Raw genomic sequence first — 119,489 nt, 5'->3', positions numbered from 1 at the left:
ACTCCTCTAGGATCAAAGAGCAGAAAGGGTGGTTCAGGGTGCATGCCCACCACCTGCTGGGAGTCCAGGCCTTGCCTCAAAGGAAACTTAGCTCACCTTTATCCAATCTGCATATCCGGTGCATCTGAGAGGTGGGGGTTCACATCTGGGAGAAGTGAGGTGGGTGGGGCACGCCTATGGTCCAGCTTGGTCTTGAGATAACAAGTCAATGTGTGAACCAAGCCATCAGCTCAGGAAACAGGGAAAGGAAATAGATCAGGATGGGAGCCAGCCCACTGCTGGACTTAGATAAACATCTGATACCATGGAGACTCTTGTCAAAAGCTTGCCTCGCATACGCCCAACTTGGAGAAGCAAATTTAGGAAGAGGGAAACCTGCATATTCAGTGGAAGTTAAGATGGGGACCTCTAGCCAGTTGTAGCGGTGGTGGCCCACATCTGGAATCCCAGCACTTGGAAGCCAGAGGCAGGTGGATGGCTGTGAGTTTGAGGCAGCCTGGTCTACAAAGCTAGTCCGGGACAGCCAGGGTTGTTACACAGAGAAACCCTGTCTGGGAAAACCAAAACAAAAGAAAAGATGGGACCTCTTAGAGCAAATCCCAAATCTACATAGGAATTTTAAGGGCAGGCTGTAGCTTATCTTTCTTAGGAAATTTTAGGGAAGAGGACTTTTGAGGCCATGTGGTTTGCAGTCTAAAAGACTCAACACTCCAGGCCTGGTGGCAGGGCATGACAGGGCTAACAGGTGTCACTGGTCAAGGTCAGACCTGGGAGGCCCGTGACCGACTGTTCCCTTCTCTGTCCTAAAGGGCCTTCTCCTCACAAGCAATCTAGAAGCCGAAGATGAGAGGCCGTAGTTCAAGAAGAACAGTCAGACTTGTGAGGAGGCAGAGCCAGGCGTGCTCTGTACAAACAGTCCAGTCTAGTCTGCTCAGCAGACCCTCTGGCTTCCCCACTCCTGAGCCATGACCAACCAAGAAGTTCAAACTTCTCAGGACCTGTAGCTCCAGCCAGGAACGCCAAAGCTATCCTGTACTGGGGAGGTGTCTAACCAGGGGACTCCAAGGCACGTCACTGGAGCCCCCACCCCCACCCCACTCATTCCTGTATGTTAGTCATTCACAAGCCATGGAACTAAAAGGTCACACCAACATTAACATGCCATTCCACAGGCTGCCTAAGTTGGTAACTTTAGGAAGGTTGAGAAACTTGCCTCCCGTTCTTTCCGTGGTCCTTTCAGAGGGCTGAAAGCATACCACCAGCCCACTGAGACATTGCTAAGATTCCAAGGTGCAGCTCCTAATAGGACACGTGGCAACTCTTAGAGACACTTTGTAAATGAGGAGACCGACTTCCGGTTGCTTAACTCGCAGGTCCAGAAAGTGCACCCTCGTGGCCTCTAACCTCAAGGCAAGCAGTCTGCCAACCTCTCACCTATGGCTGGCTAATCCTTTGGGAATCTCTTCCCATACACAGTAGCTATGGGGGAGCTTTGACTTTTTTGTTTGGTTTTGTTTTTCGAGACAGGATTTCTCTGTATAACAGCTCTGGCTGTCCTGGAACTCCCTCTATAGTCCAGGCTGGCCTCGAACTCATGGAGAGCCACCTGCCTCTGCATCCCAAGTGCTGGGATTAAAGGCATGCAGCACCACGGCCCAGCTCCGGAGCTTCGATTTGAGCCAGAGGTAGCAATAGTTCATAGAGGTGTAAAAATCACCAACCACAACTAAAACAAGGTGGTTATAGAGGAACCCAGCAGGTTCAGATGGCTCTTCTGGGTCTGGAGTTCTGTGAAAGAATTAACAAGGAAAACAGAGGGGAACCGTGTGTTCAAGCAAGTGCACTGGGACCTTTGGGAGGTTTGGTGTCTGGGGGTTGGGGGTCCTAGGAAGTGGCTGTGGTCCTTTTCAGGAAGGGTGACCAAGCCTAGCAAATGTCCCCAAGACCCATGGCTGTGACGACTTCACTGCTGCTTTTCACAGGGTTGGGTAAGGCCTTAGACTTCTTGTAAACCGGCTTTTATATGGATTAAACCAGTCCCTTGCCCTCCTTATCTAACAGAGAAGACTGTGAAATCTTTTCCAGGAGCGCCATCTACTGGTGGATTTAGGAACAGTTTCTTTCTTTCTTTTTTTTATAACATTTATTTATTTTATATACATTGAAATTTCACCTGCATTTGTAAGAGTTGGAGCCCCTAAAACTGGAGTTACAGGTAGTTGTTAGATGCCATGTGGGTGCTGGGAATTGAACTCGGGTCCTCAGGAAGAACAACCAATGCTCTTAACCTCTGAGCCATCTCTCCAGCCCCATGAATACCTCTTAACAGCCCTTCATAGAAGAAAGGGGTGGAGAGTCATCAGACCCTCCCTGCTAGGAGCCAGTGCTTCCCAGCTGCACTCTCCTGCCCTAGTGCATGAGGTGATGCGAGGTGCTGAGGATAGGGGAGGTGGAGGGTTGACTGTAGCAGTGTTGATGCTGCTGTCTTGTCACCTATGCTTCTGTAAGTAGCTGGGCCTCAACAGCTCATCATTCACCGCTGGACTTGCACGGGACTGGATCTGTCAATGTATCTGGTATAAGTAGAAGTTTGTTCACATCTACCCAGGAAAAGCCACACAACATCCCTGACAATTTACAGGTTAGATCTTGAACTACGATGTGGTGATGTCACAAAGGAGCGACTCTGGGAGAAGTTATTAAGTAGCTTCCATCTTGGTCAGTGATTGAGTCTGTCCTCACAGATGGGGTCAATGTCATTATAGAAGAAGCAGGTCTTCCCATAAGGACCTGAATTCATGCCCTGTGCTCTTCTATCCTCTATTTAAGGACACAGAGTTCCCCTCTGCAGAGTGTAGTAACAACACAGTGCACCAGACACTGAATCCATAAGAACCTTGGAATTGGACTTCCTGGCCTCCAGAACCATGAGAAATCAATTCCGTGAGAAATCAGTTCCAGGCTAGCCTGGTCTACACAGTGAGTCCAGGCTAGCCAAGGCTACACAGAGAAACCCTGTTTTGACAAAAAAAAAAAAAAAAAAAAAAACCTCCCCCAAAAAGTTTTTGATATGTCAGCGGCAATAGATTAAAGGCACTGAATATTTGGTCAAAATAAAAAAAATGAGAGAGAGAGAGAGAGAGAGAGAGGATAACCCGCTCATCTCTGCAGATCAGAATGTGTGTGGATCAGAGGCCACGTTACAAGAGTCAGTACTTCTACTATGTCTGTTCTGAAGGTTGCACTCAGGTCATTAGGCTATGCTGTAAGCGCCTTTACCTCCTAAGCCATTTTTTTGTGGTCCTCTTCCTTGGTTTTTGTTTTGTTTAAATTTTTTTTTCGAGACAGGGTTTCTCTGTGTAGCCTTGGCTGTCCTGGACTCACTTTGTAGACTAGGCTGGCCTTGAACTCACAGTGATACGCTTGCCTCTGCCTCCCTAGTGCTGGGATTAAAGGTGTGTGCCACCATGCCAGGCATTTTGTTTAATTTTTAAAGATATATTTTATGTGAATGGATTTTTTGACTGCATGTGTGTGCCTGGTGCCCTCAGAGGGCAGAAGAGGGCATTGGTTTCCCTCTAAATGGAGTTACAGAGGGTTGTGAGCCACCATATGGGTGCTGGGAACTGAACCTGGTCCTCTGCAAGAACAAACAAAAAAAAAGTGCTCTTGACCACTATGTCCACACAGTCTTTTATGTTTTGAACTTGCTGAGTAGGCTAGGCTGCCTAGCCATCGAGACCCCTGGGTTGCCACGCTCTGCGTGCGCAGCACTGAGAATATTGTAAGCCTGTGTCACCACCACCTGGCATTTCTTTTGTTCATTTTTTATTTGAGATTCAAATCAGTCAACTGAGCTATCACCCAGCAACCCTTCTTCCCTTTCTTTTTCTTTTCTTTTTTGGTCTCTAGATTCTTGACAGCTCTACACACACACACACACACACACACACACACACACACACACACACACACACACCCCAGGCTCCTGACTGCTGTGGAGAACAGGACCCTGTATTGTAAAGCTGGGGAAGAAACAAATTGGAAATTTGCTCCTCCTTATCCATGAGTGCTGGGTGGCCAAATGAGTATAAACCGAGCAGACACACCAGAAGCTGAGGCAGGAGGGTCACGTGTTCCAGGCCCAGGTACATGCCAATACTTGGCAAGCTCCTTAGGTGGCGTGGGGCCTGGGGTGCAAGTAAGCCGTTCCCCTCTGTCAGTGCTCACAGCTCAGGGGGAACTCAGGAGGCCAATGGACAGGGAAGAGGGCTGAGGAGATGGTTATGGTGAGAAGGAGCCTCACGCACAGTTGGTCTGTAAGAGAGCAAAGGGCCCACCCAGCTTCCTCTGAGAGAAACAGGTGCTTAAGCCTCATTACCTGAGGAAACTCCTGGAACAGGGAAGCCAGAGGATCAGGTTTGTTTCACAACCACAGTTGCAGACACTACCCCAATTAGAGAAGCAAGTTTGGGAGCACGGGGAGGCAGGCTGGTCAGGGCATGACACAGAACATGAAACGAATACTGATCAGCAAGCAAGATTTGATGGTCTCTCTGTCCTGTTGACAGGAACCACTGGTTTTTTAGATGAGGGCATTAGGGGCTGAAGGGGACAGGTGTCTTGAAATCTATGTGGCACTGGGTGGATGTAGGGGCCATTGGCTTGAAGGGGCCTTTGAGTGTCAAGTTGGGCTGTGGTGGGAGACATAACAGCCCACCAGTCAACAGAGGGACAAGTCTTGAGCTGTGCAGTCCCCATTGACCACAGAACATAGCTGGGCGTGGACACAGCCTAGGCCTTGGGGACTCCCAAAGGACACTACTTTGGGGAAAGAAAGGTTGGGTAACCAGCAAGGGTGGGAGTGACTCTTGGGACTCTTAGGATGGCTGTGCATGCTCTGGGGCTGAGAGAAGCTCATGACCCGGTTTACACAAATTTGGCAGTAGAGAGAGAGGAGTGGGGTAGGGTACAGGGACAGCCATTGCCGGTCACTGTGGTTATTGTCCCAACAAGGTAGTATGGTCAAACTTGACATCTTGTTGGGGACCTAACAGGAGTTGTTAGGCATTTGCATTCTGACAAATGGAGAAAATCCAAGAGCCAAGGAGAGAGCCTTGAACTTTCAAAGCTGGGCCAGATAATTCTAAAGACAATGGTGTGTGGTCTCTCTGGACTGCCTGGGAGGCTCCTTTGTTTCTTGCCCTGCTGCTTTGAGGGCTGATATCAAAGCCTTTCCCTCCTGTTCTGTTTGTAGTTTTGTAGCAATGTGTCCAGGCTCAGTCCTCTTCCTGGGAGTGTATCAGTGTCTACAGACTAACATGGCTTTTTAAAAATAGCTAACAAAAGGGATTTTTTTTTTTAAGGAGACAAAAGGCATCCTTGCCCTCAGAGGAAAGAATTGCTACCAGATACTGCCTGACTTCTTGTTGGATGTGACATGGAGGCACAGTGGAGCTAAGCCCCTCCCTCCCCGTAGGTGCCCCCATCTTGCCTTCTCTGCCCCTGAGACCCCATGAAAATGGATGCTCATGAGTAACTAACATGTGGCCCCTCAAGCCAGGTGAGGTGGTGCACACCTGTGATCCCAGTACTCAGGGAGACAGAGACAGGCGCATCTCTGTGAGTTGGAGGCCAGCTTGGTCTATAAAAGGAGTCCAGGACAACCAAGGGTACACAGAGAAACCCTGTCTTGCAAAAACAAAAAACAAAACAAAACAGGTGCCCCCTCTCTCTGACTGATCCCAGGTTCATGAGACCTGGGCCCTGATCACATTTCCTGGCACAACACGGAAGAGTCCTATTGCTCGAAGAACCCGAAGAACCAGAGGTCCAAGCTCCTTTCTGGTAGTTTACTGAAAGGTCTGGTCTGGTGGAAGCAGGTTTGTGACTGCATTTAGACTTCAGGACAGGCTGGAGAAATGGCTCAGAGGTTAAGATCACTGTCCTTCTAAAGGTCCTGAGTTCAATTGCCAGCAACCATCTACAATGAGATCTGGTGCCCTCTTCTGGCCTGCAGGCACACATGCACACAGAATACTGTATAAACAAACAAACAGATTAATAAACAGACTTCAGGACATTGTGTCTCATTGATGCTGCCTTTTCCCGTGTAGGATGAGTCGGAGAGCTGGGGCATATAAGCTGGGGGACCTGGGTCTCCATTCGTCACACAAAGGTAAGCACCGTGGTGCTCATCTGTAACCACAGCACCGAGGAGGCCAAAAGCAGACAGGTGATTGTGAGCATAGGACCCCCCTGTGTTGTCACCCCAAGTGCTACAGTCATCTGTGAGCACTACCATGCATGGCCAGAAGACACACCCATCTGTCCGGCCTCTGTGTGTGGTCCTCTCCTGTTGCGGCCACTGTTCATGTGGGTTGAAGGCCTTTCACTAGAGACTTGAGGGTGACTGTATTTCTTAAAGTCTCAAGAATGAATTTTGGAAAAGAATAAAGAAAAACAAAAATGATAAAAAGAAAAAAAAAGAATGAATGTTGGTGCCACCATGCCCGGTACACCTCTTGTGGCCTGGAATGATGCCCCACCCTGTAGAATTCCAGTTAAGGTTAAAGGAAGCGACTCAGCCCTTCCGATCACCTTGGCTATTTGTGCTGGAGTTGGTGAGCATCGCATTCCCGCCCAGTCCTCTGTTGTCGGTGGACTTTTTCCTCCTCTGAACTTCAAGTTGAAGGCAGCAGAGGGCGCCTGGCCACCTACATAAAAGAGAGTCTAAAAGTGACATTATATTTAAGACAATCTATTAAGTTTTCAGAAAATGTGAATTTTACTAAAATAGGACCCGTACTTAATCTTTCCACTATTTTGGGATTCTGATCTCACTCTAGCTGTGCTGTTCCGTTTCTTTCATGGTGATGAAAATTTCAACTTCCCATGAATCACAGTGACATGTGTCAGCCAAGAGCTTTCCAATTTAGCTTGGAGATTCTTTCAGATAATAAAAGCATTAATCTCTGCAGCTGCTTCCAGATCCTTCTAAATCTCCACAGAGAATGCACTCTCCCTTTCACAGGCCCGAAGAGGGAGCGCTGCATATATTGTGGACTGATGTGATGTGCTTTGAAGGCCTGTCCCACTTCAAGTGGAGTGCTTGGAGGTTACCTAATATCTTCTGAAAAGTGAGAGAGGATTAGGAATGGTTTTTTTGTTGTTGTTGTTGTTGTTTTTGTTTGTTTGTTTTTTAAGGCAACAACTTACTAAGGGACACAGCTGTTCCCCTGAGCAATGGGCAGGGTGTAGTCTGTTGCCATGTTGAAGGTCTCTTGAGGCTCAGGCCATAGTTGTATTGTGGTTACTTTCTATTCAGGTAACTGTTTTCTTTCTCTCTACCAGCACACATGATCTGCAAATGATGCTGGAGGTCACTAGTGTTAACGTACAGACATTTCAGCTGGCCTGCCTTCAGGTCCTAGCAGTTGCTTACATCATCACCTGCCACCACTAAGCCATGTGCACCAGGTGTGTGCAGCATATAAAGACCCTTGCCATCCAGCCCTTTCCCTTTGTTCCCGCTGTTTCTCTCTGTGTGTCCTAGGCACCTCCTTTCTCTTCCCCTTCCCACAATAAACTTCCTTATACCACTTACACCAGATCTGTTTTGTTGGGTGATTCCTCAGGGGCGTACACCTCGGCATGGCCCACCATGGTGCTCATGCCCCCCGGATCATTATAGATCATAACAATGAAAGCCTTTCTCTGCTTTTACTTTTTTTTTTTTCTTTTGTAGTGGAACTTGGTCCTCCAGGCATGATATCTTGAAATTGAATCTGTTTTGCTCTGGCAGTGGTGGCTCACGCCTTTAATCCCAGCACTTGGGTGGCAGGTAGATCTCTGAGTCTACAGAGTGAGTTCCAGAACAGCCAGAGCTACACAGAAAAACCTTGTCTTGAAAAACAAGCTGGAGAGATGGCTCAGAGGTTAAGAGCACTGACTTTTCTTCCAGAGGTCCTGAGTTCAATTCCCAGCAACCACATGGTGGCTCAGAGCCATCTATAATGTGATCTGATGTCCTCTTCTAGAGTGCAGGCAGAACACTGTATATGTCATAAATAAACAAATCTAAAAAGAAAAAGAATTACAGCAACAAAAAGAAAAAAACATTTTAAAAAGGAAAGAAAAAGAGAAAAAATAAAGCAAAGCTGTTTTATTCTGTTTCTTTCCTAGTAATTAAAATTTCAACCTCCCATGAATCACTGTGACATGTGTCAGCCAAGTGCTTTCAAGTAACTTCAAGATTCTTTCAGATAATAAAAGTATTAATCTCTGTTGCTGCTTCCAGATCCTTCTAAATCTCCAGAGAGAATACATTCTCCCTTTCACAGGCCTGAAGAGGGAGCGCTGTTATATATTGTGGATGATAGAAAACATTACTAGGATCGCCGCAAATTGGGCCTTTTAAAATATTCTTTTGTAGAAGGAATGGAGAGTGCCGAATACCACCAGCCCCTCACTAGAAGTTCCACGCACCACTTCCTCCTGGCCTCTCAGCTGCTAGGGTTTACAGGTGCCAGACTGGACTATGCAGGAGGTGGAAGGCAGACTAGGAACACCAGTGAGACAGTTTTTACCAGTCATCACCCATGCTTGCTAGGTGGGACTTTTGTGTGATATGGCTGCCTTTGAGTCAGTCATGCTTCTGTAAATGAATTAAAACAAAAACCGGCCAGGTGTGGTGGCACAGGCCTTTAATCCCAGCACTCGGGAGGCAGAGGCAGGCGGGAGGCAGAGGCTAGCCTGGTCTACAAAGTTAGTCCAGGACAGCCAAGGCTAACACAGAGAGCCCTTGTTTCAAAAAACAAAAAACAAACAAACAACAACAACAACAAAAAAAACAAAACAAAAATCAAAACCTCAATAGTCCACCAACCTGGACTTAGAATAACTTCCTTGGTCTTTTAAATTTATCCATTTATTTAGGTTGATCGAGACAGTGTTTCTCTGTGCAGCCTTGGCTGTCCTGGAACTCCATCTGTAGACCAGGCTGGCCTCGAACACAGGGATGTCGGCCTGCCTCTGCCTCCTGAGTGCTGGGATTAAAGGCGTGAGCCATTGTGCCCACCCCCCTTTTTTCCCTATACAATATATTTTGATCAGATCTTTTTCTCCTTACCAAACTCCTCCTAGATATCCTATCACCACTCACACACAAACAAGGGCTGTTGCATGGTAAAAAGAGCACCAGATTCGCTTTCCCTTGGGAGTGAGGTAGGGCTGTTGGGGGGAATCCACACCTTGGAGGCACTGCAGATAGGTTGCTTGCTTGCTTGCTTGCTTGTTCCCTCCTTCCCTCTCTTTCTTTTGGTTTTTAGAGACAGGGTTTATCTGTGTAGCCTGCCTCTGCTGGGATTAACGGTGTGCCTCCACAGCCCGGCCAGCAGAGCTTTCTGAGGATAACAATCTCAATTTCAGCTTTGAAAAAATATGGGCCAGGCGCATGTCTTTTATCCCAGCCCTGGAGGGCCGGTAGGCGGCGCAAGAGGTAGGCGGATCACTGTGAGTTCAAGGCCCGCCTGCTCTACAAAGTGAGTCTAGGACAGCCAGGGCTACACAGAGAAACTCTATCTCAAAAAACCAAACAATAAAAATAAATAAAAAAGAAAAAGAAAGAATATGGAACCCTTCATGAATTTGTGTGTTGTCTTTTCGTAGGCGTCATGCTAATCTCGGTATTGTTCCAATGTTAAGATATCTGCTGCCTACCAGAGCACATTTCTTTAATCTTCTGACATCCTGTTTGGGTGAAAAGTTGTTTCTGTGTATCGCTTCAGAAAAAAAAAAGTCACAATACTTTTTTTTTCTTCTTTTTTTCTTTTTTCTTTTCGAGACAGGGTTTCTCTGTGTAACAGTCCTGGCTGTCCTGGACTCACTTTTGTAGACCAGGCTGGCCTGGAACTCACAGCGATCCGCCTGTCTCTGCCTCCCGAGTGCTGTCATTATAGGCGTGTGCCACCACGCCTAGCACTATTGTCTTTCTTAAAAGTAAGTTTTCTTCCTAAGAATTAGGTTTGTGGAAATTTTTTGAGTGAGTTGGGAGCTCTCGGCTTCCTCAGAGCTTCAGTGATTAGTGGTTCAAGGCAGTTTCTTTAAAGGCTGTGCTTTGGCAGCGTTCCCACAGGGGGGCGGGGGAAGAGAATTTCCTCCTCTGTGTGTTTCCTTTGCCAACCTTTTGCTTGACCTTGTCCTTACTTTGCGCCATTCCTTGCTTACCGCTCAAAGACGACACCCTCTAGGCAATGAGCATTTTCACGCTGCTCTTTCAAACAGCAGTGGCCCTCTTTCACTCTGCAATTTGAGTCAAATCCTGGAGCACATTTTCCTATAACGTATTTGTAAGCCCGTAAATTGAGCACCGCTAGCAGGGTAGACTGACATCACCCAATGGAGAGACCTGTCGGTCCCCTGGAGCCACGCCGGCAGAAAGGCAAAGGTACACAGAATAGAAATTTCTAGGTACCTAGAAATTTCTCTGGGGGATGAGACCGCCAGCATCCCACGTGCTCGCTTCTAGTTGAGTTAGCTAGTGTTCCATGGAGCTGGCAAACGCTAAGGCGGCCAGAGCCCGAGACTAAGGCTGGCGGACCCAAAGTACTTGAGGATTCGGCTGCTCGACGGAACCCCCAGGGAACGGACAGGAAGTGACCTTTATTTAGCGCGCCGCTCGTTTCCGGCTGAGCAGAACGCCATTCAGCCTCCTTCCGTTGTGTCCAGGTGCCGCTTCAGAACCGGCGCGATGGGCAAGAAGGGAAAGAAAGAGAAGAAGGGCCGCGGTGCGGAGAAGACAGCCGCTAAGATGGAGAAGAAGGTGTCCAAGCGTTCGCGGAAGGAGGAGGTGAGCGGGGCCCGGAGGGAGGGGCCGTGGAGGGACCGCGTGGATCGGCTTGGGACTATGGGCTCCTCCGCAGCCTCGGGACTCTCTTTCTTGGAAGATCAGATCTGCCCTGTTGAGTTTTGCTAGTTCCTTTACTGTAGGTAGACTGAATCATCGCGGTGGGGTTTAGTGAGGATAGCTGAAGTTGAGGGCCTCCTGCTTTGTCAAGGTGTGCGTTCTGGGAGTAAAGCTGTGACAGCCCTGCGTCTCCTTTATTCAAAGGAGAGCAGTTAATCTTCCAGCCCCTTCGGAGTGAACCACATGGAGGAGTTTTTGTTTGTTCGTTTTTGAGACAGGGTCTGTGCATCCCTGGTTGTCCAGGAATTTGCCCTGTTCAAGGCTGGCCTCGAACTCTTAGAGATCGCCTGCCTCCGCCTCCTGAGTACTGGGGTTAAAGGCCTGCGCCACCACCACCGGACGGGATTTAATAACCAAAGAAGTAAATGGAACCGTGTTCCAGAAGAGTTGGTTGTGACCCCCACCATCATATTTTCATACATACCAACCTTGTTGCTGTTGTCTTAAGTTGTTTTCGCCCGGGGCAGCTGTGATGAACAGGGTTTGCTTAGTAGTCTGCCAGGCACAGGATTTCCTGGCCTTCCCTCTTGATTAAGAGGGCACCTCAATTAAGAGAAACACCTCTATAAGATTGGCCTGTGTGGAATTGGAGAGATGGCTCAGCTTAACATATTTTCCTAAGTGCGTATGTTGCTCTTCCAGAGGACTCAGGATTTATTCTGTGCACCCACATGGTGGCTCACAGCTCTTTGGCTGTTGTGGACACCAGGCAGACACACAATGCACACACATGCATTCCTGCAAAACACCTACACACAGACAACAATACACCTTAAAAAACCAGCTTGTCGGCGAGTCTGTGGGAGTACTGTCTTGATTAGTAATGGATGTAGGAGGAGCCAGCCCACTGAGGGCAGTCCCATACCTAGGCAGATGGTCCTGGGTTGTTAAGAAAGCAAGCCAAACTAGCCGCAGAAAACAAGCCAGGAAATAGCTTTCCTCCTTGTCTCTGTTTCATTGCTGCCCCAGGATTCTGCCTTGGGTTCCTGCTCTAACTTCCTTTCCTGGAGGAATGTAAACTGTAAGATGAAATAAACCCTTTCTTCCCCAATTGTTTTTGATCACAGCAACACAAAGCAAACCAGGACACCCTAGTAAACTCGGGGGAGAGGGCACTGGGTATCTGGGGGGCTCCGTCTTAGTGCCGTCCAACATGCTTGTGAACTGATAACCTTAGTGTGTCACAGCTGGGAAGTAGGGCATGGGAAATGGTGGACTGCAGGTCTCCATTGAGCCCCACCATTAAGGCACCTTTGTAAAGGCCTTACGGCTTGCTCTCCAGGAGCTCATGAGTCAGTCAGCACCGGGATGGGAGTGGGAACCAAAACGCCGTGAGCAAGGGGAACCCAGGCATGGCCATGTAGGCAGCAAAGTGGGCTGTTGGCAGTACAAGTTGTCTGAGGCCGTTAAAGGCAGTGTGGCCAGGGTGGGATCCCTTTTCTAGAAAACCTGTGGATGGCAGGAGAGGCTGTCTTCACCTACAGGAAAGCTGCTGTGGTGTCACAGTGAGTATTTCCTGAATGTGTCAAGTTTTTTGTGCTTTCAGAGCCATGTTAGGTCAGGTATAACTGGATCCCAATCCAGCCAGGCCAGTGGGACAGACGCTGGCTGCACCTTCAGCTCTGAGAAAGGTTAGGCAGCCTCACATGGAGCTATGTTTGTCTCTGTAGGAAGACCTGGAGGCTCTCATAGCCCATTTCCAGACCCTGGATGCCAAAAAGACCCAGGTTACAGAGACGCCGTGTTCGCCACCCTCTCCTCGGTACGTGAGCAAGCTTTGTTTCTTTCTTTTTGGGGGAATGAGGGCACAGTTCAGGACAGAGTTTCTCTACATAGCCCTGGCTGTTCTAAACTCAGTCTACCTGCCTCTGCCTCCCAGGGGCTGGGGTTAAAGGCGGGCATTATCACGCCCAGCTTCTTTTCCTTTTCTCTAAGTTAGAAGATTGCTTGATACTAGCACTGCCCTTTAAATGTCTGGGCACTTGGGGCATATTCTCAAGGGCTGTGACTCCTTTTCCTTTAAGGAGCTGGCTGCCACTCCCTCCTCTACAGAGGCATACAGCTGTGGTCTCAGCATTCTGCCCTGACATAGCTTGTGACAAAGACATGGCCCCTGTGAGCTCCCTTTGTCCTCAGGAACGTTAAGAATGTATCAGATGTGGCGTCTGAAGAGCACCGCAGCTTTTGTTATTTAATGCTTAATTTTAAGTCCATGTGTGCAAAGCTTATTAACCCTGAACTCCAGAGTTGCCGTGCTAAGTGAATTTGTAGTTTATGAGAATGACCCCAAGACTTTTGTAGAGTTCATACCCTTGTAAAATGGGAGGGATGAACGAGCCACATGGGTCCCGACCTAGCTGGTTCCTCCAGCTTCCAACATTGAATTCCTTTTTAATTTGATTAATGGCTCTCTAATATTTGTCTGTGCTGTTCAGCTGATGCTTAGAACCAGGGAAGGGCCAGTGCCCTCACGACTGTCATTTGGGGTAGGGAAAGCGTAATAAGCTGTATCGGTCAGGTAGGGAACACGTGGAGACTTTTGTGCCAATAGGCCCTTTGGGTTTAGCTAAGAAATGAGTGCTCCATTTTTCCCAGACTGGGTTTAAGCTTGTCTCGTGGTAACTAGCTGGAATGGAAGCCCAGCATCAGGAGCTTTGGGATGTGATGGTTAGGTGCAGTGATGGTTCCAAAGTCCCTCTCATGTCGCCCTTCAGGGTGTGGGAGGAGTCAGTGGTGAGCCTTGCAGTGAAGTGCATGGTGGTAAATCCTGCTGGAACTGGCTTTTACTTTTCAGTTGTCTGCCGTCTGCTCACTCTGAGGAATCTACTCTGGGTGTAGATGATTTGTCTTCACTCTGAATGTGGATTAGTCTTTTCTTTTCCTTTTTTTTTTTTTTTTTTTCCCTCTCTTTCTTTTTTTTGGTTTTTCGAGACAAGGTTTCTCTGTGTAGCCTTGGCTATCCTAGATTCACTTTGTAGACCAGGCTGGCCTTGAACTCACAGCGATCCACCTGCCTCTGCCTCCCAAGTGCTGGGATTAAAGGCGTGCACCACCATCTCCCGGCTGGATTATTATTTTCTTGATGATGACTTGGAACTTTTTCTAAAGCAGCATTGTCCCAAAGTTAGGTGTGACATTAGGGTATACTTTAAAATGCCTGCAGAGAATGCTTCCTGCTGGAAGGGAACAGGAGGTAGAACCAAGGTAGTGAGATTATGTCTTCCTGGATGACCTAAATATTTTCTGACCTCCCACTTTTCAGCTCCGTTTCAAAACTATGTTACTCATCCTTTCTGTTGCTATGACATAATATCTGAGAATCAGGAAAGGGTTACCAGAACTCATGTTTTCGGCCACCTCTGTAGGCTTTGAACTTTTCCAAACCTACTTTATTTGGGGTTCTTTAATGCTTATGCCTCCCTTTCAACCCACCTACCCTAGAGAGGAGAGAACAGAGGTTAACGGGAACAGGAGAAGTAGACCTTTTTAGACTCAGTAACTTGGAGCAATTCCACTGCCGTAGTCAGCAGGATTCCAGCAGACCTGATAAACAGCAAACTAGCAATTTAGGAAAGGTGACTTCCCTAATGGTGGTCGATCATGACCGGTGGGGCTGAGAGGGAGAGGGAGGCAGGCCAGGAATGTTGGAGACCTCCAGTGAGAAACAGACTTCTCAGGATGCAGGCTGCATTGAGCAGCTTGTTTAGTTGGGGGAACAAAGGTTATTTAAACCTTTGGGGAGTGGGTAGAGGCTTTCACAGTGAGTGTACGTCACTGGCCAGGGCCAAGGTGCAAGGAATGCCTTATTTGCATGAAAAATTCCAGCTCCTTACTGGACATGACCTTATAGGGAGAGAGGAAGTTGAGCTTGTAACCTGGCTGCCAGGCTACTTAACCTCCTCAAAGATGGCAGAGGTAGAAGAGGAGTGTCCTGCTCCTGCTGGTCTCAGAACGAGATATTTTGGGTTTGGACATGCCTCAGCCTGACTCTTGCTCCAGGCCAGCTCAGCTTCCCAAACCCCACATCTACCCTTGGACTTGGTAGAGTTTTGATTATGGTTTAATTATATGTGTGTGGGGGTGTGTTTATACATATATACATGTAAATGTGTATATGTATACACACACATATAGAAATTTATTATTTTGGGCGGGGGGATAGGTTCTATAGCCCAGGTTAGCCTAGAACTTATGGCAACTCTCCTGTTCCATTCTCCAAAGTGTTGGGTTTACAGGCATGAGCCACCAGTCCTGGCTTTGTTTGTGGTTTGAAAGCACGGACTAGGGTCTTCCAGGACAGGTCAGGAAAGTGCCACAAGTAGTTAGAGCTTGGATGGTTTCCTGCCTGTTCTCAGTTTGTTTTAAGGGAGGTTGCCGCGTTGCAGGGCTTTCCTATGAGCATGAACTTGGTGCTGGGCTGTAGGTGGCAGCCTGCTTCTTGGTCTTGTCCCCTGGTGAGGAGGGAGGGGAAGGGAAGGAAAGTCTGCTCAGCCTGGTGTCGTGTTCTCTGACATTGCCCCTCTGTGGCTTTTGTCTTGCAGGTTAAATGCCTCCCTGTCTGCGCACCCTGAGAAAGATGAATTAATCCTTTTCGGAGGTGAATATTTCAATGGCCAAAAAGTAAAGTATATGTTTTTCTTTTTCCTCTCAACTTTTTCAGGCATTTAAGTAAATTTAAATTGATGATATAAATGTGCTCCTCTCCTGTCACTTCCCTCTTATACTCCCCACATTCTAAGTGTCAAGCCTGATGTGGGGTGTGCTTGGCTAGTCACCAGGATCCCTTAGGGACTAGCCGGGGGTAGGGGGTGGGGGTGGGGCTTCACTGCTGCAGGGCTCCACTGGGCTGTGTGTGTGCACTGTCTTGGAGTTGCTTTTGTTCTGCCCTGTGATCTGGGAATTATTCTGAGCTTTGTGCGTGCTAGGCGTGCACTCTGGGACACTGCTCTCACACCAGCCTCCAGAGTTGTTTGAATAGAGAAAGCGTTAGTGAAATCATGGGGCAAGAAAGCACTGTGGTTGCGAGTGTGGAAGGAAGGCAGCTGAAAGCGTGGGCTGTTCTGTTGGCCACGACAAGTTCAGGCCTTACCCACTTGTCCAGCTTGTTCTCTGTATTCTCATGCACTTATAAACTGGCTTAGATTCAGGGAGTGATGGGGCTTGCTGTGCAGCAGAGGCTCTGAGGCCTGAAGAGCCAGCTTTCACAATGATATGTGGTTCCTAACTTGTAAGGATTTTGTTTGTGAGCTTTGAGTTTATAGAGTGGGGAAAGGGTACTGATGCAGCCATTGTGTTTGTCATGTCAGAACGTTGTTTTGAGACATGGCAGCAGTGCTTTTTAGGAAACGGGTGGTGAGGCCAGGTGTAGTGGCGCATGCCTTTAATCCCAGCACTTGGGAGGCAGAGGCAGGTGGATCTCTGTGAGTTTGAGGCCAGCCTGGCTTACAGAGAGAGTCCAGGACAGCCAGGACTACACAGAGAAACCCTGTCTTGGGGAGGGGGGGGAAAAAAAAATCCCAGCATTTTGAGAGGCAAAGGCAAGCGAATTGCTGTGAGTTCGAGGCCAGCCTGGTCTACAAAGCCAGTCCAGGACAGTCAAGGCTACACAGAGAAACCCTGTCTTTAAAAACAAAAAAAAAAAAAAAAAAGAAAAGAAAAAGAAAAAGAAAGAAAGAAAAAAGAAGCCACAGGCCGAGGCTAGTGTTCGGAATTCATGTTGTGGTGGGCTGGGCTGAGAGGGGGCCTTTGGTGGGTTACACATGCACAGTACATCTTCCATTTAGTATTTTTACCTGTGAGACGTAAGTCTGTGGCAAGTTGGGAGCATCTGTCATGTCCTCCCAGACAATTTTGGGGCTTATACACGGCCTGTCCACACTGGTGTGGATTAGTGTACCAGCTTCCTAGAGAGTGTACTTCCTGCTGTTGTCAGCTGGCTGCCTGCATGTCATTTGTGACATTGTGACCCACTTCCTTCCTGCAGACCTTCATGTATAATGAGCTCTACATCTACGGTATCAGAAAGGACACCTGGACGAAAGTTGACATCCCTGGCCCGCCTCCAAGGCGCTGTGCTCATCAGGTAAGGCCAGAACTGACCATCACAGAGTCGTCTACAGATGAAAGGCTGTCTCCTACATCCCTGCTACATCCTCTGGGGCTAGCTAGTCGTGAACTCATGACTTTAAGCCTTCTGCAGGCTGGAATGAGAGGCTGGAGCCGCCAGCCTGTGTTCTGGTGTTTTCTATGGACTCCCGCTCGGAATGGTGCGCTGCTGGGATGCTTCATGTTGGCGCAGCGCCTGTTGGGTTAGAGCGTCCTGAGCGCTGCGCCTGCGCAGGTGCTGACCGCAGCAACGGTGGAGTGTTGAGGAGGGGCTCAGATGGTGGAGGAAGGGAATGATTTTGGGTAAGTTATATGTTTTAAGCTCAAGTTAGCTCTTTTTGCAAATACAGGAGAGTGTGAGAGCCGCTCTGCTTCTCAGGAAAGCTGCTCCCAGTGTCAGGTGTTCCTGAGCTCTGTACCTCCCCCTATCCAACACTAACAGTTTGCTCTCCTTTCCCTGGAGGAGGGCGGGTGTGGACACTAGGGACAGCTCTTCTGTGTTGACTCTGGAGCCAACTGTGAGGCTGTGTGCCTCTTCATTTGATTGTTTCCCCAAAGTAATACTAGGGTGCACTTGAAGTATGTTTTCTCATTGTGCTGGTTGATTTTGTCAACTCTGCAGAAGCTGAAGTTATCTGGAAAGAGGAAGCCTCAGCTGGGGAACTGCCTCCATCAGACTGTCCTGTGGACACATCTGGGGGCATTGTCTTCATAATGATTGTCCGCTGGGGAACTGCCTCCATCAGACTGTCCTGTGGACATGTCTGGGGGCATTGTCTTCATAATGATTGTCAGCTGGGGAACTGCCTCCATCAGACTGTCCTGTGGACACATCTGGGGGCATTGTCTTCATAATGATTGTCCGCTGGGGAACTGCCTCCATCAGACTGTCCTGTGGACATGTCTGTGGGGCATTGTCTTGATTAATGATTGATGTGGGAGTGCTTAAATCACTCTGGCTGGTGTTGGTCCTGAGCAGGTGGTTCTGTGTCATACAAGAAAGCAAGCTGGAACGCCGGGCGTGGTGGTACACGCCTTTAATCCCAGCACTCGGGAGGCAGAGGCAGGCGGATCACTGTGAGTTCGAGGCCAGCCTGGTCTACAAAGTGAGTCCAGGATGGCCAAGGCTACACAGAGAAACCCTGTCTCCAAAAAACAAACAAACTCCATAAGCCAGCAGCTGCAGACACACACACTCCATAAGCCAGCAGCTGCAGACACACACACTCCATAAGCTCCGCTTTCTCATGTGTGTGGTCAAGTGCATGCCATGGCACATGGAGGAGATGAGAGGACAGCTCTTAGAATTTATTTCTTTTCTTCTGTGTGCTCTGGGATGTGCACAATAAGTCCTTTTACCTGCTGAGCCCTCTCCCTGACTCCTGAACTTCTGTTTTTCCTGGGCAACGAGGATCACTAAGTGACCAAGTTCTTTCTGTATTTATATCTTGGTCTCTGTAGTGAGATCCAAGCCACTGAGGGCTGTATAGTGTGACCACTGAAAAGAAAAGAAACTGGGTAGAGGCTGCTAAGGAATGGGTCCCTGAACCATCTCTCCGCAGTTTCAAAGGCTCCTTGAAAGATGGTAGAGAAGTCCCACAGGGTTAAACAACTCCGCATTACATCCCAAGTGGAAAACTGGCTCCTGGGTTCCTGTGTTATTTTTGTTTTGTTTTTCTTTCAAAATATGGAGTTAATAGATTCCCCCACCCCTATTTGTATATGTAGGACTGCTATCTATAGTGTCCCTGGCAGATAGAAGAACACCACCACCAAAGTGTCTTTCTGCCCATTGCTGGCATGTGTGTGTGTATATTTTTTTTAAAACTGTATTTCATGTGCACTGGTGTTTTGCCTGCATCCTTGTCTGTGTGAGGGAGTTGGATGTCCTGGAACTTAAGTTACAGAAAAGTTGTGAGCTGCCATGAGGGTACTGGGAATTGAACCCTGGTCCTCTGGAAGAGCAGCCAGTGCTCTTACTACTGAGCCATCTCTAGCTCTGAATATGCTTTGTTTTTGTTTGTTTGTTTGTTTTCTTGAGACAGGGTTACTCTGTGTAGCTCTGGCTGTCCTGGACTCAATCTGTAGACCAGGCTGACATCAAACTCATCAATGGTCCACCTGCCTCTGCCTCCTGAGTGCTGGGATTAAAGGTGTGCACCACCACTGTCCAGCATGTGTATGTTTTTAGCATGGCACTCATTTGGAGGTCTGAGGACAGCGCTTTGGGGGAGTCAGTTCTCTCCTCTCAGCATGTGACTTCCAGCGATTAAACTCAGGTCATCAGGTTTGGTGGCAAGCACATTTGCCTCCTGAGCCATCGCACTGAATGCTACTTTTCCTTTTCCATAATTTCAGGTCTTGATGGTTTTCTTTGTGCCACTCTTCTGGCTCCTTTGCTGAAGACAGGGTTTCCCTGTGTAGCCGTGGCTGTCTTGGACTCACTTTGTAGACCAGGCTGGGCTCGAACTCACAGCGACCCACCTGCCTCTGCCTCCCGAGTGCTGGGATTAACTCTTATTTCTTCTTACCAGAGGCTTTTAAAGCTGCACATTCCCTCCAGATGTGGCTACAGTTCTGTCCTGCGTACTTTGTGCTTTGTGTTTTCAGATCATTGGAGTGAACGTAGAACATTCTGATGGCTTTAGATACGTTATTTGTCTTTTGGGTTACAGAATTTAGCAGCTATTTAATCTACAAATACTTTGCAATTTTTTCCAAAGTCTCATTCCATTGCAAGGAAGCCTTCCTGACTCAGACTATGTGAGGGTTCCCCTGTGGCCTGTGTGATCTCTGTGTGACCTATGCCCTCCGGCTGCATTACCTGACCATCCTTCAGTTCTTCCATGAACTCACTGATGTATCCCTGATGACCTGGGTCTCGAGTTTCCTGCCTGTGCTTAGTGTAGCACTTCCCCTTGGTACTTGGGTTTATATGATGGACCCTAACATCCTCCCCAGCCTCTTTAGTGCATATTTAAAGACTTTCCCTTAAGAAGAATTGTGCTCTAGGGGCTGGAGAGATGGCTCAGTGGTTAAGAGCACCGGCTGTTCTTTCAGAGGACCTAAAATCAATTCCCAGCAACCACATGTGGCTCACATTGCTGAGAGTGTCTGACTTGAGGAGGACTTGCTGTGAGCATGGCCAGGTGCTGAGAGGAGAAACTGTGCTTCCCATGAAATGTGTCCATCCCCACTCCCTCGAGGCCCCAGTTCCTGACTATAAAGCCAATCAGGAGTGCCTCAGGAGTAGCTGTACAGGTGACAAGGCACCTCACAGGCTGCCACTCTGTGTTCTGTCTGTGGCTGAGAGGCAGACCTGAGCCTGGCAGTGCTTTGCTGCGTTGTGGACCTTGGTCTTGCTCTGGGTCTGGTAAGAGTCCCATGGCCTGTCTTGCCCAGCTTGCTTCTCAGATTGCAGGCCTGGGCATTGGTTGGGAGAGTAGACACTTCCTGCAGAGGGAACCTGAAGGCCCTACCTTCGCTGCTTTTGCCAACCGTTCCTAGTCTTAAAGTCTATTTGTGCTGCCATAGATAACACAATGCCATGTCAGAGTAAGCTGGGAGGCAAAGACCTAGTGTCCAGGTACCACCGTCTTAGTGTAGGGCGTTGTGGGCAGGTGTGCGCATTTTGCTGTTCTAGCATTCAGGAAGTAGAGGTAGGAGGAGCAGAAGCTCAGGGCAGTCCTTGACTACATAATGAGTTTGAGGCTAGCCTGGGCTATATGAGGCTTTGTTTTTATTTTTAAAAAATCAGTTTTGCAGAGGATGTTCAGACAAATAGCAGGCCTTACCTTTAGATCTTTAAAAATAAACATTAATGTTCTACAGACACTTCATGCCAATGTTCATGATCCTTTGAGAAGTATGGAGATGCCCAGGAATAGGTTAAGTGGACCAGAGCAGCCTGGGGCGTGGCTCTCTTGTTGCCTAAGTGTGAGGAGCTGAGTTAGGATTCAAGGAGCCATGTCAAAACATGGGCATGGTTGCACACACACCCGTAACTCCAGCCCTGGCAGGGGTAGAGACAGGAGGGTCTCTGGAGCTTGTACACCAGCCTAGTCCAGGCTCAAAAACCTCATCCTGAGGAGAATAAGGGAGAGAGTGATAGAACAGGGCACTCAGCAGCCTCTTCCTACCTCAGCACCAACACAGAGGCTGACATGTGTATCCCCTTGTCCATATACCTCACACGGCTGCATAAATTCCACATTCATGTCCACATACCTCACATTCACACATATGCGTGTGCTTTATGCATACACTGTGTACCTCTCACATCCATACACACGCACATGCATGCACCTTACACCGACACACGTGTGTACACAGTCTCAGCACACTCATGCACATGTGCGTACATCTCATACACTCACACATGCATGCACACGCCTCACACAGGTGAATGTGCCTTATGTGCATGCCCACATGCCTCAGTCCACACATGTGCGTATCTACACACACACGCGCGCGCACGCACACGCACGCACACACACGCATATACATCACACAGTTACATATTCCTTACATACAGCTCACACATGTGTTTACACCTCACACTCACACATGCATATACCTCACACACACCTATACATAACTAGCAGTAAAACAGTGCCAAAATGCGTTCTTGTAATTATTTTATAAACAACAGTGATATTTGCTCATTGATAGCATGTGAAGTTGTTGTAACTGCTCATTTAATGGGACAAGGTGTTGTTTGGATGTAAGTAGATGTTTGTCTTACAGTTTAGGGAAACAGGGTGTGCTAGGTCTTTGAGTATAATTAATATGCCTGGGAAAGTCTGTTCGAGAAGCTTCCCCTTGGAGGCAGGAGACAATGGCTGAGGGAGTCCCTGAGATTCCGGGTGGGTGGTGCTGATGCTGCTGGCCATGCTCAGGCCAGCTGTGCTGTCTTGTGACTCACCTAATCTGTGTGCCTTGTCTAACAGGCTGTGGTGGTACCACAGGGTGGCGGGCAGCTGTGGATCTTCGGTGGGGAGTTTGCATCTCCTGATGGCGAACAATTCTACCACTACAAGGACCTCTGGGTCCTGCACTTGGCCACCAAGACCTGGGAACAGATTCGGTAAGAGTCTGGGTAGGAGCTTGAGTCCTGACCTCAGCTTGTGTTCCTGATTGAGTTTGTGTCGTGGGTGGGACAAGGAGGCTGCAGAGTGTTGGCCTGTGTGGTGGGAAGAGGTGAGCAGTGCGCACTGTGTCGGCCTGAGTCACCCCCATGGTGCAGCTTCTCTGGGGTTTAGGCCTGCTGCAAGTAAAGCTGATCCTGATAGAGGTCTGTCATGCTAGGGCCAGGAAATGGCCCTGTGTCAGACAGGTGGAGATGTAACTGGGAGGGCTGGTCAGGGGAGGGGGGACCTCCACGGTTCTCAGGAGAGCCAGGCTTGCAGTGCTGGTCCCTGAGGCTCCCCTCTGCTGTGCGCTACCACCGCGTCTGCGCTGTCTTACTGTGTCTGAATGAATTGCTGTGGTGAGGGGCCTGGCACAGTGGCTGGTCGCCAGCAGACTTCCTGACTTCTTCCTCTCTGGGTGCTGCCAAACCCTGTTGGCAGAAATGTGTGTACCACAGTGTAAGGTACTGTCCTTTCTGAAGTAAACCAGAATTAGGCAGGGACCAGGACTCTCACTGGCAGGGGTTGGTTGTCACTGGAGGCAATGTTCAGGTGCCTGTAACTCCTGATCCTCCTGCCCCTGCCTGCTGCTCTACAGTGTCGTGCCACTCACTACCCAGAACTCAGCTGCCGTTCATAACCCTCAGTTTCAGCTACAGACTCGCAGCAGGTGCCTGGCTAGGTGCTTATTCATGTGCTTCATGCTTTTGTTTTTGTCCACGTCACTGTTAGAGGAGCCTCTGCCGATAGTTTCAGGCTCAGTGTGGCCTCAGGCTTTATCAGGGAGAGTGTGCTGTTAGAGACCCAGCAGGATGTGCTTTGAGTCACTTGCCTCCTCTCTAGATGTAATGGGTGTTTTCAAGTCATTCTTGGCCCCTTTAGGAAGCCCAGAGTCCTCAGTGAAATGTGCATTGTAGATACACGCAGAGCCAGGTCAAATACCCACCACAGCTTTCTTCCCCAGTATCTACAAGACTGCTTCTGTTGAGGTTAGCTAAACCAGTCTTCTTGATCCAGCTGTCAGCACAAAGCCTGCTTCCCTGCTTCCCTCTCACTCAGCTGCGTGCAGTAGCCCCGCCTCTACTTAACAAGCACTCTGAGCTGCCAGAGCCTGTGGTTTCTCCATCACAGATCCCAGTCCCAAACTTTTCTGTGTGTCTGTTCTTCTGCCTTCCCAGTCATATCTGTCCTTGGAGGAAGTCAGGGGTGAGCACTGTCCAGCCTTGCCCTGGTGTGTGCATGCCTAGTAGTTGCTTTCAGTCTCTAATCAGCGTCACTGTGTCAGGGGTCTATGATGTCACACCCCTTGTGTTGATTTGAGCCTGACTCAGAGTGTATAGCCCCTGATGAAGTGCAAAAGAACAGTGTGTTTGAGGACCTCAGTGGAAGTGCCCATGTCTCTACTTAGCTTTAGACCAGCCTGGCCTCAAACTCATGGAGATCTGCCTGCTTAAAGGCGAGCACCACCACTGCCCAGCTTCTGTCATTTTCAAATTGATGTAAAGAAAAGGAAAGGCCCTCCAGCCAGAGTGGGCACCGTTTGCCTCTTTGCCGTTTCTAGGGTCTGTTTGTCCTGGACAGTGCATTTGATTTTAGTACATATTTTGATTCCTTTGCGGGGAGTAAGTTTCACAGTCAAGGGAATTGAGGTTGAGAAAGATTGATACCAAGAAAGGAACCAATGGCCTGGGTGACATCTGAAAAAAGATGATGCCGTTTTAAAAATAAGGTAAAAGTTTCGTTTCTTTTATGTGTGGGTGTTTTGCCTGTGTTTGTGTCTGGGCACCACGTGGGTAGCTAGTGCCTGAGAGACCAGAAGAAGGCACCAGGTTCCCCTAGGACTTGGAGCTACAGTTGTGTGGTGCATGTAGGTGACGGGTTTCAGACTCACACGTGCTCTTAACCAGCAAGCCATTTCTCTACCCCGAAGTGCCTTTCTCAAAGGTTGCCTGTAGAGCCGCCTCCAATCCCAGCATGGGTTCTATGATGGAGAGTCCAGTCACAAAGCTCAGGAGATTTCCAGTCGCTCAGTCTATGTCTGGTCATGTGAGAAGCCTGTGTGCCCTGTACCTGCTCCCTCTGTCCACCAAACCTCTACTCGGCTTTGGACCCATCTAGTGGCTTGTTCCTGAGCACAGTCTTTCCCTGTGCACTGGTTCTGAGAGACTGGACTCTAGTGCCTGTGGCAGGAGTTTGCTTGCTACTGTAAAATATTTCACTATGTGAACGTGTTCTGTTCCTTCAGCCCAGCTGTGGCAGGCAGAGGCTTACACTACATTACGCGAGTGTGTGCCTCTTTGGCTCTAGCTTGGCTGGAAAGCATATTCCTACTCCAGTTCTAGTTGGCACTACCCAGCAGCCTTAGTGCATGTCTCAGTAGCTGTTGACAGTCACCGGACACTCATACAGGAAGTCACTTATGTCATAGCAGTTGAAGTCTAGAAGAGAAATAGCACTGCTGACTCCTAGGGACAATCTCCATTGTCACAGGAGCCTGGCAGAGCAACAGTGCTCTAGCACTGCTGACTCCTAGGGACAATCTCCATTGTCACAGGAGCCTGGCAGAGCATCAGTGCTGGTCACACACCTTTGATCCTAGCACTCGGAAGGCAGAGGCAGAGACAGGTGAGTGTCTCTGTGAGTTTGAGATCAGCCTGGTCTACAGAGTTCCAGGACAGCTATAGCTACAGAGAAACCCTGTCCCAAGAAACAACAACAAAATCCCTCACAGATGTACTCCACAGCTTGGGTTTTAGTTAACTCCAGGTGCAGTCAAGTTGATAGCCAAGAGCAGCCCCCACAGCACCCAAGCATGAGAACCTTGAGTGCAGACCCCACCACACACATAAAAGCCAGGCCGGTGCATGCATTGCAGACAGGAGAGTCTTGGGGCCTGCCGTCCAACCGGGGCACTGAAGCAGCAAGTCCTGTCCAGAGGAGACTGTCTCTGTAGAAGAATGGGTAGTGAGGAAGATGCCTTTGTTTTCCATGTGTGCACACAAAGGCTCAAGTACACACATGTGCAACACCCCCCCCCTACACACACACACACACACACACACACACACACACACACACACACACTCATGAAGTATATAATTGAGCGATTCTTAGCACGTTCACTTGTACAAAGCAATACTGCTCTCTCAGGCTAAAGAAACCTCTCCATTCCTCAGTCCCCCAGTCTCCACTTTGAGTTTGCCTCTTGTGGCTGTGGATGGAATTCTGAAATACTGTGGTGGTAGTGTACTGCAAAGAGACACCATGGTCACGGCAGCTCTGATAAAGGACACTGTTTAATTTAGGCTGGCTTACAGGTGCAGGGTTAGTCCATTACCATCATGGCAGGAAGCATGGCGGCGTGCAGGCAGACATGGTGCTGGAGGAGTTCTACATCTTGATCCAAAATTAGGGCAGGAGGAGGCTGGAATTCCACACTGGGTGGAGCTTAAGCCTAGGCACCCCACAGCAACAAGGCCACAACTACTCCAACAAAGCCACACCTCCTAAGTGCTACTCCCTATGGGCTAAGCATTCAAACACATGAGTCCATGTGGCCAAACCTACTCAAACCACCATACGTGGTCTTTAGTGTCGGGCCGTTTATTTATTCAGCGTGAGGTTTTCAAGTTCACCATGTTGTAGTTTGTGCCAGTGTTTCATTCCACAGACCAGTGATCCATTCATCTGTTGACAGACACTTGAGTTATTTCTACACTTTTATTGACATTAAATTTCATATGCCTTCAATATATAATGAAGAAAAGTGAGTGAAGAGTGTCTGGTCTGAGTGTGCTGTTTGAGCAGGGAGCCAGTGTTTAGTCTGTACTTGTTACTGGGAGCAGAGGCATGCTCAGGCCGCTATGGAGGAGGGCTGGCTGCAGCCTGCACTGTGGTGATGATGGCGGGTCTCAGAGTCCTGGTGTTACATGGCTTTTCCTGAGAAGTCTGTTTCTTTTCCCCTGTAGAGAGGGCAGCAACAGGCTGGATATTCTAAGTCTAGCTTGGCTGACTGGTGCACTTGCTGAAGCTACTTCAAGAGTGCTGACACCGGTTATGCCATGGAGGAGTTGTCCTTTGGAGCAGCTTGGGTCTAAAGACCCTGTGCCCAGGAATGGAGGGGCCTCGGACCCTTTTTACGATGGCAGGCAGGCTGGGTGCCTGAAGACCTCCTTACCTCTTGGCTCTGTGGCATTGTGAGGTTTTCTGAAGAGTGGTGGTGCCTGAGAACCTAACAATGGGCAGTCAGATGTGGACCCATGCTGCACACTGAGTGCCAGGAAGGAGCAAGTGCCATGCAGGCAAAGTGACTAACTTGCAGGAACGCTAAAGGGCGATCTGGGATGTGAGAGGGTGGCTTCTGACCTGACCATGACCTTCCCTTGGGCAAACAGCCGAGTATGATGGGGTGTCTGCCTGCCGAAAGTGCGCTGTGAGAGAGAGGGTATGCTGCCATGCTGTGACTACACCATGGGAGAGGGCAGTGTTTCTGTTCATTGATGGGCACTGTGACCTTGAACTCAGAGTTGCAGTAGACTTGAGCCCTTTGCTGAGCTTGGCATGGCCTTGAGCAGTGGGTACTGTTGAGTGTGAGCATGACCGTAACCCAGCACAAGTGTCGAGTGCTCTGGCGTCTGAGTCATGGACATTCTCCCTGAACACCCCACAGTGGCTGGGTGGTGGAGTTGGTGATGCTGGCTGGCAGCACGCCCTGTGGGAATACCATTCCGCACGTAGCCCAGAAGAGCTAAGAGCCTGGCACCCACACCATTGCGTTTGTGTCTTTGTGCTATACATAGGCTTCTGGATGAGTGGGGCAGGCTAATTTTTTTAACTCCATATTTAGGATTGACGGCAATCAAAGAGCCTATTGGAGTTTGGGATATAAATGGGCTCTTGAGAAGGTAGCTTTATTTTTCTAGAAGGGAGCATGGAACCTTTGAAGCTGTTAGGGGCCAGGCCTAAACCTCCATGGTTCTTAGGTCATAGATAGCTAGCTTGACAGTGTCCTTGACAATGTCACTGGTAGCACTGGGAATGCCCAGCCTCTTTCATGTGTGTCGTGTAGTAGAATTAGGTGTGTGAGTGCGCTGCTCCAGGTGTGCAGTGAGTACCTTCTCCAGACTCCTCACATGATGGGACACAACAGTCAGCTTCTTTCTTGTACTTGTGGCTGCAGAACATGACTGTGCTGTCCATTCAACCCTGGGATGTGGCCAATAAGGCCTTTTCCTCATGTGTATATTCAAGGTCCCCTCTGCAGCCTGGTCCAGAGGCTCCTCTTGGTCTCAGGAAGCCAAGCCTGCATGCTGTGTGATGCTGTGCCCCAGACTGGCTCTTCTTAGCCTGGAAACTGATGTTTGCTTTTTTTTGTTTGTTTCTTTTTTGAGACAGGGTTTCTCTGTGTAGCCCTGGCTATCCTGGAACTTCCTCTGTAGACCAGGCTGGCCTCGAACCCACAGGGATCAGCCTGCCTCTGCCTCCTGAGTGCTGAGATTAAAGGTGTGCACCATCACGCCCGGCCTGATGTTTGCTGCTTTTAATCTTGGCATTTGAACATGCTTACTAAGTTACAAGTTGTACAAAGCAAGGAGAAGGCAAATAAATCAGTTGATAAGGTGTGTATTCCCCAATATAGTGAGGTTTTTCTGCCCAGGTTATAATAAGAGTGAAGGAGACTTGAAGGGTAAAGGGTAAAGCGGCCCTCCCTGCTAGAGTAGAAGGGTGCATTGGTATGAGGTAAGACCACCCAAAGGGGCACCTGAAGGATGAGTCTGGAGACTGTGGTGTCTGGAGAAGGTATTGATGGCTCCTGGCTGACTTCGTATAGGCAAGTGTGCTGGCCATGTTGAGTGTGCTAACAGGGATACTGGCTCTGGGAAGAGAGTAGTGGCGCAGTGAGTTGAGCTAGGGAAGACCCCAGCAGCCCCTGTGTGGTGTGTCTTGAATGTGAAGGGTGGGTTTGGGGCAGGATCCTTTCAGCATTAAGATTCTGTGTGGATGCATTTGGTAGGAGTCTTGCTATTTGTGTGTGTGTGTGTGTGTGTGTGTGTGTGTGTGTGTGTGTGTGTGTTTAAGTTTTATTTTATTTGTTGTGTATAGGGCAGGAATGTGGATTCAGGTGCCTGTGGAAGCCAGAAAAGGGTTTTAGATCCTCAAAGTGCAGGAGTTCCAGACAGTTGTGAACCACCCGGGGGGGAGGGGGTGGTGGTGGTGCTAGAAACCGAGCTCTGCTCTTCTAGAAGAGCAACAAGTGCCTTTAAACCCCTGAGCCATCTCTCCAGCCCCTGGTTGGTGGGATTTTTACAGAAAACCCTTTTGGTGGAATTTTCCATTCTGCTTGGGAGCAGTGGGAGGGCCTGGTGAGAGTACTGTACCGAGGGACTGGGGCACTGGTTCCCAAGTAGGACAGGAGGCTCCTAACCCCTGAGGGTCTTAAAGACCAGGCTGCAGTAAACCTTGCTGGCCATGCTGTGGCCTTCCTCTGCTAGCCAGCGCGCCCCTCCCCATGTCCCTCTCTGCCCTCCCTCTTTCCACTTTCACAGTGATGTGTGTTCACTGGAGAAATCCTGAGGAGTGCAGAAGACAGTAATACAACTGCTCCAAACACCAGATTACGTATTATGTAATGTGTTTTGTAACCTGCCACTGTCTTCCATTCTTTCAGCATTTTGCTATGACATGAGATAGCTCAATCTGATTCTTTAAAAAAAATGACTGATAGAATAAAGTGGAATTCCCACTTGGCAACTGGGGAAGTTTATAATCTTGTGCTATTATTTGTCTGGTGTGTGTGGGGTGTGCATGATGTGGGTGTGGATGCTAGAGGTCAGTGTTTGGGGTCCTCCTCAATGCTCTCCACTGTAGTTTTTGAGACAGTCTCTCATGGGACATAGAGCTTGTCAGTTGGTTGGGCCTCTTCTGTTTCCCAGTACTGGGACTATAGACACCATCTGCAAACAACGATAATTAACAGCTATATTAATAATATATAATATACACTTATATATTATGATTAATATCTTACTATGTATCCTAGGCTGGCCTCAGCTCACAGAGATTTGCCTGACTCTGTCTCCTCAGTGCTGGGATTAAAGCTGTGGGCCACCATGCCCGGCTTCCTTTATGTTTTTTAATAGTGTGTTTTGAAGTTATTTATTTGACAGAATCTAACCTATTATATTTACCTAAAAGACATTTATTCCAAGTCAGAGATTGATTTCTGCTATTTTGGAAGGCCTTTCTATGTGGGAACTGGGCTCTTAGACATGCCTGGGAGGTGAACTTGCCCCTCAGAAGTGCTATAGCACGGGGCAGGATTGTCAGGCTGATTCTGGTCATTTGAAGAGATAATGAAAGGAACTTACTAAGTGCACTGAAAATGGAAATCACGGGCTGAAGATGCGCCTTTGTGGTCCAGAGCACAGGTTGCTCTTCCAGAGGACCAGGGTTCAATTCCCAGCATCAGCACCCACATGGCTGCTTACACTTTCTGTAACTCCAGTCTCAAGGGATCTGATGTCCTCTTCTGGCTTCTGGGCACCGACATAGTACACAAACCCACATGTGAGCTAAACACCCACACACATAAAATACAAATAAATATTAAAAAATAAATCAACAGATTAATATTTTTTAAAAACCCACAGAAATATTTAATGTTTTTTTTTTTTTTTTAATTCCTCTTCATTTTAGATCAACAGGAGGTCCTTCAGGTCGGAGTGGGCATCGGATGGTGGCCTGGAAGCGACAGTTAATTCTTTTTGGTGGCTTTCATGAAAGCACAAGGTTGGTACAACAGATTGGGTTTCTTCTGGAGCACATGGTAGAGGTTGCATGGGCCAGACATTCTGGTTATGCACAGAAACACTGTCCGATCACTAACTTCCTGGGCACACAGCTTAGCAGCCACATAAAGCAGTGAGGAAATCATGGGCTTGTCCTTACATGACATCAGATCCTACTGTGTGCACATTGCTGGTCACCGTTTCATAGTGGGCTTTGTTTGGCTGGTTGGTTTTTTGGCTGTCATTTTAAAATTAGAACTTTTTTCAAAACTTAGTTATTTTATTTAAGACTCTCTAAGGGGCCAGAGACTCACTAGGTAAGAGCACTTGCTGCTCCTCCAGGAGACCTGAGCTCAGCTCCCAGCACTCATGTCTGGTGGCTCACAGCTGCCTGGAACTTCACCTTGAGGGTGTCTTAATGCCCTCGAGAGCTCCTGTGTGCCCACACAGACATACACACATGAGTGAAAAAAAGTCTTTTTTAAATACAAACCTATTTAGGAAGCAGACAAAATGGCAGCCCTACAGTGAATGCAGTCACCATCTGTATTAAATTAGCTTGACTTTTAAATGCCAGCACTCTGTGTTTTCCTTGAGACAGTTGTTCTCCTTCTTCACTTCAGAGCAGACTTTTTTCTTTTCTTTTTCTTTTTTCTTTTTGGTTTTTTGAGACAAGATTTCTCTGTATGGCCCTGGCTCTCCTAGACTTACGTTGTAGACCAGGCTGGCCTCGAACTCACAGCAGTTTGTCTGCCTCTGCCTCCCAAGTGCTGGGATTAAAGGTGTGCACCACCATGCCTGGCACAGACTTTTTTCTTTTACTGAAAGTTGTAGTTTGAAACATGTGAAGACTGGATTCTTCTAGAATCCTGGAGTCTCCCATCCTCCATGTGCTCTTCCAGAGAGCTTGTGAGTTTGAGGGGCAGCCAGCAGTTTCCATGGCTTCTTAGCAGCCAGCCCTTTGCCAGCTCTTCCACTACAGCCTTTAGGGCTCACAGTGGCTTTAAAGCCCCTGACTTGGACTGTTCAGCTGCACGGTGTGGAGTAATGGCTGTCCCACCCTGCAGTCGCTCTGTTTTGTGAAGTTTAGCTCTTCTCACAGCTGGAGGGCAGTGTCTGTTCTATGGCAGCCACCCAGAATGGCGAGCCTCCCTATTTTGTTTTCAAGAGCCCTCTCTGCTGAGTGAGCATCATTAGGTGGAACTTCCCTGTCCGGCTCGGGTGGTGGGTTTGAAGGCTCTGTCTCTGTCCTGTGGCTCAAGGGGTGCTCTGTCCTGCCCATCCCTGCCTTAGTTCTTACCATGCTGTCAGTCTTCAGTCCTGTGGTCAGTTAGACTTGCTGTCAGTCCTTAGCTGGAACATACCTCTTGAGCAGGGCAGTTGTCACTGGGGTAGGAAATGGACAGCTTTCACGTACACTGCCCTGTGACTGGCCGAGTTGCTTTTGATTTTTTTGTAAATTCAGGATCTGCTGCCCTTTGCTTGGATTTAGACTTGGAGAAGTGACTGAATGAAACATAAATTTGCCTTCCTGCCTTTTCCTGTCATCTCTTTAGTGACCTGTGCCCTTTTCTCTTACCAGGGACTACATTTACTACAGTGATGTGTATACTTTCAGCCTGGATACCTTCCTGTGGAGCAAGCTGTCTCCATCAGGCCCTGGGCCCACGCCCAGGTCAGGCTGTCTGATGGCTGTCACCCCCCAGGGCAGCATAGCCATCTATGGGGGTTACTCCAAGCAGGTAAGGGCTGCAGTGCTGGGCAGTAAGAGGAGCTCCTGCCTAGTGCACTGGTATGGTTCTGCGCCTCTGTAAAATACGGAGTCTTGTTTGTTTTTGTTTTTTGAGACGAGGTTTCTCTGTGTACTTTTGGCTGTCCTGGAACTCATTCTGTAGACCAGGCTGGCCTCAAACTCAGAGAGATCAGTCTGCCTCTGCCTCCTGAGTGCTGGGATTAAAGATGTGTGCTGTTACTGCCTGGCTAGAGATGGGTGCGTGCGTGCATGCGTGCGTCAGAGGTTAAATCAGGTCTCCTTCTCAGTTGCTCTCCACCACATTGTTTTGAGACAGTCTTTCATGGGATATAGAGCTTGCCAGTTGGTTGTGCCTCTTCTGTTTCTCAGTACTGGGACTATAGACACCATTTGCCAAGCCCTGACTGCTTTTATGTGTGTGCTGAGGTTGCCGGCTTAGGTCATGTCACGCCAGCCTCCAAAGAGTACTGCTGTGTGAGCAGTCTGTATTTATTCTGTAGCTGTCATAAACGACTGCAGGGTTCCGAAGCCAGATCTCAGGAGTCTCCAGGTGCTGGCTTATGGAGTGTGTGTGTCTGCAGGTGCTGGCTTATGGAGTGTGTGTGTCTAGGTGCTGGCTTATGAGTGTGTGTGTCAGGTGCGGCTATGGAGTGTGTGTGTCTAGGTGCTGGCTTATGGAGTGTGTGTGTCTAGGTGCTGGCTTATGGAGTGTGTGTTGTCTAGGTGCTGGCTTATGGAGTGTGTGGTCTAGGTGCTGGCTTATGGAGTTGTGTGTCTAGGTGCTGGCTTATGGAGTGTGTGTGTCTGGGTGCTGGCTTATGGAGTGTGTGTGTCTAGGTGCTGGCTATGGAGTGTGTGTCTAGGTGCTGGCTTATGGAGTGTGTGTGTCTAGGTGCTGGCTTATGGAGTGTGTGTGTCTAGGTGCTGGTATGGAGTGTGTGTGTCTAGGTGCTGGCTTATGGAGTGTGTGTGTCTAGGTGCTTGGCTTATGGAGTGTGTGTTCCAGGTGCTGGCTTATGGAGTGTGTGTGTCTCCAGGTGCTGGCTTATGGAGTGTGTGTGTCTCCAGGTGCTGGCTTATGGAGTGTGTGTGTCTGCAGGTGCTGGCTTATGGAGTGTGTGTGTCTAGGTGCTGGCTTATGGAGTGTGTGTGTCTAGGTGCTGGCTTATGGAGTGTGTTGTCTAGGTGCTGGCTTATGGAGTGTGTGTGTCAGGTGCTGGCTTATGGAGTGTGTGTGTCCAGGTGCTGGCTTATGGAGTGTGTGTCTTTGTCTCAGGTGCTGGCTTATGGAGTGTGTGTGTCTAGGTGCTGGCTTATGGAGTGTGTGTGTCTAGGTGCGGCTTATGGAGTGTGTGTGTCTAGGTGTGGCTTATGGAGTGTGTGTGTCTAGGTGCTGGCTTATGGAGTGTGTGTGTCTCCAGGTGCTGGCTTATGGAGTGTGGTGTCTAGTGCTGGCTTATGGAGTGTGTGTGTCTGGGGGCTGGCTTATGGAGTGTGTGTGTCTGCAGGTGCTGGCTTATGGAGTGTGTGTGTCTAGGTGCTGGCTTATGGAGTGTGTGTGTCTGCAGGTGCTGGCTTATGGAGTGTGTGTGTCTAGGTGCTGGCTTATGGAGTGTGTGTGTCTAGGTGCTGGCTTATGGAGTGTGTGTGTCTCCAGGTGCTGGCTTATGGAGTGTGTGTGTCTAGGTGCTGGCTTATGGAGTGTGTGTGTCTGCAGGTGCTGGCTTATGGAGTGTGTGTGTCTGCAGGTGCTGGCTTATGGAGTGTGTGTGTCTAGGTGCTGGCTTATGGAGTGTGTGTGTCTGCAGGTGCTGGCTTATGGAGTGTGTGTGTCTGCAGGTGCTGGCTTATGGAGTGTGTGTGTCTGCAGGTGCTGGCTTATGGAGTGTGTGTGTCTGCAGGTTGCGCTTATGGAGTGTGTGTGTAGGTGCGGGCTTATGGGTGTGTGTTTCCAGGTGCTGGCTTATGGAGTGTGTGTGTCTGCAGGTGCTGGCTTATGGGTGTGTGTGTCTAGGTGCTGGCTATGGAGTGTGTGTGTCTAGGTGCTGGCTTATGGAGTGTGTGTGTCTAGGTGCTGGCTTATGGAGTGTGTGTCTGCAGGTGCTGGCTTATGGAGTGTGTGTTCTAGGTGCTGGCTTATGGAGTGTGTGTGTCGGTGCTGGCTATGGAGTGTGTGTGTCTAGGTGCTGGCTTATGGAGTGTGTGTGTCTGCAGTGCTGGCTTATGGAGTGTGTGTGTCAGGTGCTGCTTATGGAGTGTGTGTCTCTGCAGGTGCTGGCTTATGGAGTGTGTGTGTCTAGGTGCTGGCTTATGGAGTGTGTGTTAGGTGCTGGCTTATGGAGTGTGTGTGTCTGCAGGTGCTGCTTATGGAGTGTGTTGTGTCTGCAGGTGCTGGCTTATGGAGAGTGTTGTCTAGGTGCTGGCTTATGGAGTGTTGTGTCTGCAGGTGCTGGCTTATGGAGTGTGTGGTGTCTAGGTGCTGGCTTATGGAGTGTGTGTCAGGTGCTGGCTTATGGAGTGTGTGTGTCTAGGTGCTGGCTTATGGAGTGTGTGTTTGCGGTGCTGGCTTATGGAGTGTGTGTGTTAGGTGCGGGCTTATGGAGTGTGTGTCTAGGTGCTGGCTAATGGAGTGTGGTGTCTAGGTGCTGGCTTATGGAGTGTGTGTGTCTAGGTGCTGGCTTATGGAGTGTGTGTGTCAGGTGCTGGCTTATGGAGTGTGTGTGTGTCCAGGTGCTGGCTTATGGAGTGTGTGTGTCTGCCAGGTGCTGGCTTTATGGAGTGTGTGTGTCTCCAGGTGCTGGCTTATGGAGTGTGTGTGTTCCAGGTGCTGGCTTATGGAGTGTGTGTCTAGGTGCTGGCTTATGGGTGTGTGTGTGTCTAGGTGCTGCTTATGGAGTGTGTGTGTCTAGGTGCTGGCTTATGGAGTGTGTGTGTCTGCAGGTGCTGGCTTAGGAGTGTGTGTGTCTAGGTGCTGGCATGGAGTGTGTGTGTCTGCAGGTGCTGGCTTATGGAGTGTGTGTGTCTGCAGGTGCTGGCTAATGGAGAGTGTGTGTCTAGGTGCTGGCTTATGGAGTGTGTGTGTCTGCAGGTGCTGGCTTATGGAGTGTGTGTGTCTGCAGGTGCTGGCTTATGGAGTGTGTGTGTCCAGGTGCTGGCTTATGGAGTGTGTGTGTCCAGGTGCTGGCTTATGGAGTGTGTGTGTCTAGGTGCTGGCTTATGGAGTGTGTGTGTCTGCAGGTGCTGGCTTATGGAGTGTGTGTGTCTAGGTGCTGGCTAATGGAGTGTGTGTGTCTAGGTGCTGGCTTATGGAGTGTGTGTGTCTAGGTGCTGGCTTATGGAGTGTGTGTGTCTGCAGGTGCTGGCTTATGGAGTGTGTGTCTGCAGGTGCTGGCTTATGGAGTGTGTGTGTCTCCAGGTGCTGGCTTATGGAGTGTGTGTGTCTAGGTGCTGGCTTATGGAGTGTGTGTGTCTAGGTGCTGGCTTATGGAGTGTGTGTGTCTAGGTGCTGGCTTATGGAGTGTGTGTCTCCAGGTGCTGGCTTATGGAGTGGTGTGTGTCTAGGTGCTGGCTTATGGAGTGTGTGTCTGCAGGTGCTGCTTTGGAGTGTGTGTGTCTAGGTGCTGGCTTATGGAGTGTGGTGTCGGCAGGTGCTGGCTTATGGAGTGTGTGTGTCTAGGTGCTGGCTTATGGAGTGTGTGTGTCTGCAGGTGCTGGCTTATGGAGTGTGTGTGTCTGCAGGTGCTGGCTTATGGAGTGTGTGTGTCTAGGTGCTGGCTTATGGAGTGTGTGTCTGCAGGTGCTGGCTTATGGAGTGTGGTGTCTAGGTGCTGGCTTATGGAGTGTGTGTCTGCAGGTGCTGGCTTATGGAGTGTGTGTGTCTAGGTGCTGGCTTATGGAGTGTGTGTGTCCAGGTGCTGGCTTATGGAGTGTGTGTGTCTAGGTGCTGGCTTATGGAGTGTGTGTGTCTAGGTGCTGGCTTATGGAGTGTGTGTGTCTGCAGGTGCTGGCTTATGGAGTGTGTGTGTCTAGGTGCTGGCTAATGGAGTGTGTGTGTCCTCCAGGTGCTGGCTTATGGAGTGTGTGTGTCTGCAGGTGCTGGCTTATGGAGTGTTGTGTCTGCAGGTGCTGGCTTATGGAGTGTGGTGTCTGCAGGTGCTGGCTTGGAGTGTGTGTGGTCTCCAGGTGCTGGCTTATGGAGTGTGTGTGTCTCCAGGTGCTGGCTTATGGAGTGTGTGTGTCTGCAGGTGCTGGCTTATGGAGTGTGTGTGTCTGCAGGTGCTGGCTTATGGAGTGTGTGTGTCTGCAGGTGCTGGCTTATGGGTGTGTGTCTGCAGGTGCTGGCTTATGGAGTGTGTGTGTCTCCAGGTGCTGGCTTATGGAGTGTGTGTCTCCAGGTGCTGGCTTATGGAGTGTGTGTGTCTGCAGGTGCTGGCTTATGGAGTGTGTGTGTCTGCAGGTGCTGGCTTATGGAGTGTGTGTGTCCAGGTGCTGGCTTATGGAGTGTGTGTGTCTAGGTGCTGGCTTATGGTGTGTGTGTCTGCAGGTGCTGGCTTATGGAGTGTGTGTGTCTGCAGGTGCTGGCTTATGGAGTGTGTGTGTCTCCAGGTGCTGGCTTATGGAGTGTGTGTGTCTGCAGGTGCTGGCTTATGGAGTGTGTGTGTCGCAGGTGCTGGCTTGGAGTGTGTGGTCTCCGGTGCTGGCTTATGGAGTGTGTGTGTCCTAGGTGCTGGCTTATGAGTGGTGTGTGTCTGCAGGTGCTGGCTTATGGAGTGTGTGTGTCTGCAGGTGCTGGCTTATGGAGTGTGTGTGTCTAGGTGCTGGCTTATGGAGTGTGTGTGTCTAGGTGCTGGCTTATGGAGTGTGTGTGTCTAGGTGCTGGCTTATGGAGTGTGTGTGTGTGCAGGTGCTGGCTTATGGAGTGTGTGTGTCTGCAGGTGCTGGCTAATGGAGAGTGTGTGTCTAGGTGCTGGCTTATGGAGTGTTGTGTCTGCAGGTGCTGGCTTATGGAGGTGTGTGTCTGCAGGTGCTGGCTTATGGAGTGTGGTGTGTCTAGGTGCTGGCTTATGGAGTGGTGTGTCTAGGTGCTGGCTAATGGAGTGTGTGTGTCTAGGTGCTGGCTTATGGAGTGGTGTGTCTAGGTGCTGGCTTATGGAGTGTGTGTGTCTAGGTGCTGGCTTATGGAGTGTGTGTGTCCAGGTGCTGGCTTATGGAGTGTGTGTGTCTGCAGGTGCTTGCTTATGGAGTGTGTGTGTCTGCAGGTGCTGGCTTATGGAGTGTGTGTGTCTAGGTGCTGGCTTATGGAGTGTGTGTCTAGGTGCTGGCTAATGGAGTGTGTGTGTCTAGGTGCTGGCTTATGGAGGTGTTGTGTCTAGGTGCTGGCTTATGGAGTGTGTGTGTCTGCAGGTGCTGGCTTATGGAGTGTGTGTGTCTGCAGGTGCTGGCTAATGGAGTGTGTGTGTCTAGGTGCTGGCTTATGGAGTGTGTGTGTCTGCAGGTGCTGGCTTATGGAGTGTGTGTGTCTGCAGGTGCTGGCTTATGGAGTGTGTGTGTCCAGGTGCTGGCTTATGGAGGTGTGTGTCCAGGTGCTGGCTTATGGAGTGTGTGTGTGTCTAGGTGCTGGCTTATGGAGTGGGTGTGTGTCTGCAGGTGCTGGCTTATGGAGTGTGTGTGTCTAGGTGCTGGCTAATGGAGTGTGTGTGTCTAGGTGCTGGCTTATGGAGTGTGTGTGTCTAGGTGCTGGCTTATGGAGTGTGTGTGTCTGCAGGTGCTGGCTTATGGAGTGTGTGTGTCTGCAGGTGCTGGCTTGGAGTGTGTTGTCCTCCAGGTGCTGGCTTATGGAGTGTGTGTGTCTAGGTGCTGGCTTATGGAGTGTGTGTGTCTAGGTGCTGGCTTATGGAGTGTGTGTGTCTAGGTGCTGGCTTATGGAGTGTGTGTCTCCAGGTGCTGGCTTATGGAGTGTGTGTGTCTAGGTGCTGGCTTATGGAGTGTGTGTCTGCAGGTGCTGGCTTATGGAGTGTGTGTGTCTAGGTGCTGGCTTATGGAGTGTGTGTGTCTGCAGGTGCTGGCTTATGGAGTGTGTGTGTCTAGGTGCTGGCTTATGGAGTGTGTGGTCTGCAGGTGCTGGCTTATGGAGTGTGTGTTGCAGGTGCTGGCTTATGGAGTGTGTGTGTCTAGGTGCTGGCTTATGGAGTGTGTGTGTCTAGGTGCTGGCTTATGGAGTGTGTGTCTCCAGGTGCTGGCTTATGGAGTGTGGTGTCTAGGTGCTGGCTTATGGAGTGTGTGTCTGCAGGTGCTGGCTTATGGAGTGTGTGTGTCTAGGTGCTGGCTTATGGAGTGTGTGTGTCTGAGGTGCTGGCTTTGGAGTGTGTGTGTCTGCAGGTGCTGGCTTATGGAGTGTGTGTCTAGGTGCTGGCTTATGGAGTGTGTGTTGTCCAGGTGCTGGCTTATGGAGTGTGGTGTGTCTAGGTGCTGGCTTATGGAGTGTGTGTGTCTAGGTGCTGGCTTATGGAGTGTGTGTGTCTGCAGGTGCTGGCTTATGGAGTGTGTGTGTCTAGGTGCTGGCTAATGGAGTGTGTGTGTCTCCAGGTGCTGGCTTATGGAGTGTGTGTGTCTGCAGGTGCTGGCTTATGGAGTGTGTGTGTCTGCAGGTGCTGGCTTATGGAGTGTGTGTGTCTGCAGGTGCTGGCTTATGGAGTGTGTGTGTCTCCAGGTGCTGGCTTATGGAGTGTGTGTGTCTCCAGGTGCTGGCTTATGGAGTGTGTGTGTCTGCAGGTGCTGGCTTATGGAGTGTGTGTGTCTGCAGGTGCTGGCTTATGGAGTGTGTGTCTGCAGGTGCTGGCTTATGGAGTGTGTGTGTCTGGCAGTGCTGGCTTATGGAGTGTGTGTGTCCTCCAGGTGCTGGCTTATGGGAGTGTGTGTCTCCAGGTGCTGGCTTATGGAGTGTGTGTGTCTGCAGGTGCTGGCTTATGGAGTGTGTGTGTCTGCAGGTGCTGGCTTATGGAGTGTGTGTGTCCAGGTGCTGGCTTATGGAGTGTGTGTGTCTAGGTGCTGGCTTATGGAGTGTGTGTGTCTGCAGGTGCTGGCTTATGGAGGTGTGGTGTCCAGGTGCTGGCTTGGAGTGTGTGTGTCTCCAGGTGCTGGCTTATGAGTGTGTGTGTCTGCAGGGCTGGCTTATGGAGTGTGTGTGTCTGCAGGTGCTGGCTTATGGAGTGTGTGTGTCTCCAGGTGCTGGCTTATGGAGTGGTGTGTCTAGGTGCTGCTGTATGGATGTGGTGTGTCTGCAGGTGCTGGCTTATGGAGTGTGTGTGTCTGCAGGTGCTGGCTTATGGGATGTGTGTGTCTCCAGGTGCTGGCTTATGGAGTGTGTGTCTGCAGGTGCTGGCTTATGGGTTGTGTGTCTCCAGGTGCTGGCTTATGGAGGTGTGTGTGTCTAGGTGCGGCTTATGGAGTGTGTGTCTAGGTGCTGGCTTATTGGAGTGTTGTGTCTAGGTGCTGGCTTATGGAGTGTGTGGTCTGCAGTGCGGGCTTATGGAGTGTGTGTGTCTAGGTGCTGGTTATGGAGTGTGTGTGTCTAGTGCTGGCTAATGGAGTGTGTGTGTCTCCAGGTGCTGGCTTATGGAGTGGTGTGTGTCCCAGGTGCTGGCTTATGGAGTGTGTGTGTCTGCAGGTGCTGGCTATGGAGTGTGTGTGTCTAGGTGCTGGCTTATGGAGTGTGTGTGTCTCCAGGTGCTGGCTTATGGAGTGTGTGGTCGCAGGTGCGGGATTATGGAGTGTGTGTCTGCAGGTGCTGGCTTATGGAGTGTGTGTTCCAGGTGCTGGCTTATGGAGTGTGTGTGTCTAGGTGCTGGCTTATGGAGTGTGTGTGTCTGCAGGTGCTGGCTTATGGAGTGTGTGTGTCTAGGTGCTGGCTTATGGAGTGTGTGTCTGCAGGTGCTGGCTTATGGAGTGTGTGTGTCCAGGTGCTGGCTTATGGAGTGTGTGTGTCTAGGTGCTTGGCTTATGGAGTGTGTGGGTCTAGGTGCTGGCCTTATGGAGTTGTGTGTCTAGGTGCTGGCTAATGGAGTGTGTGTGTCCAGGTGCTGCTTATGGAGTGTGTGTGTCTAGGTGCTGGCTAATGGAGTGTGTGTGTCTCCAGGTGCTGGCTTATGGAGTGTGTGTGTCTGCAGGTGGCTTATGGAGTGTGGTGTGTCTAGGTGCTGGCTTATGGAGTGTGTGTGTCCAGGTGCTGGCTTATGGAGTGTGTGTGTCTCCAGGTGCTGGCTTATGGAGTGTGTGTCTGCAGGTGCTGGCTTATGGAGTGTGTGTGTCTGCAGGTGCTGGCTTATGGAGTGTGTGTCTAGGTGCTGGCTTATGGAGTGTGTGTGTCTGCAGGTGCTGGCTTATGGAGTGTGGTGTGTCTGCAGGTGCTGGCTTATGGAGTGTGTGTCCAGGTGCGGGCTTATGGAGTGTGTGTGTCTAGGTGCTGGCTTATGGAGTGGTGTGTCTAGGTGCTGGCTTATGGAGTGTGGTGTCCAGGTGCTGGCTATGGAGTGTGTGTGTCTAGGTGCTGGCTTATGGATTGTGTGTGTCTAGGTGCTGGCTAATGGAGTTGTGTGTGTCTAGGTGCTGGCTTATGGAGTGTGTGTGTCTGCAGGTGCTGCTTATGGAGTGTGTGTGTCTAGGTGCTGGCTTATGGAGTGTGTGTGTCTGCAGGTGCTGGCTTATGGAGTGTGTGTGTCTGCAGGTGCTGGCTTATGGGAGTGTGTGTCTGCAGGTGCTGGCTTATGGAGTGTGTGTCTCCAGGTGCTGCTTATGGAGTGTGTGTGGTCTGCAGGTGCTGGATTATGGAGTGTGTGTTGTCTGCAGGTGCTGGCTTATGGAGTGTGTGTTGTCTAGGTGCTGGCTTATGGAGTGTGTGTCTCCAGGTGTGGCTTGGGAGTGTGTGTCCCAGGTGCTGGCTTATGGAGTGTGGTGTGTCTGCAGGTGCTGGCTAATGGAGTGTTTGTGTCTAGGTGCTGGCTTGGAGTGTGTGTGTCTAGGTGCTGGCTTATGGAGTGTGTGTGTCTCCAGGTGCTGGCTTATGGAGTGTGTGGTGTCTCCAGGTGCTGGCTTATGGAGTGTGTTGTCCTCCAGGTGCTGGCTTATGGAGGTGTGTGTCTCCAGGTGCTGGCTTATGGAGTGTGTGTGTTCTAGGTGCTGGCTTATGGAGTGTGTGTGTCTGCAGGTGCTGGCTTATGGAGTGTGTGTCTGCAGGTGCTGGCTAATGGAGTGTGTGTGTCTAGGTGCTGGCTTATGGAGTGTTGTGTCCAGGTGCGGCTTATGGAGTGTGTGTGTCTAGGTGCTGGCTTATGGAGTGTGTGTGTCTGCAGGTGCTGGCTTATGGAGTGTGGTGGTCTCCAGGTGCTGGCTTATGGAGTGTGTGTGTCCAGGTGCTGGCTTATGGAGTGTGTGTGTCCAGGTGCTGGCTTATGGAGTGTGTGTGTCTAGGTGCTGGCTTATGGAGTGTGTGTCTCCAGGTGCTGGCTTATGGAGTGTGTGTGTCTCCAGGTGCTGGCTTATGGAGTGTGTGTGTCTCCAGGTGCTGGCTTATGGAGTGTGTGTGTCTAGGTGCGGCTTATGGAGTGTGTGTGTCTGCAGGTGCTGGCTATGGAGTGTGTGTGTCTAGGTGCTGGCTTATGGAGTGTGTGTGTCTGCAGGTGCTGGCTTATGGATGTGGTGTCTGCAGGTGCTGGCTTATGGAGTGTGTGTGTCTAGGTGCTGGCTTATGGAGTGTGTGTGTCTCCAGGTGCTGGCTTATGGAGTGTGTGTCTCCAGGTGCTGGCTTATGGAGTGTGTGTGTCTGCAGGTGCTGGCTTATGGAGTGTGTGTGTCTCCAGGTGCTGGCTTATGGAGTGTGTGTGTCTCCAGGTGCTGGCTTATGGAGTGTGTGTGTCTGGGTGCTGGCTTATGGAGTGTGTGTGTCTGCAGTGCTGGCTTATGGAGTGTGTGTGTCCAGGTGCTGGCTTATGGAGTTGTGTCTAGGTGCTGGCTTATGGAGTGTGTGTGTCTAGGTGCTGGCTAATGGAGTGTGTGTGTCTCCAGGTGCTGGCTTATGGAGTGTGTGTGTCTCCAGGTGCTGGCTTATGGAGTGTGTGTGTCTCCAGGTGCTGGCTTATGGAGTGTGTGTGTCTAGGTGCTGGCTTATGGAGTGTGTGTGTCTGCAGGTGCTGGCTAATGGAGTGTGTGTGTCTAGGTGCTGGCTTATGGAGTGTGTGTGTCTGCAGGTGCTGGCTTATGGAGTGTGTGTGTCTGCAGGTGCTGGCTTATGGAGTGTGTGTGTCTAGGTGCTGGCTTATGGAGTGTGTGTGTCTAGGTGCTGGCTTATGGAGTGTGTGTGTCCTCAGGTGCTGGCTTATGGAGTGTGGTGTCTCAGGTGCTGGGCTTAGGAGTGTGTGTGTCTCCAGGTGCTGGCTTATGGAGTGTGTGTGTCTAGGGCTGGCTTATGGAGGTGTGGTGTGTCTGCAGGTGCTGGCTTATGGAGTGTGTGTGTCTAGGTGCTGGCTTATGGAGTGTGTGTGTCTGCAGGTGCTGGCTTATGGAGTGTGTGTGTCTGCAGGTGCTGGCTTATGGAGTGTGTGTGTCTGCAGGTGCTGGCTTATGGAGTGTGTGTCTCCAGGTGCTGGCTTATGGAGTGTGTGTGTCTAGGTGCTGGCTTATGGAGTGTGTGTGTCTGCAGGTGCTGGCTTATGGAGTGTGTGTGTCTAGGTGCTGGCTTATGGAGTGTGTGTGTCTGCAGGTGCTGGCTATGGAGTGTGTGTGTCTAGGTGCTGGCTTATGGAGTGTGTGTGTCTCAGGTGCTGGCTTATGGAGTGTGTGTGTCTCAGGTGCTGGCTTATGGAGTGTGTGGTGTCTGCAGGTGCTGGCTTATGGAGTGTGTTGTCTGCAGGTGCTGGCTTATGGAGTGTGTGTGTCCAGGTGCTGGCTTATGGAGTGTGTGTCTCAGGTGCTGGCTTATGGAGTTGTGTGGCTCCAGGTGCTGGCTTATGGAGTGTGTGTGTCTGCAGGTGCTGGCTTATGGAGTGTGTGTGTCTGCAGGTGCTGGCTTATGGAGTGTGTGTGTCTCCAGGTGCTGGCTTATGGAGTGTGTGTCTGCAGGTGCTGGCTTATGGAGTGTGTGTCTAGGTGCTGGCTTATGGAGTGTGTGTGTCTGCAGGTGCTGGCTTATGGAGTGTGTGTGTCTAGGTGCTGGCTTATGGAGTGTGTGTGTCTCCAGGTGCTGGCTTATGGAGTGTGTGTGTCTCCAGGTGCTGGCTTATGGAGTGTGTGTCCAGGTGCTGGTTATGGGTGTGTGTCCAGGTGCGGCTTATGAGTGTGTGTGTAGGTGCTGGCTTATGGAGTGTGTGTGTCTAGGTGCTGGCTTATGGAGTGTGTGTCTCCAGGTGCTGGCTTATGGAGTGTGTGTGTCTCCAGGTGCTGGCTTATGGAGTGTGGTGTCTGCAGGTGCTGGCTTAGGAGTGTGTTGTCCAGGTGTGCTTATGGAGTGTGTCTGTCTCCAGGTGCTGGCTTATGGAGTGTGTGTGTCTAGGTGCTGGCTTATGGAGTGTGTGTGTGTGTCTAGGTGCTGGTGACACACTTGCCCTGCTCCTCGTTGGTACCTTGCCAGTCCTGACATTGCCATAAATTAGAGATAGGAATACTGTCTGATTTTCTTTAAAATCCTTTATGTGGGCTGGAGAGATGGCTCAGAGGCTAAGACCGGTGGCTGCTCTTCCAGAAGTCCTGAGTTCTATTCTCAGCAACCACATGGTGGCTCACAACCATCTATAATGAGATCTGATGCCCTCTTCTGTCATGCAGGCAGAGCACTGTATACATAATAAATAAATAAATAAGTCTTTTAAAATAAAATCTTGTATGTTCCAAAACGTCTCAAATACATAGTTAACCTGAACTTTTTAAGTGAACCCTGCATGCTGTGTTTTAGCATATTTGTGTGATCATGTGTTCACACATCTGTGTCTGTGTCCCTATCTTTTGTATAGTTGAAAGAAAAGTGCAGGGTTATCTCCGAGTGTGAGTGAGTATGCATGTGCATTTGGTGTGTCCTTGGAGTGAGTGTGGGGAGTCAGTGTTGACTGTCACAGGACAGCCAGTGAACACACCCAGCTGTGGCACTCATACAGTGTGGCCGTTCTTCCTGCCAGGCCCCCACATAGTCCTTTCTGCCTTATTAGCACTTGTATTCTTCACTTTCAGTTCATTGCTTTTCTTTTTTTAATTTAAGAATATCTTTTATTTTATTGTTTTGACAACTTTGTACGTTTTCAATGAATCTAGATTATGTCCCACCAAGCTCCTCCAGATCCCCAGCTCATTCTCCCTGACGGCTCCCAGCGTGCCCCTCTGCTTTAATGCACTCCCTTTTCCTTTCTCCCAAGACAGGGCTTCTCTCTCTAACTGCTCTGGCTGGCCTTGAACTCCATTTGTAGACCAGGCTGGTCTGGAGCTCAATGAGATCCGCCTGCCTCTGCCTCCCAAGCACTGGGATTAAAGGCGTGTGCCACCACACCCGGCTCCAGTAGTGGGTTTCTGTAAAGGATTTCTTGTACCCTGAGTTTTGGCTAAGCCACATTTGTCCCCTCCTCTCCCTGTACCTTCTGCAGCCATGCTTAAACGCTGTCACCCTGCTGTTTTCCCACCCCTCCTTTCACACCCTGGCTTCCTTAGGAAGCTCTGAGTGCTGCAGGTGGAGTTCCAATACCCGCAGGTAGCGTTCTCTTGAATTTATTCTCAGCAGTTGAGTGCACTCCTGGGCACATCAAGCCTCAGTAGATGAGCACGCCCAGTAGTGCTGTGGTACATGTGGCCGCCCTTTTTCTGATAGCGTAGTAAGATACTACAGACTGGGGACTTATAAAGAAAAGAGATTATTTGTTTCAGCCCTCCCAGACGTTGAAGGCACACTTGGCTATAAAATAGGCTTAGAGGCTAAAAATCCAGGATTGGACATGCATGATTCATGGCAGATAGGGGAGAGCTCAGAGGCCAGAGGTCAGACATGCACAAAAACACCCCAAAGACCAGCACTTGGTCTCTAGGGACAGTGCCCCTGGTGCCCCCTGACCTTCTACCTGCCATTCCTACCACACCCTGGACAGCACAGATGGAAAGGAGCAGGGCTGACAGGCCCGAGCTTTGGCAGCCTGCAGGACATGTGGGCCTGAGTGGCACCCTGTCGGAGAGAAGCAGCAGAAGGGAAAATGAGGAATGCATGGACTGGTTGGTCCCCTGCTCAGTGTAGCTTCTGCATGCACCTGGGCAGAACACGGCGGCGGCAGCTGCCGGAACAGGGGCTCTGTGCTGCCTCTCGGTCTTTCTGTAAATGCAAAGATACAACAGCAGGTGAAGAACATAGATACCAGGAAGACACTGAAGTGGACTGACATCTTCCTCAGGGTGAGCATCTTGCCAGGCAGCTGTCTGGGCCCTTAGGGTGCCAACTAGGCAGTGTGTGTGCCATGCCCTCAGGGCCAACAGCAGCCAGTCAGCATCACTGTTTGACACTCAGGGCCAAGGTCCTGGTTCTGTGGGTTTGAAGGCTCCAGGAGGTCTGTAAGTTGTAGTGGCATGCTTCTTTCTACACAGCGCCAATGCAGTTTGCCACCTGAAAGGCAGACAGCTCATAGGAGTTGGAGTGAGATATGGCTGAAGTGTGCAGAGCTGCGGATAAACAGGAATTCTGTGGCAGAGCACATTTCAGATCATTGATGGTGGCTTTAATGTCAGCTGTGCCTGGGCGCTCCATGGAGCTGCAGCAACTCAAGCACTGTTACAGCTGGGCTGGTCCTTAGAACTACTTTTTCTTATCCCCAGAGAGTCAAGAAAGATGTGGACAAAGGCATCCAGCACTCAGACATGTTCCTGCTGAAGCCCGAGGAAGGGGGAGAAGGTACTGCTGTGCCTTGAGACTGTGGCTGGGTTGTGTCCTTGCAGTGGGTTGCATTAAGCCCTTGGGCGGAAGCAAAGCCTGCGTGTCCCTGCTATCAAAGTGGGAACTGCACTGAGTTTCCTGTAGCCCGTCTAGACCAAGGGCCAGACCACCTTTCTCTGGAGTGTTTGGCCAAGGTACTTTGTGTGACATGCATGAGCCCTTGTGTACTATGGAGCCAGCAAGAGCACAGGCCACTTAGTCATCTGTGTCATTCTCAGGTGGAGCTTTCATGCTCAGAGGTAAGGTTGGGGAGAGCACTTTGGGGAAGGGCCCTGTGCATGCATTCTCAGAGCCCCACGGCATGGAAACCATGTACAGCTAGATGTGCTGTGAGAGGTGGAAAGGAAGGGATTGCTGCCTTACTGTCCCTTCTTCCCAGTGCTACACGCAGACACTACTAGAATTTGGGATCCTGTTTTCTGGGCATGTGGCCTGGGCTTTGGGCCTGAGGCCAGCTCTGCTATAGGGCTGCTGCAGAGTTGACAGTGTGTTTTGCAGCCCTTGAGAACTTCTGCTGTGAGGTGAGGATAGTGCATGCACAGAGACACTCCCTCTTCCACTCTAGCATATTCTTCAAGGGAGGCCTCTGAACTGACTCGTCCACGAGCATTTCCTTGGTGGCTGCAGATGCTGCAGTGGTAGGCACTGGGGAGGTCATTTGTCAGTGCTGTCAGGAGCCTTAAACTTGGAGGCTGGACTGTGTGGCCCTAGCCTGCATGCCCAGCAACTAGGCCCCATGAAAAGGGAGTTGTGTGTCAGGAGCGGCACACTCTGGTGGCACCATGAAAGATGGTGGGCCATGGGGCCTGGAGAGATGGCTCAGTGGTTAAGAGCGCCACTTGTTCTTCCAAAGATTCTGAGTTCAATCCCCAGCAGCTACATGGTGACTCATAGCCATGTAATGTGATCTGATGCCCTCTTCTGGCCTACAGGTATACACACAGGCAGAGCACTGTATACATAATAATGATAAATAAATCTTAAAAGATGGTGGGCCTCACTCGCTCCCTGCCATGCTCTAGTCTCCGCCCTTCCCCATTGCACCTGCTGTTATGCTAAGTTGACTTGTGACCAGAGTCCTCCCTGCTGGGGGAAGGGTGGCCTTGTTGGCCACTACCCAGTTGCATGGTCACCAGCACTTCTTAGTGAGGGGATGGTCTCAGCTCTCTCTTCCAGAAGTAGTGGTAAGATGTTTTCCATCGGTCACACCAGGCCACACACCCAGCACCGTCAAGTGCATTTGGTACCTGTTGAGAAAGCATAGAGTGAGAGGAGAGGTGGTATAGTGCTAGACTGGGTGGGCTGCCTCAGGACCCCAGTGAGGTGTGTGTTTTAGCCCATTATCTTCCTCCAGCAAGATGACACCTCCACACCTGTTTGTTCTGTCGGGGCCAGACTCCATTAGAAGGTGGAGTCTGGGCACAGGCAATACCACAGCTGAGCTTTGAGAAGGATGGACCTCGACCGTGGTTGACTGGCATCTCCTCTTCCTCCATAGGGGACAAAATGAGGCTCCATGCTTAAACAGTTCCAACACTTGAAGTTACCCTCATCCCAGGTGCCAGGGTTCTCTGTGTCCTTGGTTGGCCCTTAGTGTCCCCCCTTAAGTACCCCTTCCTCTGTTTTCTCTCACAGGCAAATGGACCTGGGCCCGAGTTAACCCTTCAGGGGTCAAGCCTACTGCAAGGTCTGGCTTTTCTGTGGCCGTGGCTCCAAATCATCAGATACTGCTCTTTGGGGGCGTGTGTGATGAGGAGGAGGAAGAGAGCCTGGAGGGCTTGTTCTTCAGTGACCTGTATGTCTACGATGCTGCCAGAAGTCGCTGGTTTGCAGCACAGCTGAAGGTAACCTAGGCTCCTGAATCTTCCAAATTGCCTGCCTGTCCCCTCCCCACTCTCCAGCCTGTTCCTTCTCTAGGGAAGCCCATGTAATCTACTGTGTGGGTGCTGGGTGAGTAGGCATGGGACCCCTTTTATTTTGTGGCCCCTGCTCCTTGATGTCAGCTACTACTCCCTAGCAGTTCTTGACCCAGAGCTGAGGTGCTGAGAGCATGCCAAGTTTTCTGTGGCAGTTACAGGCTGTTACTTGTGTTTGTCCCTGGTTTCCAGTCACCTTTTCAACTGTTCCTGTCAGTGCAGCTGCCTAGGACTTGCCTGGAGCAGACAGACTAGCAGGTCCTGGAGGCCCCAGGCAGCCCTGGCATCTGTTCAAGTAAACTGTTGTGAGTACTCAGGGTACAGGAAGCACCACACCCACTGTGGGCTGAGCCTTGTGGAAGGGTCTCTCATAGCAAGCAGCCTTGCACGTTGGCCCCTGTAAGGAGCTTTGCCACGCAGTATCTCTGACATTGTCAAGAGCACTGAATCCCAATATGTATGTTAGCCTTGTATTTTTAGATTACTTGGCCCTCAGGCCCCATGTGTTCTCAAGGAGCTGCTGTGAGAGACACCCACTGCAGCCTCAGGATGGAGTGGGGCTTGTGTCTAGAAGAGGGAGCTGCCTCTGGTTGGCTGGAGGTAGTCATAGCTGGAATATTGTAATAGAGCTCAGCAAACGCCATCGTGCAAGCATAGCATTCTGCCCAACGACAGAGGCTACTGCAGAGCCACTCAGCTGTACCTGCCAAGTGGCCAGGGAGACAAAGTACATGTCTTGTAGGAGGCCCCAGTGGCAGGGGACCTTTGATGTGCTGGTGTCTGAGAGCCCTACTCCTGAGCGTGGTCTTGAAGTATCAGTATGGAGTGCTGACTGTCTTGTCATCCAGTCCTGCTGTTGGCTAGGAGTGGCAGTCTGTGTCCCTTTTGTATATGACAATTGTGAAGGGATAGGATTTTCCAAGACTAGCCTCGGACACACACCACCTACATGTTAGCCGGCATCGTCCTATTGGGCGCTTTCCAGTGTGGGACTCAGGACTGACTGTCTCTCATTACAGTGTGGCTAGGAGTGTGTTCCTAGCCGGCCACCCCACTTCTGGAGTGTCTGCTCTCACGCTGCACTGCTCCACTCATTCCCACAAACCTTTGATTGGCATGTTAGAGGGAGGGCTGTCCCTACCCTACAGTGCAGCTTGAGTTATGTTAACAGGGCCCTAAGTCGGAGAAGAAGAAACGGAGGCGGGGCAAAGTAGAGGAGCACGAAGGTGCCACTGAAGAGGACAACAGAGCAACTAGTGCCCCAGAGCCGCTGGAGGTGATAAAAGAGGTGGTGGCCGAAGATGGGACAATGATCACCATTAAACAAGTGCTTGCTCCCTCTGGGTTGGTGGTGCGACCCCAACCTAAGGCGGAAGACGGTGCTCCAGAGGCCAGCAGCACGGGGCAGGAGCCATGTCCACGCTCCAGTGCCATGCTGGCTGTCAAGCATGGACTGCTCTATGTCTATGGTGGCATGTTTGAAGCTGGTGACCGCCAGGTGACCCTTAGTGACCTCTACTGCCTTGACCTTCATAAAATGGAAGAATGGAAAACCTTGGTGGAGATGGATCCAAGTAAGCTGGGTGGGCGAGGCCCCCTATGGACTGAGAGTCTTCTGCAAGGAACCTTGCTGTTGACCCTGGGCCAGGTTTCCCTGAGGATAACCTGGGTATGGGGCTGGGACTCATCTGGCACACACCACCGATGTGCTGTAGGAGCCAGCAGGGGCATAGTGAGTGCCAGCACAGCCACTGGTGCATGGGTCAGGCTGCTGCGCATGCCTCTCATCTTCTGCGACAGTGTAGACCAGGCAGGACTGGCTGATCCTTGGTGGCTGGCACTCTGGGGTGGTAGCTCTCTCCATCTTTGCTCTGAAATCATGACATCCTCATTTTATCCCAGACTGCTGTTGGTCCTTTTTTGATAGCCTCACTGTCTGTCTGGCTGACCTGGAGCTCGCTATAAACCAGGCTGCCTCAAACTCAACTAGCCCCACCTGCTTCTGCCTCCAAGTTCTGGGGTTAAAGGTGTGCCCCACCATGCCCAGTTTCATCATTCGCTTTTTTGAGATTCAAGACTAATCCTGCATGTTTAGGGGAGGCTCTGCCATTATTGAGGGTCTGTCACAGTCTTCTGGGCATCACTGGGGCTGTAGGAGCCCAAGAAGAGGCAGCTTCCACTCAGCTGCCCACAGCCAGGATGGCAGGATGGCAGGATGGCTGGAGTCGGTGCCCACCACAGGGTCTCACTCCTAGGTTGCGCTGAGGCCTGAGAGGCATGTGCTGTTCCATTAATCCCAGGCTTCACGATAGGAAAGTTGGGGCTCTCGTCACAGTCCCTGAGTGGAAGAAGGGGTTCTGTGATATGGTGCCAGCTCCCACCACGTGTGCTTCCCCTGCACCCACAACCCCGTGTTGCTTTTGTCAGAATCGCAGGAGTGGCTGGAGGAGACAGACTCAGAAGAGGATAGCAGCTCAGATGAAGAGGGTGCAGAGGGGGGAGGTGACGACCAGGAAGAGGACAGCACAGAGGACAGTGCTGAGGAGGGAGAAGGTGAGAACCTTACTCAGGTGTGATGGACAGCTCTGTGCTGCTGCTTCTGAGGCAGGCCTGCTTTAGCAGTGCTGTGTCTGGAGTGGGTCTGGGCAGGCCACCACTCAGTGCAGCCCTGCCCTGACCCCATGAACCTCCTGACTGAGTATGTTCTTTGTAATTTTTCCTTCCGGGATGGGAAGATCCACAGCATCCAGAGGTGGCGCCTGGGGAACAGTATGCAGAGTACCTGTCCCGGACTGAAGAGCACTGGCTGAAGCTTGCCCGGAACCACGTGGGGCCTGATGCAAAGGAGAAGAAGGTGTTCAAAGTAGCCCAGGCCATGGCAAGAACATTTTTTGATGATGCAGGTCAAGGCGTGGCACAGGCCAAGCATTAGGCTGAGGGATGTCTTCAGCGTCACTGCTGTCCTGTAAGCAGACGTGAGGAGAGGCCCCTGCGGAGGTTGTCATCTGTGAAGCCTTGAATGTCGTCTGTCTGAGGGCTTCACGGTGCCTTCTGTCCACACCAAGGGAAGGTTAGAGCAAGATGTGAACTTGGGGGACCCGTAGGATGTGTGTTTCTGTCCTAATAAAATGGGGCTGTGTGCTCTTAAGGTTTTCTTTCTTCTACAGAACAAGGAGATGACGGGAATGATGGGATAAGTGTCATCAAACTGAAGGTCACCAACAGCCCAGTAGTCACTTGAAGCTGCTGTGGAGTGGTTACACCTGTTGGGCCACTTGGCCTTCTCTGCCGCCCGGCTTTGTGTTATGGGCCTCATGGTAGAATATTCCGATACGTGGGTATGTCCATTGGCTCCCTGCAGTGTTCTGGTCCCTCAGTTTTAGACATATATTTTAGTTTTATTTACGTGAGTGTACATGCCAGTGCTCGTGGTGGCCTGAAGACAGCCTTAGGTCCCTGGAGCTAGAGTTAGTGATATTGTTATGACATGTGGTGTGGGTGCTGGGAACCGAACCTGGGTCTTCTGGAACCTCTTACAAATCACTCCATTGCAGCCTGTGAGAAGGAAGTGGTGACACCTGCCCATCCCTCTTCCTCTTTGGGCACAGGGCTGTCTTCTGAGAGATAATAGGGAGGCTGGAGGGCAAGGATCTATCCCCTCATGGCATCAGCCTTTTGCCCTCTGGCTGTGGAGCAGGACCTCTGTTGCCATGAGTCTAGTGCCTCTTCACTGGCAGTGCTTACTCCACAGCTGAGGCAGGAAGAGTGAGACTACCTGATCCCAGAATAGGAAAGAGAAAAGCACCAAGGAGTCAGCTCCGTGTTGGGAAGCGTCTGCTGCTTGTCCTGGGCTGAGAGTGGATACAAAGCTGAGCGTAAGAAGACAGACCTATGTGGAGCTGTGAGGGGAAAAGGCCACACCTAAGTCAGGCAGACCACAGGACAGCCATGGCCCCATACCCACTGCCACTGCCACCATTCCTTGGGGATGTCCAATGTGACTATGGCTACTGTGACCAGGACACTTGGGGCCTGTGTAGCTCAGGCTGCTGGAGCAGGGTCATCTAGGGTGTGTGGCACCTGTCCCCTTTGTGCACTTCTGGCAGCAGTGTAGCTGCAGGTGGGTTTTGTGGGGCCTGATATGGTATCCCCAGGAGCAGCTAAGCTAGCCACCCAATTCGTGCCTTTATTTGAGGCTGAGGGATTCCTCAAAGGCCCCAGGTCTCTGGTTGGTAGCGTTGAATCTGAACAGCGTGTACCACCAAGCAGGCTGGAAAACCTTACCAGTCTTTTGGCTTTTTTGAGACAGGGTCTCACTAGGTAACCCTGGCTGTCCTGGAACTCATTACTTAGATCAGGCTGTTCTTGAACTCACAGAGATTCGTCTACCTCTGCCTCTGGAGTGCTGAGATTAACGGCATGAGCCACTGCCCAGCTGGAAACCCTTATTCTGGCTTATTTGGGGGTGGGGAGGGGTGAGACAGGGTTTCTCTGTGTACCTTGGCTGTCCGGGACTCACTCTTGTAGACCAGGCTGGCCTTGAACTGACAGAGATCTGTCTGCTTCTGCCTCCTCAGTGCTGAGATCACAGTATGCTACCATGCCTGGGTCTGGTTTGTTTGTTTGTTTTTTGTTTTTTGAGACAGGGTTTCTCTGTGTTAACCTTGCCTGTCCTGGACTTGCTTTGTAGACCAGGCTGGCCTCACTCACAGTGATCCACCTGCCTCTGCCTCACGAGTGCTGGGATTAAAGGCGTGCGCCACCACGCTCGGCTCTTTTTTTTTTCTTTTTAATGGTTTGAGAGTGGTGTTTGTTGTGACTTAAGAGCGCATTGCTGCAAGTAGCAAGTCAGTGGCCAGATGACAAAGCAGAAATACAGAGTGATGCCAAAGCTATAAAGCTTCCTCCCAGAGAATCCAGCTCTGGCAGATAGTGACAGCCTCACATGCAGAGGCCTTCCTGGTGTGCTGCAGCCAGGAGACAGGTGTTTGAGGAGGTCTGGCAGGGCTCCAGCCCTGGAGTGTGAGGTGTGTGCCGTCTGATGAACAAGGTGGTGTTACTGTCATACAGCACATGCATGCTACCTGAGTGCAGGCTAACACTGCAGGCCGAAGTGCTTCCCAAGGGACTGTCGGGCACTTGGTGTGACCCAGTGTCCTTGATACATAGTGTATGATGGAAACCCAGGTAGCAGTCAGCTTAGCAGCTAGCCACAGTACCAGGGGCTGGACATAGCTGGGCCTCCGAGCACCTCGCATCCTGGTCTCAGTTGCCAGGACTTGACATTCTGCCCAGAGGCAGAACTCGAGCTCTGGGGCTTGTCACAAGAGATGAGGGCAACAGTGTGACCCTCTCTGGTGGGAAGGAGGCTTAGACTACATGGGGGCTCATTCCTGTCCTGTACCCTCCTGCCCACAAAGGTGGAGAGTCCCAGAGCGAGCCAAGCTCCCTGTGGGTGGGAGAGGCTCCACCCACCCTGTGCCTGCAGCAGTTGGGGCTTCAGAAGGTGGTTTTTTTAAAAAAAAAAAAATGAGATGAGCTTCCTGTGGTTTTCAATGAGTTTATTAAGTAAAGGAGCAGAGAATTTTGAATCTGCGTGTCCCTTGCTTCAGGTTCGAAATCTGATTTAAAGTTACATTCATTAGAGGAGATCTGTTTCCAGTTTTACTAACCGAGCTGTCTCCAACTGAAGAGGCCAAGGCAAGAGTAACTAACCCCTTTGCCAGAGAGGAAGCTCAGCTGACAGCCCCTCCTCGGCCGGAAAGCAGCTAGTTGCATTAATGAGTGGTTCACATGCACCAAGAGAAAAGATCAAAAAAGGTAAAGCGGGTGGTTGTTGACTCAGTCACAGAAGGCATCCACACCATGTCGTCACCGTGTGAGATCCGGCACACAGTCCTCAGGTCCTCTGGGTGGCTTTTCTTTGGGAATGGTGAGTGGCATAATCAGCAGGCTCTAACTAGAGCATTCAAGATTGGCCTGCTGGGAGGGAGGGCTGAGCTGCAGGCAACAGCGGGGTCTGGAGTGCCAGCGCAGGGAGCCACTGAGTGTTATGGGCGTCATCTATGGGCCTGTTTTCAGCTGTAGGCTCTGATGGCTATAGCAGCTTCCAGTAGGGTAGTGCTCAGGCAGTGGCTCTCAGGAGCAGCAGGGACTCACTAGACATGGGGCCTCACTCCACTCTACCCTGAGGCTTCAGCCTGTGCCCAGTGTGTGCTCACACACCCTGGCTAATCTGCCTTGTGCACTCAGAATGGTCTGTGAGAGCCATCTGTTGGAGGTAAGTTGGTGGGACATCCTTACTTCAGTGGATGTTGGCCCTGAGAAGGAAGAGAGCAGAACCCCTTTGGTGGCCAAGGTTGAACTGTGTACCCCATAGGCTGTACCTGTTTGTACTTGTGCACAGTGCAGGGGAGGCTGCAGCAAGAAGGCTGCTGTGACCTTGGGACATAGGACCCTCAGCAGCTCTGGTTCTAGGATGACTTTCACTCAAGTCAAGTCAAGGTCACCAAGGTCGTCAGAAAGCAGCATGTCAGCCCAGAAGGGGACCAGCATCCAGCTGAGACCCACCTGTAGCTGAGTGGGTAAGGACAAAGGTCAAGGTGAGTCAGTGTGAGTGAGTCTGACATGTTTATCTTGTAGATGGGTGTTTGCATCTTTACCTGTGGTCTTGGGTAGATGGGCTACAGGCCAGCCCAGAAGTGAGGTAGTTGTAAGGGTGCCTTGCCTCGCCTGCTCTGACAACCCTGGAAACCCTTGACCCACGGTCCAGTTCCTGTGGCATATACCAACTCCCTACCTTAATGTATTCCCAGTACTTCTCTGAAGCTGAGCCAAAGGAGATGGCCCAGTATGCATATTAGCCCTGGCTCCACATGGGTAGGGGTGAAAAAGCACCAGGAACAGCATCTGCTATAGTCAGGAGAGCATTCAGTCACATGAGGACTCACTGCCGCTGGCCTTGAGGGACCTCCCTTCTATGCCACATACCTGTACCCATGTTTGCACGCTGCCTTGCAGGCTGGCTTGTGTCTAGCTCCTTGGGAAGGGGGGAGGTCTTAGGTCTTGGGGCCATGTTCCCAGTACTCACGCTGGAATGCAGCCTAGCTGTTTAATTTCAACAGACACAAAAACATCCCTGTTTTCCTCTTTGAAGGCTGAGACACATAGGACAGATGGTTCTTGGCACTTGGGGACACTTGGTTGTCCTGGTGTGCTTGGTCTGTAGCTGAGGTCCTCATCAAGGCAGCAGTGCTACAGGCTCACAGTTCTTTCTTCATCTGGATGCTCACCCATTGTAATGGTCAAGTAATGGCACCAGTCTATCAGGAAGTGGCCTGTGTGTCTGTCAGTTGATCGCATGGTGTGAAGACAAGTTGCAGGCTAGTAGGTACTTCGTGCTGAGCTTCCACACCAGCGACTACAGTAGCGGGAAGACGAGCAGGAAGAGCCAGAAAACTGAGCTTACGCTGGAGGAGGATGTAACGTCCCAGCTCCTCTTGTGGAACCTTACAGAGGGGGTGAAGAACGCAGCCAAGGGACCTTTGGAGCAGGGCAGTGCAGATGTGTGACAGGACATGCCTGCTGTCTGTGCATTGCGAGGGTTACTGTTTAGGACTGTCCAGTCAGTCTAGCTCTTTAGGGGGCAACCAGGAACTCAAGGTAGAAAGGGCAACACCCCAGAACCACTTTTCTCCCTAAATGCTCATCACTCATACTCAGGCCTGGGTCTCTCAGCACTCTGTGGTCTGTCTAAACTAGACCTGTTTGGCCAGTGAGCAGGACAGGTTGAAACTGGGCTGTGCACCTGCCCTCTGCTTGCCCTGGGTACTGAGGTGACCAGAGGCTGTGGCTCGTGGGATTAGTGTGGGTGGGGAGTAGCCTTGATAGCAGGTGTTGGTCAGCAGTTCAGTTCAAAGCAGAGACTTCCATGGAAAGCAGTCTGCTCTCTGTGCTGCCTGAGATTCTGTCCGGGAGACCAGTTACCCTGTGCTCTGTGCTGCCGCCTGGATTCATCCATGTACTCCACGTGTGTGAGACGACAGCTGTACAGCCATGTTGCAGGCACTGAGGTGTCTTCAGCTCCTCCAGGAAGGATTTCTCTTCACTCTGGAATAAAGTGTCTTCAGAGGTTGGGCTGGATCTCAGTTAAGACATGTCCTGGGAGCCAGAGTGACACACCGTCTGTCCCCACCAGCCACCATCCTCTTGTTCAGCATGCGGCATCTGCTACGCCTTCACAGAGGAGGCAGGCTCTGCAGGTGGGAGGACAGTAGCCACAGGCTGCAGGAAGGCACCTCTGGCACTGCAGGCCAGCTTGCTAGCTCCCCCAAGACCCAGTGTGTATCTCAGTCTCTTTCACATCTGCCTGGAGTCCACTAGGACTAGAGAAGCGACTACTGCGTTGCTACAGGCCACCAGTGGAGTGCCGGCTGTGGGCGTGGCTCTATGGACGCATGCTGTCCCCTGTGAGAGCCTCTTAACGGACGTCTGGGCTGTGTTTTGTGCATGTGTCAAGGTGGTGTGAGTAAACGTGCCACCTACATGAGTTGGCAGCTCCTGGGACACACACTGAGCCCCTCATGTCTGCAGACAGAATTACAGTCCACACAGCCCAGGATGGATGGCTGCAGCCATCTTTATGTGGTGCACGCCAGATCTGAAGCAACCACTTGATCTTAAAAAAAAAGGTGAACAGAAAAGTAAGCTGTGCAAAAAAGATGGGAACCCCTTAGAAATGCCAGAAGTGCATCTGGTCACCTGCCGAGCCTCTCCCCACCTCAACCCCAATCCAAACCAGCCTGGGAGGAGGGACAGGCAGTGGGTGACGGAAACAATAAAGCTGAGTGTCGCTGGAACATGCTCTAATCTGTAGTTTATTTCTGGTTAAAAATATAGCAATCCAGTGCACTGTAGTAAAGAAATCTGCTCGAAAGGTAGCAGAGAACAGCTGAACACGAGCAAAGCAAGGCAGAGTCCATAAGACAGACGGGCTGCACCCAAGAAGACTGACGGAGCCACGGGCGCCAGGTGAGCTGGCATCCCTTGTTCGTTTGTTTGGATGAGGGAACAACCCTGGTAGAGAAGGCAGAGACATGAGGAACCTGTTGTTTGACTGAAACAAGTTACATTGTACATCCGGGGAGTGCTGGGTATGCAACAGTCTCCAGGACATTCAAGTCACTGGCTTCAACCACATTCCTGTCCCGGGACCAGACTCACTCTGGAGTAGTACTGAGGCATCTGGAGGGAATATGCATATCTGTTAGGGGTAGTTGAGGCAGGCACAGTGCAAAGATGTGAGACCCCGTGGAGGTCAGTGAGAGGTGACGTCCTCCAAGGGGCGTCACTGCCAGGGACACGGAAGCCTGAATATACATCCTGCATACTAGGTGCAAAATGCCACATGCTCAGCCCAGGCGTGCTGTCAGGCTGTCCAGGGCATGTGGGCCATAGACCCTTGGCGTCAGGGCTCAGATATGCCTGGCCAGGTTGGGGTCAGCCCTGGACATCTGCAGCATGGCCTCCCTGGGTCTGGAGGGAGGATGGCTGGACAGGGCCAACAATGGGTGAGCGGAGGACAGCAGGGAACAGACTTTGCCATAAGACTCAGTGTGGGGAGGCGGCCTCCTTAGGAGGGCCGTGGGGGCAGTGCCGAGAAGAGGGAAGAAGAGTGGGGGGGGCTTCCCTCTCCCTCCACAGGTGTGCAGCACAGACTCCATGGAGACAGGGGTTCAGGACACCCTGTCTCTGGGCCTTGGCCCACACTCCCAGCAGCCACTCGCCTTCCACAGCTGCGCTACCTAGCTGCCCTCCCCCTCCCCTGGCTAGCCCGGCACCCTTGTGAAGGTGCCACCTTCCACACCCAGCAGGAAACACGACGATTCCGATCTTTGGGCCGCTGGCTGGCCGGGACCCTTTCACACCAAGCTGGAGGGGTGGCGTGCTGGCCTCCTCCTGCCATGCCACACAGCATCGTGTTATACAAGCAAAGAATTTTGGCTAAAATCCAAAAAAACATTACCCAGAAAAAAAGGCAAACTGTGAGTGGTACCCAATCATGTTGTTCTGTGGAAAGACAGGCGTTGTGGGGCTGTCCAAGTCAGAGTTTCCCTTGGTTTTGCTTTGAACGTCCCTTTCGTACATCATCGCTTCCGTGGTCACAACAATCTTGTCAGATGAAAAAGTTAATAAACAAAATGGCCACTCCAATGTTGAGCAGGATCACCATGACGACCAGGATGGGAGCTGAGCCCTGGAACAGGAGAGGACAGGTGAGATACACCAATGCAGGGCCTCACTACACACAGGGGTCTCGATGGGAGTGGCCCACACCCAAGGCAGAGAGGGCTTCCTCCTGCAGGACCACTCACTGGTGTCCCTGGTGGGAAGCTCTTCACTGGGTCCCTTGGGATCTTCTATGCTTCTTCTCCTTGCTTGCTGCCCAAAGGCTGCTGTTTTGGATCCATTTTTTCCAGACAGGGTTTCTCTGTGGAGCTTTGGCTGTCCTGGGCTCTCTTTATAGACCAGGCTGGCCTCCCAAACTCAGAGATCTGCTTGCCTCTGCCTCCCAAGTACTGGGATTAAAGGCGTGCACCACCACGTCTGGCTCCAGTTCTTAACATACACCCAGTACCTAGTTTCTCCCAGTACTTCCTGAAACCTTTAGTTGTCCTCAGTGCCACTCACTGTCACCCCCATCACAGCCACTAGTCCTGAGGGTCCCAAGACACCTGCCCAGCCAGCTGCCTTGCCTTGTTGCAGCTCCTGGGGGCAGACTTTCCACACACAGCAGGGGAGGAAGCCCCACAGTCCCATCATTGGGGGGGGGGGGCTTTGCTTTGTCGGCCCTTGACAGCCAGCAGTCCAGAGAGGGACACAGTACCCAGCGTCCCAGAAGCCTTGGCCAGGCCCCGAGTGTGCAGAGCAAGCACATCTGGCTCCCAGACTACAGCCCAACAGTTCATCCTCTGGACACCGTCCCTAACCTGCTGACCACACACACACACCTTCTAGCTCACATCCCAGACCCAAGAGACATGACATGCAAGCTTCTGCTCCGTGTCTGCTGGAGACACTAGCTTTTAGTAGAACAAGAAGTCTGCTCAGCCAGACTGAGAGCTTCCCCCTCAAATTTGATTCTCTTGGCTCAGCAGAGGCCTTAAGTATATATATTATGTTGCAATGCTAGTGATTACATTGGTCATGAGGGTTACTAATGAGTTACCTCCACAGTGAAAGCAAGGGCTTTAAAAAAAAAAAAGCAGAACAAAACAAAAACCACCCTGGGGACTGACCAAGGGAGGAAGCTCCATGTAGCCAGTCCTGCTTGGGCCTAGGACCCCAGCAACCCAGCCCGTTCTTCTGCTAGCACTTTGCTAAAGAGTGGGTGGAGACCTAGGTGCTGCCTGGCAGGAGTGAGCAAGAAGGCTGGCCTCCTGGTCTTGATTTCACTTCTGAACTCTGGTGCTTTTATGGTGTGGACTTTGAGGTGTCCATGACTTCTGGGCTGAGCCAAGCTTGCAAGGAAACAGAAAGAGCCTTAATAGCAGAGTTGGCTGAAGTCTGGGTCCTGCCCCCTGGTGGCAGCCCATTGGCTGGCTCCCCACCGTTCTGAGCTAATCTGTCCAGCCTCAGGCCCATAGGTATGGCTAATGGCAGAGGACCTCTGGCATGTACCGGATAGCTTTGGGACCAGGTCCCCAGACCCCTAGACCCCCAGACCCCCATCCTAACAAGAGTTCAGCCACCACCAGAGTGACTATCATCAGGAATCAACTCCAGCTGCTGCCAGGCATGGTACATCTAGTGCAGGAACCTGGTGTGCTGCCCATCACTTCTGAGAGGTGGGGCTGTCACCATGGCCAAGACCCTTATGAGCCAGAGTCCTGGGTATCTCCTAACCATCTACCACTTGCAGACACCTTGGAGGAAGTGGTGATGTCACCAGCCAGAGACCACGTTCCCTGACGGGGACACAGATCAGCTGTACTGCACAGAGCCCTCCCTGCAGTGGCGGTCTTGAGATGGCCGGCAGCTAACCTCCCAGAAGCCATTCATGGTTGCCACCGAACACAAGCAGGAAACCTCCTATCTGCCATGAAGCCTGGGCTTTACTACCGTGCCTTGCCTAACCTCCCCTCAGGCCCGTAGGGACAGTGTGGCACCTACAGACACTCTGTCTGCTTCTCGGGAAGTTGGGAACTCAGGTTGGGGCTGAAGTCTCTCCGTTTTCGCTCCTTGGAGTGGGGGTGGCCTTGGGCAGTGAGGGAGTGTCCCTGACCACCCCAGCAGGGCACAGCTACCCAGCAGTTCAAGCTTCAGGCTCTCCCACCCCATACTTAAGGCCAGCCTGTGGCCAGTTGCCATGCTGGCCTTGAACACCTGCCTCTGCCTCCCAAGTATTTGCCTTAAGAGGTGTGCACCACCACCACCCAGTTCCCGGCATCAAGCTCCTGTTGGCAGGTTCAGTTTACCCAATCAACTTACACACTGTGCTCTCTTGAAAGACAGCTTTATTATGTAGCCCAGGTTGAGATGACCTCATGGTGCTCTTCCGGTATCAAGCTCTGGAGTGCTAGGGTTATGGGTGTGGCTAAAGCTTTGCTTTTCCTTTTCAGTGGTGCTGGGGACTGAACCTAGGGCCTATGTACACTGGGCAAGTGCACTCTACCATTGAGATAGATTCCCAGCCAGAAGCCTCATCTTAAAGCACCCAAAAAAAGCCAACATGGTTAGGAGGGCTAAATATAGAACTACTCCTGAGCCTCCCACCCCTGCCCACTTCTGTGCTGGTCCTGAAATAGCCATACACACCGCATGCCCACAACCGCACGGCAGGCTGTGTGCCGGCAGGGTGAGGCCCAAGCTAGTGCTGTGGTACACAGCAACCAGAGTGGAGGAGACAATTCAGAACTGCAGCAGAGAGAAGGACAGATAATCAGTGTCTTTAGGGAGAGTCCAGGGCCAGAGACACTGTCACTTAGAGCAAGTGACTCCTGGGGCTGTGAAATGAAACCACAACAGCCCCAAGGCCTCTTGAGATGGACATTGACAACTGCTACAGCAGCAATAGGAATCCTGCAGAGGGTCCCTATCAGCCTGGTGCAGGTGTGTGACCCACACATATCACATGCCACAGAGCATTCCTGTGGGGAGCTACTTGTAACCTCCATACACACAGCCAGATGCTCAGAAATCCAGTTTGTCACATAAAGCTCAGGCACCAGAGAGTGGTCTTCCGTGTCATGGTAGGTGAATGGGGTCTGCCTGTTGAGGTCATTGGCGCACAGGGCATCAGGTTTCTGTGTTGCTAGCAACCCTTCCAGCTGCCTTCTGTCATGGAGCCAGCTGTGTGCTTAGAGGTCCCAGGAGGCCCCTTAAGTGTCACAGCCCTGGCTGGCCCAGAGATGGCTGCTATTTTTTTTTTTTTTTTTCAAAAGGCCCATCCTGGGACAGGGAGCGAAGACTTGGGGGGGGGGGGGAGTGCCACTTACTGTGCTGGACTTGAGCTCATCCCCGGCCTCCTCGTCGGACTCGAGTGCAACAGGCAGGGACTTCTGGGGTGGGGAGAAGGTCAAGTCCCAACGCAGCAGACGGGGCTCCGGCCGGTCCCCCAGCCGCAGGCTCTCCAGTTTCTGCACCGTGGGCTCTGCAGAGGAGGCTGGCCTGAGGTTCTCCTTGTTCTGGGACTTGGACCTCAGTCTCTGCAGCCCGAAACCCCGGTCCTCAGAGCGCCGGTCTCCCCCAGCACCCCGACTGTGACGCCGTCTCTGAGGGTGCGTCTCTTGTGGACAGGCATCCATCCTTAGTAAGGGCTTCATTTCCAGCTTGTAGTTGCTCAGCTGTTCCTCATCTGGCTCTGGTGGCTTGGGGCCCCCAGAACAGGGATTGCCTGCCCGGTGGTGAGAAGTCCATGAGAAAGTGGTAGGGGACTCCGTCCGCCGCTCCCGGGGCTTGGGGTTCCCGGGCTGTTTGTGGCCCGAACCCCGGGTGCGGAAGTCCTCACTGGGCTGGCTGCTGCGCAGGGCACCACTGCGGACACCCCTAGAGGCCCCCGCCTTCTCCTCGGCCCAGCTGTTGCGGGCATAGTCCCCTCCACGGCCCTCAAGGAGCATCTGGATGTCCCCGCTTCGCTCCTCATCCACTGAGACCTGCCTGGAGAAGTGGGCCATTTTGTTTCTGGAGGCAGGGGCTGGCGGAGGGGTGGCCGTGGGGCTGGCGGGGAAGCTCTGCAGGGGGCTGTCGTCAGGGGTCAGATCAGACGGGGTAGTGCCCTTGCGGTACAGCTCGGGGCTCTCCTGCTGCAGGGGTGTCCCGGTGGAGAGCACCTCGATGTCATCGCAGGACATCTGGTGCTTTGGCCTCTGGTACTCAAGCCCTTGGATGGGAGACAAAAGTGCATGGGGTTATATGGAGCCCATTACAGAGTGGTCTTGTGCCCAGTGTGGACTGGGTCACCCAGCAAGGATAACTGGCAGGACCTTAAAGCCAGGTGCCTCCTGTCACCAGAGTCCCTTAGTTGGACATAAGGGACCCAGAATGTCAGGGCATGAGCTTGCTGGTGGCCCTGTGGCCTTCCTTCCTCACAAGGGTGAGGCTGCCTGCTTATTAGGCTTGCACCTTGGAGACTCATGCCTGCCTCCCAGTGTCATCTGGTCATTCTCAGCTAAAATTAGCTGCAAAGCAGTGCTGTCCCTGGAAAGCCATATGACCAAGAAGGAACCTGGGGCAACTGCAACTCAACCCCAATGCCTTCATTCCTGCCTTGCATCCTAGGCACATGTCTCCCCGGGCCTTAGGGATGGGGTATCAGTCAGCTTGAGTGCTCTGGGTACTGCCCTGACCCATCCTGCACCCCCTCCTTCTAGCCCTGTGGCCTCAGGCACGGATCTTCCCCAGACAGACAGCCCAAAAGAACATAGCCTTCTGCCCTTAGCTGATAAACGCTTCAGTAATGTTTTTAGAACCGGGGCTAGCCTGAGTTTATGATCCAGGACTTTAGATGTCAGTTCTGCCACAGTCTTTGCAAGACCGGGAGCAGGTTGTTCTTGGGAATCTTTACAACAGAACATGGCAGCTGCTGGCCTGGAGGACCAGGAGGGGGATGCTTGGCACCCAGTCCCCTTCCAGCAAGGCCCCACTGGGCCGCTAATGCATTCTAGGAAGTGCTCTGGTGTAGGGAAGTGTGCCCTGGAAGGGATTTAAGCACACTTGGAAGTAACACAGTGCTGGAGAGGGGTGGCCATTGCAGGCTCCCACAAAGCAGGCATGGCCAGAGATCACGGAGAGCAACATCCAGGAAGGGATCCTGCATCCGCCAAGTCCCACGGCCTGGTCCCATGTCAGGGGGCAGCTGAAGTACTGTGAGCTGAAGGCTTCCCTCACAGACTTTCTCAAGGAGGCACTCTGAGCAGAAAATAGACACCAGCCGAGGCCTCCCTAGACGAAACGGTATCGTGGGCCAGCTGGGCGCTCCAACACACACACACACACATGGGCCTTAAGGCAACACATCTGGTAGTCAGAGGTCCAAAGTCCAGCTGTGGGCAGGGCTGGCTGCTATGGGCTTTTCCCAGGCTCCTCGGAGCACCTGGTGCATACATTTTCTTGGTCACCATTCTGCACACAAACCCCTGAGACAATACCGAGGTCCCTCCAACCAAGGCCCCTAGGGGCAGTGTAGTAGGACCCCAGGAAGGAATCCACAGCATTCAGGGCTGGAGCCTGGGGACGCATGGGAGTTATTTGCATGTTTGTCCCCTTACATATTCTACACGTGGCTCACCCGGCCTGGGGTCCTTCAGGTGCCTAGCTGTCTGACTGAGGGGCAGATCGCCTGTGGTCCACGTAAGCCACCTCGTCTGATTAGGACTCAGAGAACCAGGGCTTTTTCTGACTTTCTCTTTAAGCTGGGCACAGCTGGGTGAGAGGGGCCACCTCCCCCTCTACACCAGAAACATCTGAGAGAGGTGCTGGTGGCCACACTGCAGTGAGATACCAGAGTGGGTCCCAGGCAGAGTCCCCAAAGGAGCAGACAGCAAGACTCTCATTTGACTTTCTGACTGAGATAGGCCCAGCACCTGCTGTGCATGAGCTTTGTCCCTCAGCCCAGGCCCAGAGTCCCCTCCGTCATCATGTGAGGACACAAATTGGGCACGGCATACTCTTGTCTCATAGCCTTACTCAAGTCTCTATTCTCACCCTGCATACTGTAGCTGGGAGCAGACAGGAAGGACTGTGGCCCTGTCTCCATGCTCCGTGGGACCAGAAGGCTTCCCAGCAATGCTGGGTGGCGGGATGGGGGTGGGGTTGGAATGGACGGGTATAAGGTAGAGCTGCGCACTCTGATGCTGAGTGGGTGCAGCACAACCCCCGCTGCAGTCGGCTGTCCTGACACGGGAGGCTCTGTGCCTCCATGTGGCACTCACACATCTCCATGAGGGAAGTGACTCCCACTGGACCCAGTACACACTTCCCATCACTGGAGAATCCCAACTGGCAGCCAGTGGCCACTCATGGCTGTCTGCACTTCATCACATGTGCATTAAGATTAAATAAATCTCAGCACAGAGGAGGCTGAGGCAGGGGGATTGCCAAGGGACAGCCTGGGCTACAGAATAAGATCTTGTATTAGAAACAAGCAATAACAAGCCATCAAATGAGACTAGATTAAACCCTTGTCAGTCACCCTTGCTACAGAGGGCACAGAGCCACTGTTGTGGATGCCTATGGGATAACACGGGGGACCCAGAAGAGGAGGGGTGGTGCCCATACACGCAGAGAGCTTGGAAACAGTTGCTAAAGTCCATGTACACCCATACATGTGTTGGCTGAATCAGCTTCCACAAGGGAGGTCACTGGTAAGACTTTTAGCTATGGGTTGACAAGTCAGCCCAGGGTTGAGTCAGGAGCCCACTGCCCAGAGCCCCGCCCCTCAGAGTTCCCACCCAGCCAGGGTCCCGCCCCTCAGAGCCAAGTGGAACTCACCGTTTTCCCTGTGCTGGAAGGAAGGCGAGAACTCTTTGGCAGTGATCCTGGCGATCCGCGCTTCCTCCTGGGCTTTTTGAGCCGCTGTAAGTGCTGCCTCAGCCTTGGCTCGTGAGTGGGAGGTCCTGGGGGAGACAGGAGGCAAAGGGTGAGCATTGAGTGGAGGCCCAGAAGGGATGCTTTGCAGTGAGCATCCTGGACGCCTGCCCCTGGATCCATCATTTAGTCACTCAACAAACATCCTTGGCATCAAGGCACCAGCTTTAGTGTAGCAGTCAGGAGAAAGTGTGTTATTTCTTTTTCTCTTTTTTACTTTGCCTGCGTGTGTATCCATGCATGTAGTATCAACACAAGGCCAGAAGAGGGCATCAGATCCCCTAGGACTGGAGTTGTAGGCAATTGTGAGGCATCGCGTGGGTGCTCAGAACTGAACCCAGTTTCTCTGCAAAAGCAGCAAGTACTCAAACCACTGAGACATCTCTACAGGCCCTGTCGTTGTTGTTCTGTGTTTTTTTTTTTTTTTTTTTTTTTTTTTTAAGATTGTGTTTTTACTTGGGTGTCTGTGAGTATATGCCACATGCTGGGCAGTGCCCCTGGACACTGTGAGGACAGAACAGGGTGTTGGCTCCCCCTGGAGCTAGAGCAGAAGGTGGCTGTGAGCTGGTGGACACGGGTGCTGGAAATGGAACTTGGGTCCCCTGGAAGGGCAGTGCACACTGCTAAGCAGCCCTAGAACATGTATTTTTATCAATAAACACCCCACACTGTGGGAACCTAAGCTGGGCAGCCCCGTCCCAGGCCGGAAGTGGTGACGAGTCACCAGTGGGTCCATGCTACACAGGCTGTCCCAGCTCTGGAGCGGGTGGGGTGGGGAGGTTCCTGGGCTGGCACAGAAGACACAGGACACTATGGGAATGAATGGGCTCGCCTCACAGGTTTCCTGCCTGTGGTCCAGGTAACTGCTGGAACAAGCAATAGGGGACAGTGGCTTTCAATCAGAGGCATCTTTCTCCCAGTTCTAAGGCTAGAAGTCTAAAGTTAGGGTGCCATCTGGGGAAGACTCACTTCCTGGTCCACAGGTGGCATCTTCCAGCTGTGTGCTTGAAGGAAGAGGAAGGCATCTCTCACGCTTTGGCCTAAAGGGCACTAATACCATTCTTGAGGGCCTCCACCCTGATCATCCTATCATCCCTCAGAGATGGGCCCCGGCATGAAGACATGGAGGACCAAGTTTCACCACATAGCTCTCAGGGGACAAGCTTTGCCCAGCAGCCTGGTTCCCACGTCCCACGGCACCCGGGACTCGGGTTATCCAAGCTGACTCCCGAATCCCTCACAATGTTTGCAGCTTTGAGCTTCATTTCCAAATGATTGTATTAGAAGAAAATGTGCTGTCCAGAGAGAGGAGTGGAAGCCCACGCCATGAATAAGTATCCAGGAAGAGAAGCAGGATGCCTTGTCCAGCCCCCTGGTTCCCCTCTAATGTGGCTCCCCAGGCATTAAGACCCCATGTTCTCTGCTACACACCAGGGAGCCGGCCCAAGGAGTCCAGAAAATTGAACATGCTAAAATGTAGTGTTAATAAAATCCTATCCCTCGAAGCACTTTAGTTCCTAGAAGCGGGAAAAGACAATTGCTTCTCAACAGAGCCATGACCTCATTCATGTCCCATGGAATGTAAGATCAAAATGACGCCTTCTAGATTATTCCTTGAGTATCTCTGGTATTTGTCATTACATCATTACATTATCATAACACTAGTCAACACTTGACCAAATACTGACAACGGACCATGGCTGCAGGCCTGGGGGACCTCAGAGGACGGTCTGTGTCCCTAGCTAGGGTCCTTCCATCCTGTCCTGTGATCTCAGCATAGCTTGTAAAACTCTGAAAATGACCTCCCTGAGAATCTGACATTGGACATAGTCCCAAATGCCCACATGGTCCCCTGGCTCCAACAGAGGGTCTGCAATGTCCCAGAGCAGAACACAGCCCTGACAGGACAGCTGCTGAGTGAAGTGTCCCAGGGAGCAGGGGAGAACGCGCACGCCCAAAATCCTACAGCTGGACAACTGGGTACTCCACGCAGATGAAGCTTTTCAAGTGGCTGAAGGTCAGGTTCTTTCCGTCAACATCGGCTCTCCTGGCTCCATTCACCCTCCTGGCTCACACTGCTGTTCTGGCCATACTCACAATTTCCCAACATCCCTTAGGGCTGTGATTGGTTCCCACATCCTCACTTAGTAAAAATATCATTAGTTCACCTCCATTGTGTGCATATTTACATATGTATGTCACATACATATAAAATATATATACTGTGCCAACCCTGAAATAAAATCAATCAAGCTGAGCACCGGATAGTGAAGACTCTAACACATGGCAAAGGTTCATTTAAAACAGGACTTGTGGGCTGGGCAGTGGTGGTGCAGGCCTTTAATCCCAGCACTCGGGAGGCAGAGGCAGGTGGATCGCTGTGAGTTCAAGGCCAGCCTGGTCTACAAAGAAAGTCCGGGTCAGCCAAGGCTACACAGAGAAACCCTATCTCAATAAAATAAAATGAAATAAAATTAAAAATTAAAAAAACAGGACTTGCAGGAACATCCTCCACAGGGGTTACTCACTGTCTAGGCTCAGACCTGCGAGGTCTGGCTACAGTGTCATAGATGGGACACTCTCAGTTTATAAAGGGCTCCCCTGCACCTGGCCTTACTTGTTGGGACCCTCTGCATGGTGGTACCCACAGCTCCTCTCACATGGGTACCATGTATATGGGCATAGTTCTACCTGTGGTCCTCACCATGGACTCAGACACCCAGAGAGCAGGTGGTGACTTAAAAGTCCAGAGCAACTGAGGGCAGGGCAGCTAGTCATGATCCAGGACTCAGGGACCCATGCTGCATAGAAGAAACCAAGGTAAGGTAGATCAGATGCCAGGGAGGGCCAGTGATCTTCCAGATGGAGGAGCGAGGAGCCAATCGCAGCAAGTGCATGTAGTGGGGATCCAGGCAGAGCCTAGGGAGCAAGGGGCAGCCAGCAAACGACGCTGACCTCATGCTGTTAAAATGAAAGTGGTTCGGGCTGTGCAAGGTGGTGCAGACTTGCAACCCATCACACACACATGGAGGAAGCTGAGGCAGGAGGATCATACAGGAGGGTTATAGTGTGTGAATTCTGCCTTGGGAAGAAGAAGGGAGAAGAGTGGGTGACCAGGAGGTCCACAGCAGCTGAAAGAGACAGGGCCCTTTGTTCCCATGTGTCCTAAAGGGACCTTCAGAGCATGTGCTGGGTGCCCAGCATAGGGATCAGACATGTGACCAATCAGATCCCACTGGTTATGGAGACTACAAAGGAAGTCACAAGGGAAACAACTGTGCCCACGGCTGCCAAAGGGAGCCGGAGCTGCTAACACAAGACAAAAGGAGCTTCTGACTGAAATCACCGCTGGAGGCTCGCTAGGGATACGGCTTTGTGTTGACCACGTGTGGCAGTCTGTTCGGAAGCCACAGGAAGTCACTCTACATCCCGGCTTCCCTGGCCCCACTTCGAGCCCAGGTTAGTCTCCTGTGAATAGGCAGCTATGAGATTCTCAGAGCCAAGGGAAGTTGCGAATCCTTGAGGAGACCCCCCCCCTTACCCCACCCCCACCCCCTCCACCAGCAAGGCTCCAGAGCCTAGAGGGCTGTTTCTTTCAGACTTCCTGGCTTTTCCTGGCAATTTGCCATCTTCTTGCCACGTGCCTCTGCTCTCCTCTGACCAGACTCAGCACAGATGCTTGGATACTGGAGTCAGACCCTGGGAGACCCAAGTAGGCCTTCAGGGACCACAGAGGGGATTTTTTGAGGGGGGGCAGGAGGAGACAGGATCTCCCTCTGTAGTACAGGCTAGCCTCAAACTCATAATCCTCCTACCTCAACTGCTGGGCTTACAGACGGACACCACCATGCCCAAGACAGAAGGACTCCCGTTCCTGCTACCTGCCTAGCGACAGTGGCAGAGAAGCACAGTCGGGAGAGGCCACCAAAGAGACAGGACTACTCAGGTCTCCTGGCCACCGAGGGTCAGGAGTCACAGTGAACCTCTGGAGGAAGGAACTCTGGTTTCAGAGGCTTCTATCTCTCCCTTGGGTCCGCCCCTTTTGTGCTTCTCCTATGTCTCTGGGAAGTGCCTCTTCCCCTGGATCATGGGAACTGAATCTTCCTCCGTCTGTCTCTTATTCTGTATCCATTCCTGGCCTGGCCTGGCAGAAGAGGGAAGGCGAAGGGTCAGAGGTGACCCCGTTTCTCTCTGCTGAGCCTTCGCCCCTCGAGGATATCACAGGATGGATGGTACCTGGTGGCACCGTGTGTCTGCTTCTGACCCCTCCACAGCAACACAGCTAATCGCTACTGGACTCAGAAGCTCACAGATGCCCTTGGGTCATCCACAGCACTGGCAACAGATGCCAGCATTCCTCCAGGCAGAGTCCCCAGGCTTCAGTGAACCTCAGGGAGAGCCTGCTTCATCAAGACAGGCTTGTGGCCCTCTGGGCTCTGGCTCTTGTTGCTTCCTGGAAGTCGGCTCGGTCACACGGTCACACACTGTGCTTGTCTCTTGTCGCTGGCCTTGGCTTATTACACCTCTCACGGGAACCCCTGGCAGGCCCCCTCGCCCAGCCCAAGGCCTTTCACACTCCACAGCTGAGCTAAGGGCCCTCTGTGCTCAGGCCCATGTGCCTTGCTGCAGAACACACGCTGAACAGCTGCTACTGTAAATGGCTGTCTCCACAAATCAGCACTGGTCTGAGGAGGAGCAAAGCAAGTGCAGTGATGGGCAGAGATAACACCAGGATGCAGGCAGGGCCACACTGGTGTAGACTCTGTCCCTCACAAGACCAACTAAGCCTGATGGTTCTCTTAGCCTCATACCCTGCTGCCTGCTACCCCCCTACATGAGTTGCTTATTTTTAAATTTAATTAATTAATTAATTAATTAATTAATTAATTAATTAATTAATTTTTAATGGCAGGGTGTTACTCTGTAGCCCAGGCAGAACTTGAATTCCTAATTCTCCTGCCTCAGCATCTTTAGTGCCAGTCTGTGTCACCCTGGGCTTCTACTTGAATGTAAACATGGCTTTTCTTTACACTTCTAAGGACAGCCTTAAACTACAAAGGTCAAGTGTGTGTGACAGAGGTTGGGTCATAGCCCTTGTAGACATACTAGGATCCTGTCCCAGGTATTTGTGGCTGTGACCTTATTCAGGGAGGCTGAGGTCACCAGGCCCTCATCCAGTACACTGCCTAGAGAGAAAACCTGAACACAGACAGAGAGAGAGAACCCCAGGAATACACCGAGCCTGCCACCATTTACCAGGACCAGGCTCTCCCTCACAGCCTGTCACGGAGCCAGCCTTACTGACGCCTTGATCTTGGACTCCTGTTCCCAGCATGATGGAAGAGTCAAGCCCCAGGTTGGTGGTGCTTTGGGGTGACATATCCCGAAAGCAAATGGTGCATGAGGAAGCTGTGACTACAAATGGTCCACCTAAAGACACTGCTTGTGGTGAGGTCCTGGTGGCTCAGGATTGCTTAACAAAGAAGGGTACCCTCATTGCTCCCCCACCCCCCACCACCCAGGGAAGCCAGGCTCCCAGAGACTCTGCTGTAAGTGCCTAGACCAACAGCAAGTTTCTCTTCCAAGACGACAGTTGTCAAGACAACCCCACCTCCTCCAGGGAGGCTGCTGGGGAGGGAACATGCAGAGGTAGGATGCATGCAAGCCCTGCCCGCTGCACAGGTGGCCTCTGGGGACCAGGCCAGTGACCTCTTGGCCTTTACCCTGACAAGTATGGAGACTCTGGGCAACTCTGGCACCAGGCATTATGCACAGGATGACAGAGACTCAGGGGCTGGCTCTCTCCTCCAGAAGCTGCAGAGCCACTCTGCCAACGGTTGACTGACGCAGACTGCCGTGGAGCTCCCAGTCACAAGCTTTGGGGCACTTTCAGGGCCGGGTACAGGGCCCAGGTAGCATACCCGGTACAACCATACTTCCTCAGGACTTCTCATGGGGTCCACACATGGGAACTGGCAGGGATATCTCCTGCGACCTGTCTGCCTGGGACCACAAGAAAAGCTTGATAAAGACCAACTTGCACCCAGCAGATGGTGAAGTGTTTCCCTGGCACCCTCAGCTCACCGCACTGCCCCTCCTCTCCCTCACTCTGTACCAGTCACAGGCATGGCAGCTTTTAGACAGACAGGGTCTTGCTAAGTGGTCCTCCCAAGTATTCAACATAGTCTTCCTGTCTAAAGCTTCTAAGTAGTGGGCCTGTGCACCATGCCCGCCCACAGCCACCAAGTGTTCATGCAAAGCTCAGAGCATGGTCACCAAAGGGCTATGGGTCAGTCCTCAGAGCTAAGAAAGCACCATAGTGCTAAGGTGGCATAGTGCCTGAACCAGGGGCTTGCTCCACTTCCAGGAGGGATGTTGTGCCCTCCACAGTGTGTGCACTCACACAGAGAACCCTCCTGACCACAGCCCTCTACAGTGTCACCATGGGTGGAGCCCTGACAAGCTGAGGTCAGCACATGATCTCCTCTTTCACTGGCCACTCTGCTGGGGCACAGCCTCAGCCTCCTCATCTGCGGAGTAGGTACAAAGAGGGGTCATTATGGGAAAAGAGCCTGGAGTGGGGCCTGCTGCTTTACTGTGGACATTCTGTGGGTTCACTTCTGAGTGGCCTCCCAGAGCTCTGGCCTATTTGCCCTTACAATTTCTGGTTCAAGAAGCAAGTTTAGGGCTGGAGAGATGGCTCAGAGGTTAAGAGCACTGTCTGCTCTGCCAAAGGTCCTGAGTTCAATTCCCAGCAACTGAATGGTGGCTCATAATGAAATCTGGTGCCCTCTTCTGGCCTGAAGGTGTACATGCAGACAGAGCACTGTATACAAAACAAACAAGAAGCAAGTTTAAAGGTACTGGGTAAACTGGGCTTCGTGGCGCAAGCCCTTAATCCCAGCACTCGGGAGGCAGAGGCAGGTGGATTGCTGTGAGTTCAAGGCCAGCCTGGTCTACAGAGCATGTACAGGACAGCCAAGGCTAGCACCAAGAAACCCTGTCTCAAAAAAACAACAAAACAAAACAAAACAAAAAGGGGCTGGGTGTATTTTGAAGTGTGTTGTCCTCCCACAGCCCAGTTTTACTTTCTCTTGATGGCTCCCAAGCGGACACACATGCCCAGCCTCAGCTCTTGTCAACAGCAACTCCCTTCCTTTTGCTGTGTTTGTTTTAAGTCTTTCTTGAGAAACTAGGGAGCCAGGACACAGGGAGATGCTTGAGTTGGCTGCATCTGTATGAGAGGAGGTAGGCTGTAGGGAGAAGGAGGGCAGGCACTGAGCACAGAAAACCCAGGGACAGAATGGCCACCTCCCAGCCCCTCCAGGGTCAGCAGTGACTCAAGAGGCAGAGCCAGTGCAGCAGCTGCCCCCCACCTGTCCCCACAGCACCAGGGACCACCTTCATTGTCCTCGAAGGTTCCTAAGTGGGAAGACACTCTGCTCGAACAGAAGAATGAAGTATCAGGTGTGTTTGTGCACGCCTGTAATCCCACCACTCTGGGAGACAGAGGAAGGCGATCTCTGTGAGATTGAGGCTAGCCTGGTCTACAAAGTGAGTCCAAGGCTAACACAGAGACCCTGTCTCAAAAAAACAAAACAAAACAAAACAAAGCAACAACAACAGAAATACAAAAACAGAAACAAAAAAAGCTGTGAGCATCATGTCTGGCGAGTGAAATAAAGGTCCCATATCTCTGCTCTGTCATCAGTCACTAGTTTCCCCTGGGAGCAATGCCCATTGGACACATTTGTTCATTATGGACACAGATGTTCGACACAGGCAGGCAGTGGGGCCTGGGCACAGGACAGGGCCTACCCAGTGGGAAGAAGAGCTAACGGCATGCTGGTGCAGTGGCAGAGAAGTGTGTCCTGGTCAAAGTGCAGACACAGTAACAACATGTGTGAGATCACCCTTGGGCCTTGGAGACGGCAAGTGAACTTCTGACCTTTATCTCCAAGGAATACTTTCTCCTCTTGAGACAGGCTCTCACTATGTACCCCAGGCCATTTTCGAATTCATAATTCTCCTGCCTCAGCCTCTTGAATGGCTCCAAGAAACCTCACTGTGCATATGCGCGAACACTCTCAAAACCCAATAAAGTATTAATCTGGTTCCCATACGTCAGACATGAGACATGACGGTAGAAGCCACCCCACATCTTCTGCCCCACTTCTAGCTTCTGTCAATTACACTTGGCACCATGCTTTGGAGTCTGTGTCACATCAGTGACCTACAGAACTTCCTGGTTCTGCTCAATGAGATGCCTTGGCTGAGTGTGACCATGGGTCATTCATTTTCTGCAATCTCAAGTCCTGGTCCAACGATAATCTGCTGATCGTGATCTGACTTTCACAACACAAATCTCTCCAGTGCCTCCACCCGGGGTTCACATGGTGCTGGAGACTGAACCCAGGGTGTGGTGCACAGCAGTGAGGTTGACTGTTTTGCAATGCTTGGATCGGAACCTAGGGCTCTGCACTATGTATGCACGCGCTCTACTGGCGAGCTGTATCCTAGCCCTTGGATTTCTGAAGCAGAATCTTGCTGCTCTCAGACTTGCAGTCCTGACTCAGCCTCCCCAGTGCTGAGGCCATGGGAGTGCACTGCTATGCTCCACGTAGCAAGGACTCCACTTTTTTTTTTTTTTGGTTTTTCGAGACAGGGTCTCTCTGTGTAGCCTTGGCCATCCTGGACTCACTTTGTAGACCAGGCTGGCCTCGAACTCACAGCGATTCGCCTGCCTCTGCCTCCCGAGTGCTGGGATTAAAGGCGTGCGCCACCACGCCCGGCTGCAAGGACTCCACTTTTTCAGCTTCAGACAAGCCTTTTGCACACCTGGAATTCCCCTCTGCGTGAGGTGGGAGGCAGATTCCATTTTCTTGTTCCCCAGATGGAGCCCAAATGGGCCCAGTCAATGAACAAGAGCTGCAATCTGTATCAACCAAATGCCACCATCTGAACGCCACGGCCCTGATGGCCTCCCTTTTCCCTTGTTAGTGCCTCCTCCCGTGGATACCTCCTTGCTGGCTGGAGCCTCACCAGTGCCACTGATGCTGACCGAGGGACACCGGGGCTGACTTTGCAGGTGGGGGGTTAGAAAGCCTGGTTTTATAAAACCAGGAAGTCCAACAGGAGAAGGATAAGGACCTACTGGCAGGAATGGCAGTTGGAAACTGTGAGGTCGCCCCGTGGGCAGGATGCTGCTCAGAATATTGCCTTCATGACCCAAGGCCGCAGAATCACCCCACATCACAGGTGAGGAAGGGAAGCTGGGCTGATGCTCATCCTCCGCCCCGCCCCCTCGCCCCTCCCCCTCCCCCCAAGTACTGAGTGGCCTGGGTCAGGGAGCTCTGGGCCAGTCAGAGAATAGGCCCCACCCACACCAAGTGGTTTCTGTGCCAGTGGAAGGACAGAAAGGATGTATCTCAGTTGTCATGACAACCCCAGGGCTCCAGGAGCTAGGGAAGCTTGAGAAATGCAAAGGCAGGTCGATTTTTTAGCATTCTTTCACCCTCCTTCCGGTACCTCCCCTCACCTTCAGGCCTCCTATCTATCTTTAGATCCATCACCCCCGCTTTTCCCTCACCCTACAGCCCACCCCCGTGCCCAGGAATAGCAGGCGAGCCACACAAACACGCAAAGGAACAGCCTAGAGACCCACTGAACAGGGCAGTCCACGCTCCAGGCTGGGCTCAGGGCCTTTTCTTTCCCAGGAGTGGCTAGGCAGGGTCTGGACAAAGGATCTGGGGGGGGGGGGGGAGGGGAGGAATAATGGGCTTATATGAAAGCTGAGACCTCATTTGTGTGAACAGAGACACAGTGACCTGAAGCCTCTAACAGCCACTTGGTGTGTTTGTGTGTGTGTGTGTGTGTGTGTGTGTGTGTGTGTGTGTGTGTGTGTGAATTTGGGGAATCCTGTTGTACTTAGTTAAGACAGGTATAAGGTATCTGGGGCCTCCTGACCCTCAGCAGAAGGAGCGGTCACAGGCAGAAACCTCAAACTTTGGGTGTTGAGGCAACACCAGGGGACAGGGAGGATCTTGTACATGGAGTCCCAAGCATGCCCGCTGGCTTCACTTCCAGGAATGGCCCAAGGGGACTGTGTGTGATGACCCTGCTCTGCCTCTCTGCCATGGAGCTCGGCCCCAGCCCATGCAACAGGCAAAGAACAGTGGCCTCCACAGCAGGAGGAGATGTCTGCACTGTCTAGCCACCAGAACCCACATCTCCATGGGGCAGAGGACAAAGAGGAAGCCGGGCTCTTCCCTTAGCAGGACCCCAGCACGCTCCCAGGAGCTCAGTGGGACCAAGTGGAGCCTGAGCACCAAGGTCAGGGAAATGAAAAACAGAAAGCCAGTGTGGGGGTGAACTGCGTTCAAGATGCCATCTGGCTTCCCCACCCTGGTGGGCTCCCTCGCCCAGACAAAACCACTGGGAGCTTCAAGGTGGTAATCCTGAGTAAGTACGCATGCTTCGCTGGGCAGAGCTCAGGCCTGCCACCAATCCTGCCGCCTCCTCACCTAGTGGCAGGTTCTGCGCCTCTGAGGTCCTTTTCCTGCCAGCCCTGCTGGACCCCCTGGATCTGCCCCCACCCCCCACCCCTCGCCGCCTTCATTGTGTTCCCATGTGAGCAGGTCATATGGCAGCAGGATGCACTCCCAGCGCAGGGCACGGCAGGGGGCCAAGGATAGCCCCACAAGCGCTGGCTGAACCCAGTCAACAGATGGGGCCCACTCTCCATGGTGCTTGTCTGCACAGGCAGCCAAGGACAGGGCCAGGTGGAGCTCAGAGACCTGACAGCAGCCTCTCACACAGTAGGGCCAGAGAGATCCCTGTCAGAGGAGGGGGAGGGGAGGAGGAGGAGCAGGTAAGAGGGAAGGGAAGTAGGGGGAAGGAGGGGAGAGAGTGGTGGGGACGGGGAGGGGAAGGCTTGTGTACTGCCCACTGCTGATAGGAGGCAGGGACCCTATCACGGCCTCAGGCTGCAGCAGAGATGTTGATCGAAGCCTTTGCTCGGTGCCCAGGTTTCTTGAGACACCCTTGTTTCTCTCCTCTCCTGAATACGGCCTGTCAGGGACCCAGTCCTGCATGCTACCTGCCACCTAGTTCTTCCACCATAGGAGCAGCTCTCCGCAATCTGCCAATACCTCCAAGTGCTGTCAGCCTGCGCACTATGTTTGGGTCACCCTGGGGAACTACAGGAGACGAGCACTGACCCAGATGGCAGGCAAGTAGCCAGAAGGGGACAGGGGCTGGGGTCCAAAGTCCCAGATCCCTGCTGCCACAGCACAGGTATGACCCTGAGGTGCTACCCAAATCTGACCAAGGCCCCTTCCTCCGTGCAACCCACACTGACCTCAGTTCACTGCCCACCCCACCCAGCCCTACCCCTACGGAGCTCCCTGCAAGAGGAGATGGGGCCCAGGGGCGGAGACCACCCAGCTTTGCATCTGCGTCCGGATCCTCCTGCTCAGAGTCCAACCTGGCACAGGACACAGCCAGCCAGCCCTGCAGAGCTCCTGCACCCACTGGAGCTGCAGGGAGCCATTTCTTTGAGATTATTTTCAGTTCTCCAAAGGCAAAGCGTAGCAGCCTGGCCTCCTGGGGCCATGCCGAGGACTAATGAGGTGTTTGTAGCCTTCACCAGGTCTCTGGGGACCAGATCTTAGTGCACACTGCAGCTAGTGGCAGAGCTGATCTTGACATCCAAGGAGGGGAGCAGAGTGGGGTGTGGAACTGGGGCTGGGAGGCCTCGTCACAGACCATCTTAGCCCGCCGTGCCAAAGCTGGAAGAGGCAGGGCTTGGGACCCAGGCTACGAGCTATGCCAGCATTGACCAGGCATCATGCCACACCCAGACTCCTCATTCAGTTTCTACTTGACATTGGACAAGGTAGCTCCCCACACAACACGCACACAGGACACGCTCTCCTCTTGCTCTGTAAAGAACAACCTGGAGTACTCAAAAGAGATTTTGTATATATGATTAAAGTGAGAACCTTGAGGGGCCAGCAAGATGGCTCAGTGGGTAAAAGGGGCTTGCTGTCAAGCCTGACGACCCATGTTCAATTCCCAAACTCTCAGGGTGGAAGGAGAAAGATGACTCCTCTAAGCTGTCCTCTGACCTCCACGTGTACACTGTGGAACATGCATAGTTACACAGAGAGACGGACAGAAAGACAGAGAGCCGGGCAGTGGTGGCGCACACCTTTGATCTCAGTGCTCCAGAGGCAGAGGCAGGTGGATTTCTGAGTTCAAGGCCAGCCTGGTCTACAGAGCTAATTTTAGGACAGCCAAGGCTACGCAGAGAAGCTCTGTCTTGAAAAAAAAAAGTGAGGATCTTGAGATGGAGTCACCCAGGTGACTAGGCCCCAGCTGTCACAACTAGTGTCTTTAAAAGAGGCAGATTTCTGGGCTGGAGAGATGGATCAGAGGTTAAGAGCACTGACTGCTCTTTCAGAGGTTCTCAGTTCAATTCCCACATGGTGGCTCACAACCATCTATAATGTGATCAGATGCCCTCTTCTGGCCTCAAGGTGTACACGCAGGCAGAGCACTGTATACATAATAAATAAATCTTTTTTGAAAAGTAAAAGAGGCAGATTTCTTATCAGGTATGGGGATGCATGCCTGTAATCCCAGCACTTGGGAGGTAGAGGCAGGAAGATCAGGAGTTCAAGGTCAACCTCAGGTATACAGCAGATTCCAGGCTAGCCTTGTCTACATGAGACATTATATCAAAACAAACAACAGAAAAGAATAGGGGGACGAGGAAGAGGGCGAGGAGAGCACCTTTCAGAGAGAAGCAATGAAAAGACAGAGGCGCAGACTGGACCAATGTGGCTGCAAGCCAAGAGATGACAAGGATGCTGAAGCAGGGAGGAGGCTTCCCTGGAACCTGAGGGGGAGTGTGGTCCTCTATGGACCTGCATTTCCCACTTCAGGCCTCCTGCATTCTGCTCTGCGACCCTCCGACCCTCCGACTCTCCATTACAATGCACAGGAAACTATAGGGCAGCTGTACAGGGGATGGGGATGGAGGGCACACCGGCTGCTGCAGGCTGCACAGGTGCTGCCAGGCTGCAAATGGGTGGCCAGGTGGATGCCATGAGTGATGGATGATGGGAACGCCTACCTCACTAGAGCTATGGTCACAGTCAAATTAGAGGTTTCTGCACATGCACACAAGACGTTACCCACGTCCGTCAGAAATCAAATGATCTGCCCCTGCCGATCTGAGTTCAGCACCGGAGGATGAAGCCTGTTAGGAGCTGGGTGGGTCGGGTCAGTACCAAAATCTTCTTTCAAAACTTAGGAGAGTCCAGTGACAACCAAAATCCACATCTACTGACAGGGATGGGATCTGGGGTTGGAGTTCACAGGGCTTGAGCAGGAGCGACTCAGGGTGACAGGGGAGGGGAGTCAGGCTTCCCTGTCACTGTGTCAAGTCCAGTTTCTGCAGGTCCTGCTCCTGCACGTGAAGTCTGGACCTAGGGAAGAGGGCTGGGTCTGTCTCCCTGGCTGGCTCAGCGTCTGCAATGTGGGGTCACTTGCAAGATCGGGGGGGGGGGGGAGAGGGACAAAGAAGCTCAGATAAGGTGTCTGAGAATCCAATGACCTGAACTGTTTGTGGGGGCAGCTGTGGGCAGCATTCAGAAAGCAGGAAGGGACACTGGGGACCCTGGAGCTCAGACCACCTGCCCTGAGACCTATGTGTGGGACCAGCCAAAGCCTCCTTGGGCTTGGTGTGGTCACTAGCTAAGGTCATCCAGGCCTTTGCAACCCACACGCTTCAGCAAGTTGACTCAGGCGTCCTGGATGGGCACCCAAGTGCTACCCTGGCATAGCACGGTTCTGTTTTGTCCACTCTGCGGGGGGGGGGGGGGGTGAGATGAGACTTAGACTGGGCAGGAAAGTGAACAGCAGTGAGCTGTTTCCCTGAGAGGAGCAGCCACTGAGTGCCACCTGCTTGCCAGGGCCAGCAAGACAGAAACCGGAGGTGCTGATGTGTGCGTGCAAGTGACACTCGGAGTCCTGCGCAGTGGAGGTCTGGATAAGACTCTCCCTGGATACACAGTTCTCATCTGGCCCCTACAAAGCTTACACAAACACCGGGCAGGGGTCTGTGTCACATTCCTTTCCCCAGAGACCTGGCTTCCTTGCGTGTGCTGGGAGAGAACAGTGGGAGTGCTGCATGGGACTCCTCGCCCCCAACTGGCTGGCCAAAAGGTGACTGTCAACTGACCCTATCCCATCCTGCCTCTAGAGCTCTTTAGGATTACTGACCAGGCCGGGTGTGGTGCCGCATGCCTTTAATCCCAGCACCCGGGAGACAGAGACAGGAGTTTGAGGCCAGCCCGGTCTACAAAGCAAGTCCAGGACAGCCAAGATAACATAGAGAAACCCTGTCTCAAAAAAACAAAACAAAACAAAACAAAACAAAAAAAACGAAAACAAAATAAAACAAAACAAAACAAAACAAAAGATTACTGACCAGGTCCCTCACCCTTCCCTTCACGAGGAGACCTTCTTGTCCAACCTGACCTCTGCAGGTACCCACCATCTGTACCCCCGGTGATCAACCAAGACTCACCTAAAACCAGCTGTGGGGCTGTCTCTTTGTCTCATCAGGACGAAGAGGCCTGGGAGGCCTCTCAGCAGGCCGGGAGAACAAGTTCTTGCCTGAGATGGGTCACAGAGGCTCTCCAGGCCCGTGGGGGTGGGGGTGGGGGGCGAGTAGTGCTACAAGACACAGATGGGGCCTCTGAATCAGAGCCTAGGGCCCTGCATGGCTCCTGGTACTGCGGAGGAGACGTGCAGTCTACCCTAGGACAGCGCCAGCTTGGGCGCCTGCCAGCTTCTCTCGCCATCAGTGGACCAGCCCTGTTAACCTCGAGGAGCAGCATAGAGAGTCACCAGGTGAGGACACTAAACAGGCAGAGCGGAGGAGACTGGCTTTATCCTTTGGTTTGGTTTGTGTCTAAGAAAGCTTAAATACTGTGTTATATAAAAGAGCAGAGAATCTGGGAGAAAAACAAGGAACATCCGAACAATTGACTTTTGACAGCCAGGGATTCAGGAAGTGAGGCAGGAGGATCACTATCAGTTTGAGGCTGGCCACAGCTACAGGGACAGAGTCTATCTCAAAACCTAACTAGCTAACTAAAGAAATGAGTGGATACATGTCTCAGACGCACCCCACAGGAGGACCCTAGGAGGTGGGGGGAGGGCCTTCTCCCAGAGTTCCAGGCAGGGCCTGGCTCTTTACTCCAAGTTTAGGCTTCACCCAGCGGCACCCGGGCAAGCCCAGCCAGACTATGGGAAGCATCCCATAGGATGTGTGTCTAGGGGGAGGCTATTGACAGGCTGTCACCGCCCGGCCTCGCCAACATCCCTCCATCTACCTGCAGCTCCTCTTCACACCCCTCAAGTGCTCTGAGACTCAGAAGGAGCACAGGTCTGGCCAGCACCCAGAGTTCAGGCCCCTGTGGGAGGCATTTATTTTCAACCCCTGGACGCTTTTGTGTGACTCTGCAACATGGGTCATTTCCACGCATGCCACGGAACCGGGACACAGCTGAAACAGATGCCCGCACTTCTGGACATCACTGCAGGAGCTGTGCGGCTCCATCACACATCCATCACAGGGCTGTGCGACAGGGGCTGGGAGAGACACAGGGAGGGTAGGAAGCTGGTGAAAACACAGCAGGGCCAAGGGCACAGTCACAGCCACAAACACTTTGCCTAAACTTGGAAATGGAACTAGTTTGTGGGTGCTGTTGTGAAAGGCATGAGGGCAGGCTAGCCAGTTCTGACACCACAGAAACAAGGCACAAGAAGCCAGGGGTGCAGAGGTCCATGCTGGGTCTTCTGACATGGGTGGTGTGGGCCTACGCAGAGGGAAACAACATCTTCGTTGCAAGAAATAAGTCCTTGTTCTCTTGGAGAAAATACTTGTCTTTCAAGCAAGCATCCTGTGAAAACTGCCCGCGCAGCTGTCATTATAGCAGGGTGGGGCTCAGTGCTGGAGAGCCTGCCCAGCGTGCACAAGGCCGGGGCTCAATCCTTGGCAACCCCAAGACAGTAACAAGAAACTAATATTGGAGCTTCGCTGCCACCCTTGAATGTCAACCCCACGTGAGACCTTTCTTTGTCCTGCCACATCAGCGTCCTTATAGTCACCCACAGCGGGAACTGAGGACTGTGACTGTTGGGGCAGGCGAGGTTGGCAGTATCAGGCTCTGTGGGACCTGCAGGGAAAAGGAGCCCCTGAGGAGCGTTCAGTGCAGAAAGGGCAACCACAGGTCACAGCTGCCAGGGTAGGTGTTAAAGAAAGCTCAGAGGGTAAGGCGGGGGGACAGCAAATTGAAAACCCACCTGTTATACGGAGGGAGAGACCCTGCTTCAAAATCCACAACTAAAGGTTAGTGAATGCATCCACGTCCCCTCCCAGCCAGGCCTGCTGGAAGCCTGACATTGGGCCAGGGTTCTCTCCTGAGGCTAAGCAGGTACCCTGCCAGCCTCGACTGAGGGGGCACATTTTCCACAGTCCTACCATCCCTCAAGCCCCAGCTTTTATGATAGCCAGCAGGCTGGGAAGCGAGAGGGAAGCCATGTTTAATGAGCTCAGGGGGCTCCAGTCTAGAGACTGATGCTGGTAATGGTTGCATGAACTTGACATCATGGACAATGGCTAAGATGATAATTTTGTTCTGTGAGCTTTATTAGAAAGACAGCAAGTTGTATGTGTATGTGTTCTCACATGTGCACATACATGTGGAGGTCAAAGGTCAACTCTAGGCATCTTCCTCAGATGCTATCCACCTTGTTTTTTGTTTTGTTTAGACAGGGTCTCTCCCTGGCTCAAGACTGTTGATTAAGCTAGGCTCACTGGGCAGGGAGACTTAGGGGTTCAACCTCCATCACCCTAGCTCTTTTTGTTTGTTGTTCTTTGAGACAGGGTTTCTCTGTGTAGCCTTGGCTGTCCTGGATTTGCTTTGTAGACCAGGCTGGCCTCGAACTCACAGAGATCTGCCTGCCTCTGCCTCCCAAGTGCTGGGGTTAAAGGTGTGCGCCACCGCCACCACGCCTGGCTCCCATGCCCGCCTTTTTAATGTAGCTTCCAGGGATGGAGCTCAGGGCCTCACCCTTGTGAGGTAAGCGCTTTACCAGCTGAGTCATCCTCACGGCTCCTTCAACCACAGTTCTTAAAAACTGCAAATCAAATGCCATAGGGCTTGGGAGATGGTTCAGGGGTCAAGGGCAATAGAGGAAGATACCATTGACCTCTGGCCTTCACACACACAGAGGCACATGTGAGCACACTAACAGACACGTGAACACACCTGTGTCCCACATACACACACCGTGCTGGGGTACCTGGGAAAGCTCACCTCCAGAGCTTTAAGTCAACACAACCCAGAGACAACACACACCTCCCCTAGAAGCACTCCTTGGTGAGCCTGTAAGAGAAGTTACTAATCAACGGAGTGCCGCTTCCCGCCCAGATCTGGCCTTCTAATCCCTTTCAACCCAATGTCCTAGGCAGCCACTACCATTCTATCAGCCACAGCTTCCCCAACAGCTGGTCTCCACAAGAGGCAGGCTGCGCCGACGCCAGGGCGGGGTGTCTGGGCCTGCTGTGGGTGCTCCAGCTGGGTACGGCTAAGTGGCAAGTGAGGTCACAGCAACTGTGGCGCCCTGCCGATAATAGCTCCCTTTGCTCAGCCACTTCATATAATTGCTTCTCAAGGCACCAGCCATCAGGCCACCCTGCTGGGAAAATCACTAACAGCGTCCCCCCCGGGGGGCTGCAAAAAGGGGAGGCCACAGGGCCGTGGAAGGCAGCAGTCCCTATAGCAGCAGCCAGTCCTGCCAGTGGGCCTCAGCTTGGGGGGCTTGGAGAAGTGAGGCCATCCCGCCGGCAGCACAGGGGTGACATTTCCCTCCATCTGCTGGGAGCCATCTCCTTACAAACCTCTGTCAGCTGGACGGCAAGGGGACCAACTCAATTCACTGTGGCCATCCTGGTTCCATGGTGTGGATCCACAGGTGAAAAAGAGGGAGACTGAGATAGAGTCGGGGGAACAGGTCGAGAGAGAGAAAGCTAAGGAAACAGAGGTGAAGCGTGAGGAAGGAAGGAAGGAAGGAAGGAAGAAGGAAGAGAAAAGGAGAGACAGGCATGCAGAGATAGCAATAGAGGCAAGGGCTGGTGACAGGTGGAATACATCCTCAGAAGGAAAAGACAGAGCACAGAAGGTCCTAGCTGGCCATCTGCTCTGGGTTTGGGGACAGCCTGCCTTGGTTGTCCCTTAGCTCTGTGATTCAGGGAAATCTAACACAGCCACCCACACCCACTCCTCACTGGGAAACGTCTACCCTGACCCAGTCTGGTCCAAGCCCAGAAGCCCAAGGTGACGCATAAGCAGAGCCTCTGTGCTCAGAGAATAAGAGGGTTCCACAGGGACATGGCAGCTGCCCTGTAGCTATGGGGCAGCCAGAGCCCCAGGAAGGCTGCTGATTGGGGGGGCCATAGGCCCTGAGAGTGATTGCCCCTGGTCAGGGTGTGGCTGTCTGTTTCACATATCTGTTGGCCCCTTCTCTCTCACCCCAAAGCTGCCAACAGTTACCCAGGCCCCGTTTAGATCAGAACCATGTTCCCCAGCGCCCCCCCCCCCTGCCCCTCAGGGGACTCTGCCTTCTCACTCTTCCCTCCTAAGATCATGGTGTGAGCTGGGGTTACATGCAGTGGTGGACTACCGGAGACCTGGGCACTTGGCTTCACTGAGCAGCTCGGCCCAGCATGGACAGGTCCTGAAGAGAAGCAGCCTTGGGCTTGCTCCGGTCTCCATGGAGTTGGGAGTAGAAATGGTTCTGCCTGCTGGGTCTCATTCCCTCTGCCTTGTGTCTCAGAGATCACCCAAGACAGGCTGGCAGGGAGGGCTCAGAGTTAGGTGAGCCAACACATGGGACCAACTGTATGGCTCTGATCCTGGAGAGAACCCTCTGCAGTGTCCTCCTGGGTAGGTGTAAGGTTATGGCGTAATTCAAATGCTGATTTTTGTACTCCCTCCCTATATCTGGTTGTAAGCCTTGTTCTGAGAATCTCCTGTCTCAATGTTGTGTAAACTCTGCTCCCCAGTTGTCCCCTGATATGCCAATAAAACAGCTTGAAGCCAATCAATAAACAGGGGAGAGACTAGGGTTGGACTTCCTGCCAGCCAAGGGAGGAGGAGTTTGGGGAGGAAGTAGGGGATTCAGTGAGGATTCAGCCACGGGAGAGGTCCCAGCGACATCAGAAGAGGAGCTGGATCAGGGAAAGCAAAGTGCAAGCATCACTGGAATGCATGCTGGGAGGAAACCAGATTAGTTTAAAGGGTTAATAATAGAGTAATAACCGCTCAGGTATTGTGTTGTGAAGCTTACTATTAAACAAATACAGTCTCAAGTATTTGGATGATAGCCAGGTTAAGAGAGAAGTGAGAAACAAGCACAATGTTATAAAAATAACTGCAGGGGTTGGGGATTTAGCTCAGTGGTAGAGCACTTGCCCAGCAAGGGCAAGGCCCTGGGTTCAGTCCTCAGCTCTGAAAAAAATAAAAATAAAAATATAACTGCAACACTCCTGTGTGCTCCAGGGCACAGGGTCAGGCAGCAGTACACTCTGGAGGAGCTCAGTCTCAAGCCAGGAGCCTGGTTGCAAATTAGACAGACTTAAAATTCAACGGGTGAGCCAGGTGGTAGTGGCACATGCCTTTAATCCTAGCACTCGGGAGGCAGAGGCAGGTAGATCTCTGTGAGTTCGAGGCCAGCCTACTCTACAAAGTGAGTCCAAGACAGCCAAGGCTACATAGAGAAACCCTGTCTTGAAAAACCATAAAAACCAAAACCCAAAGAAATTCAAAGGGTGTAAATATTTACTAAAAAGCAACATTCAAAGGGTATGAATATTTACTAAAAAGCTAAACTGAATGATTTCCTTGGAGAAGGTATAAAATGACCCTTAAATGCATGGAAGGATGCTTAGCACCATTGGTCATCAGGGAAATTCAAGTTAAATCTAGGATGAAAAAGGAAAGCAAAGAAAGCAGAGGCGCGAGGGTCACCAGCTTAAGGCCAGTCTGAGCCACAAACCCACAATGAGACACTATTTCCCGTCCACTGGAATGGCAGAACAGAGAAGACAGGCAACACCAAGTGCTGTCAAGGGATGGGGAGAGCCACACCATGTCACCCAGCAGCTGTAGAAACAGATAATCAAAGTCACCCCAGGACTCAGGAAAACTGCACGTGTCCATGAATGCCCAAGTGAGCCTTATCCACAGTGGATAAGAGTGCAGACAGGTCAAGAGCTCACAGGATAATGACTGGATAAGTAAACACACAGAATATTGCCTAGTCATCAACCATGGAGGACGTGATGTGGACTGAAAACTAAAACACGCACAAAAGGCCTCATGGGGCAGGAGACTGGTTATATGAGAAGTCCATAGAGCAGGACTGAGCCGGGAACAGAGCAGGAATGGTTGTGTATCCGAGGTGATGAAGATGTCCTGGGAGCAAAGGCAGGATGCAGTGGCCCACCCATGGGGCACTAAGCAAGTTGGCCAATGGTCTTTGCTCACCTGCTAGGCTTCCTTCAGCACCACGGACAGGGCATGCCCTCCGCTCCTCCCTAGGGCTTCTCCTGGGGACACTTGATTCTATCAGCATGCACTGTTTTGGAAGACTGTGGAACCTTCAGGAGGTGGAACCTGGCTGGAGGAAGTGGTGTGATAACTCATCCCCACTTCCTGTCTGCAGACACCATATCCTCCTGAGGCCTCAGGTGCCACCATCCCTCCACTATATCAGACTGTTAACTACATACAACCAGCCTTTCTTTCCTGGAGCAATGGGCAAAGTGACTAAGCCCATGCTGCAGTGGAGCATGGGTGCTTTCAGGAGGCTGTCTCTAAGGCTTCTGGGAGAGAATGGGCATCTCCATCCCACAGAGGTTGAGATCTGTTGGGTGTGTGAGCAAACACACCCTGTCAGCCTTCCCTACCTCAGGCTGAGAACCTACTGGATGGTGACACTGAACACAGGAAAGCAACTGTGAGGACAAAGATCCCCAGTGCTGTCTGCAGCTGTGGGTCCAGCTGTGCCTGCAGTCCACTCCAGCAGTGAAAGCTAACCAAGTGCCGTTTTGCTTGAACTAACTGCCCTGGGATTCCGTCCTTCCATCCACATGGTCGACTGTGCTTTACCCACAGACGGGAAAAACCCCAAGTTGTCAAGACTTTAAAGTCTCCTAGAATCATGTATGTCAGAACCCAGTTACACTACACACACACACACACACACACACACACACACACACACACACACACACACACACCTCCATCAGCAAAAAAAGCCCAAAGAGTGGAAAGCCCTGCACACTGAGATTATGAACATGGCTGCATGTGCAGTGAAAAGCCTGGGCTAGCATTTGGCTGAGTCTTGGGGATACCACAACTGCAGGTACCCTGGCCTTACGGGAGTCACAACAAATGGTAGAGGGATGGCCCACTGCACAGCGGAGCAGCCTGGGCTGTGGAAGAGGAATGGGCAGTAGCCAGGACCGCTAGTGCCTGACTTCTTGCCAACTTGATGCCTTAGTACAGCTTTCCTGGGACACAGGTCATTGCAGGGGTAATTAAGATGAGGCCACTCTGGACTCCAGTGGGCCCGGATTCAGCGCTTCATTTTTCACAAGAAAAAGAACACGGAGCTGGCAAGATGGCTCAGCAGTGAAGCACTTGTCATAAGAGCCTGATGACCCAAGTTCAAGTCCATCAACCCACGTAAAAGCGAAAGGAGAAGAGCTGGGCGGTGGTGGTACACAACTTTAATCCCAGCACTCGGGAGGCAGAGGTAGGTGGATTGCTGTGAGTTCAAGACCACCAAGCTAGTCCAGGACAGCCAGGGCTACACAGAGAAACCTTGTCTTGAAAAACAAAACAAATAAAAAGTGAAAGGAGAGAACTGACTCCATGAAGTGGTCCCCTGACCTTCACACAAGCACTGTGGTACCACTCCCCATTTAAAAAGGGGGGGGGGGATTGGACGGAAGGAAAGAAAGAAAGTAAACACAGAGGACAGGCAAAAGTCAGAGTGACAGAGCCACAAGCCATGGAGCCTTGGAAACCCTAGGGACACCCAAGAGGTACAGAAGACCCCACCTCGATCCTGTAGAGAACATGGAGCAGCCTCCAGAACCCCACACAGCACAGGTTCCTGCTACAGTGATGGCCCAGTCTGTGGCACTTTGCCACAGTGGCCATGAAACCTTTTAGCAGGGCAGATGGGTCCCCAAAAGAGCCAGAGTGGCTGGAACCATGATGTGTGGGAAGACCACAGAACAGGTCAGCTATGTCAGATGGCACGGCAAGGTCTAATAGCAACCTCACAGAGCAGAGGCCCAACAGCAAAGGGTGAGCCTGTGTGTACTGGCGGTACACACCTGTCACCCCAGACCCTCAGGAGGCTCTGGAGCAGCCCCTTCCCCAGGCATGTGACCCACCCGGCTGAGCAGGAGCCCTGCAAGCTCCCTGCAAAAGGTATAAGTGGGCCTAGGAACAGGAGAGGAACAAGAACAAAGTTGGACAGGCTGCCACTGGCAGACGCAGAGATGCTGGACATGGGTCCCAGGGGCATAGGAGCTGAGGCCTGAACAATAAATGCCTGTACACCCCATGCTGACTCCACTGGCTCCAGCTTGGCTCCTGGGGTGCCCGTGTGGCACACATGTGGCGTGTGGCTCAGCACACCACTTGCCACCCTACACAGTGGAGAGCAAGCCCCAGGAGTTTAGACACCACAGAGGTCACAGAAAGTAGAGCCACTTAGCACTTTTGAGGGATGAGTAAGAAAAGGGTATTGAGTAGGAGGTCTAGGCAGATGGTGTCACCAAATCCTGAGAGAGGTCACTGAGATCTCATGGAGGCCCACCCCAGGGGTCTTTTAAACAGCAACAAGTTCATGTGGCGAAAGGAGAGTCCCATGGGCCCAGGTCCCACAGCTCCTTTACCCGCTCAGGACTGCAGGCCTGAAGATTTCTCTGGGCCCAGGAAACACCACTGGCTCCTTCCTCTTCTGATTCCTGTGGTGATTCTGTGAATCCAGGTGACAGTGCTTGAGACTGCACTACCCAGATCCCGGACTACCATGTGACCAGCAGTTCCATAAGAAAGGGCATGTGACAGCTGTCCTAATTGTGGCTCCCAACAACAGTGTCTGACTGTTTGTAGCAAGGTGACAGCCTTTGGGGTGGGGACCAGGAGGCGGTGCTGGCATGGGCAGACGTTGCCCACATCCCCAAGTTTATGAGCCTCTGAGAAGTACCACAAAAGGTGCCAGACATAGCCCAAGGTCAAGATCTCCCAGCTTACTGAGACCGAACTGAGGTTTCTGAGAAAACTCAGGACCCTGAATGGTATACATCAGCCATGTGCCTCCAGTGTCCCCTCCCTCAGCTGGTCCTGATTCCAGTCACTTCCCAGGACCCTAAAACTCATCCTTACCAACCCTGTTCAGTTGTAAGTTGCAAGGCCAAGTCCAAAGAGATGGGCCTTTGCCCACCAAGGTGTGACCAGCCTCCCACGGGGGAGGGAGCCTGATCCTGGACCAGGAAGCTATACTATGAGACAGTGCTGCCAGCGGGAAAAGAGAGGGACTTGAACATTTCAATGGGTGCTCAGAGGCAGGCAGGCCTCTGGCCAGCATGGCAAGAATGTATGCCTCCCACAACCACCATAATAAAATTCCACATGCTGCACAGATGAGTCAAAATAAATATGAACCAAAAATAGGGTGTGGCCTGTGTTGGTCTCCTCCAGGCTGACTTCAGGAAAATCCCTCCCTTAACTTCCCCCAACATCTACAAGTTTCTTGTATTCCTTGGCTCCTGGGCTCCATTTTCTGTCTTTGTACTTTACAGCGCTAACCTCTGCCTTCACTGTCTCCCTCACATAAAGACCCGGTGATGACATAGGGCCCACCTGAGGCGTCCACGGTACTCACTCACTTCCATACCCTCAGCAACATGTGCCAAGTCCTTTGGTCATGAGAGGCGACACGGCAGCAAGTTCTGGGCTTGGGATGTGGGTGCATTCCAGGGCCTCTATTCACCCCTCGGGACATAGCCATAAACCCAGGACCCCTTCACCTCCTCCCCCTGGGAACTGTATCCACCACAGGCTCACAGTAGGTGTATTTCAGCAGACCATAATGCTACAGGGGAGAGAGGTGCAGGAAGAGGATGGGTAGCGGGCTGGCCTCTGCAGCTTCATTCCTTTAGAAACATCACAAGACCAGAAAGACCCGGAATGCTAACAGAGGAAGGGGCTCCCAGCAACACGGGACACCCACGTCTCAGACGGTGAAGAAATAATGCACACGGGGCTGTGCCAGTGTGGAGACTCCTGGACAAGGGAGAAGGGACAAACTCAGAGCACCAGACACAGCTCAATACCGGCCTCGCAAAGCAAGTTATGAAAGTGGGGTATCTGTCCTCTTGTCACAAGGAAGGCAGAGATCTCAGGTGCCGGCCCTAAACCTCACTCTGTACAGTTATTCCAGGCACATTCGAGGGCTCAGCAATAACTATTAGTGACAGACCAGTCACTCTACTGAGTCAAACAGGGTCACCTGAAGACAGAAACTCGGTGTGGGTATTATACATGGTGTGGATGTGCTGGACATAAAATGAGTCATGGCCTGGGGACGGAGTGGGATGGTGCCAGACGCCACCATACACCTCATAATGGCGCACAATGAAAAACCTGTGAGTACACAGGGAGAGCCTGTCCCAAAGCGGGGGAAATACTCATGAATTAATGATGTACGAATTTTCCCCAAGACACTTTCGGACAGACCACAGTTGACCACAGGGAAATGCATGGATGAGGAGGACCCTGGCATTTGCATGCAGGGCTGAGCGGATATGCTTGGTGCAATATGGCGCACGGAGACTTCATACAGTTCCATTAACAAGGAAATGCTGTGTGACTGTCTGAACGGGAACAGCAGGGGTTGGACACTCTCCTGGGAAGGCCTTTTCCCAGATGCACATGCCCACCTCCCCTTTCCAGCCCAGAAGCAGTGCTGCATTTAAAGACTCACGTTTTGCTTCTCTCTAGTGTGAATGTGTCCCTATGTTAACGTGTGTGTGTGTGTGTGTGCATGTAGTACCCATGGAGACCAGAGGAGGGCGTCTGATTCTCCAGAGCTGGGTTCTAAGTGGTTGTGAGCTGCCTAATGAGGGTGCTGGGAACTAAACTTGGGTCCCTTAACCTCCGAGCATCTCTCCAGCCCTGGTGCTGTATTTAAACAGCACTTCAAGGGGCCAATGCTTCTTTGTCTCCACCAAGAGAGGTCTCAGAAGGGGTTCCCCAACGCACCCCTCCCCGCCCCAAGCTAGTCTCTATGTGCCTGTCCCCAGCCTTGCTGGAGCCATCACTAAGATGTCTTGGAATGTCTGACAAGCATGTCATGGGCAGTTTCTCACTACTCTGACATGCAGGCCGAGAATGGAGCAACATGGCCCCACGACTCTATCATCTTGATGGTACCCCAGTTGGTCCCCAAGGATGAACATTCATTGCTGTTCAAGGCTCTGCCAGTCATCTGTCATCTGTACCCTTTCAACACTGGCCTCTGGCTCCCTACCGTGGTCCCCACATTCTAAGCCCATTGGGAGGTTGTAGGGGACATAGACTCAGGCTTAAAGCCTAAGGTGGTGCCTTGCTTTCTAGATGACCCTGCGCTGCCTCCCTTCCTCCAACAGGAGACTCCAGGGACCAGGCGTCAGGATTCTGAACAGTGCTGAGGTGACATCAGTGATGATGATGGGGCCAACCATAGTACAGGCCCCACATCACGGGCTCCACCATGGGAACCTTTGCTTAGAGAGCACCTGCCCTGGGCATTTGACTATGACTGCACAGTTGAGCACAGGTCACTGCTATTGTCAAGGCCAGAGCCTAAGAAGTTGGTTCTGGTGAGGGTCTGATGTCTCCCGTCTGTCCTGTTAGCCGCAATCAGGCCAGACCCATCTTGGCACACACCAGTAACCTAAGAGTTGCCAGAAGGAAACTAAGGGGCTTGGCAGACCTGTACATGCTACACATTATGTGGAGGTAGCCTGGGAGGGACACTCCCATCAACTGGTCTCTTTCTCAAAAGACTGGAATCCTAGCAGTGTAAATGCAGAATTGGGGCACATCTCTTCTCACGACCGTGCCACTGATAAGGTAACTGGACTGGGTTCTCTTTGTGACCTTTAGCAATGCAGAAAAAAAATCTAGGGTCAGACAGCCAATAGGGGTGAGGCACATGGGTGTGCTTTAGAGCTTCAACAGACTAGGTAGGAATCGTGTGTGTGTGTGTGTGTTTCTGCTGGTACCCAGGTGTACAAAGCTACATCTTTTCACTGCCTCCTCCCTTCCACCTGTCCCTCTGCCCAGCAGGGAAAACACAACAGAGCACCAGATGAGACAGGGACACTAGCTGGCCAGGACCCAAGGAGCTGGTGACTCACTCAGGGCTGTGCACTCACTCCCAGGCTGGCCCCCAACTTCTTTGAGTCCCTCTTGTCCTCCTAGCCCTGCCTCTGTGTGCCAACCCCTGTCCAGTTCTTCACTCTCACACTTTGGGGAAGGCAGACCAAAGACAGGGGCTAAGAGGGCCAGGCTCTGAGAACAGCATGGCTCCTCTGCCCCAGGTGAGGACACTGAGGCTCAGAGAGAAACAGCAACCACAGTGGGGGCATCCCTGACGTGTGCTTGGGTCCAGCCCCACCCAGTGTCCCATAGCATCTCTATAGAAACTGCCTGGGGGGTCCCATGTTCTCATTAGTAAAAGTGGGGATCCGGTGGTGGGTTGAATGGGACATCAGGTCTTTGGAAGGTCTCCCACAACGCTTGCTTCTGCTTCTCACACTCTCTTCACTCAAAAACTCATCTGAGGCTGAGCACAAGCCTTTAATCCCAGCACTCAGAAGGCAGAGGTAGGTGGATCTCTTTGGGTTTAGGGTGTCAGCCTGGCTTACACAGTGAGCTCTAGAGAGCCAGGGTTACATAGAGAGACCTTGTCTCAAAACAACAACAAAAAAGAATCCACCTGAGACCTGGCAGGGCAGGGTGTCTCTCATCCACCAGGGTCCTAAAATACAAGGGAGACAGCAAGGTGAAGCACTTGGGAAGCTAGTTCATGGGGTGCCCAAGGGTGTGGGGTACACACATCAGCCTTCAGCCAGCACCATGGTCTCCTGGTTGTCACTTCCTACCTTTCTGTATGAAGTAAAGTAAATGCTATGTTTACATTTATAATGGTAAAAACCACTGGGAGGTTAGCAGGTTCCTAAAATCCCAGTTGAGCAGCGGCCCCCATCGTCACTCACAGTCACTTGTGGGTGGTGGTGGGATGTGGGAGAGGCTAAGACCGGGCAGTGCCAGGCCTCACTACACTCCTGAGGTAGAAACTCTGCCCTTCCTCCAGCCTCTTTTGAGTTCTTGTGTTCCCCCTCTAGACCACAGACACCGTGGGGGACAGTGTCCCACCCCCAGACCACAGCCAACACCTGTGCTTTGTACTGTGATCAAAGGTCACCCAGAAGGAGCAAACCTTCAGTCACTACAGTCTAAAGGCACTCAGCTTCCTGGATGCTCAGATGGCCCACCACTGCCTGAGAATTCTTCCAGATGGGCACATACCCCTGAGGCCTATGCAATGGCTCCCCGGCCCCAGGCTCTCCCCAGTGGGAGTGATAGAGACTTTCGGCTTCTAACACATCTGAGGCCTTAGGCTGCTGAAGCAGAGAGCAAACAACACCCCCCCCCCTCTATCTCTCTCTCTCCCCGTCTCCTCTGAAGGTCCCAACAACAAGCCAAGCAAGGCACATACCACCAGAGTTCACCCTGGGGAGCAAATGCGTCCGTCAGGCTGCCTTACAGAGCCGGGGTGGAGGTTACTGACAGGAATGTGGGTGCTCTCCCCAGAAGACCGCCTTGGGGAAAGTCTTTACCCAGCACTAGGGTCAGCGCCCCAAGAGCCACGCAGACAGAACCTCTGCCTAACCCTCCCCCACCTACAGACTCTGGTCCCTTGCCCAAGACCTTGAGGCCACAAACAGTAAGAGCAGAAGAGGATGATCTGTTTGGGATGAGGGCGGTTGGCTACTCAGGTGAGGAACCCACAATCCTCTCCCCACGAGGGAAAGTCAATAAATAAAGAGACACGCCGTGATCTTTCGCAAGCGGGCACATGTGACCTGGTGACGATGGTGGCAGTCTGGTTCAGGTGATAACCCTGTGCAGCACCTTCACAAAGTCAGCTAACAGGTGCATCACAGTAGAAGCCAGAGGTGCACACAGACACGCTCTGGGCTTCCTACAGGTCAGTACCTTCAAGCCTGAGAATGTGGCTCCTGAAGCTGCCCTGTCTGCAGCTTCCTGGCTGGGACCAGCCCAGGCTCCCACACTCGCCTATGTGGTTTCCAGAGCCACCCTCGGACACTTTCTCCAATCCTGAGGCTGGCACACCGCACTAACACCTAGAGAAACACACACCACAAGATGCTTACCTACAGCTGCCTCTGTACCTATTCCCTAGGGCCTGGTAGTCCCTCTGAACCACAAGTTCAGTGCCCCATAGCCCAAGTGGGGGCAGCTATTGGCTCAAAATACCAATTCTCACGTGAGGCCCTCACTGCCACCCACGGCTGTTCTGTTGCCTTAGAAGAGGTGCCCAAAGCAGAGGGCATGAGCCAGCAGGTGTCCCACACATCATACCAACAGAACAGCAGCCTTCTCTAGCCATCAATGGTGTACAGGAACGAAACACACTTAAGACACAGAAACAGACAGGAAGCATCCCCTCTCTGTCTGTAGCCTCCTGACTCCCTCCTGCCCTGTTTTGGAGGAAGCTGCAGGTCCTCAACCCCGTCCCCCAGATCATTTCCTTGTCCCACCTCAGCCCATAACCACCTTTTGGGGGCCACCAAGGAAAACCAAGTGCCTGTGGGGGAAAGAGTAAAACGACATGCCGGCCTCACGCTGGGCACGGCACCGACGACGGGCAGAACATCTCATGAACACCTGCTGGTGACCAGAGGCAGGTCCTACAGGACCCCCTCCCCAGCCCTACCTGGATGCAGCAATCTCAGCCTTCTGCTTGGCGATGGTGGCTGCCCGCTCGGCTGCCTCCACGGCCCGGTCCACCTTCTCCCGGATCTTGCTGGCACGCAGTGGGATGAGGTTCTTGCGCTTGCCACTGACGAGCACGTTCTGCTTGTACTTCCCTTCCTCCTTGGTGCCATCGGGGAAAGTCATGCACCCGTAGCCGTGCCTCCGGTTGCCGACCCACTCGCCCTCATACTTCAGCCCGTCGGAGCGCTGGCTCACACCGAAGCCGGAGCGTTTGTCGTTCCTCCACTCGCCCACGTAGGTCTCGGTGGTGGTGGCATCGATGTCATCCTCAATGACGGCCAGCTCGGCCTCAGCCTCACCCAGGCTGATGGTGGAGTGGATGTCGCTGGCCGTGGAGCTTACCGTGCTCATGCCCGCCTCACTGCGGAAGGAGCTCTGCTTGCTGCGCTGGCTGGCCAGGCTGCTCTTCGACTCGGACTTGCGCAACTTGAGGCCGCTCAGCAGCGAGCGCCGGAACAGTCCCTTCTTCTTGTTCTTCAGTATCTCTGAGTCACTGTGGGCCACCAGCACGAAGCCACCGCGGGACACAGCTGGGCTGCCGGCCACTGCCGGGGAGGCATCCGGATGCAGGGCTGCACCGTTGGTGTGCTCGCTGCGCAGGGAGTTGATGGACGTCCTCAGGGGCGAGCGGATGACTGCGGCCATGCCATAGGGGACACTCTGCCGCACACCGTAGCCCTGGCGCATGCCACCGACCCATTGGCCCTGGTATGTCCCTGGGGAGACAAAGGAGAGAGGGGTAAGCTCCCGGGGCAGCACGTGGGTGACAGGCGTATGGAAGATCCACATCCACCTGCCCCCCACCCCTTAGAACCTCTCTGTGAAAATGAAACCTGGGTGGGTTTGCCTGGGCACAGAGGCAGAGGGACCACAGCGAAGCCGTAAATTGGCCTCCCTGATGGTCATATTCAAAGGCACTCCTGTCCTGTCTCCCATGGATGGATTGAGACTGGGGTGGGTATGATACAGGTAGAGCTCACAGTGACCCTGGGGAGCCTTCAGAAGGAGGTAACGGAGAAGAGGAGGCATGGCCCTGCAGGGTGCTGAGCACTGTGAGGTTGTTGAGAACACAGGTTCACCTTGGGGGAGGGAGTGAGGTACCCACTGCTGCTATTGGGGGTGTCCCAGAAGGTTTGTCAGCCCACGGAGACGGGACACCATAGAAGAGCTTCAGGTGTATGGAAAGGGGCATTAAAATGAGCAGACCATAGCCAGGCATGGTGGTGCATGCCTGTAATCCCAGCACTCAGGAGGCAGAGGCAGGCAGATCTCTGTGAGTTCAAGTCCAGCCTGGTCTACGAAGTGAGTCCAGGATAGCCAAGGATACACAGACCCCAAACACACAGTAGAGTCGGAAGCACAGAAACCACCCCCCCTCCCGCTATCCCCATACACTGCATTGTCCCTAGGAGTCCATAACAACCCTGTGTCAAGAATGGTCAGTCTCACGGCAAAACCAGGACATGGGAAACTAGGGCAGGAAGAAGATGGACTGATGTCACTATAGCAGGGCACAGGTTCACCTCGTGAGGAGCGAGGTCCCACTGACACCACAGAAGTAAAAGCAGCCAGGCTCTTCCTGGTCCCTTGCAGGGTGAAGATCAGGGGGCCGGGACAGGAGCACATGGCTCACGCCTCTCACTGGGGCCATGTTTCCATTTGGGGTGACGGAGAAGCTGTAGTGTAGGTAGTGACCTCGTGGTGACATGTTTAATACCACTGAACAGCATGCAGGAAAGTGCCATGGTACGGTGGCCCTTGGAGGCTGAGGCGCCAACCTGGGCAACACTGCCAAATTCCTTCTCCAAATACGATGGTTAAAATAGCAACATATAATGTGTGTGTGTGTGTGTGTGTGTGTGTGTGTGTGTGTGTGTGTACACACACATACATTCATGGGTATGTGCAGGCGTGTGCATCTGTGCAGAGGTGAGATGACGATGGCTATCTTCCTCAACTGCTGTTCTCTATTTTATAAAGATTTGATTTTTTTTCAAGTGGTTTATTTTAATTTCCTCTGCATTGGTGTTTTACCCATATGCACGTTTGTGTGAGGGTGTTGAATCCCCTGGAACTGGAGTTACAGACAGTTTGAAGTGCTGTGTGGTTGCTGGGAATTGAGCCCAGGTCCTCTGGAAGAGCAGCCTGTGCTCTTAACTGCCAAAGCCATATCTCCAGCCTGGTTTGATTTTTTTTTTTTTTTTTTTAATTAAAAATTTCCCTGCATGTACATCTGTGCACCACATGCATGCAATGCCTGTAGAGGCCAGCAGAGGGCATCAGCTCCCCTGGGACTGGAGTTCCAGGAAGTTACGAACCACCTATCACCGGCAATGGGAACTGAACTGGGGTCCTTTGGGAAAGCAGTGAGCAAGCACCCTTAGCCACTGAGCCAACTCTCCACATGGTCTACCTTATCTTTTGAGAGAAGGGTCTCTCACTAAGCCTGGAGCTCACCATTTCAGGTAGACTGGATGGCTAGCAAGCATCAGGGATCCTTCTGTCTCCACCCCCGAGTGCTGTGACTACAGGCATGCACCACACACCTGCCTTTTTACATGGGAGCTGGAATTGAACTCAGGTCCTCACACTTGTGTGGCAAGCACTGTACTGACTGAGCCATCTCCCCAGCCCCAAGATGTTATAAAGGCACTAAAACCAACAAGGAGCCACTCAGACCCCAACACACACACACACACACACACACACACACACACACACACACACACACCTCAGCTTTCATCTTGCTCTGCTATGTCTCCAGGCAACTTCCTGAACCCCTTCAGCTTCCCCATCTGTAGAACAGGCCAGTTGTCCCCACAGTGTAGGCCTAATCTGGACCCAGCAGAAGAGCTCATCACACTGAGAAGGGATCTTCCGACCCACTGCGGCAGATGCAACCCCTCCCCCGCCCAGCCCCGAGGCTGACACTGGCACCATTCTGAGGTACCAGGAATCAAACCAAATGATGCCAGCACAACTTTGGGTCTCTTTCTAGTCTAAAGACATGGCCACCTAGGATCTTTCTTTTCAGATGTGAAATGGCTGAGGGTCCAAAGCAGATGGCTTTTCTGGCCCCCTACTCCTCTTCACCCCAATCCCACTCCCTACTTTCAATCACCCAGGCCCCCTTTCTCATTTACAGACTTCAGAGATAAACTCTCGCTAGCCATTGCCAGGTATGAGCCAGGCAGCGCCACCTAGGGTCCACGCACCATCATTACACCCAGCTGTCTCCTGAGTTCAGAGTCTCCTTTGTCAAACTGCTCCCGTCTGCCTGAGTTTCTCCCCAGACACTAGCAACACACAGCAGTCATTTGGACCAACTGCCCACAGACCGCACTTGACCTAGGTTAGCACCAGGTCCATGAATGGCCCAGAATGTATCTTCCTGGCTACCCAAGCATCACCTCCACACTACAGGCACCTAACTCTCCACTGATGTGTGGCTCTCGGCTGAGGACAGGTATGCATAAAGTGCCCATCTGCTCAGAGCTTTGGACAAATTTGCCTAGAGCTGTGGCTTCCTTGGTAAAACAGACCTGGTGGCTGACAGCTCAGGCCAGGAACAGAGTCTGGGATCCATCCCCAGTATTACACAGAAATAAAGTCATGATGCCTCATGCCTGCAATTCCAGGACATGGGAGACTGCAGCAGGAGGACTGTCACATGTTAAAGGCCAGCTTGACTACAGAGTGAGACTGTATCACAAAACAGGCAAAATAACAAAATAGAAGGCAAAAGGAAGGGAAGAAAAAGCGGCCGGCAATAACACAAGATTGGGCTCTGCGCAGCAGAGTCTGAGATGTGGCTAACATGACCGTCACACACAGGGACGGGTCAAGGAGATGGGATGAGATGCACCATGGGATCCATTCCACCTGGAGGCCGGGGGGGGGGGGGGGGGGGGGGAGGGACATCTGTATCATCACACTGACCATTATGTATCTTCAAAGCTGGGTTGGGATGGGAGCCTACTGTGAAGGCGGCTGACTACAGGGACCAGCACTTCAGTCCACTGCCAGGACTGGAAGCCGTTGGTCTAAGGGCAGCCTCCTCAGGAGTGTAGGAGCCTGAGGACAGAGCTATGTGGACGTCCTTCCTGCAGTCATCCTGCAAGGGCCTCCTCCCTGATCTGTAGCCATCCTCGTCCGTGAGACAGGTAGCCTGCTGCCCAGAAGCCCTGTGTCCACCGTGGGATGCTCTAGGAAGCCGGGAGGACAGGGATGGCAGCTGTCTTGGCAGTGTGTGCATGGCACCAAGGGCTCAAGCTATGTCTTGTGGGCTTCAGCCAAAAAGTGATTTTCCCAACCGTTCTGGGGGTGGGGGGAAAGGCGGTGTCCATGTCACCCAGAGTAAAGAAGACACCAGGGCACTGTCACAGCAGGAGACCATGCCAGGCAGGCCTCTCAAGTGACCACAATAGACACAACAGTGTTGACCCTGAGGATGGAAATTGCCTGCTGAGCTTGTATTCCAGAAGAGAAACACAACACTCACCCTGAGACCCCCAACTCTGGCCACAGAATCGGGATTTCAGAGGAGATGGGCGGGTCCTACCATCGGGGAATTGCATCCCAGTGTTTTAGGGATGAAGGCAGAACAGGGAGCTAGAGAAACCTTGTGCCTAGCACAGCACACATGGCCACACCATGTTCTAGAACCTTCTTTCCTTTACAGTAGACCTCTTTTTTTGTTTTGTTTTTGTTTTTCGAGACAGAGTTTCTCTGTGTAGCCTTGGCCATCCTGGACTCACTTTGTAGACCAGGCTGGCCTCGAACTCCAGTGATCCGCCTACCTCTGCCTCCCGAGTACTGGGATTAAAGGTGTGGGCCACCATGCCCGGCTACAGTGGACCTCTTAATAAAGGCCGGGTAATAATAGTCTGTGTTGCATTTTGTGTTTTACTTACTTCATATTTACTTATTCTCGGTGCCAAGGACTGACTCCTGGGGCCCTGAACACACCAAACACAAGCTACATATGGCGTTGAACCCTCAGCCTATTTATAGAGGCTGATGTTTATACTTAAGATCAAACTTTGACCTTAAGACACACCCCTAGACCTAAACCCCTCAGTCACAAGGAAGATTTTTCTCAAGGTCTCTGGAAAGTTATCCTCGGGAAAGGCCATGAGAATGACCATATCCCAGTGTCCTCGCCAGCCACGAAGTGACATTCTAAAGCCACGGGGGACTCTGGGGGAGCTGTGGCTGCTGGAGTTACCTATGGGCTGAAGTGCATTCACCCAATCCCTAGGAGAAGCTGGGACCCTCCAACCCAGGAATGGAGCTGCGAGGAATGGAGAACGGAGCTGATGACATTGGAAAAGATGCGAGCAAGACAACGAGGCAGGGACCAAAGGTTTCCAAGGAACCAAAGCCCCAAGATGAAGTTCCAAGACCAAGTACAGAGATGATGGTCTCCTAGAACATGAAGGGCCTGGGTGTTCTGAGGACCCACATAACTGCATGGTGAAGGGGCGGACACGGCAGCAGAAGGCTTCCAGAAAGATACAAAAGCTTCCAGAAAGATACAAAAGCAAAGCATACAAGACACACTATGCCTAGCTGGGTGGTATTAGTGCACACCTTTAATCCCAGCACTTGGGAGGCAGAGACAGGTGGATCTCTGAGTTCAAGGCTAGCTTGATCTACATAAGGAGTTTTAGGACAGCTAAGGCTACACAGTGAAAGCCTGTCTTGAAGACAAAACAAAACAGAAGATACATTGTCCAACAGACAGAATGACAAGGCTTTACAACAGCAAGGCTTCCCTGGTGTGAAACTGTGTCCCTGCAGGGCACAAATTCTGAATAAAAAAGTGATTTTTTTTTTTCCATCTGCACTAAAACATCAATACATCCAGCAAGTGATCAAGCCACAGGAACTTGATCTTCTAGGCATTCTTTCTCCGGAAGCCACTGTGGGATGTGGTCCACCAAAACAAGGGAGGAACCTAGGAAAGAGGAAGACCCCGTGATCAGACGGGAGCAGGGGCAGGATGCTCCAGGGTAAGGGTACCGAAAGAGACATCGGCCTGTGAGGAGACTTGAATTTGTGCGATTGCAGACAGAGGCTCTGACAGGTGTGAAAGAAGAGCTGCATTGGAAGATTTTCTTATTGAGCATTGGGGGGGGGGGGCTGACCAACGATTTAAATAAAACAATACAATTAAAAAAGAGTCAACTGCTAACTCAAATTGTGCATGGAAAACGTACACTGGGGAACATCGCTTGCCTCAGCAGTAATTGAGCTTGCGGTTGCAAGGGTGAGGAACACTGGGTATGGGTTCAGCTTTTACATTGTGCTATAATGCTGGGATGGCCAAAGAAGGGGAGGGGATGGGGAGGGGTGGGGGAGGGGAAGGGAAGGGCAGGTTAGCAAGAGTCTGAAACTCTGTCTTCTAGGGTAGAATGTTGAAGATCTGACACCAACCACATGTGTAGAAAGGCAGAGGCCAGCCTCTGGAGGAATGTGGCGTCCAACTGTGGAATGTGGTATACCTGGGTATGTCGTGGCTTGCCTGGACTCACAGCACTGTCCTGGGTCTTCATAAACTGTGGGTGCCTGTGACCCGTGGAAGGGAGTCAGGGCAGGAGGAGAAAAGAAGACTGACAAGAGGAAAAGGAGCCACTAGGGGGTGGGGTGGGGGGAGAGTCAGACAGCATATGGAGGAAGCAGGAAGGTGACCAGAAGGTGGCCAGTTTGGAGGACACGTGCATTGTGTTTGCATAACACAAGCATGGAGTCAGGAGGGGTCAAGGACAAAGCCAGAGACCGGTGAGGCTTCTAACACAGCCTCATACTCACTCCCACGCTGCCTGAATGAGAGGTCCCACGCATAGCACAGGGCAGTGCTGCTTGAGCAGCCACCCGTGTGGTCCACCTCAGCATGAGATGCAGTTAGCCATGTGAACGACACTCTCGTGGCGGCCTGAGTGTGTGAACTTCATGGTAACAATTTTTTTTTTTTTTTTCTGGCTGACCACTGTCTGCCCTGGAGTGGCATGGAGTCGCTCTTCATTGTCCTGGTAAAACAACTAATATGACTTTCACAGGCTTAGAAGAGTATAGTGTGTTTCCACAGAGGTCCCCAGGGTCTCTGTATGTCAACATGGAGGTCCCCAGGGTCTCTGTGTGCCCCTCATGGAGGTTTTGGGGGTCTCTTGTGTCCCTGTGGAGAGCCCCAGGGTCTCTGTGTGCCCCTCATGGAGGTTTTGGGGGTCTCTTGTGTCCCTGTGGAGAGCCCCAGGGTCTCTGTGTGCCCCTCATGGAGGTTTTGGGGGTCACTGTGTCCCTGTGGAGAGCCCCAGGGTCTCTGTGTGCCCCTCATGGAGGTTTTGGGGGTCACTGTGTCCCTGTGGAGTGCCCCAGGGACCCCACGTACCCCTGTATGCTCATCATTCTTCCCAGGCTTCCGTCTATCTGATGGGAAGTCAGTTGTTGGCAGCTCAGAACCTCCAGGATGGAGGCTTTGACCCTCAGTGACCTTGGCTCTGCCCACTATGCACATGGCAGGCTGTGATGCTCAGCACCCAGGGTCCAGGGACTCTCCGTGGGCAGTGGACATGACTCAAAGGCTGGGCTGCAGGACACAGAGGGAGGACAGAAAGAGGCCGGTGCCAGGAGGAGAGAGATGAGCACTCGCCACGGGTTTCCTTTCCCTGCGCCATAACCCTAGTCTTCCCATCACTTCTTCTGAACATAGGTGGTCCTGATGAGGGCTCAGCTTCTGGAACTCTCTTAGAAGCTAAGTGAGATGTGATTGGAGAAGAAGCTCAACCTCACATTATCCAGTAATGAGCCATGGTCTGGGTTGGGATGTCCCCTGGGGCCAGGTGCTAACGGTCGAATCCCTAGCAGGTAGCTACAGGGAGGGGGCAGGATCTTTAAGGAACTTGGGGGGGGGGGTGCCTCTTCCTCTCGTGTGTCATCTATGAAGCGAATGGTATTCCTACCATGGTATGCTGCCTCCCCCAAGCCCTAAGGCATGGAGGCCAATCATGGACGGCAATCTCCAGGCTATGTGTCTCTATACTTGGTTAACCTCAGCTGTTGGTGACAGGATGCAAACCACCACACTTGGAGACCTCACCCATAAGAAAAGAAAGCACAATGTGCACACATCTCATATATGCCTGTTCACAGTGATAAACCCACGGCAACCCAAAGACACAAACAGCCCAGATGCCCACCACTGAAGACAGTGCGGTCCATTTTGGTGATTGAACATTACTCAACTGTGAGAAGAAACGACACTGACACGTGTACCAGGTGGATGAGCCTATGAAAGTCAGTGACAGAAACCAGCTGCTCAAAGCCACCGCCATCCTGGGCAGATCCATAAGACAGAGCGCAGGTGGCCACTGGGGGCTGTGACTACTGAAGAGAGAAGTGATCCTTAGGGGCAAGTTGTCTTTCTGAGACGGTGAAACTGCTGGACCACCGCCTGTGCTGATGGCTTCTGACTCCAGGAAGAATCTAGTAAACCACCAAGCCAAACACTTCAAATGAGTGAACTATACATGATATAAATTTATGTTAATAAAATGGGTTTTAAAGATTATTTTATGCATATGGGTGTTTTGCCTGCATGTATGTCTGTGCACCATGTATGTATCTGGTACCCATGGAAGATAGAAAAGGGTGTCAGATCCTCTGGCACTGTAGTTACAAGTAGCCATGAGCTGCCATGTGGGTGCTTGGAAAGATCCTGGGTCTTCTGCAAGAACAAGTGTTCCTAACTGTTGAGCCATCTCTCCTGCCCCAAATCTGCCTTTTTGTTTGTCTGTTTTGCTTTTAAGCTACGGGTCAGTAGAGAACCTTCTCCATTTGCAGCCAGAAGGATGGTGGGCCTCAGGAGGGCTTCACCAAGTCTGAGGAGGCATCGACAGTCTCCTTTAGCCCTGGCCATGGAGTGGAGGGGTCCTGCATTAAAATCCCCTATCTACTCTAGAAGTGGGGATAAACAGAGATCTCCTAGTGTCATCATAGCTGTAACTACTCATGGTTTGTTTTCACAGGCCTCAACTTGAAGCCAAGCCTGTGACTGTCCCCCATGGAGATGGCACGTCCAGTCCCAGTGAACACAAACAACCCTGGACAGCACCACACAAGTCGCCTGACCTGGCTGTTAAGTTGAGGATCAGCCTTACACCCACCCTGCCGGACGGACATTGCAGTGGTCAGCCAAGGAGACCCGGGGGTCAAGGACAACAGAGTTTGTACCCTACAGCTGCCTGCAGCCCTCATGGACACCAGCCTGGGGAAGGGACACCCATGTGGAGAAGCTGAGGGACAGACAAAGGCAACTCTGATGAAGGAAGTCAGAAGAGCCTGCCTCTCTGGCAGCCCAGGCCAGACATCTTGGTTCCCCAGGCACAGAGGTTCTCTCTGGCTACTGTCTGAGAGACATGGAGGCTTGAGTGCTCCACTGGGGCAGCTGAGCTCAGACTCAAGCCAGGAAGAGATGGAAACAAGTAGGCTTTCTAGAAACTTCCCTCAGTTATGAAGTTGGGACCCAGAGACACTGAGGAGCCCAGAAAGGGGCAAGAAGGAGATGGCAGGGGTTGGGGGGGGGGGGGAGTGCTGGCCTGAGTTGGCCCTAACCATCAACAAAAGATAAGCACCTGTGATACTCCCCTCCTGCCTCGGCCCCCCATCGATGTCTTTCTGGACGTGAACTGCCTTCTAAAGTGTCAACTCCAGACAAGGTCACCCCAAGATCAGGAGTGTGAGCCAAAAGCAGGTCACTGTGCCACCCACAAGCACCAACCATCCCTCTCCAGCAAAAACAAAGGATGGATGCTTCCCAAGCAATCATAGCCCTGTTCCCCACAGTCCTCTCTAGAGAGCTGCCTCTTTTTTTTCCCAGACAGCACTAGTCTGGAGTGAACCCCACTGGCTTAGGGCCTCCTCCAGCACCTGCCCCGCAAAGCCTAAGTCCCTCAGTGACTCTGACAACACAACCTAACTCCAAGAAAAAGCCCAAATCTTCACCCATGGGGGGTGTCTGCAAGGCAGGGGCCAGGGGAGTTCTGGGGTTTTCTATGGAGGGACCTTGGTGGCTCTGGGAGGGTTGGTCATCTGTCAGAGACAGATAGGGATGAGGAAGGCCTGGGGCAGGTCAGCAGACCCACCCAAGAGTTGGACATGAGGCTACACTACAGGCCTATGCCTACCAGCTTCTTCCTCACAGAACCCATCCCAGGCCTGGCCCTGAGAGACTACCTCGGTTCCCCTACCTCAGGTAACCATCTGTCCAGGGCACCAGCCACACCTGGCATCCAACAGATGGGACACTCGCTAGAGACTTAGGCCACCATGTCCTGGGGCCAGGGTGGGAGATGGGCCTGTGGAAAGTTGGCTACATTCCCTGGTACTGGAGGACTGAGTTTCCACTGAGTACTAACAGTCCCGATGAGCTCTTCTGGGTGCTAGAAACTGAGGCAGGCAATGTCCTGGAGCCTCAGAGCACCCAGCTCAGAGCCCTAGGGTTCCTAGGCTGTACTGGCACCCCATGACACTGTGGTCCACAGCTTCATCTCCAAACCTCTGTCTTGCTCCTCCACAGCAGGGCCGAGGTACTTCTAGGCTCTTAGGGATAGGTGCACCAGAAAATACAGAGTGGAGTAAGAAATTCAAAATGAGGCTGGGCGTGGTGGTGCTCACCTGTAACCCCAACACTCGGGAGGCAGAGGCAGACGGATCACCCTGATTTCGAGGCCAGCCTGGTCTACAAAGTGGGTCCAGGTCAGCTGAGGCTACACAGAGAAACCTTGTTTCAAGAAAAAAAACAAAAACAAAAAGAAAGAAAAAGAAATTCAAAATGGGGTCTTGACAGGTGGACTGGGCCACCTGATTCCTAGGAACCCACTTCTACCTCTGTCTCTTCCTTCCACCCTCTCCCCTAGCTCCTTCCCCCTCCCTGCCTTCCTCCCCCCCCCCACCTTGCTGCTAACTCTCCAGGGCTCACACATCTCTTCTCTTTGCTCCTTCAGCTAACAGGACCTGATGCTGTAAGCTACCTCACGGTCGGGCTGGTGTTGCTGAAGCCAACTCCAGCCCAATAAGCCCCTGCCTGTAGCTTTCTCAGAGATACATAGTTAAGCCCATGGCCACCAACATGGTGCAGTCACTTGGGCTCTGCACAGAGATGGCCAGGCAGGAGCCCTGAACTGCTGTGGATCTCCTAGCAAGTGGGTCACAAAACCCTCCCTGAGGCGGCACGGGCTCCTTCCATAGGCTAGGAGGCCCAGCAGCCTCTCCACCAGCCCTGTTCCTGCCACCCAGATTCTCCATCCCAAGGTCACTGCCCCAGATGGCTTCCTCTAGGTCACAGAAACCACCCTATCTCCTGTGCCCTCTGCTCCACCAGCACCAAGCAAGGAACCACTATGGGCTCCAGAGCGACCAACAAGCCAAACAGTCCTGAGCCCAGCGCGCCCACCCCCAGAGGCAGCTGGTTGTGTGTCACAGCCTCTGATGAGAACCACAGACCCTGACAAAGCCTATGGGCCGTGACCCTAAAGTCTGTCACTGTGAGCATTTGCTGAGCACCCGCTGTGTGCAGGGCACCGTGCAGGAGCTCTGGGAGAAAGAAAATGAGCCTGAGGTAATCATTGGGGTGATCACTGGAATCTACCTCCTTCCCAACCAGCACTCATGGATACTACCATCTACAGAAAGCCCTGGAAGCCAATAATAAAACACATAATGGGGGTTTTAAAATGGGCAGCAAAACCTAAAAAGACAGCACGGAGAGGCAGACTTCATCAATAGACGCCAATATCTAGCACTGAAGAAAGCACAAATAAAACCACGGCAAGACACCGTGAGCCTGGATGGTTGCAATCAGGAGGGCAGCGGGGGTGAGGCCCTCAACACACCGCAGGCAGGAATGGGATATGGCAGCTGCAGTGCAGGTTGTCAGCAGGTTCCTCAAAAGGTAAGCCCCAGTCACCCCACAGGACCTGAAAAAGAACTGTATTTTTCAGACCATAAAATGTCACTTTTCACTCCCAAAAGTGGGGGAGATTAGGGTGGGCCTTATGGTCCAATTGCTCTTTTACTGTTTTTTTTTTTTGTTTGTTTGTTTTACTGCTCTAAAAACTGGGTGCATCTTATGGTCAGGGGCGTCTTCTAGTCCGAAAAATATGGTACATAGACACAGACTCACAGCGGCACCATTCACGGCACCCGGAAGGTGTGACCACTACAAAGGCCCAAACAGTGGAGTACTAAGAAAAAAGTTAGAATGGGTACCTAGGATTAAGAACACCATGCTCAGTGAAGGGGCCAGCCCTGCGGGGACGCACAACACATGATCCCACGTGTGCGAAATGTCCAAATCAGGTAAACCTGTGGACAGGGAGCAGGCTAATGTGACCAGGCATGAAGGAGGGTACAGTGACGGTTGGAACTGGAAAGGGTGCCACACAGGCTGGTGGTGTAGACCTGTGATCCCAGGACGTGGGAGGCTGAGGGAGGCCAACCTGAGCTACAGTGAGACCCTTCTTGGTTGTTAGGGTACCGCTGTGGAAGAACAAAGGCCAAGGTACAGTCCCCATGGTCTACGGTCTACACAAGAAAGCCAGGCGTAGCAGCCGCCACTTGCTGTCCCCACTGGGGTGGCAGAGACAGGCAGATTTCTCGAGTCCACTGCCCATCTAGCCTAGACCAGTGAGGTCCAGGCCAGTGAGGGACCCTGTCTCATACAGAACAAGATGACACCCAAGGAGGAACCCTGGGGTTGACTTTAACCATGATGTGTATGCACCTATGTGTGTGCGCACGCGCGCACACACACACACACACACACACACAGAGGGGGGCGGAGGGGGGCGGGGGGAGAAAGAGAGAGAGGTTAGACCAGTGACGAGAGCCCAACTGTGAATACACTAAAAACACTACAGTGTGCATTAAGAGAATGAATTTTTATGTGAATTGTATCTTAATAAAGCTATCACCAAAAGTGTTGTCAAATGCCATTTTCTGCCTGTCAGGGCGAGAGCCCAACAGTCTCTGAGCATGCCCGAGGGGCCATGATACCGGCTGTCCCAGTTACCGTTCTGTGGCTGTGGTGATACTCTGACCAAGTCTTGGGCAAGGGAAGGGTTCAGTTGGCTTACACTTCCTTGTCATTCCATCACTGAGGGAAGTCAGGGCAGGAACCCAAGCAGAAGCCATGGACGGGAGATGCTGTTGACTGCCTTGTTCTACATGGCTTACTCAACCTGCACCCAGGACCACCTGCCCAGGGGTGGTACCACCCACAATGGGCTGGGCCCTCCCACACCAATCATTAATCAAGAAGATGCCCCACAGACTTGCCCACAGGCCAACCTGATGGAGCTAATTCCTCAGCTGAGGGTCCCACTTGTCAGGTGACTTTAGTTAGCGCTACCTGGAGCTCCCCAGGAAACCCTTCCTGGGAAAGTTGGCCATGGCTCCTCCCAAAATGCCCACTTCTCCTTTCCAGGGACAACAAGCTGGTGCTCCTTGGGACCTCAGCACAGCAGTAGTAGGGAGGCTCCCTGACCTGACCCTGCACACAGTACAACAGCCTGTCCAGATTTCCCACAAATGGGCAGGGCTGTGTCGCTAACCCAGCCTCCCCACCACCACCACCACCGCCCCTGACTTCCACAGCTTCTTGGAGCATCTGCTGCTTGTTTGCAAATGGGGCCAGGGGTGTCTGGCTTTCCCTGCCCGGAGACTAAGCAGCAAAGGTCTAGGAAGCTTCCAGCATGCTGCTGGTGCAATGCCAAGTTAGGAACACTCAAGTCCATGCTGCTGAGCTGGGGGCCAAGGTTCAGGCTAGAAGCTGAGCACCCTGTGCTGTGGAGAAGGTGTGGGGGGTGGGGGCTTGGGGTCCTGGTAGAGGTGGCAGATGCAAGCAGGGCAACATGGCCACAGTCCCTACTCTCTGACTTACTCTCCTAGAGATATTCTAGCTTCGGTCACCTATCTGTTTCTGTCCTCACTGTGCACGGTGAGACCCACCAGAGCAGGTCAGGCACTTGTGACAAGCACAGGGCTCCTCTCTGGGGTTCTGTGAATGCCTACAAGGGCACACAGTACTGAAAGCCTGCAAAGGCCTGCATGCTTTCTGCCAGCAAGTGGGGTTTTATCAAGGGGGTGGGGCCAGCATTTACTGGGCAAAGCTGCACCAGAGACCAGCCTGCCTCTGCTAAGCTAAGACCATAGCCACAGCTCCTCAGCTTTTTGGTTCCTAATCTATAAAGGAAGGGGTGCTGACACACGATCTCCTGTCAGGACCCAGGGAGATGGTGGAGATAATGCAGAAACGAGTTGGGTGCTGCTGTCGACCAACCACATGACCTCAGCAAGCCACAACCCTATGGCCTTCATTTTTCTAAATCTCTCTGAAGGGAGTAGTATGTTGTCTACACATTCTTACAGTCTTAGGGGCTGCAGGAAGTGTCTGTCTCTCAGCTCTGCCCCCACTTTGGATGAGGCGGTGTGTGTGGTCACAGACCTGTGAACAGGAGGTCATGGCTGTGGCTGCAGGAGAGACAAGCTGCTAGCTCACAGTTCACACAGAGACGAAGGAGTATTTCCATTTCCACTTTTCCTTTTTACTCAATATGAGGCAAAGTTCCCACATCCGGGGTGCCTTCTCTCTTCCATTAGCCCTCTGTGGAAATGCTCTCACAGACACACCCAAAGGTGGCCTCACCAGTGCCCCCCAGGCGGCTCCTAATTCAACCAAGTCTACAATCAAAATTAGCAAACGCAGCCACAGAAAAGGCCACCTGAAGATGGTGGCAGAGATTCAACCATAGCCACTGTGCTTGGAAATGCCCATTCTACTTTGCTGGTGTGACAGGAGGCCCCAACCCTACCCCCACCCCACTACTTCCTGAAGCACAGACCCAGAGCTCTCTCTGCCACAACCATCCTGGGGCCACCTGCTTCTCGCAAACACCAGTGTGGGATGCCGCCCCCCCTTACAGGTCTGATTTCCAGTCTTGAAGGACCCTGGCACCAACAGGGGTGGATTCACTCTCAGGGTTCTGATGCGGGCTGCAGTGTTCTGACCTAAAGGGCTTCCCTGGAGGCAGGCAGGCACCAGCATCACCTGGGGGAGTTCATGGCACAGGCCAGCTACCCCTTCACCAGCACTTCTGGGTAAGCCCACAAAGCACTCAAGACAGACTTTGTGCTCAGCTGAGGTATAAGCATATCAGGACACACACAGGTCACTTCCTGTCCCACAGGTTGGGGACCACACATGTGATTCTAGTATGCAGCAGGGCTGGGAGGCACCTGGCCACGCTGTGGTTCCCAGAGCACCCCCTGAGGCAGCACCAGCCTCTCCTGAGCCCTGTCTGTGTTCCCAGTGATATCCTACCCCATAAACTCGAGAAGGTTGAGGATCTGCAGTCCGGCACGCCTTCCGGTTGGCCATGTCACACACGCTGGCCTAGACTCAAAGAAGTGGCCTGTAGTTGGTTTTCAGGAATGTTTGCACCTTAGAGTCCCTCCTGGGTTCAGGTGACTGCGACACTGCTGGGAACGAAGGAGACATTACCTGCTAAGCAGGAGACCACTGTCCTACCAGAGTCTGGGACTGAGGTAGAGGAAAGAACAGAGGATTCCCATGAAAACAAGAACCTGGAGCATGGGTGGAAGGTGGTGGGAGTGGAGGGCTTGTTGTGTGTGGGGGGGAAGGGGGATGGACTTCCTGTTTGGGGCCTTCCTGCCCTAGCGGGGTGGTGGTGGTGGTGGGTGGGTGGGTGGTGGTGGTCTCTGCTTCTCCCTCAGGAGACACTTGAAACTCTGATGTGTGGGGCTTCCCTTCAGCACCCCTAAAGTCTGCTTTACAGCAGGACAGACCCAAAATTAAATTGCGTATTTTTGCATCCCTGTCCAGAGGGCTTGCTTTTCCAGGAGATCACATCACCCTATGTCTTGTTTCTGTCTTTTATCTAGTCTCCTCTGCTCCTTCGGACCAAGCCCTGCACATAGCCAGGCCCAGGCAACAAGTGCAGTGGATGCAAGCCCTGTTGCTACACTGTATCCAGACCACAGTAAGACCTCCTGATGACCAGTGGCTCCCAGCTGAGGAGAACAGCAACAGAGAGGTGGTTCTCTCTCCAGCAGGAAGAGGGCCGTACACCTCCTCTTTCCAGCACTCTTCAAGGAACGCGCTTGCTCAGAGGAGATCCAGAACCATCTCCAGACAGCAGTGCACCTCACTATTAGACCATTATCACTGTTATTCGGTCACCAAGTGCCACTATCTTCCTTGTCTCAAATGCTGGTTGCCCAAGTCAGTTACAAAATACTGGAACAGGGATATGGCACACAGAGGCCCAAGATGAGACTGACCAAAGAGATACATTTTACAGAGATGTTTCCATCTGGACAGTCCACCTGTCTGGAGGAAAAGGACACCAGGCATGACAGAGAAGGAAACTAAAATTACCTTTATTTTCAAGTTTACTGAGGGATCACTACATACTGGCAATATTTAGTCCCAGGCCACACAACAATGACCACCAGCAACACTCCTTCCTCCAGGCCACTATGTCCTACACCATGTCTGCAGTGACAATGTCAGTCCCTCTCTGTGCTGTCCACCACAGCGGCTATTGCTCCATGAGCAATAAAGCACTTGAGCTATGGCTGGTGCACCAAGGAGCTGACTCTTTACATTGTATTGCATTTAATTAGATTTAAATGCAAATGTTTGCACGTGGCCAGAGGCCAGTGGGGCGGACAGGACTGGTGTAGGTGATTAATCCATTAAGGCTGATCTAAAGAGAAAGCACAAGATGCTCTCTCATTGGCCACGACAGACAGAACCATTCTTGCACCTGCCTTCAGCTGTGCACCAGCCACATTCCATGATCCCAGCACACAACCCAAGATGGCAATGACCCCTGGACCGCATGTAGGGCAGCAAGACTGTCTGAAGCCTTACCCAGACCCACCTCAATAGCACTGGAAGGTGAGCAGAGTGTTGCACGAGATGAGAGTGACTGGCAGCTGGACTGGTCATGTTTCCTGGAGCAGAAGCAGTGGACGGAATGGCAGACACACACTTACAAGGCACACAGCACACAGGAGAGTTTGGAGCCAAGGGTTTGACGCGAGAAAGGCACCTGCTGGGCGCCTGTGAGCAAGGGCGCTCTCCAAGGTGCTGAAGAAGCCTCAGCCAGGAGCCACCCAGCTCAAAGGGAAACACAGGATGGAGATGGCTCAGTGGGCAAACACACCTGCTGACAAGCCTGGTGATTTCTGTTCATTCTGTTGGACACACATGGTGAAAGGAGAGAACCAGTTCCTGCAATCTGATCTCTACACATGCAGCTTGGCATACAGGGACCCAAAAGCAAGCAAACAAACAAACAAAGAGCCCAGGGCTGGGCTGTAGTTCGGTTATTGGAGTGCCTGCATAGTAGCACAGAGAAGCCACAAGCTTGACCCCAGCAACACATGCGGTGGGGGTGTGCTGATCCACACCCGCAATCCCAAAATACTCAAGAGGTCAAGACTGGATGAAAAGAAATTAAAGGTCATCCTCAAGTACAAAGAAAGTTTAAAGCCAGAATGGGCTAAATAAGACTCTGTCTCAACAACGACAAAACACAGAGCCAGGGAGATGGCTCAGTGGGTAAAGGCACTTTCTGTGTGAGCCTGATAACATGAGTTCAATCCCCAGAGCCCACAGAAAGGTGGAAGGAAGTTGTCCTCTGATCTGTATACACATGCTGTGGCATGTACACACCCACACCTGTTCACACTTCATACCCACACAATAGTGGTAAATTAAACTTTTGTTAAACAAAAAAAATTGTCAGGCATTTAAAAAGGGGGGGGGAGGATCTCCACTTAGGAAACTGAAGCAGAAGGATTTCTCCAAGTCTAGGCTAGCCTAGGCTACAGAGTGAATACCAGGCTAGCCTGGGCTCCTTAGCAAGTCCCTGTCTCAAAAGAAACAAAACACAACAGCTACCAAAACAAAACAAAACAAAACAAAACAAAAAAACCAGAACCAGACCAGTGGCATGTCCTCCATGGCCACCTTGGAGGAGCTACAGTCCCCTAGTTACACTGAGAATTGTGGAGTCCTAGGGCACCAAGGAAGGAGTGCCCCCAACCCTGAAACTATCTCTTCCAGAGTAATCTTCTCTCTCACAGAGGTGAGGTGCTCTCAGATGCCACCTTCAAGGCTCACCCAGGTCCCCAATGTCAGCAGTTGAGGTTGAGCTGGGGGAGGGGACACTTCTTACCAACTCTTCTTTCTCAGCTATAATTGGGACAAAGAACTAGTCACTCACGCTGTCTTTCCTTTTCCACCTGACGGAGGTTGCCAGCATCCCCCTCCCTCATTGGTGAAGGAAGACGGAGGGAATGCCTTCATCTTCCAAGACAGGGAGGGTACTTGCTTCCTTTCAGAACCAAGCTTCTCTGAGTGGCATATCTGTGTGGATAGGGTTGTACTCTTAACACCTGGACTTTTTTAAACAAAGCTTTCCTCATGGCCAAGCATGAATGGTAGTTTAAGTAGCTGGGCATAGTAGCAACAGACCTGGAATCCCCAGCACTCAGGAGACTGAGGCAGGAGGATCACCAGTTCAAGACCAACCTAAACAACTTAGAAAGACGTTATCCAAAATAATTTTTTGGTGCTTCACACATATAACTGGGAAAAGCCCCAAATACTTTTTTTTAAGTGAAAAAGAAGACTAGAGACACAATTCAGTGGCAGAGAGTCTACCTAACATAGCAAGGCCTTAGGTTCAAACCCTGGTGCTGACAAAAAGAAAAACACACTTTGTGTTGTCTGGAATCAGTTTCTCGTCACAGGGGGTAGCAATGCCAGAGGCTTAGTTCAAACTGGAAACAGCTGCACCGCCTTCTCTTCAGAACTCCATATTTACAGGGTGACAGAGACTTCGGCCCTCTGCGATGGAGGAGCAAACAAAGCCAGGAGGTACACGTGGCTGCTTTGGGGGACAGGATGGAAGATCCGAGGGTGGCAGGTGTATTGTGCGCGTGTGTGTGCGCAGGCGCCTGGGTGGATCTGAGTTCTTACTGTGGGTGTGTGTGATGTGTGTGGGCTGTGGATCTGGGCCGGTGAACGGGACCTGCTCGTATGGGGAGTGGGGAGGCCGGGGCGTACGATGACTCATCTCTCGGAGTGTGGGAGGGTTTATCTGGGTGGGGGGTTGAGGTTTTCGTCCAAGACGAAACAAGAGGATGCCTTGTTTGTCTTCAGAAAGTAAGGAGGTCTCCCAGCCTCAATGGGCCCACAGCAATGGCTGCTAGAGCAAGCGTCTACCTAGGGGTGTGGCCTCCAGCCTGGGGTTAAGTGGATGTAGGCAAGAAGACAGCAGGCAGTTCACCAAGGGAGTTTATAAGGAGTCAAAGGAAAGAAAAGCTCACTTAGAATCTCAGCTCTTCCCAAGGCTCCTGGCTGGACGCCTCTCCTGCCGAAATATGATACGGGAAGCTTCAGAGATCCAGTAGGTGCCCACCTGTCACCTCTGCCTGTCACCTGTATGTCCACCTCAGTCCTACCTGTCTGTTGGTTGAAACAGTTATATTTTCTGTACCTGAACTGTAAAGAATGCCCACTTCACTCCCTGGCAGAGCCAGGGCTCCACCCTCAGCTCATCCTCACCCACAGCATGGTATTAACCCTTTAAAGACAAAGAGACAGAAACTCAGAGAGGCCAAGTCACTTGCCCAAAGTCATGAAGCAGAGCCCCGGAAAGGCTGGGTGGTCGTGGTTGTGGTTGACGCCCCAAAACCTTGTACTCCGGCAGCCCCACCTCATCCCTGGCCTCCACACAGACTCAAGAGCAGCTCACCGGCCTCACATCAGGAGCAATGACTGACAGCTGGGGGGGGGGTGGCAAAGCTGAAGGAAGACTTGGCAGAAGCACCCCCAATTGCAATGGATTCTATACCAATTGCAGCTAAATGCAGAATACATTTTCTGCTCATGACAACCACTGCTTTTCCAAGTCAACCTTGGGCGCTGAGCAGAAGTTATGGAGTACTGCTGATGTGGGTCTCGAACTCTCAACTCCATGTAAAGCCAAAGGGGGGCTGAAGCTAGGACTGCTCACTCAAGAGAACCAGCCATCCTCAACTGAGGAGCCTAGCGTCCACCAGGTAAGGGGACATGGTACCCAGGCCCTGCCGTGCTGCAGCTGCTGCAGTTGACCACAGTTCACCCAGAGTTCACACAACTATCTCCCTGGGGTTTGAATTCTCACAGGTCACCCCCTCCTAATGAAAAGCTGGTTACACTCAGAAAAAAAAAATGTATCTGGACACTTGTACCTGAATGTCCAGAGCAGGAAGGACCAGCTTAATTTCAGTCATGCTGTGCCAGGATCCCAGAAGAACAGACCCTGAACCCATTCCCACATGCCTACCTCTCTGCTACGTACTCCAGGGAAGGGTTAAAAACTACTGCTTCCTTGAGGGGTTCAGGGCAAAGGGAGCACCAAGGGACTCTGCCACAAGGCTAAAGTCTAAACCTTGCACACACATAGCCATCCATGGCCCCACTGTAGACTAGACCAGGCAGGGTTTGGGGACAGGCAAGTACCATAGGAGGCCAAAGGCTTAGAAAGCGCTAGGTGAAGGAGCAAGATCCTCAGGGAGTCACATAGGGGACAGTCTCAGCACCCCAGGCCCCCGAGTCCCTGGGAGACCCCGTGCCTGTTCCCAACTGCCCATGGAGAATTAGTGCCTTTCTCCTAAGTGAACGCTCTGGGAAGATCATGTCTGCTTTGCCTGCTTCTGGGTTCTGAGAGCTCACAGCATCTGGCCACAGGAAGTGCTCAATAAATATTTGTTGGTGGAAGGGAAAAATTCTTTAGGCCAATGGAGATTAGATGCCTGGGTGCAGGGCCCCACCCTCAAGTGTTCTGGGATTCTCCCCTCCCTATGGGTCCAGTCAGCCCAGGGCACCAAGATAGCTTGTTCCAGAGCAGGAACCCCTAGAAGGCAGTTTTGCAGAACACTTCAGCCAGAGCTTTGCCTCCTAAGGATCCCTGCTGAGAGCACCAAGCTGCTGGACCACCCACCTTGGCCACCCACACCAGCTTCGAGGACTTAACCAAGAGTGTGTGTGTGTAAGTGAGTACACGTGTACACACACACACACACACACACACACACACACACACACACACACACACACACAAACGCCTGGAGCCTCAGGAGGGCCTCAATGCCCCAGGGTCAGGGAAACTCTCTAGCTTGATCCACGAAAACAACAGTACAGAAAAGGCCGCCTGGGACCAGGGCTGGGCAAGGCGCAGACAGGCAGGAGCATTATATAATTAACTGCCCAGACTCCGCCTCCTCTTCGGGTAATAACGAACCCTGCCTTTCAGTTGCATAAGCCAAAATAATAATTACTTTCCAGCCCTCATCACTCCTAGATGTGGCCGGGAGCAGGTGCTGGCTTCAGGCAGGAGCTGGCTTCAGGCACACAGAACACAGAGGCTCCATCCAGCTCTCTATCCAACCCGCAGAAGCCCAAGTCATTGCTGCATACCGCTCCCTTCCCAGGCATCCTGTGCTGTGCCGAAAAATCCGAAGCCGCCCAGAGGGAGGCTGTTGGGATGAGCGCCCCGGAGGGGGAGGGGGCCTCCAGGCAGTCAGCTCCAGGGTCTGACTTCCAGGACCTCTAACTATTCCTGAGGTCTCAGCACTGCTGACTGGACACTGAGGTGTCCAGGTGAGGTGGAGGCTGCCAAGCCAGCCAGGACTTCTAAACAGAAACCATCACCCTGGCGGTTCCCTGGCTTCCGGCACCGGCTCTGCCCTGACTGTGGTGGCATCTTACACCGGAGGCGCAGAGCGATTCCCTAAACTAAAGGTGAAAATGATTCAGCCACTAAACGGCCAGATTCCTGGGCTCCCGCTAAACAGATGGGCCTCCTCCCTCCCTCCCTCCCTCCCTCCAGCAGCCTGCTTCGACAGCCTGTGTCCAACCACCTAGAAGTTTATTGCCTTGCTGTTTGGTTTGGTCGGCATCCCCCGCCTCCGATGCTCCCAGCACTCCCTCTCCATTGGCCTGGGTTGCTTTAGGACTGAGGGAGGCCCTGGGCACCGCAGGAAAACAAGAAACCAACCAGGGCCTGATTCTGGGGATACCAGACAGGCAGCACCAAAGGAGGGGAAGGGTCTATCTCCAGGCCCCTCCTGCCTTGGCAAGCCCCAGAGGTGGCAGAGGACCCGGCCTGGCCTTCCGGCAGGTGCGAATCTCTGGCCTGCTCCTCAGGAGATGCTGAGATTATGGCTCAGCTGCTGCGACAGGGGCCAGGCCCTGCTGCTGGAGAGCCCCCAACCCTTGGGTTAGAATGGGCCACTGTCCCCATCAAGCATGGGGCAACCTGTGGCCAGGGGCCCACTGAGGCCTCCTGGGAACCTAGGAGATGCCCCGCGAGCCCATAGCTGAACTGGAAGGCGAGGCTCAACTTCCCGAGAGATAAACAGAAGGAGAAAGAGAGGGACGGTCCCCGTTCCTCCCCCGCCCCCGCTGCCCGCACCTACCTCCATCCGAGTAGGTCTCCGTGCCGTAGCCATCCTGCAGTCCGTTGCTCCAGGTCCCTTCGTATTTGGCCCCGTTGCCCGTGCACTCCCGTACCCCGTAGCGCCCCTTAAATCCGTGTGTCCACTCGCCCTTGTACACCCACTTCCCCTTGCTCTCCAGGCCGATGCCGTGGCGCTTGCCCTGCGCCCAGGTGCCTTGGTACGTGTTGCCGCTGGGCCAGGTGTAGACGCCCAGCACCTCAAAGCCGTGGCTCCAGGAGCCGGTGTATTCGCCCTGGCCCTTCGGGCCGGTGCAGACGCCATGGCCGTGCGCCTTGCCGTCCTCCCAGCCTCCGCAGTAGGACCCTCCATCGTCAAAATTAAACCTACCCCCACTGGACATGCATGTAACGCGGTTTGCGAATCCCGCAAGCGGTGAAAAAAAAAAAAAAAGAAAAGAAAAGAAAAAAAGAAACAAGGCGACCAACAAACCGGAGTCTTGGTTGGCTGGCTGGCTTTTTGTTGCGATGCTCTTTTCGGGGGGGTGGGGGGGTGGGAGGAAGGAGCACGCCCGCTACCCCGCGCGCGGACCGGCGGCGGCGTCTAGGTCCGCCCGCGGCGATTGTTCATTTTCGAGCTGCGCCGGAGCCTGACCAGCGTCTCGCGCTCCCGCTGGAGACAGGACCGGGAGGAGGCGGGGGAGGGGCGGCGCAGGGCGGGGGAGCGGCTGGTGCCCGCGGCTCCACCTCGCCGCCAGGGCCCCTCGCCGCGCGCCCCGGGAGCGGGAGGGCGCGGGGCGCGGCTCAGGCCCGGGCGGCGGGGCCCGCGGGCGGCGGCGCGCGCGGCTGCACCGATCCCGGCCCGGTCGAGCGGCAGCACTGCAGCGGCGGCGTGCGCTCCGGGCCCCGGCAGGCGCGCGGCCGCCTGGAGAGGGGCGCTGGCGGCCGTGCGCGCGCACGCGGGGACCCCGGGGCGCCCTGCCCCTCCCCTGGCCCGGGGTCCGGCCCGCGCGCCCCAGCTTCGGCTGGTAGGGGCTGGGATTTAAAGGGACAGGAACTGCGTAACGGGAAGGAACCGGGCACCACGAGCGCACGCCGCGGTCGGGAGCCGGGAGGAGTCGCGGGTGCAGCAGGCAGTGGAGGGCCGCGCGGTCCCCACCCCGCCAGCTCCAGCGACACCGGCACCGCGGTCCTAGCTGGCCACAACTTGACTGAGAGGCTCCTGCAAACCACAGGTGGTTTCTCCATGAAACACACACTCTCTCCTTTTTCCTTTAGGGTCGCTGGGGGGAGGGTCCCCGGGGAGGCGCTCACCTAAGAAAACACACTTTTAGCGAATAGCTTTTAGCCCCCTCCAAAGATTAATAGAAAGTTGGGCTACACGTTTGCATCTTGGAGCAAAGCCACCCAAACCCTCCCTGTGCGCCCTGCACCCTGGCCAACAGGTATCATCCCCTCCCCACTCCAGAAGTGGTCGCCCCTCCTTAGTTGCTAGGTCTCTCTCCACTCATTACCCACCCCCATCAAGAGATGCTGTCAGATTCTTGGACCTCAGGCATCCTGGGACTAATTGAAAATGCATTTCCTGGACCATCAATCTGAAGACGGGAGCCCACATCCCCTTCCCTCCCGGAATGCTGCGTACAGGCACCGGCTGCGGATGGTGCAGTGGGCTGAGGAGGCGGGGGGGGGGGGGGGGGTGTCTCTATGGCTTCACAGCTGCACAGGGTCGGGGTTAGTGGGGGCTGGTGGTGACTGGTGGTCCAGTAAACCCAGAATCATAGCCTAGGCAGTGGAGTCCCAGGCTCAGAGCAGAAGAGATGCAGGTTGGTCCCTGCAGCTAGTCAGGATTTCTACTGGGAGCATTGCCTGTGGCTACAGGAATTCTCAGTATCACTTCCAGAATCCCAAATTTCAGCCTCAACCCCAATCCCTTGCCTTAAGCACAACAACGCCCTCTCTTTAAAGACTACCAGTCAAGTGGCAGGCTCCTCTCTTTCCCTCTAAAGGCTTTGGGAAGCTGCCAGCTCCTGTTCTGTGTCCAGGGTTTCCAGTCACTCTGGTCCCTGACTTCCGATGGCCCTCCAAATGCCTATGGCGGACAGCTGGGTGCAGCACATGTTGGACGTTATTGGAAGTTGGCATGCAGCCTGCCATCAAGCAACACACTTATCAGCCTGCCACACACCTGGGGGGCACACACTGCACGTGGTATCATCAGACTTACTTTGCTTCTGCGCGTTTTCAGGTGTTTGTCTGTATGGGGTATGGAACAGTGTATTGAGTCTGGCAGCTGTAAATGAAAATCACTGATGATGAGTCTGTGGTCAAATGGGCCACAAACTCATCTTCTTTAGGGTCGGGTTCACATTCTACCCAGGCTGTGTGGCTTTGTGTAGCCACTTCATGTCTCTGCGCTCAGTGGCCTGACTTATAAAATGGGGCAAACGGGCAGTCCCGGTAGGATCACTGTGAGGATCCAAGGACCAGGTGTATGAGGAAGTACGACTGTCACTGGGGTGCTGTGACCGGACTGACCAGCTTTCAACTGGCCCCCTTTCCCCTACACTGTAGGAATAAACCATGCCTGGCAACACACGGCGCCTTCCATTTTATTTCCTGCCCCCTTTTGCTGACTCGGCAGCCCTCGCTCGCACAGCACTGCATGGCGAACACATTCCCTCTGGGAAGTGGCAACGGCCTCCAGCCAGACAGTAGGCACGGCTGCCCCCAATCACTCGTGCCTTTTTGCTCCTTGCCGTTCTGCCCCACCCCACCCCCTTCCCTGGACTGCCCCTCTCTCGTCTCCCACTGCCAGGGTCACTCAGGCAGTGACCTGCTCTAGTCTCTGGAGTGCAGATATCTGAGGCGCGTTTGTGTGCAGTTTGGAGCCATTTGCCCCATAAAATAGGGCTGGAGGTATTGATTGCATTTAAGGGGAATTTTGCCAAAGTGATTTAAACACAGTACCACCCTGTGACTTAAAACAATAGCCAAGGAAGAGGCAAAGATGCCCTCGCAAGCAGGTTGC

At 52.4% G+C, this 119,489-nt stretch overlaps 2 protein-coding genes and 1 non-coding gene across 3 annotated transcripts; 1 reads left to right on the top strand and 2 right to left on the bottom strand.

Annotated features, from left to right (window-relative positions):
- Positions 1-9,624: 9,624 nt before the first annotated feature.
- LOC127209705 (U6 spliceosomal RNA) lies at positions 9,625-9,728 on the bottom strand. The gene has a single exon (XR_007833217.1). It is a non-coding gene; the product is annotated as a U6 spliceosomal RNA (small nuclear RNA).
- Positions 9,729-10,670: 942 nt separating this feature from the next.
- Klhdc4 (kelch domain containing 4) lies at positions 10,671-50,839 on the top strand. Its single transcript, XM_051168667.1, has 12 exons — positions 10,671-10,849; positions 12,637-12,728; positions 15,508-15,586; positions 16,950-17,048; positions 22,021-22,157; positions 29,896-29,988; positions 31,570-31,729; positions 45,571-45,646; positions 47,324-47,532; positions 48,776-49,178; positions 50,032-50,157; positions 50,340-50,839. Exons 1-12 carry the CDS (start codon positions 10,751-10,753, stop codon positions 50,534-50,536), a joined length of 1,770 nt encoding a protein of 589 aa, XP_051024624.1. The 5' UTR covers positions 10,671-10,750; the 3' UTR covers positions 50,537-50,839.
- Positions 50,840-56,462: 5,623 nt separating this feature from the next.
- Positions 56,463-117,158, bottom strand: Jph3 (junctophilin 3). Its single transcript, XM_051168837.1, has 5 exons — positions 116,481-117,158; positions 93,862-94,639; positions 64,594-64,718; positions 61,101-61,984; positions 56,463-57,859 (listed from the first exon to the last, which is right to left on the bottom strand). Exons 1-5 carry the CDS (start codon positions 116,860-116,862, stop codon positions 57,779-57,781), a joined length of 2,250 nt encoding a protein of 749 aa, XP_051024794.1. The 5' UTR covers positions 116,863-117,158; the 3' UTR covers positions 56,463-57,778.
- Between the last annotated feature and the right edge of the window lie 2,331 nt (positions 117,159-119,489).

The sequence above is a fragment of the Acomys russatus genome, chromosome 26 (assembly GCF_903995435.1).
Source record: "Acomys russatus chromosome 26, mAcoRus1.1, whole genome shotgun sequence".
In the NCBI taxonomy this organism is placed as follows: Eukaryota; Metazoa; Chordata; class Mammalia; order Rodentia; family Muridae; genus Acomys; species Acomys russatus.
The sequence above is the reverse complement of the archived record's forward strand: the minus strand, read 5'-3'. Positions and strand labels throughout refer to the sequence as shown.

Coding starts and splice junctions, on each gene's coding strand:
- Klhdc4 (XM_051168667.1), top strand. CDS start 10,751: ATGGGCAAGAAGGGAAAGAAAGAGAAGAAGGGCCGCGGTGCGGAGAAG. Junction 29,989..31,569: donor GGCTTTCATGAAAGCACAAG/GTTGGTACAACA, acceptor TTCTCTTACCAG/GGACTACATTTACTACAGTG. Junction 50,158..50,339: donor CAGTGCTGAGGAGGGAGAAG/GTGAGAACCTTA, acceptor CGGGATGGGAAG/ATCCACAGCATCCAGAGGTG.
- Jph3 (XM_051168837.1), bottom strand. CDS start 116,862: ATGTCCAGTGGGGGTAGGTTTAATTTTGACGATGGAGGGTCCTACTGC. Junction 94,640..116,480: donor GGAGACCTACTCGGATGGAG/GTAGGTGCGGGC, acceptor TTGTCTCCCCAG/GGACATACCAGGGCCAATGG. Junction 57,860..61,100: donor ATGAGCTCAAGTCCAGCACA/GTAAGTGGCACT, acceptor CTCCTGTTCCAG/GGCTCAGCTCCCATCCTGGT.